Below are 143,448 nucleotides of genomic sequence, written 5' to 3'. Positions count from 1 at the left end.
TCCCAGCATCGTTTGCTATTCATAATGTGTTCCATCGGTCGTTATTGCGGAGGTATGAGGTGCCCGTTGTTCCTTCGGTTGAGCCTCCTGCTCCGGTGCTGGTGGAGGGAGAATTGGAGTATGTTGTTGAGAAGATCTTGGATTCTCGTGTTTCCAGACGTAAACTCCAGTATTTGGTTAAGTGGAAGGGTTATGGTCAGGAGGATAATTCCTGGGTGGTCGCCTCTGATGTTCATGCGACTGATTTGGTCCGCGCCTTCCATACAGCTCATCCTGATCGCCCTGGGGGTTCTCGTGAGGGTTCGGTGACCCCTCCTCAAGGGGGGGGGTACTGTTGTGGATTCTGTTTTTGGGCTCCCTCTGGTGGTTACAAGTGGTACTGGGTGACTTTGGTGGGTTGCGGTCTCTGGTTTCCACCTTTCCATCATAGGCTGGGTGTTTCCTATTTAACCTGGCTTTCCTGTCATTCCCTTGCCAGCTATCAATGTAATCAGAGTGTCTCTGTTTGCCTCTGCTTCCTGCTCCTATAATCTGCTGGACAAGCTAAGTTCTGATTTTCCTGTTTTTTGTGTTCTGCCTTATCATGTTTTTAGTCCAGCTTGCATACATATGAATCTTTGCTGCTGGTTGCTCTAGTGGGCTGAAATTACTCCCCATGTACCATGAGTTGGCACATGGGTCCCAGTAATTTCAGGATGGTTTTTTGAAGAAAGGGTTTTTCGCTGACCGCCTAGATCTCTTTTGTATCCTTCTGCTATCTAGCTGTAGTGGGCCTCATTTTGCTAAAACTGTTTTCATACCTGCGTATGTGCCTTCCTCTTAATTCACCGTCATTATATGTGGGGGGCTGCTATCCCTTTGGGGTATTTCTCTAGGAGGCAAGAGAGGTCTGCTTTTTCATCTTCTAGGGGAAGTTAGTTCTCCGGCTGGCGCGAGACGTCTAGAGTCCCCGTAGGTACGTTCCCCGGCTGCTGATAGTGTTTGTGTTAAGTTCAGGATCGCGGTCAGCTCAGGTTCCATCACCCTAGAGCTTGTCCTATTTTTGTGCTTGCCCTTTTGGTGATTCCCTGCCATTGAAATCATGACACAACCCACCCTGATGACCTCATGGATCCGCGCATGGACTTGTTCATTGCCCAACCCACTAACCAATGGAATACATCCGATCACTCCCATTTTAGAGCTAACCGAACCCCCTTACAGAAAACATATAAACTTGTGTCTGACTAATAAAGTCCCCTTGGAGCTGAGCCACAGATTGATCAAGGAGTTTACATCTGACTGTGTCCAGTGTATTTCTTTAGTGCGCACATGATCAATATCCATTAGGCCAGGAGTAGGCAACTAGAGAATTGAACATTTTATTAATTGTTCAACCTAACATATTTGGCCGCCCAACCTGGGGCCAGCAGAGGAAGAGCCCTGAGACCCTGAGGACCGGCGAGTGGAACGGCAGGGCGCACTTAATACCCCGAACCTGGAGACTGATCACCTCCTTATCAGAACACGGTAAGTCTGCTGATTATTTATAATCTGTAGTCTTTACCTGTGTCCTTCGGGGTATCCTGTGCAGATTGCCTGACCGTGTCCGGTTTTCTTGGTATCTGTAAGACGGCAGAAGGGTCTCTCCGCTGCTGGTCATTTAATTGCAAGAACCGTCACATATTTTAGTTGCCTACTGCCTGTTACATGTTGTGAAGAGGGGAGATGACTGGTAGTTAAGAGAAGCAAGTGTTAAAAAAACAGGAAAAGCAAGTTTTTTTTTTAGAGAAGAAGCATGTTAAAACAGGAAAAGCAAGTTTTTTAGAGAAGGAGAAGCAAGTTTTTAGAAAAGAAGAGCAAGCGTTCAAGTGTTAAAACAGGAAAAGCAAGTTTTTTTTACAGGAGAAGCATGTGTTAAAAAAGGAGAAGCAAGTTTTTTTAGAAGAGAAAAACAAGCAAGTAAAAAAAAATAAAAAAATTTTTTTGTCTGTGGTATACGGTTGTCGCCTGTAATAAGATTTTCAGTTCTGTATAAGAGAGACTAGGACCTTGAGTGAATTGACTCGGCCTAGGGGGGGCCCGGTAAAGCTTGGAGTGAAATGACTCAGTTCGGGCCTAATAAATTGTGTAGCGGCTCATTAAAACTTGGAGTGAAATGACTCAGTTTGAGCCAAATAAATTTATAGTTTTGCCTTGTGACATTGAGTGAATTGACTCTGCACGGGGACTGGTAAGTTAGGGAGCAATTTGACAAAGTAGGGAATAATTGGTTTGTAAAGTACGGAACACGGAAGTCAGACAGGGACCACGTGACAAGAAGGAATAGCAACTGAGTACTGCAGACTCAGTTCCTTTAGAATCTCAGGTTTGAGTCATCTCCCCCGTCTTATTGTTTGCTTGGTGTTTGTTATCTTGATAGATAGATATATATACTGTATATCTATAGAAAGATGGAGAAATTAATGCAGTTCTGCTGTATTGGCACTAAGCCAAATTCAGATGGCAAGTTAGACTCGTGCACATTAGTAGCGACTCGTGAAGTGAAGAGTCATGTTAAACAATGTAAAAAGCTTATGAAGTTGTGTGGAATGCCAGAAGGGTGAGGTTACAGCCCCTGGAGTAGATTGTCTTGAAAGAAAGAAAAGGTATCCTAGAAGATAATGGATTGTTGTCTATTGCTAGGGCAGGAGAAAGAGTCTCTGGAAGTCTGTAAAAAATAAAAATAAAAATAAAAAATTGGAAATTGGGTAGAAGAGGAAAGGAATAGAAAGAGTAGAGTTTTGAGTTATGTGTATTACAAAAATATATCCTGTGAGCGGCCACCACCGAATAATGGTGTCCCAGAGCCATGTGCTAAATGTAATAGCAGCCATTTTGTTGATGGCAAATGTGTTAATTGTACCAGCAGCCATTTTGTGGCTGGCAAATGTGTTAATGCTGGCAGCAGCCATTTTGTGGATGGCAAATGTGTTAATGCTGACAGCAGCCATTTTGTGGATGGCAAAAGTGTTAATTCTAATGGCAGCCATTTTGTGGATGGCAAATGTGTTAATGCTGACAGCAGCCATTTTGTGGATGGCAAATGTAATTCTGACAGCAGCCATTTTGTGGTTGGCAAATGTAATTCTGGCAGCAGCCATTTTGTGGATGGCAAATGTGTTAATTCTAACAGCAGCCATTTTGTGGATGGCAAATGTAATTCTGGCAGCAGCCATTTTGTGAATGGCAAATGTGTTAATGCTGACAGCAGCCATTTTGTGGATGGCAAATGTGTTAATGCTGGCAGCAGCCATTTTGTGGATGGCAAATGTGTTAATGCTGACAGCAGCCATTTTGTGGATGGCAAAAGTGTTAATTCTAATGGCAGCCATTTTGTGGATGGCAAATGTGTTAATGCTGACAGCAGCCATTTTGTGGATGGCAAATGTAATTCTGACAGCAGCCATTTTGTGGTTGGCAAATGTAATTCTGGCAGCAGCCATTTTGTGGATGGCAAATGTGTTAATTCTAACAGCAGCCATTTTGTGGATGGCAAATGTAATTCTGGCAGCAGCCATTTTGTGAATGGCAAATGTGTTAATGCTGACAGCAGCCATTTTGTGGATGGCAAATGTGTTAATGCTGGCAGCAGCCATTTTGTGGATGGCAAATGTAATTCTGGCAGCAGCCATTTTGTGAATGGCAAATGTGTTAATTTTGGCAGCAGCCATTTTGTAGATGGCAAATGTGTTGATGCTAACGGCAGCCATTTTGTGGATGGTAAATGTGTTAATGCTGGCAGCAGCCATTTTGTGGATGGCAAATGTAATGGCAGCCATTTTGTGGATGGCAAATGTGCTGCTCCTGGTGGTGAACATCTCAGACTAAGGCTGCACACCACATCACTAAATCCTTGTTACCCAGTAATGACCACTAACGGCCAATACTATATTCCTTCGGGAAATGAACAGGCTTTACCCATGTTTCCCGTCCCAGTGGTTTCCAATGGGGCACCGCCCCTTTCCCCTATCACTCCTGTCGTGAATCCAGCAATACTCCCACCTGGATTGTCCCCGGCACCGACCCTTTCTACTGTCACTTCCACTGCCAATTTAGCTGCACACCCACATGAGATGCTCCAAGCAACGGCCTCTCCTCCCAATGCTTCCACTACAACAGCACTCTCACACAGTCTACCTAACCCTGTACCCAGTACCTCACAGGCTGTCTCGCAGCCAAGCACACACCTGTATGGGACGGTGGCAACTGTAACAAGGGGGGCTCAATCCGGGAGGGGGATACCAATAGCACAGGAAGCACAAAGGGGAGGGAATGTTGGCAACCTATTTTTGAAAAAGAACTTCCTGAGGGACCCTTGTTAGTGGTGGGAAAGGGTGACATAACAACAGTGGAGAAAGACGCTATTGTTAATGCTGCCGATTCTCGGTTAGAGCACAATGGAGGTGTAGCTAGAGCTATAGTGGAAGCAGGAGGGGCGACTATTCACGCTGACAGTCAAATCATTGTTGAGTCACGTGGTCAGATAGCTGTTGGGGACATAGCGGTGACTAAATCTGGCAATCTTCCGTGTAGAATCATCATACACGCTGTGTGACCCCTACTTTATTAATTAGTAATGAGGACAGGACTGTTAAAGCTTTTAAGATTGCCTGCATCACCTGGACCCCACACCATGATACTGGAGCTGCCCAAATAGAGCCCCTCATTCCAGGACTGTTACCTCCTCCTCCTCATACAAAAGTGATTACATCTGTACTCCCGGTGCCATCTCTACTCCCGCCTCAGGTGCCACCACCAACAGTGCCAGTGCTCATGTCTGAGGAGCCCACCCTCTACGTCAAGTATACACCCCAGCAAGCTGCTACTCTGTTGAACCAACTTCCATATCCAGAAAAACAGCCGATGCCTTTCTACAGAAGCATGCTTCAAATCCAAAGTACTTAGCCAGCCAAGTGGCAAGATCTCATTTCCCTGGCAAATCTTAAAGCAGGATTTGCATATTGGCCTGTTATGGATATCGTGTTCAATGATGATTCGCTTGCCAGTGACACTACATGGGACTCTGGTGTGAGTTCTGCCAAGAACCTAAGACATGGGCCTCGGATGAGCTGGCTGACCTATCACGTATTGTCGCCAATGGATTCCAGATGCCTCCAAGCTGATGCAGCCATTGTACGATGACCTCAAGACGTCAGCATTTCCACTATGTACCAAATCCGTGGAAGCTTTCTACGCTCTTAAACAGGCCATATAGTCTACACCAGCTCTTGGAATCCCAAATTCTGATATCATCTGAGGACATCCAGTTCTCTTAATGGCTCCACACGACATAATTGCTATTCTTGCAACCTAAACATCTGTTGGTGCAGCGTCATATGAGACTCCAATGTTCGCTCTTGGTTCCGGATAATGTCACTCTTGTCCGCTGCAGCATCCTCAACCCGTCCACGCTGCTTCCTCTTTCCAGGGGGGATGTGGATGATGATACTGATGCTCTCGGAGAAGATGCCTCTACACACTCAGAGGATCATGACTGTCTCGAACAAATGCAGGAAGAAGCAGCCTCCAAGAAAAACGTGTCTGAAGACCCACTCCCACATGCTGACGTGACGTTCTTCACTGATGGTTCCAGATTTGCAGATGAAACAGGAAGGTTCCATACGGGATATGCCATCGTTACATATGACCAGGTCATCTCAGCCGGATCCCTACCACCACACATGTCTGCACAAGAAGCGGAACTTAAAGCTTTGACGTTGGCTTGTCAGGAAGCGACGGAGAAGGTGGTCAACATCTACACGGATTCAAGATATGCTTTCGGAGTGGCTCATGAATAAGGCAGTATCTGGGCAGCCAGAGGATACCTAAAGTCCACTGGAGCTCCTGTAAAACATGCTGCTACCATGCAAGAACTTGTGGTCACTCTGGATCTACCTTCAAAGGTTGCAGTGATCAAGATCAAAGCTCACGGGAGATTGGATTCTCCAGAAGAAAAGGGGAACTTCTTTGCTGACAAAACAGCAAAGACCTATGCTGTGGATCCAATTGGGAAAGAGAAAGCAGCGGTGTACGTGTCACAAGACACTGAAGAAGGGACTAAAGGCTCTCTTATGAGGATCATCCATCTACATCAAGACAAGACATCAGATGATGAAAATAAGTCATGGCAAGAAGGAGGAGCTAAAAAGGATGAAGATGGAGTCTGGAGAATGAACAAAAAGGTCTGTCTACCCCGTAATCTGTACCCCTCAGTGACAGAATGGGCACACGGTATCACCCACAGAGGCAAGAATCAGATGAATGACTTAATTTGGAAGACTTCTATGGCACCTGGAATCTCTACTGTCACCCAAAAATATTGCAAATCCTGCCTTGTGTGTGCAACATGCAATCCAGCACCACCTCAGAAAGTTACTCAGAAACATTTGGCTAAACCATTTTATCCCTTTCAGAGGATTCAGATTGATCACATTCAAATGCCAAAAGTAGGGAAGTACGAGTATGTACTGGTAGTGACTGACATGTTCTCAGGATGGCCCGAAGCCTATCCAGTAACCAACATGACTGCCAGAGTGACTGTAAAGAGACTGATGACTGAAGTAGTATGCAGATATGGGGTCCCAGAGGTAATTGAGAGTGACCAAGGACCTGCGTTCACTGCAGCACTGACTAAGGAACTATGGACATTGGTGGGAGCGGATTTGGGTTTACATACTCCATATCACCCCCTGAGCAGTGGGAAAGTAGAAAGATTGAATGGCACCTTCAAAAAAATAAAATATTTAAAGCCAGTCAGGAGGTCAGACTTGGACAGACATTTTGCCCGTTGCCTTATACTCAGTCAGAAACACTCCAAGGCGTCCCACTAAACTCACACCACACAAGATTCTTTTTGGGGGGCCTCCAAGGTTGGGTCAATATTTTCCACAACAGCTAGCCTTAGGGAGTGATACTCTTGTAAATTATGTAATTGCCCTTACTAAAGAACTGTCAGTAACACATGTACAAGTTTTATCATCCATTCCAGGTCCAGATTCCACTGAAGGTACCCATACTTTCCAACCTGGTGACTACGTGCTGGTAAAGAAGTTCATCAGAAAGACATCCCTGGAGTTGAGATTTGAGGGTCCCTACTAAGTGCTCCTGACTACTCCTACTTCATTCAGGGTTGCTGAGCGCCTCCTGGATCCATCTCTCACATTATAAACTTGTTAGACAGTTAGGGACAGAGTAGGATCTGACCTGCTTGTCAAAGTCCAGCTACAAAGGGAGGTTTTCCACAAGGGAAAACTTGTCTCAAACTGGTGAAAACTCCAATTCCCCCCTCCCGGGCGAGACGGTCAGATCTAGGATGTGTACATCAGGGTGAGTGACATGTGTATTTTATGTAACCATGGTGATGGGAGATTGGAGAGTAATAGATCCAGCAGGTAGGACATGGGTAACGCACTCCGATATACCTCCTCAGTATACCCATAATTAGTCACACATTCTCTGGTGTCTATAGCATCCGTATTGTCATGAAGTTTCTGATGTCATAGTAACACTTAACACCGGTGGGCTGGGGAACCACGGTGGGATCAAGATAAAAAAAAAGGTGGTTAATAAAGTATTTAGGGGGGACTGTTGAGGAGAGCCATAAGTTCAAATACTTAATTAACCTCAACACATAAGACATAAGGTAATTGAGAGAAGCAACCCATAACGTGTATTGTTTAACCTGACCCTAAAGATGGCTGACATTTCCTGTATCAGCATGCCATGTGCTCTGGTATCCAAGATGACGCCCACCCTGATGACCTCATGGATCCACCCACAGTGACGCCCACCCTGATGACCTCATGGACCAACCCTGTTGTGGATTCTGTTTTTGGGCTCTCTCTGGTGGTTACAAGTGGTACTGGGTGACTTTGGTGGGTTGCGGTCTCTGGTTTCCACCTGTCCATCATAGGCTGGGTGTTTCCTATTTAACCTGGCTTTCCTGTCATTCCCTTGCCGGCTATCAATGTAATCAGAGTGTCTCTGTTTGCCTCTGCTTCCTGCTCCTATAATCTGCTGGACAAGCTAAGTTCTGATTTTCCTGTTTTTTGTGTTCTGCCTTATCATGTTTTTAGTCCAGCTTGCATACATATGAATCTTTGCTGCTGGTTGCTCTAGTGGGCTGAAATTACTCCCCATGTACCATGAGTTGGCACATGGGTCCCAGTAATTTCAGGATGGTTTTTTGAAGAAAGGGTTTTTCGCTGACCGCCTAGATCTCTTTTGTATCCTTCTGCTATCTAGCTGTAGCGGGCCTCATTTTGCTAAAACTGTTTTCATACCTGCGTATGTGCCTTCCTCTTAATTCACCGTCATTATATGTGGGGGGCTGCTATCCCTTTGGGGTATTTCTCTAGGAGGCAAGAGAGGTCTGCTTTTTCATCTTCTAGGGGAAGTTAGTTCTCCGGCTGGCGCGAGACGTCTAGAGTCCCCGTAGGTACGTTCCCCGGCTGCTGATAGTGTTTGTGTTAAGTTCAGGATCGCGGTCAGCTCAGGTTCCATCACCCTAGAGCTTGTCCTATTTTTGTGCTTGCCCTTTTGGTGATTCCCTGCCATTGGAATCATGACAGTATAGCCGGCCCGGAAGTTTGGGTTGAAGCAGGAGAAAAAGAAGTGTTGAGGGGGATTTTTTTTTTTTTTCCTTCCTCAGAGTTTTGCTGCCTAGCCCTTAATTGCTGTCTAGCTGCTTCTTACCTCCTCTTAACCCTTGAATGGCTCTGACCTTAGCTGTTTAACATGGATGTCCAGAGTTTGGCTTCCAGCCTGAATAATCTTGCTGCTAAGGTTCAAAACATACAGGATTTTGTTGTTCACACTCCTATGTCTGAACCTAGAATTCCTATTCCAGAGTTTTTTTCTGGAGATAGATCTACCTTCTTGAATTTCAGGAACAATTGCAAATTGTTTCTTTCTTTGAAATCTCGCTCCTCTGGAGACCCTGCTCAGCAGGTCAAGATTGTTATATCTTTCCTGCGGGGTGACCCTCAGAATTGGGCATTTGCATTGGCACCAGGGGATCCTGCATTGCTCAGTGTGGATGCGTTTTTTCTGGCACTGGGATTGCTCTATGAGGAACCTAACCTGGAGATTCAGGCTGAAAAGGCTTTATTGGCCCTCTCTCAGGGGCATGATGAAGCGGAAGTATATTGTCAAAAATTTCGGAAATGGTCGGTGCTTACTCAGTGGAATGAGTGCGCCCTGGCTGCAAACTTCAGAGATGGTCTTTCTGAGGCCATTAAGGATATTATGGTGGGGTTCCCTGCGCCTACAGGTCTGAATGAGTCTATGACTATGGCCATTCAGATTGATCGGCGTTTACGGGAGCGCAAACCTGTGCACCAGTTGGCGGTGTCTTCTGAACAGGCACCTGAGACTATGCAATGTGATAGAATTCAGTCCAGAAGTGAACGGCAAAATTATAGGCGGAAAAATGGATTGTGTTTTTATTGTGGTGATTCAGCTCATGTTATATCAGCATGCTCTAAACGCACAAAAAAGGTTGATAAATCTTTTGCCATTAGTACTCTGCAGTCTAAGTTCATTTTGTCTGTAACTCTGATTTGTTCACTGTCATCCATTTCCGTCGATGCCTATGTGGATTCGGGCGCTGCCCTGAGTCTTATGGATTGGTCATTTGCCAAACGCTGCGGTTTTAGTCTGGAGCCTCTGGAAGTTCCTATTCCTTTGAAGGGAATTGACTCTACACCATTGGCTATGAATAAACCGCAGTACTGGACACAAGTGACCATGCGCATGACTCCCGTTCATCAGGAGGTGATTCGCTTCCTTGTACTGTATAATTTACATGATGTACTAGTGCTTGGTCTGCCATGGTTACAAACTCATAATCCAGTCCTGGATTGGAAAACAATGTCTGTGTTAAGCTGGGGATGTCAGGGGGTTCATGATGATGCACCTCTGATTTCAATCGCTTCATCTACTCCTTCTGAGGTCCCTGCGTTTTTGTCTGACTATCGGGATGTTTTTGAGGAGCCTAAGCTCAATTCGCTCCCTCCTCATAGGGATTGTGACTGTGCTATAGATTTAATTCCTGGCAGTAAGTTCCCTAAGGGTCGTTTATTTAATCTGTCAGTGCCAGAGCATACTGCTATGCGGAGTTATATTAAGGAGTCCTTGGAAAAGGGACATATTCGTCCATCTTCGTCCCCTCTGGGAGCAGGTTTTTTTTTCGTGGCTAAAAAAGAAGGTTCCCTGAGGCCTTGTATAGATAATCGCCTTCTGAATAAGATTACAGTCAAATATCAGTATCCATTGCCATTATTGACTGATTTGTTTGCTCGCATTAAGGGGGCTAGGTGGTTCACTAAGATAGATCTTCGCGGTGCGTATAATCTTGTGCGGATAAAGCAGGGTGATGAGTGGAAAACCGCATTTAATACGCCTGAGGGCCATTTTGAGTATTTGGTAATGCCTTTTGGACTTTCTAATGCTCCTTCAGTCTTTCAGTCCTTTATGCACAATATTTTCCGTGAATATCTGGATAAGTTTATGATTGTGTATTTGGATGATATTTTGGTTTTTTCTGATGACTGGGAGTCTCATGTTCTACAGGCCAGGAAGGTGTTTCAAGTCCTGCGGGCCAATTCTTTGTTTGTGAAGGGCTCAAAATGTCTCTTCGGAGTTCAGAAGATTTCTTTTTTGGGGTACATTTTTTCTCCTTCTACTATTGAGATGGATCCCGTCAAGGTTCAGGCGATCTGTGACTGGACACAACCTACATCTGTTAAGAGTCTTCAGAGGTTCTTGGGTTTTGCTAATTTTTATCGTCGTTTCATTGCTAATTTTTCCAGTGTTGTTAAACCTTTGACTGATTTGACTAAGAAAGGTGCTGATGTTGCTGATTGGTCTCCTGCGGCTGTGGAGGCATTTCAGGAACTTAAGAGCCGGTTTTCTTCTGCTCCTGTGTTATGTCAACCAGATGTTTCACTTCCTTTTCAGGTTGAGGTTGATGCTTCCGAGATTGGAGCGGGGGCGGTTTTGTCACAGAGAAGTTCCGATGGCTCGGTGATGAAGCCATGTGCGTTCTTTTCTAGAAAATTCTCGCCCGCCGAGCGGAATTATGATGTGGGTAATCGGGAGCTTTTGGCCATGAAGTGGGCATTTGAGGAGTGGCGTCATTGGCTTGAGGGTGCTAGACATCGTGTGGTGGTCTTGACTGATCACAAAAATCTGATTTACCTTGAGTCTGCCAGGCGTCTGAATCCTAGACAGGCTCGTTGGTCGTTGTTTTTTTCTCGTTTCAATTTTGTGGTTTCATACCTGCCAGGTTCAAAGAATGTGAAGGCAGATGCTCTTTCCAGGAGTTTTGTGCCTGACTCTCCTGGAGACTCTGGGCCTACTGGTATCCTTAGGGATGGGGTAATATTGTCCGCCGTCTCCCCAGACTTGCGACGTGCATTGCAGGAGTTTCAGGCGGATAAACCTGATCGTTGTCCACCAGAAAGACTGTTTGTTCCGGATGATTGGACCAGTAGAGTCATCTCCGAGGTCCATTCTTCTGCATTGGTTGGTCATCCTGGAATATTTGGTACTAGAGACTTGGTGGCCAGGTCTTTTTGGTGGCCTTCCTTGTCAAGGGATGTGCGTACCTTTGTGCAGTCTTGTGAAGTGTGTGCTCGGGCTAAGCCTTGCTGTTCTCGGGCCAGTGGGTTGTTGTTATCCTTGCCTATCCCGAAGAGGCCTTGGACGCACATTTCCATGGATTTTATTTCAGATCTCCCTGTCTCACAGAAAATGTCCGTCATCTGGGTTGTGTGTGACCGCTTTTCTAAGATGGTTCATTTGGTACCCTTGCCTAAGTTGCCTTCCTCCTCTGAGTTGGTCCCTTTGTTTTTTCAGAACGTGGTTCGTTTGCATGGGATTCCGGAGAATATCGTTTCTGACAGGGGATCCCAGTTTGTGTCTAGATTTTGGCGGACGTTTTGTGCTAAGATGGGCATTAATTTGTCTTTCTCTTCTGCATTCCATCCTCAGACGAATGGCCAGACGGAGCGAACTAATCAGACCTTGGAAACTTATTTAAGGTGTTTTGTTTCTGCTGATCAAGATGACTGGGTTGCCTTTTTGCCGCTGGCCGAATTTGCCCTTAATAATCGGGCTAGTTCTGCCACTTTGGTTTCTCCTTTCTTTTGTAATTCGGGGTTTCATCCTCGTTTTTCCTCTGGTCAGGTGGAGCCTTCGGATTGTCCTGGAGTGGACGTGGTGGTGGACAGGCTACATCAGATTTGGAATCAGGTGGTGGACAATTTAAAGTTGTCTCAGGAGAAGGCTCAGCAGTTTGCTAATCGCCGTCGCCGCGTGGGTCCCCGACTTCGTGTTGGGGACTTGGTGTGGTTGTCTTCTCGTTTTGTCCCTATGAAGGTCTCTTCTCCTAAGTTCAAGCCTCGGTTCATCGGTCCTTATAAGATCTTGGAGATTCTTAACCCTGTGTCTTCGTTTGGATATCCCAGCATCGTTTGCTATTCATAATGTGTTCCATCGGTCGTTATTGCGGAGGTATGAGGTGCCCGTTGTTCCTTCGGTTGAGCCTCCTGCTCCGGTGCTGGTGGAGGGAGAATTGGAGTATGTTGTTGAGAAGATCTTGGATTCTCGTGTTTCCAGACGTAAACTCCAGTATTTGGTTAAGTGGAAGGGTTATGGTCAGGAGGATAATTCCTGGGTGGTCGCCTCTGATGTTCATGCGACTGATTTGGTCCGCGCCTTCCATACAGCTCATCCTGATCGCCCTGGGGGTTCTCGTGAGGGTTCGGTGACCCCTCCTCAAGGGGGGGGGTACTGTTGTGGATTCTGTTTTTGGGCTCCCTCTGGTGGTTACAAGTGGTACTGGGTGACTTTGGTGGGTTGCGGTCTCTGGTTTCCACCTTTCCATCATAGGCTGGGTGTTTCCTATTTAACCTGGCTTTCCTGTCATTCCCTTGCCAGCTATCAATGTAATCAGAGTGTCTCTGTTTGCCTCTGCTTCCTGCTCCTATAATCTGCTGGACAAGCTAAGTTCTGATTTTCCTGTTTTTTGTGTTCTGCCTTATCATGTTTTTAGTCCAGCTTGCATACATATGAATCTTTGCTGCTGGTTGCTCTAGTGGGCTGAAATTACTCCCCATGTACCATGAGTTGGCACATGGGTCCCAGTAATTTCAGGATGGTTTTTTGAAGAAAGGGTTTTTCGCTGACCGCCTAGATCTCTTTTGTATCCTTCTGCTATCTAGCTGTAGTGGGCCTCATTTTGCTAAAACTGTTTTCATACCTGCGTATGTGCCTTCCTCTTAATTCACCGTCATTATATGTGGGGGGCTGCTATCCCTTTGGGGTATTTCTCTAGGAGGCAAGAGAGGTCTGCTTTTTCATCTTCTAGGGGAAGTTAGTTCTCCGGCTGGCGCGAGACGTCTAGAGTCCCCGTAGGTACGTTCCCCGGCTGCTGATAGTGTTTGTGTTAAGTTCAGGATCGCGGTCAGCTCAGGTTCCATCACCCTAGAGCTTGTCCTATTTTTGTGCTTGCCCTTTTGGTGATTCCCTGCCATTGAAATCATGACACAACCCACCCTGATGACCTCATGGATCCGCGCATGGACTTGTTCATTGCCCAACCCACTAACCAATGGAATACATCCGATCACTCCCATTTTAGAGCTAACCGAACCCCCTTACAGAAAACATATAAACTTGTGTCTGACTAATAAAGTCCCCTTGGAGCTGAGCCACAGATTGATCAAGGAGTTTACATCTGACTGTGTCCAGTGTATTTCTTTAGTGCGCACATGATCAATATCCATTAGGCCAGGAGTAGGCAACTAGAGAATTGAACATTTTATTAATTGTTCAACCTAACATATTTGGCCGCCCAACCTGGGGCCAGCAGAGGAAGAGCCCTGAGACCCTGAGGACCGGCGAGTGGAACGGCAGGGCGCACTTAATACCCCGAACCTGGAGACTGATCACCTCCTTATCAGAACACGGTAAGTCTGCTGATTATTTATAATCTGTAGTCTTTACCTGTGTCCTTCGGGGTATCCTGTGCAGATTGCCTGACCGTGTCCGGTTTTCTTGGTATCTGTAAGACGGCAGAAGGGTCTCTCCGCTGCTGGTCATTTAATTGCAAGAACCGTCACATATTTTAGTTGCCTACTGCCTGTTACATGTTGTGAAGAGGGGAGATGACTGGTAGTTAAGAGAAGCAAGTGTTAAAAAAACAGGAAAAGCAAGTTTTTTTTTTAGAGAAGAAGCATGTTAAAACAGGAAAAGCAAGTTTTTTAGAGAAGGAGAAGCAAGTTTTTAGAAAAGAAGAGCAAGCGTTCAAGTGTTAAAACAGGAAAAGCAAGTTTTTTTACAGGAGAAGCATGTGTTAAAAAAGGAGAAGCAAGTTTTTTTAGAAGAGAAAAACAAGCAAGTAAAAAAAAATAAAAAATTTTTTTTGTCTGTGGTATACGGTTGTCGCCTGTAATAAGATTTTCAGTTCTGTATAAGAGAGACTAGGACCTTGAGTGAATTGACTCGGCCTAGGGGGGGCCCGGTAAAGCTTGGAGTGAAATGACTCAGTTCGGGCCTAATAAATTGTGTAGCGGCTCATTAAAACTTGGAGTGAAATGACTCAGTTTGAGCCAAATAAATTTATAGTTTTGCCTTGTGACATTGAGTGAATTGACTCTGCACGGGGACTGGTAAGTTAGGGAGCAATTTGACAAAGTAGGGAATAATTGGTTTGTAAAGTACGGAACACGGAAGTCAGACAGGGACCACGTGACAAGAAGGAATAGCAACTGAGTACTGCAGACTTAGTTCCTTTAGAATCTCAGGTTTGAGTCATCTCCCCCGTCTTATTGTTTGCTTGGTGTTTGTTATCTTGATAGATAGATATATATACTGTATATCTATAGAAAGATGGAGAAATTAATGCAGTTCTGCTGTATTGGCACTAAGCCAAATTCAGATGGCAAGTTAGACTCGTGCACATTAGTAGCGACTCGTGAAGTGAAGAGTCATGTTAAACAATGTAAAAAGCTTATGAAGTTGTGTGGAATGCCAGAAGGGTGAGGTTACAGCCCCTGGAGTAGATTGTCTTGAAAGAAAGAAAAGGTATCCTAGAAGATAATGGATTGTTGTCTATTGCTAGGGCAGGAGAAAGAGTCTCTGGAAGTCTGTAAAAAATAAAAATAAAAATAAAAAATTGGAAATTGGGTAGAAGAGGAAAGGAATAGAAAGAGTAGAGTTTTGAGTTATGTGTATTACAAAAATATATCCTGTGAGCGGCCACCACCGAATAATGGTGTCCCAGAGCCATGTGCTAAATGTAATAGCAGCCATTTTGTTGATGGCAAATGTGTTAATTGTACCAGCAGCCATTTTGTGGCTGGCAAATGTGTTAATGCTGGCAGCAGCCATTTTGTGGATGGCAAATGTGTTAATGCTGACAGCAGCCATTTTGTGGATGGCAAAAGTGTTAATTCTAATGGCAGCCATTTTGTGGATGGCAAATGTGTTAATGCTGACAGCAGCCATTTTGTGGATGGCAAATGTAATTCTGACAGCAGCCATTTTGTGGTTGGCAAATGTAATTCTGGCAGCAGCCATTTTGTGGATGGCAAATGTGTTAATTCTAACAGCAGCCATTTTGTGGATGGCAAATGTAATTCTGGCAGCAGCCATTTTGTGAATGGCAAATGTGTTAATGCTGACAGCAGCCATTTTGTGGATGGCAAATGTGTTAATGCTGGCAGCAGCCATTTTGTGGATGGCAAATGTGTTAATGCTGACAGCAGCCATTTTGTGGATGGCAAAAGTGTTAATTCTAATGGCAGCCATTTTGTGGATGGCAAATGTGTTAATGCTGACAGCAGCCATTTTGTGGATGGCAAATGTAATTCTGACAGCAGCCATTTTGTGGTTGGCAAATGTAATTCTGGCAGCAGCCATTTTGTGGATGGCAAATGTGTTAATTCTAACAGCAGCCATTTTGTGGATGGCAAATGTAATTCTGGCAGCAGCCATTTTGTGAATGGCAAATGTGTTAATGCTGACAGCAGCCATTTTGTGGATGGCAAATGTGTTAATGCTGGCAGCAGCCATTTTGTGGATGGCAAATGTAATTCTGGCAGCAGCCATTTTGTGAATGGCAAATGTGTTAATTTTGGCAGCAGCCATTTTGTAGATGGCAAATGTGTTGATGCTAACGGCAGCCATTTTGTGGATGGTAAATGTGTTAATGCTGGCAGCAGCCATTTTGTGGATGGCAAATGTAATGGCAGCCATTTTGTGGATGGCAAATGTGCTGCTCCTGGTGGTGAACATCTCAGACTAAGGCTGCACACCACATCACTAAATCCTTGTTACCCAGTAATGACCACTAACGGCCAATACTATATTCCTTCGGGAAATGAACAGGCTTTACCCATGTTTCCCGTCCCAGTGGTTTCCAATGGGGCACCGCCCCTTTCCCCTATCACTCCTGTCGTGAATCCAGCAATACTCCCACCTGGATTGTCCCCGGCACCGACCCTTTCTACTGTCACTTCCACTGCCAATTTAGCTGCACACCCACATGAGATGCTCCAAGCAACGGCCTCTCCTCCCAATGCTTCCACTACAACAGCACTCTCACACAGTCTACCTAACCCTGTACCCAGTACCTCACAGGCTGTCTCGCAGCCAAGCACACACCTGTATGGGACGGTGGCAACTGTAACAAGGGGGGCTCAATCCGGGAGGGGGATACCAATAGCACAGGAAGCACAAAGGGGAGGGAATGTTGGCAACCTATTTTTGAAAAAGAACTTCCTGAGGGACCCTTGTTAGTGGTGGGAAAGGGTGACATAACAACAGTGGAGAAAGACGCTATTGTTAATGCTGCCGATTCTCGGTTAGAGCACAATGGAGGTGTAGCTAGAGCTATAGTGGAAGCAGGAGGGGCGACTATTCACGCTGACAGTCAAATCATTGTTGAGTCACGTGGTCAGATAGCTGTTGGGGACATAGCGGTGACTAAATCTGGCAATCTTCCGTGTAGAATCATCATACACGCTGTGTGACCCCTACTTTATTAATTAGTAATGAGGACAGGACTGTTAAAGCTTTTAAGATTGCCTGCATCACCTGGACCCCACACCATGATACTGGAGCTGCCCAAATAGAGCCCCTCATTCCAGGACTGTTACCTCCTCCTCCTCATACAAAAGTGATTACATCTGTACTCCCGGTGCCATCTCTACTCCCGCCTCAGGTGCCACCACCAACAGTGCCAGTGCTCATGTCTGAGGAGCCCACCCTCTACGTCAAGTATACACCCCAGCAAGCTGCTACTCTGTTGAACCAACTTCCATATCCAGAAAAACAGCCGATGCCTTTCTACAGAAGCATGCTTCAAATCCAAAGTACTTAGCCAGCCAAGTGGCAAGATCTCATTTCCCTGGCAAATCTTAAAGCAGGATTTGCATATTGGCCTGTTATGGATATCGTGTTCAATGATGATTCGCTTGCCAGTGACACTACATGGGACTCTGGTGTGAGTTCTGCCAAGAACCTAAGACATGGGCCTCGGATGAGCTGGCTGACCTATCACGTATTGTCGCCAATGGATTCCAGATGCCTCCAAGCTGATGCAGCCATTGTACGATGACCTCAAGACGTCAGCATTTCCACTATGTACCAAATCCGTGGAAGCTTTCTACGCTCTTAAACAGGCCATATAGTCTACACCAGCTCTTGGAATCCCAAATTCTGATATCATCTGAGGACATCCAGTTCTCTTAATGGCTCCACACGACATAATTGCTATTCTTGCAACCTAAACATCTGTTGGTGCAGCGTCATATGAGACTCCAATGTTCGCTCTTGGTTCCGGATAATGTCACTCTTGTCCGCTGCAGCATCCTCAACCCGTCCACGCTGCTTCCTCTTTCCAGGGGGGATGTGGATGATGATACTGATGCTCTCGGAGAAGATGCCTCTACACACTCAGAGGATCATGACTGTCTCGAACAAATGCAGGAAGAAGCAGCCTCCAAGAAAAACGTGTCTGAAGACCCACTCCCACATGCTGACGTGACGTTCTTCACTGATGGTTCCAGATTTGCAGATGAAACAGGAAGGTTCCATATGGGATATGCCATAGTTACATATGACCAGGTCATCTCAGCCGGATCCCTACCACCGCACATGTCTGCACAAGAAGCGGAACTTCAAGATATGCTTTCGGAGTGGCTCATGACTAAGGCAGTATCTGGGCAGCCAGAGGATACCTAAAGTCCACTGGAGCTCCTGTAAAACATGCTGCTACCATGCAAGAACTTGTGGTCACTCTGGATCTACCTTCAAAGGTTGCAGTGATCAAGATCAAAGCTCACGGGAGATTGGATTCTCCAGAAGCAAAGGGGAACTTCTTTGCTGACAAAACAGCAAAGACCTATGCTGTGGATCCATTTGGGAAAGAGAAAGCAGTGGTGTACGTGTCACAAGACATTGAAGAAGGGACTAAAGGCTCTCTTATGAGGATCATCCATCTACATCAAGACAAGACATAAGATGATGAAAAGAAGTCATGGCAAGAAGGAGGAGCTAAAAAGGATGAAGATGGAGTCTGGAGAATGAACAAAAAGGTCTGTCTACCCCGTAATCTGTACCCCTCAGTGACAGAATGGGCACACGGTATCACCCACAGAGGCAAGAATCAGATGAATGACCTAATTTGGAAGACTTCTATGGCACCTGGAATCTCTACTGTCACCCAAAAATATTGCAAATCCTGCCTTGTGTGTGCAACATGCAATCCAGCACCGCCTCAGAAAGTTACTCAGAAACATTTGGCTAAACCATTTTATCCCTTTCAGAGGATTCAGATTGATCACATTCAAATGCCAAAAGTAGGGAAGTACGAGTATGTACTGGTAGTGACTGACATGTTCTCAGGATGGCCCGAAGCCTATCCAGTAACCAACATGACTGCCAGAGTGACTGTTAAGAGACTGATGACTGAAGTAGTATGCAGATATGGGGTCCCAGAGGTAATTGAGAGTGACCAAGGACCTGCGTTCACTGCAGCACTGACTAAGGAACTATGGACATTGGTGGGAGCGGATTTGGGTTTACATACTCCATATCACCCCCTGAGCAGTGGGAAAGTAGAAAGATTGAATGGCACCTTCAAAAAAATAAAATATTTAAAGCCAGTCAGGAGGTCAGACTTGGACAGACATTTTGCCCGTTGCCTTATACTCAGTCAGAAACACTCCAAGGGGTCCCACTAAACTCACACCATACAAGATTCTTTTTGGGGGGCCTCCAAGGTTGGGTCAATATTTTCCACAACAGCTAGCCTTAGGGAGTGATACTCTTGTAAATTATGTAATTGCCCTTACTAAAGAACTGTCAGTAACACATGTACAAGTTTTATCATCCATTCCAGGTCAAGATTCCAGTGAAGGTACCCATACTTTCCAACCTGGTGACTACGTGCTGGTAAAGAAGTTCATCAGAAAGAAATCCCTGGAGTTGAGATTTGAGGGTCCCTACTAAGTGCTCCTGACTACTCCTACTTCATTCAGGGTTGCTGAGCGCCTCCTGGATCCATCTCTCACATTATAAACTTGTTAGACAGTTAGGGACAGAGTAGGATCTGACCTGCTTGTCAAAGTCCAGATACAAAGGGAGGTTTTCCACAAGGGAAAACTTGTCTCAAACTGGTGAAAACTCCAATTCCCCGTCCCGGGCGAGACGGTCAGATCTAGGATGTGTACATCAGGGTGAGTGACATGTGTATTTTATGTAACCATGGTGATGGGAGATTGGAGAGTAATAGATCCAGCAGGTAGGATATGGGTAACACGCTCCGATATACCTCCTCAGTATACCCATAATTAGTCACACATTCTCTGGTGTCTATAGCATCCGTATTGTCATGAAGTCTCTGATGTCATAGTAACACTTAACACCGGTGGGCTGGGGAACCACGGTGGGATCAAGATAAAAAAAAATAAAAGGTGGTTAATAAAGTATTTAGGGGGGACTGTTGAGGAGAGCCATAAGTTCAAATACTTAATTAACCTCAACACATAAGACATAAGGTAATTGAGAGAAGCAACCCATAACGTGTATTGTTTAACCTTACATAAGTTTCCTCAGATCAAAGTGAGACCCTAAAGATGGCTGCCATTTCCTGTATCAGCATGCCATGTGCTCTGGTATCCAAGATGACGCCCACCCTGATGACCTCATGGATCCACCCACAGTGACGCCCACCCTGATGACCTCATGGACCAACCCACCCTGATGACCTCATGGATCCGCCCATGGACTTGTTCATTGCCCAACCCACTAACCAATGGAATACATCCGATCACTCCTATTTTAGAGCTAACCGAGCCCCCTTACAGAAACCATATAAACTTGTGTCTGACTAATAAAGTCCCCTTGGAGCTGAGCCACAGATTGATCAAGGAGTTTACATCTGACTGTGTCCGGTGTATTTCTTTAGTGCGCACATGATCAATATCCATTAGGCCAGGAGTAGGCAACTAGAGAATTGAACATTTTATTAATTGTTCAACCTAACACAGGCATCTACAGGATTCGCCCCCTTTGAACTGGTTTATGAGAGGAGGGTCAGAGGGCCACTTGATTTGATTAAGGACTGTTGGGAGGACGACCCCAGAACTACTGGAGTCTCAGTGGTCGAATATGTACTGCGGCTCAGAGAAAGAATGCAAAAACTGAGCAACCTGGCCCATGAGAACGTGACCCAGGCCCAAATCAACCAGAAGGTCTGGTACGACCGTAATGCCAGACTGAGGGCCTACGAGGAAGGGCAGAAGGTTTGGGTGTTGGTCCCTATGTTACAGAATAAATTGCAGGCCGCATGGGAGGGACCATACATTGTACACAAGCGGCTAAATGATGTTATGTGGTGACACTAGATGAGCATGCAAAGCGTCAGAAAGTGTTTTATGTGAATATGCTGAAGGCTCATCATGCCAGGGAGGCCTGTGTCTTACCTGTCTGTAGCCTGCCTGAAGAGGGGGAGGCTGATCTGTTACTGGATGTGGGGGCCAGGACTCTACATGGAGTTCTTGAAGTCAGCAGAGTTTAACCCTGAGCTATCCCACAGTCAGAGGTCTGAGCTGATGGGGGCGCTCAGCGAGTTCACCGAAGTCTTCACAGGGGAGCATGGGAGGACGCACTTAGCAGTTCACCATGTGGACTGTTATGATCTGGTGGCCTAAGAGCAGCATGAGACGTACTCTGGAGAAGGTGGTACCTGTACTGACCGCAGACCCTGAACCTAACACCGCAACTAGAAGTAGCCGTGGAATGTACCTAGCGCTCCCTAGACATCTCGACACAGCCGGAGGACTAATTACCCCTAGAGACAGAAAAGGGAAAAGTATCTTGCCTCAGAGAAAATCCCCAAAGGATAGGCAGCCCCCCACAAATATTGACTGTGAGAGGAGAGGGAAAAAACATACACAGACTGAAATGAGAATTTAGCAAAGGAGGCCACTTCTAGCTAAATAGAAAGGATAGGACAGAGTACTATGCGGTCAGTATTAAAACACTAGAAAATATCCACCACAGAAAATACAAAAACTCCACAGCTAACTAAAGATATGGAGGGTATATCTGCATCTCCAGAGATACCAGCTTGGCTAAAAAAATCCTTATACAGACCAAGCTGGACAAGACAAAACATAGAAAAGAACTGAACAATAAGACCGCAGCATGTGGACAGCAAAATCAAGGCCAGAACTTATCTTTGTTGAAAAGAACTGCAAAGCAGAAGAGACCAGGCAGGGATGTGAATCCTCCAGGAACAATGGACAACTGGCACTGACTAAAGGGTGAAGCAAGACTAAATAGCCCAGTCCAAATTGCAAAAAGTGAACACACCTGATAAATGCTGTGATTCAGAGACAGCAGCGCTACCACTTACAACCACCGGAGGGAGCCCAAGAGCAGAATTCACAACAGTACCCCCCCTTGAGGAGGGGTCACCGAACCTTCCCTCACCAGAGCCCCCAGGCCAATCTGGACAAGCCAAATGAAAGGCACGAACCAAATCATCAGCATGAACATCAGAGGCAACAACCCAAGAATTATCCTCCTGGCCATAACCCTTCCATTTGACAAGATACTGAAGCCTCCGCCTCGAAAAACGAGAATCCAAAATCTTCTCAACCACATACTCCAACTCCCCATCAATCAACACCGGGGCAGGAGGATCAACAGAGGGAACAACGGGCACCACATATTTCCGCAACAAAGATCTATGAAAAACATTATGGATGGAAAAAGAGGCTGGAAGGGCCAAACGAAAAGACACTGGATTGATAATCTCAGAAATCCTATAAGGGCCAATAAACCGAGGCTTAAACTTAGGGGAAGAAACCTTCATAGGGACATGACGAGAAGACAACCAGACCAAATCCCCAACCCGAAGCCGGGAACCAACACAGCGACGACGGTTAGCAAAACGCTGAGCCCCCTCCTGAGACAACACCAAATTGTCAACAACATGAGCCCAAATTTGCTGCAACCTGTCAACCACAGAGTCCACCCCAGGACAATCAGAAGGCTCAACCTGCCCTGAAGAAAAACGAGGATGAAAACCAGAGTTACAAAAGAAGGGTGAAACCAAGGTAGCAGAACTAGCCCGATTATTAAGGGCAAACTCGGCCAATGGCAAGAAAGCCACCCAATCATCCTGATCAGCAGACACAAAGCATCTCAAATAAGTTTCCAAAGTCTGATTAGTTCGCTCGGTTTGGCCATTTGTCTGAGGATGAAATGCGGAAGACAAAGACAAATCAATGCCCAGCCTAGCACAAAAGGCCCGCCAAAACCTAGAAACAAACTGGGAACCTCTATCGGACACAATGTTCTCCGGAATGCCATGCAAACGAACCACATGCTGAAAAAACAACGGAATCAAATTAGAAGAGGAAGGCAACTTAGGCAAAGGTACCAAATGAACCATCTTAGAAAACCGGTCACAAACCACCCAGATAACTGACATCCTCTGGGAAACCGGAAGATCCGAAATAAAATCCATAGAAATATGCGTCCAAGGCCTCTCAGGGACCGGCAAAGGCAAAAGCAACCCACTAACGCGGGAACAGCAAGGCTTGGCCCGCGCACAAGTCCCACAGGACTGCACAAAACAACGCACATCCCGAGACAAAGAAGGCCACCAAAAGGACCTACCAACCAAATCTCTGGTACCAAAAATCCCAGGATGACCGGCCAACACAGAACAATGAACCTCCGAAATCACTTTACTAGTCCATCTGTCAGGAACAAACAATTTCCCCACTGGACAGCGGTCAGGTTTATCAGCCTGAAATTTCTGAAGAACCCCTCAATCTCCCCTAAATCAGGGGAGATGGCAGAAAGAATCACCCCTTCCTTCAGAATACCTGTTGTGAACTATATTTCTTGGCTCCCTCTTGTGGTCACTAGCGGTATTACACTTGGATCATCTTTCTCCAGGTTGGTACCCACCTGGTTCGTTAGGCCTTGGGTGTTCCTATTTAGACTTCCTGGAAACTCAGTCTAGTGCCTGGAATCGATGTAGTCAGTCTATGTCTGTTTGCTCCTAACTCCTGGTCTCCTGTTCTTTGCAAGATAAGCTAAGTCCTGCTTTCTTATTTTTGTTTATTCGCTTTGCTTCTATTTTGTTCCAGCTTGTTCATAATGTGATTCCTGATTTTTGCTGGAAGCTCTAGGGGGCTGATATTCTCCCCCCACACCATTAGTCGGTGCGGGGGTTCTTGGATTTTCAGCGTGGATATTTTTGTAGGGTTTTTGCTGACCGTATAAGTCTCCTTCCTATTTTCTGCTATTAATTAGTGGGCCTCTCTTTGCTAAATCTAGTTCATTCTTACGTTTGTCTTTTCTTCTTACCTCACCGTTATTATTTGTTGGGGGCTTGTATTATAACTTTGGGGTCCTTTCTCTTGAGGCAAGTGAGGTCTTATTTTCTCTGAAAGGGTTAGTTAGTTCTCCGGCTGGTGCGAGACGTCTAGAATCAACGTAGGTACGTTCCCCGGCTACTTCTAGTTGTTGTGCTAGGATTAGATATACGGTCAGCCAAGTTACCACCTTCCTATGAGCTGGTTTTTGTGTTTGCGGACTTAGCTGGAACTTCTGAGATCTTCTACCACTAGGATCATAACAGTATTCCAGGCCCAAAGTGAATATTTATTGCATTGCAGAAGCGGGATTAAAAGAAAAGAAGTTCTGAGTTTTTTTTTTTTTTCTTCTTCCCCTTTTTCCTCTGAGTGGCTTGAAGCTCTGCTGCAGACATGAATGTTCAGACTCTGATTACTAGTGTGGATCAGCTTGCTGCACGAGTGCAGGGCATTCAGGATTTTGTTATTAGTAGTCCTATGTCAGAGCCTAAGATACCTATTCCTGAGCTTTTCTCTGGTGACCGATTTAAATTTGGGAATTTTAGGAATAATTGTAAATTGTTTCTATCTTTGAGACCGCGTTCGTCTGGAGACTCAGCTCAGCAAGTTAAAATTGTTATCTCTTTCTTGCGTGGCGACCCTCAGGATTGGGCTTTTTCATTGGCGCCAGGAGATCCGGCATTGGCAAATATTGATGCGTTTTTTCTGGCGCTCGGATTGCTTTATGAGGAGCCCAATCTTGAAATTCAGGCAGAAAAAGCGTTGCTGGCTATCCCTCAGGGCCAAGATGAGGCTGAAGTGTATTGCCAAAAATTTCGGAAATGGTCCGTGCTTACTCAATGGAATGAGTGTGCTCTGGCCGCAAATTTCAGAAATGGCCTTTCTGAAGCCATTAAGAATGTGATGGTGGGTTTTCCCATTCCTACAAATCTGAGTGATTCTATGGCTCTGGCCATTCAGATAGATCGGCGTTTGCGGGAGCGTAAATCTGCTAATCCTCTGGCAGTGTTGTCTGAACGGACACCTGACTCAATGCTATGTGATAGAATTCAGACTAGAACTGAACGACAAAATCATAGACGTCAGAATGGGTTGTGTTTTTACTGTGGTGATTCTACACATGTTATCTCAGCATGCTCTAAATGCCTAACAAAGATGGTTAGTCCTGTCGCCATTGGTAATTTGCATCCTAAGTTTATTTTGTCTGTAACTCTAATTTGCTCATTGTCTTCCTACCCTGTAATGGCATTTGTGGATTCAGGTGCTGCCCTGAGTCTTATGGACTTGTCGTTCGCCAAGCGCTGTGGTTTTGTCCTGGAGCCTTTGAAAAATCCTATTCCTCTTAGAGGAATTGATGCTACGCCATTGGCGGAGAATAAACCGCAGTATTGGACACAAGTGACCATGTGTATGACTCCTGAACATCGGGAGGTGATTCGTTTTCTTGTTCTGCATAAAATGCATGATTAGGTCGTTTTAGGTCTGCCATGGTTACAGACCCATAATCCAGTTTTGGATTGGAAGGCAATGTCTGTGTCAAGTTGGGGTTGTCAGGGAATTCATTGCGATTCCCCGTCGGTGTCTATTGCTTCTTCTACTCCTTCTGAAGTTCCGGAGTATTTGTTGGACTATCAGGATGTATTCAGTGAGTCCAGGTCCAGTGCCCTTCCTCCTCATAGGGACTGTGATTGCGCTATAGATTTGATTCCTGGTAGTAAATTTCCTAAGGGACGATTATTTAATTTATCTGTACCTGAGCATGCCGCAATGCGTTCTTATATAAAGGAGTCTTTGGAGAAGGGACATATTCGTCCATCCTCTTCCCCTCTTGGTGCGGGATTCTTTTTTGTAGCCAAGAAAGACGGGTCTTTGAGACCTTGTATAGACTATCGGCTTCTGAATAACATCACGGTCAAATTTCAGTATCCTTTGCCACTATTGTCGGACTTGTTTGCTCGGATTAAGGGTGCCAAGTGGTTCACCAAGATAGATCTTCGTGGTGCGTACAACCTTGTGCGCATTAAGCAGGGAGATGAATGGAAAACTGCGTTTAATACGCCCGAAGGTCATTTTGAGTACTTGGTGATGCCTTTTGGGCTTTCTAATGCTCCTTCAGTGTTTCAGTCTTTTATGCATGACATCTTCCGGAAGTATCTAGATACATTTATGATTGTTTATCTGGATGATATTCTGTTTTTTTCTGATGATTGGGATTCTCATGTAAAGCAGGTCAGGATGGTGTTTCAGGTTTTGCGTGATAATGCTTTGTTTGTGAAGGGCTCAAAGTGTCTCTTTGGAGTGCAGAAGGTTTCCTTTCTGGGTTTCATTTTCTCCCCTTCTACAGTAGAGATGGACCCAGTCAAGGTCCGAGCTATTCATGATTGGACTCAACCCACGTCTGTTAAGAGTCTTCAGAAGTTCTTGGGTTTTGCTAATTTCTACCGTCGTTTTATTGCTAATTTCTCTAGCGTTGTTAAACCTTTGACGGATATGACCAAGAAAAGTTCTGATGTGGCTAATTGGGCTCCGGCAGCCGTGGAGGCTTTCCGGGAGCTGAAGCGCCGGTTTACTTCGGCGCCTGTTTTGTGCCAGCCTGATATCTCACTTCCCTTTCAGGTTGAAGTGGACGCTTCTGAGATCTGTGCAGGGGCTGTTTTGTCGCAGAAAGGCTCTGGTTGCTCTGTGATGAGACCTTGTGCTTTTTTTTCTAGGAAATTTTCGCCTGCGGAGCGGAACTATGATGTTGGTAATCGGGAGTTGTTGGCCATGAAGTGGGCATTTGAGGAGTGGCGTCATTGGCTCGAGGGAGCTAAGCATCATGTGGTGGTCTTGACGGATCACAAAAATTTGATGTATCTCGAGTCTGCTAAGCGCCTGAATCCTAGACAGGCTCGTTGGTCGTTGTTTTTCTCCCGTTTTGACTTTGTGGTCTCGTACTTGCCTGGTTCGAAGAATGTGAAGGCCGATGCTCTTTCTAGGAGTTTTGTGCCTGACTCTCCGGGAGTCTCAGAGCCAGCTGGTATTCTTAAAGAGGGAGTAATCTTGTCGGCCATTTCTCCTGATTTGCGTCGTGTGTTGCAGAGATTTCAGGCTGGTAGACCTGACCCTTGCCCACCTGATAGACTGTTTGTTCCTGATAAATGGACCAGCAGAGTTATCTCCGAGGTTCATTCCTCAGTGTTGGCGGGGCATCCTGGGATTTTTGGTACCAGAGATTTGGTGGCTAGGTCCTTTTGGTGGCCTTCCTTGTCGCGGGATGTGCGTTCTTTTGTGCAGTCCTGTGGGATTTGTGCTCGGGCTAAGCCTTGCTGTTCTCGTGCCAGCGGGTTGCTTTTGCCCTTGCCCGTCCCGAAGAGGCCCTGGACACACATTTCCATGGATTTCATTTCAGATCTTCCGGTGTCTCAAGGTATGTCTGTCATCTGGGTGGTGTGTGATCGCTTTTCCAAGATGGTCCATTTGGTGCCCTTGCCTAAGTTGCCTTCCTCTTCTGATCTGGTTCCTTTGTTCTTTCAGAATGTGGTTCGCTTGCATGGCATTCCTGAGAATATCGTGTCTGACAGAGGATCCCAGTTTGTGTCCAGATTCTGGCGATCTTTTTGTGCTAAGATGGGCATTGATTTGTCGTTTTCATCTGCCTTTCATCCTCAGACTAATGGCCAAACGGAGCGAACCAATCAGACGCTGGAGGCTTATTTGAGATGTTTTTTTTCTGCGGATCAGGATGATTGGGTGACCTTCTTGCCATTGGCTGAGTTTGCCCTCAATAATCAGGCTAGTTCCGCTACTTTGGTTTCGCCATTTTTCTGCAACTCTGGTTTTCATCCTCGTTTTTCCTCGGGTCATGTTGAACCTTCTGACTGTCCTGGGGTGGATTCCGTGGTGGATAGGTTGCAGCGGATTTGGAATCATGTGGTGGACAACTTGAAGTTGTTACAGGAGAAGGCTCAGTGTTTTGCCAACCGCCGCCGCGGTGTGGGTCCCCGACTTCGTGTTGGGGATTTGGTTTGGTTATCTTCTCGGTATGTCCCTCTGAAGGTTTCCTCTCCTAAGTTTAAGCCTCGCTTTATTGGTCCTTATAAAATTTTGGAAGTCCTTAATCCGGTGTCTTTTCGTTTGGATCTTCCGGTATCATTTGCCATTCACAATGTGTTCCATAGGTCTCTGTTACGGCGGTACGTTGTGCCTGTGGTTCCTGCTGTTGACCCTCCGGCTCCGGTCTTGGTTGAGGGCGAGTTGGAGTACGTGGTGGAGAAGATCTTGGATTCTCGTCTCTCTAGACGGAGGCTTCAGTATCTGGTCAAATGGAAGGGCTATGGTCAGGAGGATAATTCCTGGGTGGTCGCCTCTGATGTTCATGCGGCCGATTTGGTGCGTGCCTTTCACGCTGCTCATCCTGATCGTCCTGGTGGTCTTGGTGAGGGTTCGGTGACCCCTCCTTAAAGGGGGGGTACTGTTGTGAACTATATTTCTTGGCTCCCTCTTGTGGTCACTAGCAGTATTACACTTGGATCATCTTTCTCCAGGTTGGTACCCACCTGGTTCGTTAGGCCTTGGGTGTTCCTATTTAGACTTCCTGGAAACTCAGTCTAGTGCCTGGAATCGATGTAGTCAGTCTATGTCTGTTTGCTCCTGACTCCTGGTCTCCTGTTCTTTGCAAGATAAGTTAAGTCCTGCTTTCTTATTTTTGTTTATTCGCTTTGCTTCTATTTTGTTCCAGCTTGTTCATAATGTGATTCCTGATTTTTGCTGGAAGCTCTAGGGGGCTGATATTCTCCCCCCACACCGTTAGTCGGTGCGGGGGTTCTTGGATTTTCAGCGTGGATATTTTTGTAGGGTTTTTGCTGACCGTATAAGTCTCCTTCCTATTTTCTGCTATTAATTAGTGGGCCTCTCTTTGCTAAATCTAGTTCATTCTTACGTTTGTCTTTTCTTCTTACCTCACCGTTATTATTTGTTGGGGGCTTGTATTATAACTTTGGGGTCCTTTCTCTTGAGGCAAGTGAGGTCTTATTTTCTCTGAAAGGGTTAGTTAGTTCTCCGGCTGGTGCGAGACGTCTAGAATCAACGTAGGTACGTTCCCCGGCTACTTCTAGTTGTTGTGCTAGGATTAGATATACGGTCAGCCAAGTTACCACCTCCCTATGAGCTGGTTTTTGTGTTTGCGGACTTAGCTGGAACTTCTGAGATCCTCTACCACTAGGATCATAACAAATACCGACCGGCTCAAGGACCCCAGGAGAATCAGGCAAAAAGCTCCTAGAGAGGGCATCAGCCTTAACATTCTTAGAACCCGGAAGATACGAGACCACAAAATCAAAACGGGAGAAAAACAGGGACCATCGGGCCTGTCTAGGATTCAGCCGTTTGGCAGACTCGAGATAAATCAGATTCTTATGATCGGTCAAGACCACAATACGGTGCTTGGCCCCCTCAAGCCAATGTCGCCACTCCTCAAATGCCCACTTCATAGCCAACAACTCACGATTGCCGACATCATATTTGCGTTCTGCAGGCGAAAACTTTCGAGAAAAGAAGGCACACGGTTTCATCAAGGAACCATCAGAATTCCTCTGAGACAAAACGGCCCCTGCCCCAATCTCAGAAGCGTCAACCTCAACCTGAAAAGGAAGAGAAACATCCGGCTGACGCAACACAGGGGCAGAAGTAAATCGGCGTTTAAGCTCCTGAAAGGCAGAAACAGCTGCAGAGGACCAATTCGTAACATCAGCGCCTTTCTTCGTCAAATCGGTCAGGGGTTTAACCACACTGGAGAAGTTGGCAATGAAACGGCGATAAAAATTAGCAAAGCCCAAAAATTTCTGAAGGCTCTTCACGGATGTGGGCTGGATCCAATCATGAATGGCCTGAACCTTAACCGGATCCATTTCTATAGATGAGGGAGAAAAAATGAAGCCCAAAAAAGAAATCTTCTGTACTCCAAAGAGGCACTTAGACCCCTTCACAAACAAGGCATTATCACGAAGGATCTGAAATACCATCCTGACTTGTTTCACATGAGACTCCCAATCATCTGAAAAAATCAAAATATCATCCAAATATACAATCATGAATTTATCAAGATAATTCCGAAATATATCATGCATGAAGGACTGAAACACAGATGGAGCATTAGAGAGTCCGAATGGCATCACAAGGTATTCAAAATGGCCTTCGGGCGTATTAAACGCAGTTTTCCATCCGTCACCCTGCTTAATACGAACCAGATTATATGCCCCTCGAAGGTCAATCTTAGTAAACCAACTAGCCCCCTTAATCCTAGCAAACAGATCAGAAAGCAAAGGCAAAGGGTATTGGAATTTGACCGTGATCTTATTCAAGAGGCGATAATCAATAAAGGGTCTCAAGGAGCCATCTTTTTTGGCAACAAAAAAAACCTGCTCCCAATGGTGAAGAAGATGGCCGAATATACCCCTTCTCCAAGGACTCCTTAACATAGCTCCGCATGGCGGTATGTTCTGGCACCGACAGGTTGAAAAGTCAGCCCCTAGGGAACTTACAACCTGGAATCAAGTCAATAGCACAATTACAGTCCCTATGCGGTGGAAGGGAACTGGACTTGGGCTCATCGAATACATCCTGGAAATCTGACAAAAACTCAGGAATTTCAGAAGAGGGGGAGGAGGCAATTGACATCACAGGAACGTCACCATGAACCCCCTGACAACCCCAACTAGTCACAGACATAGATTTCCAATCTAATACCGGATTATGCACCTGTAACCATGGGAAACCCAGCACAATAGCATCATGCAAATTATGCAACACCAGAAAACGACAATCTTCCTGATGGGCTGGCGCCATGCACATGGTCAGCTGTGTCCAAAACTGAGGTTTATTTTTAACCAACGGTGTAGCATCAATGCCCCTCAAAGGAATAGAACTCTGCAAAGGCTGCAAGGGGAAACCACAACGTCTGGCAAATTCTAAGTCTATTAAATTTAGAGCGGAGCCTGAATCCACAAATGCCATGACAGAAAATGACGATAATGAGCAGATCAGGGTCACAGATAACAGAAATTTAGGTTGTACAGTACTGATGGTAACAGAACTAGCGATTTTCTTGGTACGCTTAGGGCAATCAGAAATAACATGAGCAGAATCGCCGCAGTAAAAACACAACCTATTCTGACGTCTGAATCTTTGTCGTTCAGCTCTAGACACAATCCTATCACACTGCATAGGCTCAGGACTCCGCTCGGAAGACAATGCCATAGTGTGCACAACTCTGCGCTCGCGCAGATCAATCTGAATGGCCAGAGACATAGAATCACTCAGACCAGCAGGCGTGGGGAACCCCACCATAACATCGTTAACGGATTCAGAAAGACCCTTTCTGAAGATTCGGCCAAGGCATCCTCATTCCATTTAGTCAGTACAGACCATTTTCTAAACTTCTGGCAATATGATTCTGCCGCTTCTTGACCCTGAGACAGGGCCAACAAGGTCTTCTCAGCATGATCCACTGAATTAGGTTCGTCATACAATAACCCAAGCACCTGAAAAAAGGTGACTACATTAAGCAACGCCGGATTCCCAGGTTCCAGGGCAAATGCCCAATCCTGGGGGTCACCACGCAGCAGAGATATAATAATTTTAACCTGCTGGATGGGATCACCAGAGGAACGGGGTTTCAGAGCAAAAAACAGTTTACAGTTATTTTTAAAGCTCAGAAATTTGGACCTATCCCCAAAAAACAAATCAGGAGTTGGAATTCTAGGCTCTAAAACTGGAGTCTGAACGATATAATCGGAAATACCCTGTACTCTAGCAGCAAGTTGATCCACACGAGAAGCCAATCTCTGAACATCCATACCAGCGCCGAACTCCTGAGCCACCCAGAGGCAAAGAGGGAAGAGAAAAAAAAAAACACAACAGACTACAGAAAAAAAAATGGCTCAGCACTTTCCTTCCCTTCTTCTGAGATGCGGTTAACTCATTGTGGGCCAGTTGTACTGTTATGATCTGGTGGCCTAAGAGCAGCATGAGACGTACTCTGGAGAAGGTGGTACCTGTACTGACCGCAGACTCTGAACCTAACACCGCAACTAGAAGTAGCCGTGGAATGTACCTAGCGCTCCCTAGACATCTCGACACAGCCGGAGGACTAATTACCCCTAGAGATAGAAAAGGGAAAACTATCTTGCCTCAGAGAAAATCCCCAAAGGATAGGCAGCCCCCCACAAATATTGACTGTGAGAGAGGGAAAAAACATACACATACTGAAATGAGAATTTAGCAAAGGAGGCCACTTCTAGCTAAATAGAAAGGATAGGACAGAGTACTATGCGGTCAGTATTAAAACACTAGAAAATATCCACCACAGAAAATACAAAAACTCCACAGCTAACTAAAGATATGGAGGGTATATCTGCATCTCCAGAGATACCAGCTTGGCTAAAAAAATCCTTATACAGACCAAGCTGGACAAGACAAAACATAGAAAAGAACTGAACAATAAGACCGCAGCATGTGGACAGCAAAATCAAGGCCAGAACTTATCTTTGTTGAAAAGAACTGCAAAGCAGAAGAGACCAGGCAGGGATGTGAATCCTCCAGGAACAATGGACAACTGGCACTGACTAAAGGGTGAAGCAAGACTAAATAGCCCAGTCCAAATTGCAAAAAGTGAACACACCTGATAAATGCTGTGATTCAGAGACAGCAGCGCTACCACTTACAACCACCGGAGGGAGCCCAAGAGCAGAATTCACAACAGTGGACACTGGTACTAATTCCCCAGTACGGCAGTCTGCATACCGTGTATCAGCAGAGGTGAAGGCACACATGAGGGAACAGGTAGAGGAGATGCTGAAACTCAAGGTGATACAAAAATCCCAGAGTGCCTGGGCCTCGCCTGTGGTTCTTGTCCCAAAAAAGGACCGTACTACCCGGTTCTGTGTAGACAACAGGAAATTAAATGTACTGACTACATGTGAGGTCTACCCCCATACCGAGGATAGATGAGCTGTTAGAGCAGCTAGCTAAAGCATCGTACCTTACCATCATGGACCTGAGTAGGGGATACTGGCAGATACCCCTGACCAGAGAAGCTCAGGAGAGGTCTGCCTTTATAACGCCATTCGGGCTGTTTGAGTTTCTGGTGATGACCTTTGGTATGAAGAATGCCCCTGCGACCTTCCAGAGGTTGGTCAATCACTTATTGGAAGGATGTGATGGTTTTGCCGTCGCTTATCTTGATGATATAGCCATCTTTAGTGATTCTTGGGAGGAACACCTCGTACATCTTTCTCAGGTGTTGCAAAAGCTTAAGACTGCAGGTCTTACTGTTAAGCCAGGGAAACGTCAGGTAGCCATGCGGGAAGTACAATACCTGGGACACCGGGTGGGGGGTGGACTGCTAAAACCTGAGCCAGTGAAGGTAGAAGCCATTACAGCCTGGGCCACCCCACGAACCAAGAAGCAGGTACTGTCCTGCCTGGGTACGGCTGGCTACTATAGGAGGTTTGTACCAAACTACAGTGCTCTGGCCAAACCATTAACTGATCTGACCAGGAAGAGACTTCCTAAAATTGTCTCCTGGGGTCCTCAGTGTGAGGAATCATTTTCTGCCCTAAAGTCGGCACTGGTTAGTTCACCTGTCCTGCAGGCCCCAGATTTCACTCGCCGGTTTGTAGTGCAGACAAATGCCAGCACCTATGGGCTAGGTGCAGTTCTCAGCCAGGTGAACCAACGAGAGGAACACCCAATTCTGTACCTAAGCAGGAAACTCCTGCCTAGAGAAGTGGCTTATGCCACCATTGAAAAAGAATGTTTGGCAATTGTATGGGCTCTGCAGAAGCTGCAACCATACCTCTATGGGCGCAACTTCACCGTGATCACAGATCATAACCCATTGAGTTGGCTCAACAGAGTAGTTGGGGAAAACGGGAAATTGCTTAGATGGAGTCTGATATTACTGCAATATGATTTCACAATTCAGCACAAGAAGGGCGTTGATCATGGCAATGCTGATGGCCTTTCTCGCCAAGATGGGGCAGAACCAGATACGTGCTCGGGAGCTGACCTGTAAGTGAACCCCCATGCACGTTCATAAGGAGGGAGGTGTGGTGAAATATGTGTGTATATATATCTATATGTGTGTAGTGACCTATGTCTAGAGTTATATGTGTGACTAGTGATAATGTAACATCTGTCCTGAAGTCAAGTCGCACCTAGGTGTTAATAGGTTCTTCCTTGGGACTAGTAGGATTTGTGTCTCCATATCCCACCAGGAGGTCTAGCTAGAGCCAAGAAGAAGGTAACATTTGGAACCTCTTAGGTCTTGGAGGGGAGATGCTAATTGCGGCCGGAGGGCATCTATTCCTGAAAACCTTTTCACACGTATCTCAAGAGAAAATAATGTATTTATTGGGGGCGCAGCCGTGGCCCAATCAAACAGGCAGCAGTTATGATATTGACTTGAGGGGTCGGTCTAGAAACCTGACCTCAAGACCAAAGTTATAAATTTAGGCTGCAGACAGAGAATTGTGTTCACATATGAGGGCAGCCTGAGAAGCTGATGTGTTCCACCAACTCCATTCACCCCCCCTCAGGGAGCAGAAAGCAACTACCAGTTAGCTAATTTCTGTAAGTTTCTCCTGTTTATTTTGATACTGTTTTGCATAAGTTGTATGTCTTTTTATTATTTTTTTCCATTACGTCCCTCAGGACAGCACCATGGAGGACGTCCTTCCTTGACCTATGGCAGGACAGGATCATAGAGAGGTTAAAAGGACCCTCCCACCTCCACCCTCCAGTGTTTTTCCTGTCCCTGCAGGGACGGTTGTATTAGAGGTTGCTCCTAGAGCGAAGATAGCCTGTGGATTCTCTTCCCCGTCAAGTGGTCCGTGGCCGACACCTCACTGGCTAGAGGTCCCTCAGCTATCAGTGCTGTACCAGATGGACTCAGAGTTTGGGGGTCTCAACCTTCCCTTTTCCTGGTTAGTTGGACTGTGGCCAACTCCTCTTTGAGAGGTTCCTCAGCCAACAGTCAGCCTGTGCAATGGGCTTAGGGGGATCGTGTGGCAGGTCCAATCCTTCCTCCTGTCAAGTAGCCCAGGGTGGAAACTCCCCGGTGGGGAGTCCCTCAGCCACAGAGACTAGTCGAGCGGACGGGCTCCTGGGTAGAGCCGCTTCCTCCCGGTGGGGGGCTCTCGGCTCGGACGCCGACCGGCAAAACACCACTACGTCTGAAAGTCGTGTGGTGAAGGCCGTTGCGCTTCCGGTGACGTCAGAGAGGAGCGCCGGCACATAGGATTGGCGTGTGTTCCACGATAGAACACGGAAGGGGGCACAGGAGAAGAAATCATTGACAGTAATGCGGCATTCCTGACGGGACGCCGCTTCCTTCCACGGTAGGCTCTCGGCGTTACCAGCTCCCCGTTTTCTAGCAGGTATGGAGCCAGCACAGGTGAATGCATGGTTTAAATGTTGCATTGATGGCCTGGGCCTCTGGGCTGACTCTAGTCTCTTGCCTTTGTGCCAAAGCTGTACCTGGAACCCATTTGCAGCTAGGCCTTGGACCTCTAGGCTATGGTAGGGCCATATGTCCAGGCTACATCTCATGACTGGACTTCAGTTAGTTGCAGGTCGTCTGCACAGGGCCTTATGATTGGGCTTCAGAGTGGTTTTTTTTTTTTTGGAAGCATGCTTTCCATTTTCTGGTTCAATAAACAAGTGTTTAACTTTTGTTTGCAACTTAACTTCTCCATCCATAGGAGGACACAAGGTGTTAATTCAGCACATTGTCTCCATGAAGACTGCCCTCCAGCTGCGGCTCATTAATTAGCTCCTTCGGGTGGAGTCAGTCTGACAAATGAGATGTACTGTTCAGAGTGGAGATTTATCTGGAACTCTGATAGATTGCTCTTTTGCTTAAAAGTGTAAGTCTGGTCTCTTGTTTGGCACCTTCAAGCATGGCCTAGTCTCTCTGTGCATCCCTTTGCATCATACTGCTTCTATGCATCATTTCGAGTGCCTCCGTGCATAATACTGCATCATACTGCTTTTATGCATCATATGGAGTGTCTCTGTGCATGATACTGCATCATAGTACATCTATGCAACATATTGAGTGCCTCTGTGGCATAATACGGTTTCATAGGGACTTTGTGCATCATATTGCTTTATAGTTCCTATATGCATCATAGCGCTTCATAGTTACTTCGTGTATCATATTGCATCATAGTGCTTCATTGTTCCTATAAGCATCATAGTGCTTCATATTGCCTTTGTGCATCATATTGCTTCATGGTTCCTTTATGCATCAGAGTGCTTCATATTGCCTTTCTGCATCATATTGCATCACTGTTCCTATATGCATCATAGTGCTCATATTGCCTTTGTGTATCATATTGCTTCATGGTTCCTATATGCATCATAGCGCTTCATATTGCCTCTGTGCATATTACAGCATATTGCTTCATGGTTCCTATACGCATCATAGCGCTTCATATTGCCTCTGTGCATATTACAGCATATTGCTTCATGGTTCCTATACGCATCATAGCGCTTTATAGTGACTTTGTGCATTATATTACAGCATATTGCTTCACAGTTCCTATATGCATCATAGTGCTTCATTGTTCCTATATGCACCATAGCGCTTCATAGTTACTTCATGCATCATACTGCTTCATTATTCCTATATGCATCATATTGCTTCATTGTTCCTGTATGCATCATAGTGCTTCAGATTGCCTTTGTGCATCATATTTCTTCATAGTTGCTATATGCATCATAGCGCTTCATAGTGACTTTGCATCATATTGCAGGGTATTGAATCAGATTACTTAATAGTGCCTTTGGACATCATATTGCATTATACTGCTTCATAGTTCCTATATGCATCATATTGCATCATAGGGTTTTGGTGCCCTGTGCCTCAGGGGGTATCATTAGTGTGTCGGGCTTGGTGCTTTTTTCGCCTCTGGCGGAGAACCACTGGGTTAGACCTTCTGTCTGGTGCCTTGTGTGGCCGCACATTGTATCATCGGCCTACCACTTCACATTTTTGTCTTGGGCCTCAACTCTGGATAGAGTCCACCCAGATCCAGCTTCTGTTACTTCATTCTTTACAACAGGGCTTAGTCAAGCAAACAGATATGCTTGAATTGGCTTAGTAAAATTTGCATTTCTTCTGTTTGGAACAAATCTCTTAGGTAGGTTCTACCTTGAGTGCTAAAGGCAAGTCTATTACATAATTAGCTTTAAAAGATGACATACGTCATTTTGGTACATCCTATAAAAGGACATACTACTGTCCTGGGAGCGGAAAAATCTCACAAGTTGAAAGGAAGGATTCCTTCCTCCTTGGAATGATTTGCCCTAAAATATTAGGACCATCTACAATTTGCATAGTTTTAGGCTCTCCCTCAAAACACATTTGTTCAGAGCGGCCTATCACGTTCCCTAATCAGTCATTTTATGTTTGTGTGTGTGTAGCCCATTCACTATCCCCATCTATCCCCCACCCCCTGAAGATGGCTGTGCAATCATTGTAAATACAACATTGTTAATACACACTCGTACATTGTATCTTCCCCGCCTCATTGTAGATTGTGAGCTCTCACGAGCAGGGTCGTTTTATTTTGCTTTATTATATGGTTGTTACTTATGACTGTTGTGTTTGAAACTGTCAAACTGTAAAGCGCTGTGGAATATGTTGACGCTATATAAATAAAGTTTATTATTATTATTGTTGTTATTATTATTATTAATCCTTCCCAAACTCCACATTCGGCAATCAGATTCTTGTCCCATAAGTCTGTTGCGTTATGTTTATCAGGGACATCAGCACTGCCTTTTGTACCTTGTGGTGAAGCCGCAGCACTGTGTCATGTGGCAGAGGATCCCATACAGCTCATACGGCTCTTACAGCAGTCACGGCTCCTAAGATAAATGAAACTGTATCCAGGGCTCTTACTGTTAAGACCCCATAGTTTCACTGCCTCACAGTAGATGATCTCCCTCTGTGATGAGGAAGAAACCTACCTTTTCTCTAGCCATGGAATATGGTTACTCCCACAATGGCAGTTTGAGTGTATAAAGATCCCCGAGAAGATTGCCTCTTGGGATATGTATGAGCGTAATATGCATATATAGACAAATAAGTTGACATACTTTTAATGTCTGGACTAATGACTTGTATAAATGCAGTTCCGAATAATTTCAAGTGTCGGAAGATTTTTACTAGCACTACCACCACCACCTTCGATTCAGAGTCCAGACTCCCTGTGTCTAACATCAGTAAAACAGGAGTGATGATCCACGTTTCTCTTTCAGCGCTTCTAATGAGAAGCCCGACGTTGGTAATGGCAGGAGATATTACCTGCCGGATGGTGTATTCCTTAGTTTCAATAATATATAACCCTTACTTGGGGTTAGACATCTAAGGATTTGGAATAGACGTGATCTCCTGGATGAGTAATGTGCGTACATTCCAATGCTGTGCCATTATCCATGTACTGTTATTGGTTTGATATTCCCGCAGTCCAGGGCCTCTGTCCTGCAGGTCTCCTTGTAGTACGGTAAGCTGGTCTGTAACCAAGGCTTAACCTGAGCCAAGAAGGACCGATGAAGGAACAGTCCTGGGTTATAAGCACATGCAGCTTATTATTGGTCGATACAGTCCTCATTGTGTGGTGGCTGTGACTTTCACCATATTTTACTGGGCAATAAGGTTTTCTAACCCTATTCTGGGGCTGTGATGTCTATAAGTATCAATCACAACAAATAACTTGCTGTGCTTCATTATTGGTATTGGAGTACAATGGGTGTATTTCACTCTCTGCTTCTGATGCTTATTTCGTTTACCACATTCATACTGAAATTGGCCATTATAGATGTATATCAGACACTCACTATGGTGATTTTCTTTTCGGATCTCTTTAGATATCTATGGTTTTTCGGATCTTTCAGATCATTTATATATCTAGTCTGGTTTTTACCTGGGACTTTGATTCCTGGGCTTCTGTACCCACCCTGGAAGTTTCTTTGGTATTCTCCATGGTGCTGTCCTGAGGGACGTAATGGAAAAAGGGAATTAGACCTACCGGTAATTCGGTTTCCAGGTAGTCCCTCAGGACAGCACCCTTAGTTCTCTCCCTTATGTTTCTCTTTTTAGGCTTGTACGGGATTAATCTACCGGCAGATCGTTCATCCTTTGGGTCACCATGGCTCGAAATTAAGATGAAGCCGTTAAATGGTTTATTACAAACATGTTTGTAAGGGCATGTTTAGACTATTTATTTCCATCCTTCTGTGGTACTTTGAAAAAACACTGGAGGGTGGAGGTGGGAGGGTCCTTTTAACCTCTCTTATGATCCTGTCCTGCTATAGGTCAAGGAAGGACGTCCTCCATGGTGCTGTCCTGAGGGACTACCTGGAAACCGATTACCGGTAGGTTTAATTCCCTTTTTATACCTTTTTCTTATTGTAATCATTGAACCTTTTGTTATTAAAGTATAAAACTTTAACAAGTTGAACCTTGAATGTTCTAAAAGAATCCATAGCCTAAGGTGTGTGAGCCTTATGAGTGATAGACATATTTTTATAAGTATTATTATTTTCCGGGACTCATCGCCCGTGTATTCGATGAGTGGTGGCAGCGTGCATGAGCGGGTGTGTGGCCTGGGTCGTGTGTGATTTATGCTCCCATTACAGCATAGGACAGAGGTTGAATGCTGGACTGAGAGTGGGGAGATAAATTAACCCTTGCAGGCACAACCCCAAGTCACGTGTGAGAGCAGGCATGTGACGAATAGGTGACACCATGGAGAAGGGATCCGTGACAACCCCCCTTCCCCGACACTGAGGATGTGACCGCTGCTTGTCCCGTAGGACCCCCCTCCCCCCAGACACTGAGGATGTGACCACTGCTTGTCCTGTAGGACCCCCATCCCAGACACTAAGGATGTTCCCGCTGCTTGTCCCGTAGGACTCCCCTCCCCCCAGACACTGAGGATGTGACCGCTGCTTGTCCTGTAGGACTCCCCTCCCTCCCAGACACCGAGGATGTGACTGCTGCTTGTCCCGTAGAACCCCCCTCCCCTCAGACACTGAGGATGTGACTGATGCTTGTCCCGTGGGACCCCCCTCCCCCCAGACACTGAGGATGTGACCGATGCTTGTCCTGTAGGACCTCCAGCCCCTCCTGATACAAATTTCCACTTTTTGACAGGAAAGTTTGACTAATTAGATGAGAAGGAATGCACTTCACAGAAGGTGGACCATGCTGCACTACCAGGGCCAGGAAGAGGGGGAGGTACAAGTGATACAACTGCAGAGCTGCCGCTATGTGGTATTTTCCCTATCACATGGAGGACGCAATCCACCAGTGCTGTGTACGAAACGTACCCATCAGTCCACTATGACAACACTCCTTGAGAGACTGTACACCTCCAGCGCGCTTACTCACTGGACAACATAAGATTTTACATTTTAAAGGTTAAAAAAAATTTAATAGAAACATTTTGAACAGCTGATTAGTCGATTACTGCGGCCTCTGCCCCTACAGAACTTCCCTTCTTTTCCAAGACCGCCATTCCACAGGAACAGCAGAGACCCTCTGCAGACGAGGGGGCAGCCTCTGCAGACGAGGGGGCGGCCTCTGCAGACGAGGGGGCGGCCTCTGCAGACGAGGGGGCGGCCTCTGCATCCAGCTCCTTTTCATCTTAGGACTCATTCAGTGCAAAATAAACATTTTAGATGGCGGCGACACCAGATCCGCACTCACAGCAGAAATTCATTGGAAGGGTCGGGGACACGTGCATCACAGAGTACCAACAACTGCAGGGTGCATATCACAAGTGCAATTCTCACAGCAGCCACATGGTGTCATTGTCCAGAGTAAAGCGGCAGCACGCCTGCAGGGGGCAACAGACAGGACCCGCCAGGGGAGGGGACTGCTCCCAAGTTAGCACCACAAGACTAGAAATTAAATATACAAAAATCAAAATGGCCGGAGAAGAGGGGATTTGACGTCGTCAATCACACCCATTCCTGCAGGGAGCGCTTGCAGTATCGCAGGGACCGGGGGGGCCCTTTCCTGTGCATCTGAACAATGACATAGATCAATCCCAGGACGCATAGCAGCAGGAGTAGGGGCACAATAACCATGGCAACACTGACCGCCCGTGTGTATTCATCAATATGGATGACAACATCCACATCATGGCCACCGACATCCTCCTCCTCGGGCCCAACATCAGGGTTAAATGGCGGCCGCTCCACATCTGGCCAGCGGGGGGCAGCATCTGGCTCTCGGAACACTTCCTCCTGGCAGCCCATGAAGTCTCTCAACATGGACTTGGGGTATCCGGGCTCCGTCTTCAGTCGCTGGTTGTCAAACTTCCAGTACTTGACCCCTCTGTAGAAATACGTGTAAGCTGCAGAGAGACGAGAGACAATCAGCACCGCCCACGTATCATGATGAGGGTGGACGAGGAGCTGTGGATATATAGTATAAATAGAGCATGTGACTACAGAGAGGGTCTGTGGGTATGTATTATATACAGAGCGTGTGCCTACAGAGAGAGGCTGTGGGTATATAGTATATATAGAGCGTGTGACTACAGAGGAGCTGTGGATATGTAGTATATACAGAGCATGTGACTACAGAGAGGAGCTGTGGATATATAGTATATAGAGTGTGTCAGGAACATGAGGTATTTGATTGTGTATTATCGCACACACGGAGCTCTGCTACATCCAAGAGCAGAGAACAGACGCTGTGGGCCATTCCTATCCCCCCTTCTCACTCTGCCTGCTGCTATGTGTGTAATTCAAAACCCTCTCTAGAATCACTGAAGTTTATTGCTCTAAGCTGCAAGCAGATCTCCCTACACTCCTCATTCCCCCCTCCCATCTAATACTAGTTGGACTGGTGAAAAGCCTTGAGTTTCTTTGTTCGATTAAAGTTATATATAGTGGCACTGATTTGGGATAGAGAGATAAGAATTATATATACCGTGTGTCCATCGGTAGATCTATCACTCACTGAAAGTACTAGCAGCTAAACGCAATGAGTGCAAAGTGCGGATTTCTCAGTAAGCGGTTCACATAATTACTCCTTGTTCAAACTTAAAAAAAACGCCCCTGATGTAGGGAACATCATGAGCACGGTGTTGTACTTATGCGAGGTTCACACAGCAAGTTCTGCATAAAAATTGTCAACATAGCTCTAAATAAAGGGGAGGTGTCAGCCTCATAGTGATGTCACCACAGGGGGGAGTGCCTGGGTTTTGAGCTAGAATAACTTAGTGAGACCAGCATTCTGGAAGTGATTTTTGTTCGGGGTCTTGCTGCTGTACATAGGGGTGCTATGCATCTGGATATATGCTCACCCTTCCCCCCAGCACACGGCCAACCAAGATGATACCATGACATAACGACCTAATTGTTCTTTTGAAGTTTAATCCCATTTTATTTGTATTGTACACATGATTTTGTCTTCTTTATAATATCTTTAAATTTTTGTAAACATTGCCTACCTTTTTATGGAGTAAAATATACAATTTACTAGCTTGTCTCTCCCTGCTCTATAACAAACTATGCATCCTCAGAGGTGAATTACGCTACTGATTTGGGTTGGCTCCGGACCCGTTAATCCTTAGGAAATTGGACGTGGTGGCAGCACACTTTGTTCTGTGCGATTGGGAATCTCTGTAGCGACCGGCGGTGTTGATAAGTATTGTTCCCACCTGAGTGGGAGTAGTTATATCGCCCTCACTGCAGCGTGACCAATAGCCAGTACATAGCAGACAGTCTTGCTGGCGACTAATTACCCTAGGTGCGGTACCTGATCTGACCTGAGGGTAAGGGGGCGCCAGAGAGCTGCAAGTTCCAAACCGGAACTGGGAAGTGGGATATACAGGTCCTTCTCAAAAAATTAGCATATAGTGTTAAATTTCATTATTTACCATAATGTAATGATTACAATTAAACTTTCATATACTATAGATTCATTATCCACCAACTGAAATTTGTCAGGTCTTTTATTGTTTTCATACTGATGATTTTGGCATACAACTCCTGATAACCCAAAAAACCTGTCTCAATAAATTAGCATATCAAGAAAAGGTTCTCTAAATGACCTATTACCCTAATCTTCTGAATCAACTAATTAACTCTAAACACATGCAAAAGATACCTGAGGCTTTTAAAAACTCCCTGCCTGGTTCATTACTCAAAACCCCCATCATGGGTAAGACTAGCGACCTGACAGATGTCAAGAAGGCCATCATTGACACCCTCAAGCAAGAGGGTAAGACCCAGAAAGAAATTTCTCAACAAATAGGCTGTTCCCAGAGTGCTGTATCAAGGCACCTCAATGGTAAGTCTGTTGGAAGGAAACAATGTGGCAGAAAACGCTGTACAACGAGAAGAGGTGACCGGAACCTGAGGAAGCAGTGGACTGAGTCTGGTGTGGAAACATCCAGAGCCACCGTGCACAGGCGTGTGCAGGAAATGGGCTACAGGTGCCGCATTCCCCAGGTAAAGCCACTTTTGAACCATAAACAGCGGCAGAAGCGCCTGACCTGGGCTACAGAGAAGCAGCACTGGACTGTTGCTAAGTGGTCCCAAGTACTTTTTTCTGATGAAAGCAAATTTTGCATGTCATTCAGAAATCAAGGTGCCAGAGTCTGGAGGAAGACTGGGGAGAAGGAAATGCCAAAATGCCTGAAGTCCAGTGTCAAGTACCCCCAGTCAGTGATGGTGTGGGGTGCCATGTCAGCTGCTGGTGTTGGTCCACTGTGTTTCATCAAGGGCAGGGTCAATGCAGCTAGCTATCAGGAGATTTTGGAGCACTTCATGCTTCCATCGGCTGAAATGCTTTATGGAGATGAAGATTTAATTTTTCAGCACGACCTGGCACCTGCTCACAGTGCCAAAACCACTGGTAAATGGTTTACTGACCATGGTATTACTGTGCTCAATTGGCCAGCCAACTCTCCTGACCTGAACCCCATAGAGAATCTGTGGGATATTGTGAAGAGAAAGTTGAGAGACGCAAGACCCAACACTCTGGATGAGCTTAAGGCCGCTATTGAAGCATCCTGGGCCTCCATAACATCTCAGCAGTGTCACAGGCTGATTGCCTCCATGCCACGCCGCATTGAAGCAGTCATTTCTGCCAAAGGATTCCCGACCAAGTATTGAGTGCATAACTGAACATTATTATTTGATGGTTTTTTTGTTTGGTATTAAAAAACACTTTTATTTGATTGGTCGGGTGAAATATGCTAATTTATTGAGACAGGTTTTTTGGGTTATCAGGAGTTGTATGCCAAAATCATCAGTATTAAAACAATAAAAGACCTGACAAATTTCAGTTGGTGGATAATGAATCTATAGTATATGAAAGTTTAATTGTAATCATTACATTATGGTAAATAATGAAATTTAACACTATATGCTAATTTTTTGAGAAGGACCTGTAGATAAATCCCCATCAGAAGGAACCAGGGGCAACCAAACAACCCCGGTTCGTGACAAATTGGTGTGAGTGGTGGGGATGATAAAGGTATCTTCCCCATGAACCGTGACAGATTGGTGGGATCCCTGACATATCCGTTGGGATCCGTGACATATTGTTGGCAGCACAGTGGGATCCCTGACAGTGTGACTACAGAGGGGAGCTGTGGATATATGGTATATACAGAGAGTGTGACTACAGAGAGGAGCTGTGGGTATATAGTATATACAGAGCGTGTGACTACAGAGATGGGCTGTGGATATATAGTATACAGTGACTATGAACAGACGCCCTCAACTAGTGATGATTTCATAAGAGGCTGAGATGCTTTTTTAGAATATAACAAACACTTCATCACATCACGCTCTTCTCTGACGCTGCTGCGGTGGATGGATGACACACGTCACATTCTTCTCTGACGCTGCTGTGGGGGATGGATGACACGTCACGCCGTTCTCTGACACTGCTGCGGTGAATGGATGACACACGTCACACTCTTCTCTGACGCTGCTGCGGTGAATGGATGACACGTCACGCTCTTCTCTGACGCTGCTGCGGTGGATGGATGACACACGTCACGCTCTTCTCTGACGCTGCTGCGGTGGATGGATGACACATGTCACGCTCTTCTGTGAAGCTGCAGTGGATGGATGAAACATGTCATGCTCTTCTCTGACGCTGCAGCGGTGGATGGATGACACACGTCACACTCTTCTCTGGCGGTGCTGCGGTGGATTGATGACCTCCTCCTTCTCATGCACTTGTATATTTACTCTTCTTTTTATCCTGTTCCTCAACTGAACTTGATAGTCGTTTGTATTTTTAACGGCAAGTGAACTCCCTCCGTGTTATCACATGGCCGCATAGCCAAAGCACTATACTATTACACCCGGTTATCAGCCATTTCTAGAATCATCATGTTATACTCACAAGTGTCTGATTCCATGTAGGCGCCCTTAGGGGAGTCGGGGATCCCAGCCCAGACCTTTATGGATTTGGGATAACCTATATCTACAGAACGAGTCTTCTCACTGAAACGCCAGTAACTGAGGAAAACAAAATACACCATAAGATTATGGGCACGAGGCAGGAGTGCAGGGTCAGAACAAGGCAAGGGTGCAGGGTCGGCACGAGGCAGGGGTGCGGGGTCGGCACGAGGCAGGGGTGCGGGGTCAAGATGACGTGCAGATGGAGCACGAGGAAGAGGAGCGGGGTCAGCACGAGACGAGGGAGCACAGAATGAGGAGGGAAACGAGGTCTGGGTGACGAGGCGGTGCAGCACGAGGAGGGGAGTGGTGTCATGATAATGCAAAAATGCCATATTGAGAGTTTAGGTCTAGAAGGTACCATGGCACAGACATGCTGCAAATTCGACCCCTCTTTCTCCCCCACTGCATTCGCTGATACAAAAACAAAGCCCTATAGCAGACACACTGTGCAACTTGATACCAATGTGTAGCAGCCCCCACTGAGCAGTTTATGGCTTTTAGCTGCAGCAGACAAATCTCCCTACCCTACTCATTCCCCCCTCCCACCTGGTACTGGTTAAAACTATTCTATTAAAGTGATATATCGGGGCACCGATCCGGGCTAGAGATATAAGAATTATATATTCCGGATGTCCATCGATAGATCTATCACTCACTGAAACTGCTAGCAGCTAAACGCAACGAGTGCAAAGAGTGGATTTCTCTGTAGGCGGGTCATGTAATTACTCTGTGTTTACACTTAAAAAAATCCCCATGATGTGGGGCACATTCTGATCATTGTGTCTTTCGTATACGAGATTCATACAGCGAGCTAGACATAAAAATAGTTTTCGTAATTCTAAGTAAAGGGGAGGTTTCAGCCTCTAAGTCAGGTCACCACAGGGGGAGTGCCTGGGTTTTGGGCTGTGAGATAACTTAGTGAGACAGCAGACTTGCAGTGTCTTTTTGTCCAGAGTCTAGCTGCTGTACAGACGTGTGATGCATCTAAATGTAGCTCCTCCTCCTCCTCCAGCCATGATGATGCAATGACATGACCTGTAAGTGTTCTTTTCAATTTTAATCCTTTTTTTAAAATTTGTAATTGTATTGTACATATGACTTGTCTTCTTTATATCTTTTTATACTTTGTAAACACTGCCTACCTTTTCTGGAGTAAAATATAAACTACTAGCTTGTCTCTCCCTGTTCTATAACAAACTGTCACGACCTCTGAAGTGAATTACGCTGATTTGGGCTGGCTCCGGACCCGTTAATAATTAGGAAATCGGAGCTGGTGGCAGATTTGCCCTGTGCGTTGGGAGGCTTTCTAGTGACGGCAGGACTGATAATTATTGTCCCCGCCTGAGTGGGAGTAGTTATATCGCCCTCTCTGCAGTGTGCCCAATAGCCAGTATATAGCAGGCAGCCTTTCTGGCGACTAATTATCCTAGGTGCAGTACTCTGACTGACCTGAGGGTAACGGGGGCGCCAGAAACTGCACGTTCCAAACCAGAACTGGGAAGTGGGATATAGATAAATCCTCTTCAGAAAGAACCAGGGGCAACCAAACAACCCCGGTTCATAACAAATTGGTATGAGTGGTGAGGATGATAAAAGGTATCTTCCCCGTGAACCATGACATATTGGTGTGATCCCTTACATATCCGGTGGGATCCGTGACACAGGGTTATAGGGTGAGGGCGGGAGCAACAAGAGGAAGGGAGTGTGGTCAGGGTGACGAGCAGGTGAAGCATGAGGATGGGAGAGGAGTTAGGGTGAAGAGCTGGTGCAGCATGATGATGGAAGCAGGGTCCAGGTGGCGAGGTGGCGCAGCACGAGGAAGAGTGCGGGGTCAGGGTGAGGAAGGGGCGCAGCATGAGGAAGAGTGCAGGGTCAGGGTAATGAGCGGGTGCAGCATGAGGGGAGCAGGCTCAGGGTGACGACGGGGTGCAGCAAGAGGAAGGGAGCGGGGTTAGGGTGATGAGGAACTGCAGTAGGAGGATGAGAGCGGGGTTAGGGTGACGAGGGGGTGCAGCATGAGGAAGCCAGCAAGGTAAGGATGACAAATGGGGAGCAGCTGTATGGTGAACCTGTCAGTGGTGGTTGCACTCTGTCAGGAAGGGGTCAGTCTTGCCTCTTGCCGTGAGCCTCCAGATTCAGGCTTACCTGTCACCCCGAAAGAAGTAGGTGTATCCGGTGGGCTCCCAGAATATGGCCGTGTCAATCCTATCGTAGGGGATGCCATAGCCCAGGCTGCTCAGCGGCTGCGGATACCCAGGCTCTAGATTGGCCTCACGGAACAACCAGAACTTATCCCCTGCCGATCAGACGATTACATTCAGATGACCACGCTCCCGCCGCCTCCTCCACCTCCTCCCCCAGACTCACCTTTAAAAAAAACAAACTTCCCATCGTCTCTCTCGTATACGGCGCTGATATTGGCCGGGAGTCCTCTCCAGAAATGGCCGATCGGCATGGGATAGTGATCCAACACCCGCTTGTTACGCAATCTCCAGAACCAGGCGCCCTGCGCAGGAACAGGACCCAGTCAGATGACCGCCCCACGACAGAGGGTGAGGGGCCACCGCCAAGCTGGTCTGTCCCGTGAGGTCATAATGATGTCAGGAGTGCTTGAAGGCACGTGACAGGGGTGAGGCTTTATCATAGCGAGCTGGGGGCCACAGCATAATGAGCAGGTGGGCACATCATAGCGAGCAAGTGGGGGCCACATCATAGCGAGCGGGTGCCACAGCATAGTGAGCAAGTGGGCGCATCATAGAAAGTGGGGGACACATCATAGCGATCGGGGGGCCACGGCATAGTGAGCAGGTGGGCGCATCATAGCGAGCGGGTGCCACAGCATAGGGAACAGGTGGGTGCATCATAGCGAGCGGGGGCCATGGCATAGTGAGCAGGTGGGTGCATCATAGCGAGCAGGGGGTCACGGCATAGTGAGCAGGTGGGCGCATCATAGCGAGCGGGTGCCACGGCATAGTGAGCAGGTGTGTGCATCATAGCGAGCGAAGGGCCACGGCATAGTGAGCAGGTGGGTGCTTCATAGCGAGCGGGTGCCACGGCATAGTGAGCAGGTGGGCGCATCATAGCGAGCAGGGGGGGCCACGGCATAGTGATGTCAGGATCAGATCAGTTTACCTTGAAGACAAACATCTCCCCTCTCAGGACGGCCACTGCATCAAAGTTTCCCTCACAGATATCGGGTCCATACTGGTCCGGCCTTCTAGGAGGGGCATTTCCAGGCCGCTCTGGCTTTCCTCCCGATGGTATTTTTGGGGGTCTCCTGTTAGGGCGGCCAGGAGTGGGAATTGGCGGGGTGCTCGGGGTCTCACCACCTGGACCTCCTGCGCAGATAAGAGTAAGAGACACTGCCGGTGAGCGGCCCGAGGGGACTGATGGGTGAGCAGGAGCCTGCGGGATCATGGGAGAGGGCAATAGGGTGAGATGCAGGAACAATAATGGGGTGAGGAGGGTGTGCCGGGAGCAGGGATCCTCACCATACAGCTGCTGGATTCCACGCCTGTCGTCCTCAGGCAACTGGAAGTTCTCGGTGTCCATCCACTGGTAGAACGGAGCCATGATAGCAGTGGGGTTATTAGAGTGCTCCAGGCCCAGCGAGTGTCCGAGCTCATGGACGGCCACCAAGAAGAGGTGATTCCCTGTGAAGGACAGAGGTTACCCCACCGATCCCAGTTGACGCTGGCCCATCCCAGTTCACGTACTGGCCCCTCGCCCATCCCGGGGCTCCGGCACCGGCCCCTCGCCCATCCCGGGGCTCCCGCACCAGCCGCTCACCCATTCCGGGGCTCCCGCACCAGCCCCTTGCCCATCCCGGGGCTCCTGCACCGGCCGCTCGCCCATCCCGGGGCTCCCGCACCGGCCGCTCGCCCATCCCGGGGCTCCTGGACAGCCGCTCGCCCATCCCGGGGCCCCCACACCGGCTGCTTGCATACCACAGGCCCTGCTACTCCCTTGTGACCACCGCCTACAGCTACACGACCCCACACAGAGACACCAAGCACAACACCCCCAGCCATACAACTACCCGATGCCTCTCACAAATCAGGCCCTCACCTGACAAGTCGCTGTTGTCCACGGTCCAAGGTTCTTCTAAGTCAAAATGAGCGTCACCACCCATGCCCGGTCCAGGGAAGTAAGCGTGTGCCAGGAACCCACCAGGACCATCAAAGGGAGAGCTGTCACCATGGAATCCAGAGGCAAAGAGAATAAGGATATCGGCACCAGCCTGGCGCTGAAGTAAGCTCTCATATGGGACTTCTGAGAAGGTGAGCGGTGTCACTCCCGACCACACAGCGAAGGCTCTCCGTACGGCGTTCTGCGAGTTATACACACCAAGCCGGGCAGAGTGGTTCTGTATACTGCGGGAGAGAGGGAAGTCACCATGGTAACACACAGGCCCCACCCACCACAAAGGTCCCACCCCCAACCACACAAGCCCCACCCCCCGACAACATAGCGAAGGCTCTCTGTACAGCATCCTGCAAGCTATACACACCAAGCCGGGCGGTTCTGTATACTGCGGGGGAGGGGGAAGTCACCATGGAAACACAGGCCCCATCCTCGCCCCACATAGGTCCCACCCGCACATGATCCGTCCAGCACACGCACCGCCGTCAATATTCTGCTATTATGTCTCACCCTCCAGAGCTGCACTCACTACTCTGCTGTTACATTGTGCCTTATCCTCCAGTCACTTCCAGGGCCGCGGTCACCATTCTGCTGTTACATCATTGTGGTGAAATATGTGTGTGTGTGTGTGTGTGTGTGTGTGTGTGTGTGTGTGTGTGTGTGTATATATGTGTATATATATATATATATATATATATATATATATATATATATATATATATATATATATATATATATATATACACTCACCGGCCACTTTATTAGGTACACCATGCTAGTAACGGGTTGGACCCCTTTTGCCTTCAGAACTGCCTCAATTCTTCATGGCATAGATTCAACAAGGTGCTGGAAGCATTCCTCAGAGATTTTGGTCCATATTGACATGATGGCATCACACAGTTGCCGCAGATTTGTCGGCTGCACATCCCAAAGATGCTCCATACAAGGCAGGATGGATCCATGCTTTCATGTTGTTTACGCCAAATTCTGACCCTACCATCCGAATGTCGCAGCAGAAATCGAGACTCATCAGACCAAGCAACGTTTTTCCAATCTTCTACTGTCCAATTTCGATGAGCTTGTACAAATTGTAGCCTCAGTTTCCTGTTCTTAGCTGAAAGGAGTGGTACCCGGTGTGGTCTTCTGCTGCTGTAGCCCATCTGCCTCAAAGTTCGACGCACTGTGCGTTCAGAGATGCTCTTAGGCCTACCTTGGTTGTAACGGGTGGCGATTTGAGTCACTGTTGCCTTTCTATCAGCTCGAACCAGTCTGCCCATTCTCCTCTGACCTCTGGCATCAACAAGGCATTTCCGCCCACAGAACTGCCGCTCACTGGATTTTTTTTCTTTTTCGGACCATTCTCTGTAAACCCTAGAGATGGTTGTGCGTGAAAATCCCAGTAGATCAGCAGTTTCTGAAATACTCAGACCAGCCCTTCTGGCACCAACAACCATGCCACGTTCAAAGGCACTCAAATCACCTTTCTTCCCCATACTGATGCTCGGTTTGAACTGCAGGAGATTGTCTTGACCATGTCTACATGCCTAAATGCACTGAGTTGCCGCCATGTGATTGGCTGATTAGAAATTAAGTGTTAACAAGAAGTTGGACAGGTGTACCTAATAAAGTGGCCAGTGAGTGTATATATATATATATATATATGTATATATGTATGTGTGTGTGTGTGTGTAGTGAAATATGTTCAGGTCTATTGTGTGACTAGCAGTAATTTAACGGCTGTCCTGAAGGCTGCAGGTCTCACGGGAGGTCACAACACATGTGTCTTGGGAAGGCAGTCTACTGTCTCAGATCTCACCAGGGGGTCGTGCTGGGAACCAAGAAGAATGGGAACATTTGACACCTCCTAGCTCTTTGAAGAGAGATGTCAATTACAGCCTGACACTATCTGTGGGAAGCTTTACACAAAGAATCTCAGAGAAAATAATATATTAATTGGGGGCGCAGCCGTGGTCCAATCAAAAACAAGCAATTAGAGTATCAACTTAAAGGGCTGGTCTAGAAATCTGACCTCCAGGGTGACTCTATAAATTTGGCTTGTATACATTCAAAATTGGTCACATAATGGGGGCAGCCGAGCTGATGTGATCCATTTTATATTCATCCTACCGTCAGGGAGCAGAAGCAGACTACAAGTTAGCTATTTCTCTAAGTTTTCTCCTGTTTATTTTATACGGTTTTGCATACCTGTATGTCTTTTTATTACAATATATCTTTATATTCTTTTTTACTGTAAGCACTGTACCTTTTGTATTAAAGCATAAAACTTTAACAGTTGAAGCTTGTATGTTCTAAAGAATTCATAGCCTTAAAGTGTTTGACCATATGAGTGACAGACAGTAGTAGTAATATATCGGGGACTCATCGCCCGCGTGTTCGGTGAGTGGTGGCAGTGTGTATGAGCGGGTGTGTGGCCCGGGTCGGTGTGTGATTTATGCTCCCATTACAGCATAGGACAGAGATTGAATGCTGGACTGAGAGTGGGGAGGTAGATTAACCCTTGCAGGCACAACCCCAAGTCACGCGCTGAGAGCGGATACGTGACAAATTGGTAGCAGCATGGAGAAGGATTCGTGACAACTGGAGGCAGAGCGGTGGGATAGAATTATTTCTATTACAGCATGGTTTAAGCAATTATTCCCTGTACTAAAGAATTGGTATCCTTGTGAGGAGTGCACCAGTTCTACAAGGTTCAACTCAGTGCTTACTTAGACATACTTGCAAACATTTTCCCCTCCCCGTTTTTCTTTTCTATCTTTTATTTGGCAAAGGCTGTTCATCGATATTGCAGCCCAGTACAAGAAGCAGAGCAAAGGGGCTCTGACCGGCCTCTGTGAGCAGAGAGGAATAAAGATGGCCGACAGATCCAGGGAGCTGCTGATACGCGCCTTGGTCGAGCAGGACATGGAACAAAGTGCTGGAACATCTGGCCAAGGAGAGAGTCCACCTCAGAGAGACCCATCAATGCCAGCTCTTGCACCAGAGATACTTGATGGGAATGCCAGTGCTGAGAAGCCTATGGACTGTACTTTGCAAATGGACTTACAACAGCTGGGAACAAGTGATCCCAATCTGCGCATGCAGCTTATTCTACAGCACCGACAGGCTGAGAGAGAGGCTGCAGAACGCCGGGAGGAGAGAGGCTGCAGAACGCCGGGAGGAGAGAGGCTGCAGAACGCCGGGAGGAGAGAGGCTGCAGAACGCCGGGAGGAGAGAGGCTGCAGAACGCCGGGAGGACAGAGCTTTCCAGCTTCAGATGGCTCAAATAGAGCGGAGTATCAGTCCTCAGCTAACCCCCTCCCAAGATATAAATCAAAGGAGACCAAGTGTGGAAAACTGCCCTGTGATGGAGAAGGATACGGACTTGGATACTTTCCTTCGGGGGTTTCAAAGAACCTGCAGGCAATACCATCTACCCCGTGAGCAGTGGGCGCAGTACCTAACCCCAGGGTTGGGAGGAAAAGCCCTGCAAGTTTTTGCTGGCCTCCCACCAGAGCTAGATGGGAACTATGAGGCCATAAAAGAGGCCCTGATCAGGAAATACAACCTAACACCAGAAGTGTATCGGAGGAAGTTCCGGAACCTGCAACGTGGATCAACTGACAGCTATGCAGATGTTGTGAGCACCTTGAGGACCACGTTCCATCAATGGATCAGGGGACTTTCTGTTACAAGTTTTTTGAGGACTTAACAGATGTTATAGTCAAGGATCAATTTTTTCACATGTGCCCCACGGATGTACGACAATTTGTGCGATCGGGAGCCATGAACTACGAATCACCCAGGATTGCTGACTGCTATGTGGCTAACAGGATGCCTGAGGTGAGGAAGCCATCGGGATTCAGCTGGAGGGGAGGTAAGCCAAACGGGGACCCTTCTCCCTCTGCCGGCCGATCACCAGCGCTGTCCAAGCCCACCTTCTATGGGGCCCCGGGGAATAGACATTCTCTAGGCGATGCAAACCGGTGCTTCTTCTGCAACAAAGTGGGACATGTTAGCGCTGTCTGCCCTGATAGGGAGAAACGCACAACTACAAAGCCGTCTGTGTCCCCACCATCTGTCCTCTTTGTGGCCGGCTCTGATGCGAGGGCTAATGAGAACTGTCAATCTGTCACTGCTGGCAATAAAGTCACCATTGGTCTCAGGGACACTGGAGCAGAGGTGACCCTGGTGCGTCCAGCCATGATAACCCCTGCCGATATCATACCAGGAAAGACCATGTCTATTACCGGGATTGGAGGGGTCAGCCCTGCTGTGCCCATGGCCCGTGTGTACCTGGTCTGGGGATCAGGGAAAGGACTGAGAGAAGTGGGAGTATCAGAGGCTATTCCCACCAATGTGTTGTTAGGCACGGACCTGGGGAGGATGGTGTCCCACTATGTTTCTACCTTGCAAGTAAATGCTACAGAGAAAGTGGAAGCAAGTGACCCACCTGAGATCCCGTGCAAGGAGGGAAAATGTCCCAATGCACAGGACTGTAAATATGTGGCAGCTGTGACCCGGAGTCAGGCGCCGGCTCAGACTCAGGCCCAGAGATTAGAGGATGAGTCTCAGACAGAACTGCCAGAACAGGAGGCCCATACTGTGGCCCCGGAGCCTCCTCACATGGCAGACCCAACAAGGTCCCTGATAACTGACACTGAAGACTCAGCTTCAGACCAGGGCCTGGCAGTCACACTAGGCCAGGGCCTGCAGGCTGACCGTCAGAGCTTCCAGGAGGCCCTGCGGACAAATGTCAGTCTGGAGAAGCTCAGATGTCTTGCAGACCAACCCCCTGCTGCTTCTGGCAAAGAGAGAATATACTGAGACCAGTGCAGACTGTATACAGAGACTATCCCCAAGGATACTACAGAATCTTGGGACTATGAAAGGCGGCTGATCGTCCCTTATCCATTTAGGGAACAATTATTGAGAATTGCCCGTGAAATTCCTTTGGCCGGACACCTTGGAATACAAAAGACTAAAGATCGCTTGACACATAACTTCTATTGGCCCAAGATGGGGACAGATATTGCCAATTACTGTTGATCATGTATAGTTTGTCAGAGAGTTGGAAAGTCCAGGAATATACAGAAAGCTCCATTGATACCACTGCCTGTGATCGATGAGCCTTTCCAGCGAGTGGCTGTGGATATCATAGGGCCACTTGCAATCCCTAGCAGCTGTGGCAAAAAGTACATCCTCACAGTGGTGGGCTATGCTACACGATACCCGGAAGCTGTGGCACTGTCCTCCATCCGAGCAGACAAAGTGGCGGATGCTTTACTGACTGTGTTCTCTCGTGTGGGTTTCCCCAGGGAAATGTTAACCGATCAGGGAACCCAGTTCATGTCCGATCTGATGGAAAGCCTCTGCGAGAAAATACAAATGCAGCATGTTGTGGCCAGCGCCTATCATCCCCAAACCAACGGACTCTGCAAGCGTTTTAACGGAATATTAAAGCAAATGCTCAAAATGCTGGTGTAGACTGAAGGGAGAGACTGGGAGCGGTACCTCCCCCATCTGTTGTTTGCCTACAGAGAGGTACCCCAGGCGTCTACTGGATTCTCCCCCTTTAAACCGGTTTATGGGAGGAGGGTCAGGTGGCCACTTGATTTGATTAAGGACTGTTGGGAGGACGACCCCAGAACTACTGGAGTCTCAGTGGTCGAATATGTACTGCGGTTTAGAGAGAGAATGCAAAAACTGAGCAACCTGGCCCATGAGAACGTGACCCAGGCCCAAATCAACCAGAAGGTCTGGTACGACAGTAATGCCAGACTGAGGGCCTACGAGGAAGGGCAGAAGGTTTGGGTGTTGGTCCCTATGTTATAGAATAAATTGCAGGCCGCATGGGAGGGACCATATACTGTACATAAGCGGCTAAATTATGTTAATTATGTGGTGACACTAGATGAGCATGCAAAACGTCAGATAGTATTTCATGTGAAAGCGCTGAAGGCTCATCATGACAGGGAGACCTGTGTCTTACCTGTCTGTAGCCTGCCTGAAGAGGGGGAGGCTGATCTGTTACTAGATGTGGGGGCCAGGACTCAGTACATGGAGTCCCTGGAGGCAGCAGAGTTTAACCCTGAGCTATCCCACAGTCAGCGGTCTGAGCTGATCGGGGCGCTCAGCGAGTTCACCAAAGTCTTCACAGGGGAGCATGGGAGGACACACTTACCAGTTCACCATGTGGACACTGGTACTAATCCCCCAGTACGGCAGTCTGCTTACCGTGTGTCAACAGAGGTGAAGGCACACATGAGGGAACAGAAAAATGGGAAGCATATACCAAAAATAATAAAAAATATATTTTTATTTAGAGTACATATATAAAATACATAAAAATAGACAGGGACATAGTTGCAAAACCTAAAAATGAATGCTCAAAAAATATTGGCTAGTGCTGTATAGTCCACCACATTTCAAAGAAAATAACTGACATAGTGTCTGACCAATTAAGTCATTTACAAAGAGTATCACTAAGAAATATGAGCATAGATATGGATAGGCAGAAAGCCTTACTCACAATACCGAGTGCAAAACACTTACAGATATATTATACTCACACAAAGTGTCATATGTTACATTCAGGTAGGCAAGCTGCCTCACCATAGAAAGGATAGATTTATAGCAGCCAAAGTTTAATAAAGTGCAAAGTGCTGGTAATTGCTAACAAATGCAATATGTACCCTATCTATCCCAGTGACTTTGGGTAATGTGGCATCTCAATTATGCATCATTTTAAAATGCCTGGGTACTGGTTTCAAGAGACATCTTCAATGTCCTTTGCTTTTAAGATGTCACAATAGTGTTCTCTTACCCTGACCCTTAGGGGTCTAGAGGTGAGGCCCACATATATTTTAGGACAAGGGCACACAGCATAATATACGACACTGTGATGGTGTGATATGCTATTTAGGTATCATTTTGTGTATATTTCTATTTTACTTATTTTCATGGTGTTGAGTTATTTGCCATCTGATATTCTCCCCACAGTTCTGTATTGTTATCTCTCCACAGGGTCAGTGAATAATGTTGTTTGCTAATATGCTAATGACATGTTGACCTAGCTTGTTGAAACAATGAGCCCCTGCGATCCACCCCCCTAACCTGTGAATGGGGAGGTGAGACACAGATGAGTCTTGTTTGGGACTATCAAGTGAAGACAGCACGTCAGAGAGAAGGGGAAGCATATGGACCATTTTTTATCCTCTGTGTGCTGGATTGTTGGGCTCTTATCCTGTTACTGAACTGCATTCGTGTTCTGGACTGTTGTATCCTCAGTGTGGTAGATTATATGGACCTTTAGTGTTTTTGCCTAAATAAAGGTTCTGGAATTGTTCACTATTCTCTTGCTCTGTTGATTGTGTGATACCAGAGAAGGAACCTGTGACAACTGGTGGCAAGCAGCAGGATCAACAGAGCGTAACCTAATGGAGAACCACCCACAGAGTGAGTACAGAAATTGGACTGTATCCAGTTTACAGGAGAGAGCCGGAGACTTGGGCCTGAACTACCAGGGACTGACTAAAGAGGCCTTAATTGATCTAGTGGTGGGTGCTAGCCAGACCACCTACTCCCATATGTCTGAAGGACGAGCAATGGAGACGAGGACCCCCACCCCAAAAAGCCAGTGGGTGGTGTGGTACGAAGAAGAGATGGTGGTTCTGGGCCCAGGCGTCTCTCAGGAGTACAAGGAGGAGGCTGCCCGCTGGGCACAGCGGAGACAAGAAGCAATGGAGCTTGAAAGAGGGAGTAATGCAATGTGGAATGTACACCCAAACGATCCGGGAGCCTGTACGGATCACCCGGACAGAGTTTAAGCCATTTGATGAGGCTTCCGGAGATGTGGAGGGGTTCTTCAAGGACTTTGAGCAGCAGTGTGCTGTGATGGAGGTGCCCCACTCTGGCTGGATGCGTTTGTTAGTGGGACTCCTGAACGGTAGCCTGGCGGAAGCTTACCGAACCATTGACTCACAGCGGAATAGGGATTATGACATTGTAAAGCAGACTATCCTGGATTACCATGCTATCACCCTAGACTCATATAGGGCCAAGTTCCGAGACCTCCCATGCACTACGGGGGGATCGTTTAGGATGTATGCACATAAGATGTCCCAGGCATGTCGGAGATGGCTGGAAGCAGAAAATGCCTTTACTGTGGAAGATGTTATACAGGCGTTCCTTATAGAACAATTTCTTGCCAAGTGCCCCGCAGAGGTACGGGAATGGGTCCGGAAGCGCACACCGTTCACCGCGGATAGAGCTGCTGCCCTGGCCGATGAAGCCCTTACTATCCGACCGCAATGGAGGAGGCTTCTGGACAATGAACCACGGCCTTCTCCCGCGCCCAGTCCCCCTCCGATTATATCTGCCCCTCCACCCAGCCGCAGGCCGATGACAATCACAGCTCACAATCCTGGGCCCCAACAGTTCCGACCACGACCTGGGGGTATCGCAGAGAGGAGATGTTACAAGTGTGGGCAACCTGGACATTTGCAGTCTGGCTGTCCCTCAAGGATTCGGAGGGAGCCCCACCTCGTCCAGTGCATCTTGTGCACGCCATCCCGCCTGAGGAAGAGCTACCATCACCCCCACCAGAGTGGACCACCGACCACGGCACCATAGATACCCCTCCAGGAGTGTACGGACTCCGGCCTTTGTCCATCAGAAATACAGAGCAAAGGCATTGCCACCTGCAGGATGTCTTAATTGATGGATACAAAGTGTCGGGATTTAGAGACACGGGGGCATTCCTGACTATCGCTGACCCCTGTGTGGTTCGACCCGAGGCAATTCACCAGGGCCCGGGAATTCCCATTGTCCTGGCAGGGGGTGTGCGCAAATATATACAGCGAGCTTTGGTACGTTTGGATTATGGTTTTGGAGAAAATCTGTGTTGGATTGGCGTTATGGGAGGACTTCCTGCAGATATCCTCCTTGGAAATGACATTGGGGAGTTACAAAGTCATTTTGTGGGAGCAGAAGGTCCGTGGGCCTCTCACTCTTCTGAAAGAACAATTGGAGGGAGATATCGCAGATACCGGAACGCCCATCATTCTCTACGTTCTAGAGTTCAGAGACTGTCTCACCCAGCTAGCTACCTTGGCTAATGAACATCAGCGAACGGCCCAGTCCAGTCAAAAATCCTGGTATGACCATAAAGCCAGGACCCGGGAATTTATAGACAAGTGCTCATGATTATTGCAACCCCTGCCACTGTACAAATAACTATAAAAAGTGAGCAGGCCAGAGGTCTGTGTAGACCTAATGGCGTGCTCACTTATTATGAGGGGGGAGAGGCTGTGATGGTGTGATATGCTATGTAGGTATCATTTTGTGTATATTTCTATTTTACTTATTTTCATGGTGTTGAGTTGTTATTTGCCATCTGATATTCTCCCCACAGTTCTGTATTGTTATCTCTCCACAGGGTCAGTGAATAATGTTGTTTGCTAATATGCTAATGACATGTTGACCTAGCTTGTTGAAACAATGAGCCCCTGGGACCCACCCCCCTAACATGTGAATGGGGAGGTGAGACACAGATGAGTCTTGTTTGGAACTATCAAGTGAAGACAGCACTTCAGAGAGAAGGGGAAGCATATGGACCATTTTTTATCCTCTGTGTGCTGGATTGTTGGGCTCTTATCCTGTTACTGAACTGCATTCGTGTTCTGGACTGTTGTATCCTCAGTGTGGTGGATTATATGGACCTTTTGTGTTTTTGCCTAAATAAAGGTTCTGGAATTGTTCACTATTCTCTTGCTCTGTTGATTGTGTGATACCGGAGAAGGAACCTGTGACAGACACCATTTGTATTACAGGTTATGTGTCTTGTAATAGTAAAAGTAGTCTTACCACTGCTTGATGTAATTGCCTTCTTCACGCATCTTCCTCCCACCTAAGATCTCTAATTAATGGAATCCCGACTGGACAATTCCTAAGAGTTAAGGCCCCGTCTCACATAGCGATTTACCAACGATCACGACCAGCGATACGACCTGGCCGTGATCGTTGGTAAGTCGCTGTGTGGTCGCTGGGGAGCTGTCACACAGACCGCTCTCTCCAGCGACCAACGATCAGGGGAACGACTTCGGCATCGTTGAAACTGTCTTCAACGATGCCGAAGTCCCCCTGCAGCACCCGGGTAACCAGGGTAAACATCGGGTTACTAAGCGCAGGGCCGCGCTTAGTAACCCGATGTTTACCCTGGTTACCAAAAAAACAAACAGTACATACTCGCCTTTCGGTGTCCAGGTCCCTTGCCGTCTACTTCCTGCTCTGGCTGAGATCCGGCCGTACAGTGAGAGCAGAGCGCAGCGGTGACGTCACTGCTGTGCTCTCACTTCTCACTGTACGGCCGGCAGTCAGTGAGAGCAGGAAGCAGACGGCAAGGGACCTGGACACCGAAAGGCGAGTATGTACTGTTTGTTTTTTTTTACATTTACGCTGGTAACCAGGGTAAACATCGGGTTACTAAGCGCGGCCCTGCGCTTAGTAACCCGATGTTTACCCTGGTTACCAGTGAAGACATCGCTGGATCGGTGTCACACACACCGATTCAGCGATGTCAGCGGGGCCTCAACGACCAAAAAAAGGTCCAGGCCATTCCGACACGACCAGCGATCTCGCAGCAGGGGCCTGATCGCTGGTACGTGTCACACATAGCGAGATCGCTATGGAGGTCGCTGTTGCGTCACAAAACTTGTGACTCAGCAGCGATCTCGCTAGCGATCTCGCTATGTGAGACGGGGCCTTTAAACGAATTTGCTCAAATGAGCAAACTTTTTTTGAACAGGCAAGTGAACTTAGTGAGAGATTTGAAGATCGTGGATATTCAAGGAGAAGTATAAAACGTGGCCTAAGAAAGACAAAGTCAATTACACAAGAGGAATTATTAAAACCACGACCCCAATTTAAAGCTGATCATAAAATAAGATTTATTTCGACATATAATAATAAGTGGCTGGAGATGAAAGAGGCCCTAACTAAATTTCGGCCCATATTAAAAATGGACTCAACTTTAACTAGACATCTCTATGATAGACCATCGATTACGTGCAGGCGTTCAGCCAACCTAAAGGATCAGCTTATACACAGCTACAATCCTGGACCAAGTCCTGAAAAGGCCTTTAGTTCAAAAGGACCACAATGGGGTTTTTTTTCCTTGCAATTCCTGTATTGCTTGCCCAAATTTGTCCAAAGCCTCCACCTTTACATCAAGCAGTGGTAAGACTACTTTTACTATTACAAGACACATAACCTGTAATACAAATGGTGTTGTATATTATGCGGTGTGCCCTTGTCCTAAAATATATGTGGGCCTCACCTCTAGACCCCTAAGGGTCAGGGTAAGAGAACACTATTGTGACATCTTAAAAGCAAAGGACATTGAAGGTGTGTCTTGAAACCAGTACCCAGGCATTTTAAAATGATGCATAATTGTGATGCCACATTACCCAAAGTTACTGGGATAGATAGGGTACATATTGGCCAGTGGGGTGGAAACTGGAGAAAAAGTCTTGCACAATTAGAGGCTCACTGGATCTCAAAAAGGATCTCAACAATTGGGTCAGTTCAACCCAATGGCTTAAATGAAACCTTGAGTTTTGCCCCCCCTTTCTTTAGTTGAGTACAGTGTTGTTTATTGTTTTTTTCCGTTTTTAATCTCATTTTAAACTTCTTTATCATTTTTATAGTTCTCAGCACCTTATTTCACTCCTCGTGTGGCATGCCTGAGTTATTATACTCCTTCACCGCTTCAGAAGAACTTCCCTCTATAGACGCTTCAGCAACCAAAGCCTTTCTGGATATGGATGAAACTTTCAGGTGTACTTTTTTGAATGATATTTATGTATTTCAATAAGTGTATATCTATGCTCGTATACATCACATCATTTAGTTCTAATATAGCGCTGAGGGTTTTTCTTTTTTTTGGGGGGGGGGGTGAATTTTTAATATTTTTTACTACTGATGATAATCTTTGGTAGCACAGAACAATTTTTGTGTCATATTACTACATATTTATACAGTACAGACCAAAAGTTTGGACGCAACTTCTCATTTAAAGATTTTTCTGTATTTTCATGACTATGAAAATTGTACTGAAGGCATCAAAACTATGAATTAACACATGTGGAATTATATACTTAACAAAAAAGTGTGAAACAACTGAAATTATGTCTTAAGCCCCCATCACACTAAGCGAGGTCGCTAGCGAGATCGCTGCTGAGTCACAAGTTTTGTGACGCAACAGCGACCTCAGTAGCGATCTCGCTATGTTTGACACGTAGCAGCGACCAGGCCCCTGCTGTGAGATCGCTGGTCGTGTCGGAATGGCCTGGACCTTTTTTTGATCGTTGAGGTCCCGCTGGGTAGCACACATCGCTGTGTTTGACACCTTACCAACGACCTCGTTGACTACAACGTCACACAGGACGTCCCTCATCGAGGTCTGAATCGTCATAATAGCTGCCATGTGACAGGGTCACAACGACCAACGACATCGTTGTACAGGTCGCTACAGGTCGCCGCATCGCTGCTGCGTCGTTGGGAAGATCTCACTGTTTGACATCTCACCAGCGACCACATAGCGACGCAGCAACGATCCCTGACAGGTCGTATCGTTGTCGGGATCGCTTTAGCGTCGCTAAGTGTGACGGGGCCTTTATATTCTAGGTTCTTCAAAGTAGCCACCTTTTGCTTTGATGACTGCTTTGCACACTCTTGGCATTCTCTTGATGAGCTTCAAGAGGTAGTCACCGGGAATGGTTTTCACTTCACAGGTGTGCTCTGTCAGGTTTAATAAGTGGGATTTCTTGCCTTATAAATGGGGATGGGACTATCAGTTGTGTTGTGCAGAAGTCTGGTGGATACACAGCTGATAGTCCTACTGAATAGACTGTTAGAATTCGTATTATGGCAAGAAAAAAGCAGCTAAGTAAAGAAAAACGAGTGGGTATCATTACTTTAAGAAATGAAGGTTAGCTAGTCCGAAAAATTGGGAAAACTTTGAAAGTGTCCCCAAGTGCAGTGGCAAAAATCATCAAGCGCTACAAAGAACCTGGCTCACATGAGGACCGCCCCAGGAAAGGAAGACCAAGATTTACGTCTGCTTCTGAGGATAAGTTTATCCGAGTCACCAGCCTCAGAAATCGCAGGTTAACAGCAGCTCAGATTAGAGACCAGTTCAATGCCACACAGAGTTCTAGTAGCAGACACATCTCTACAACAACTGTTAAGAGGAGACTTTGTGCAGCAGGCCTTCATGGTAAAATAGCTGCTAGGAAACCATTGCCAAGGACAGGCAACAAGCAGAAGAGACTTGTTTGGGCTAAAGAATGCAAGGAATGGACATTAGACCAGTGGAAATCTGTGCTTTGGTCTGATATGTCCAAATTTGAGATGTTTGGTTCCAACCACCGTGTCTTTGTGCAATGCAGAAAAGGTGAACGGATGGACTCTACGTGCCTGGTTCCCACCGTGAAGCATGGAGGAGAAGGTGTGATGGTGTGGGGGTGCTTTGCTGGTGACACTGTTGGGGATTTATTCAAAAGTGAAGGCATACTGAACCAGCATGGCTACCACAGCATCTTGCAGCGGCATGCTATTCCATCCGGTTTGCGTTTAGTTGGACCATCATTTATTTTTCAACAGGACAATGACCCCAAACACACCTCCAGGCTGTGTAAGGGCTATTTGACCTAGATGGAGAGTGATGAGGTGCTACGCCAGATGACCTGGCCTCCACAGTCACCAGACCTGAACCCAATCGAGATGTTTGGGGTGAGCTGGACAGCAGAGTGAGGGCAAAAGGGCCAACAAGTGCTAAGCATCTCTGGGAACTCCTTCAAGATTGTTGGAAGACCATTCCCGGTGACAACCTCCTGAAGCTCATCAAGAGAATGCCAAGAGTGTGCAAAGCAGTCATCAAAGCAAAAGGCGGCTACTTTGAAGAACCTAGAATATAAGACATAATTTCAGCTTTTTCACACTTTTTTGTTAAGTATATAATTCCACATGTGTTAATTCATAGTTTTGATGCCTTCAGTGTGAACGTACAATTTTCATAGTCATGAAAATACAGAAAAATCTTGAAATGAGAAGGTGTGTTTAAACTTTTGGTCTGTACTGTACATACATAATATTTTTTCGGTAATTTCCTTTTGGTATTTTTTATTATTTTTTTCATATTTATTTATTTTATTCAGTTTTATAACAATACACATAATTTGATTACTTTATTATCACAAACCACTTTTCTCTTTAAACAAGGCAATTTTATTTGTTCAATATTTTAATATTGTTAATTGCACAATTCCTCTATATTTATGGCTGTGTGTGTTCACTTTGTTATGTAAAATATCTGTATTCACATATTTATAGATATACATAACTCTTTATTTGTTATTTAATGATTTGTAATGCACTGGCGGTATTATTAATTGTACAGACTTATTCTAAACGATGCAGCACTTCTATATGCTACAGTCATGGCCAAAAGTATTGACACCCCTGCAATTCTGTCAGATAATACTCAGTTTCTTCCTGAAAATGATTGCAAACACAAATTCTTTGATATTATTACCTTCATATGTCTTAAATGAAAAAACACAAAAAGAATTGTCCTAAAGCCAAATTGGATATAATTCCACACCAAACATAAAAAAGGGGGTGGACAAAAGTATTGGCACTGTTCGAAAAATCATGTGATGCTTCTATAATTTGTGTAATTAACAGCACCTGTAACTTACCTGTGGCACCTAACAGGTGTTGGCAATAACTAAATCACACTTGCAGCCAGTTGACATGGATTAAAGTTGACTCAACCTCTGTCCTGTGTACTTGTGTGTACCACATTGAGCATGGAGAAAAGAAAGAAGACCAAAGAACTGTCCGAGGACTTGAGAAACCAAATTGTGAGGAAGCATGAGCAATCTCAAGGTGTGAAGGAACAAATTATGAAAGGTTCTCCATTTTGTGCTTTTCGACTCCATTTTCTTGTTGCTTAAAGATAAATTCTGTTATTTAATTAGGTAAAAGGTTACAGCTGCCATGAAGTAACTTTATCTTGTTGTTCACAAGCCTGTTATTCAACTAGGCTATGGTTCATAATTGGTATAAAGACCTTGAGTCTTCTGACTTGAGCCAGATAATAGATTCGGGGGTGTATTGCTATACAAGACTGAGGCACCAGTTAGAAAAACACATACTATGCCAAGAAGACATGACCATATATGTAGTTTCCGTTTTTTCTGTATTTTCATGGGTTAAGTTTTTCCTGCATTCTTATAGGTTAAGAACTGTGAGCGTGTTCTTATGCTGATTGGTTGAAGTATAATTTCTATGATTATGAAAAGCGATACACAATAAAACGGGGGCCAGAGATCTGCTCGATCCCCCATACAGAGGCACACGTCTCCGTCTGGTCATTTTCAGTTGCCGGCAACACCCTGTAGCTTAATTTGGAAATCACTGAGTTAACCGTGAAGGATCACTTTAGATCCTCCCTCAACAAAGGCTACAAGTCCATCTCCAAAGACCTGAATGTTCCTGTGTCTAGTCAAGTTTAAAGCCCATGGCAATGTGGCTAACCTCCCTAGATGTGGGCGGAAAAGAAAAATTGACAAGAGATTTCAACGCAAGATTATGCGGATGTTGGATAAAGAACCTCGACTAACATCCAAACAAGTTCAAGCTGCCCTGCAGTCCGAGGGTACAACAGTGTCAACCCGTACTATCTGTCGGCATCTGAATGAAAAGGCATTGTATGGTAGGAGACCCAGGAAGACCCCACTTCTTACCCCGAGACATAAAAAAGCCAGGCTGGAGTTTGCCAAAACTTACCTAAAAAAGCCTACAACGTTTTGGAAGAATGTTCTCTGTCAGATGAGACAAAAGTAGAGCTTTTTGGGCAAAGGCATCAACATAGAGTTTACAGGAGAAAAAAAAGAGGCATTCAAAGAAAAGAACACGGTCCCTACAGTCAAACATGGCGGAGGTTCCCTGATGTTTTGGGGTTGCTTTGCTGCCTCTGGCACTGGACTGCTTGACTGTGTGCATGGCATTATGAAGTCTGAAGACTACCAACGAATTTTTCAGCATTTCAGCATAATGAGACCCAGTGTGAGAAAGCTGGGTCTCCCTCAGAGGTCATGGGTCTTCCAGCAGGACAATGACCCAAAACACACTTCAAAAAACACTAGAAAATGGTTTGAGAGAAAGCACTGGAGACTTCTAAGGTGGCCAGCAATGAGTCCAGACCTGAATCCCATAGAACACCTGTGGAGAGATCTAAAAATGGCACTTTGGAGAAGGCACCCTTCAAATATCAGGGAAATATTCAGCACACTCCAAAGAAGTCTGATGCAAGGAGGGGTGTTTAATACATACAGTAATCACAGTCACAAACGTTTCGGTCAAACAAAAGACCTTCATCAGTGTGTTCTAATGTTTACAAGGCGTTAGATTGTACACCCGTGCTAATATAGAATTTTGCATCGACTTATGAAGTATGGTAAGAACAATAGCTTCCAAATGGAGGGCTGACACTAGCTGGTCGAGCAAGGGAGGTAGATCAGGCTCATTCATAGAGGGCTGCAGGTGCCGTGGACCTGCGGTGGATGCCGCGTCCCTCACCCCTGGATCCTGAACAGTGATGACCGGCTAGGTTAGCCCTCTATGAATGAGCCTGATCTATCTCCCTTGCTCGACCAGCTAGTGTCAGCCCTCCATTTTAATATGCAAATTGCCTCTGCTGAAAAAAAGAGGACTTAACTCTATAGCGCCACCTATTGGAAGTTTGGAAGGTGGCGCTATAGAGTTAAGTCCTCTTTTTTTCAGCAGAGGCAATTTGCATATTTAAATTCCCAGAGGAGCATTGCACGGCGAATAAGCCTCCTTACCTTGACAAGCCAGCTGGTATGTCACTCTCCATAAGGAGAAACGTTACCCCTTAGCCCTCCATTTGGAAGCTATTGTTCTTACCATACTTCATAAGTTGATGCAAAATTCTATATTAGTACGGGTGTACAATCTAACGCCTTGTAAACATTAGAACACACTGATGGTCTTTTGTTTGACCGAAACGTTTGTGACTGTGAATACTGTATGTATTAAACACCCCTCCTTGCATCAGACTTCTTTGGAGTGTGCTGAATATTTCTCTATACTATGCCTTAAGGTCTGGGCACCTATTTTCATGCACCTCCACCTTTGGGCTGTGCTGACCATTTAATTTACTATTTCAAATATCAGGGACCTGGAGCAGTTTGCCAAAGAACAATGGTCTAAAATTCCAGCAGAGCATTGTAAGAAACGCATTGATGGTTACCGGAAGCGGTTGGTCGCAGTTATTTTGGCTAAAGGTTGTGCAACCAAGTATTAGGCTGAGGGTGCCAATACTTTTGTCTGGCCCATTTTTGGAGTTTTGTGTGAAATGATCAATGTTTTGCTTTTTGCTTCATTCTCTTTTGTGTTTTTTCATTTAAGACAAATTAAATGAAGATAATAATACCGAAGAATTTGTGTTTGCAATCATTTTCAGGAAGAAACTGAGTATTATCTGACAGAATTGCAGGGGTGTCAATACTTTTGGCCATGACTGTATATATCTTTAACATCTTTGCTTTGGTCTGAGCTGGCAAATGCAGCAGTCATAATCCGTAGTGGTGAGCGCTTCTGTCCGCTCCCTGACGGGCGTTACCGTGGTGACACGTCTATCCGGGCCCCTCTTCGCTCTCCTATCCTGACGCGTCGGATGGGGGCATGGTTTGGGGTCATGTGACGCCGATGGGCGGTAGCGTCACGCAGGTCTTGCTGGCGGAAGCACCGCACTACAACCGCTGCCACCACTGATTAAACCATGAGGTATATAAGGACATTTGTTACTGGGTAAGACAGACTCCCCCGAGAGAAAGCCAACGCGAAACGCGCGTCGGGGTCCAACTGTGCCACCCATAGTCTGCTCATAGGGTTAGTTCCACCATTTTAGCACTTGCTATTCTGTGCACATTTAGATATACATCTTGGCCGCTCTATTTGTTAGCAATTACCAGCACCTTGCACTTCATTGATTTCTTTGGCTGCTGTTGCCTACAACAATTTATAGGGGTCCAACTGTGCCGCCTTCAGTCTGCTTATAAGGGCAGTTTTACCATCTCAGCACTTGCTTTTTTGTGCACTTTTAGATATATTTCTTGGCCGCTGCATTTGTTAGCAATTACCAGCACTTTGCACTTTATTAAACTTTGGCTACTATAAATCTATCCTTTCTATGGTGAGGCAGCTTGCCTACATGAATGTAACATAGGACACTTTGTGTCAGTATAATATATCTGTAAGTGTTTTGCACTCGGTATTGTGAGTAAGGCTTTCTGCCTATCCATATCTATGCTAATATTTCTTAGTGATACTCTTTGTAAATGACTTATTTGGTCAGACACTATGGCAGTTATTTTTTTTGAAATGTGGTGGACTGAACAGCACTAACCAATATTTTTTGAGCATTAATTTTTAGGTGGTTAGTTTTGCAACTATGTCCCTGTCTATTTTTATGTATTTTATCTATGTACTCTAAATAAAAATATATTTTTTTTTATTATTTTTGGTATATGCTTCCCATTTTTCTAGGTTATAATTTGGTTGGAAGTGCCAATACATCTAGGCCATTTCTTCTTCTTTTTGGTTTAACATGAGGGAACAGGTAGAGGAGATGCTGAACCTCAAGATGATACAAAAATCCCAGAGTGCCTGGGCCTCGCCTGTGGTTCTTGTCCCAAAAAATGACCGTACTACCCGGTTCTGTGTAGAATACAGGAAATTAAATGTACTGACAACATGTGAAGTCTACCCCATGCCGAGGATAGACGAGCTGTTAGAGCAGCTAGCTAAGGCATCGTACCTCACCATCATGGAATTAAGTAGGGGATACTGGCAGAGACCCCTGACCAGAGAAGCTCAGGAGAGGTCTGCATTTATAACGCCATTCGGGCTGTTTGAGTTTCTGGTGATGCCATTTGGTATGAAGAATGCCACCATTGAGAAGGAATGTTTGGCAATTCTGTGGACTCTGCAGAAGCTGCAACCATACCTCTATGGGCGCAACTTCACCGTGATCACAGATCATAACCCACTGAGTTGGCTCAACAGAGTAGTTGGGGACAACGAGAAATTGCTTAGATAGAGTCTAATATTACAGCAATACGATTTCACAAATCAGCATAAGGAGGGAGTCGATCATGGCAATGCTGATGGCCTATCTCGCCAAGGTGGGGAGGAACCAGATACGTGCTCGGGAGCTGACCTGTAAGTCAACCCCCATGCACGTTCATAAGAAGGGAGGTGTGGTGAAATATGTGTGTGTATATATATGTATATATGTACTTCTGTCTCCAAATCTCACTAGGAGGTCTAGCTAGGACCAAGAAGAAAGGGTAACACTTGACACCTTCTAGCTCTTGGAAGAGAGATGTCAATTACGGCCTGATAGTATCTCTGTGGGAACGTTTACACAAAGGATCTCAAGAGAAAATAATATATTCATTGGTAGCGCGGCCGTGGTCCAATCAAACACAAGCAATTATGATATTAACCTGAGGGGCAGGTCTAGAAACCTGACCTCCAGACCAAAGCTATAAATTAAGTATCAAACACCGGGCACACTCAGGGATTTTTTGTGCTAACATTTATTCCTATACAAAGCTATAAATTAGACTTGTATACCTAGAATCGTAAGGAAAAAAAAAAAACATGTCCCAGCTCCATGATAAAATTCAGGCGTTATATCTTTATTAAATCCTGTTTAAGCTGTTTGAGCTTGGATAAAGATCCGCTTGGATCGAAACGTGTCGCTCGTTGTCCTGTGTGCCCGTGGAGAGCTTTACAGCCATCATTTTTAAACAGGATTTAATAAAGATATAACGCCTGAATTTTATCATGGAGCTGGAACATGTTTTTTTTTTCCTTTGGATTTGACCTCGTTGATCAGCGTGGAGTTCCGTGCACCTGCGGTGGTCGCTTGGTGAGCTGGCTTTTTTCCTCTATTTCTATACCTAGAATCGTGTTCACATGTGAGGGCTGCCTAAGAAGCTGATGTGTTCCGCCAGCTCATTATTCACCCCCCCCCCCCCCAGGGAGCAGAAAGCAGACTACCAAGTTAGATGATTTCAGTAAGTTTTTATTATCATATTTTTATACCCTTTTCTTACTGTAAGCACTGTACCTTTTTGTATTAAAGTATAAAACTTTAACAAGTTGAACCTTGAATATTCTAACTAATCCATAGCCTAAGGTGTGTGAGCCTTATGAGTGGTAGACATTATTAGTATTAATATTTCCGGGACTCATCGCCCGTTTATTCGATGAGTGGTGGCAGTGTGTATGAGCGGGTGTGTGGCCTGGGTCGGTTTGTGATTTATGCTCCCATTACAGCATAGGACAGAAGTTGGATGCTGGACTGAGAGTGGGGAGATAGATTAACCCTTGCAGGCACAACCCCAAGTCAAGTGCTGAGAGGGGATACGTGACAAATTAGTTACACCACGGAGTGGGGATCCGTGACACTGCAGTTTCAGGACAGATGTTAAACTACTGCTGGTTACACATATAAACCTATACATATTTCACTACACACACTATTCTGCTGCTACATCATGTCTCATCCTCCAGAGCTGCAGTCAGTGTTCTGCTGTTACATCATGTCTAGTAATGAGTGAATATACTCGTTACTCGAGATTTCCCGAGCACGCTCGGGGGTCCCCCGAGTATTTTTTAGTGCTCGGAGATTTAGTTTTTCTTGCCGCAGCTGCATGATTTACATCTGTTAAGCAGCATAAGTACATGTGGGGGTTGCCTGGTTGCTAGGGAATCCCCACATGTACTTATGCTGGCTAACAGATGTAAATCATTCAGCTGCGGCAAGAAAAACTAAATCTCCGAGCACCAAAAAATACTCGGGGGACCCCCGAGCGTGCTCGGGAAATCTCGAGTAACGAGTATATTCGCTCATCACTAATCATGTCTCATCCTCCAGAACTGTGGTAACTATTCTGCTGGTGAATTGTGTGAAGGATGAGAGCTGCTGTGCTTGGCCCTGCAGTGATCCGCGGTGGTCACCTGTACGTCAGCTGCAGCTGGCTCCACTTGCGCCCGGTGTGGGCGTACCGCTTCCTCCGCATGCTGAACTTGGTTCTGCTTCCCAGCTGGTCAGGGACCCCGCAGCGCGGCTTCTGCATCCACCTGGCAACAAATGGCAGCCATGTCAGCAGGGGCAGGTGGTGACCCGGTGACAACACATTTAGGAGGATCTGCGAGCAGATTCCACAATACAATCTGAAGGCACTATTACACAGATGAGACTTGATGAGGCCGCTGTTACTTACTGTGAAAGCCATATCAAATGAGGTGGAATAATCAGCCCAATGTGAACAAGACCTGCCCCAGCAATGGCCTCCAGGTGATGGATATTCCAGGGCCAAGGCAACACCACCAGGACGCAGGAAAGAGGAGGCCGTCATCATCTACACCACCAGAACGCGGGGGAGAGGATGCCATCACCGTCTACACCACCAGGACGCAAGGGAGAGGACGCCATCACCGTCAACACCACCAGGACGCAAGGGAGAGGAGGCCTTCACCGTCTACCCCACAAGGATGCAGGGGAGAGGAGGCCATCAGCGTCTACACCACCAGGACGCAAGGGAGAGGAGGCCTTCACCGTCTACCCCACAAGGATGCAGGGGAGAGGAGTCTGTCACAGTCTACACCACCAGGACGCAGGGGAGAGGAGGCCGTCACCGTCTACACCACAAGGACGCAGGGGAGAGGAGGCCGTCAGCGTATACGCCACCAAGACGTGGGAGAGAGGAGGCCGTCACTGTCTACACCAGGACGCAGGGGAGAGGAGGCCATCACCGTCTACACCACCAGGATGTGGGAGAGAGGAGGCCGTCACAGTCTACACCACCAGGATGCAGGGGAGAGGAGGCCGTCACCATCTACACCACCAGGACGCAGGGGAGAGGAGGCCGTCACCGTTTACACCACCAGGACGCAGAAGAGAGGAGGTCATCACCGTCTACACCACCAGGACACGGGAGAGAAGGCCGTCAGCGTATACGCCACCAGGATGTGGGAGAGAGGAGGCCATCACCGTCTACACCAGGACGCAGGGGAGAGGAGGCCATCACCGTCTACACCACCAGGACGCAGGGGAGAGGAGGCTGTCAGCGTATACGCCACCAGGACGTGTGAGAGGAGGCCGTCACAGTCTACACATTCAGGACGCAGGGGAGAGGAGGCCGTCACAGTCTACACCACCAGGACGCAGGAGAGAGGAGTCCGTCACAGTCTACACCACCAGGATGCATGAGAGAGGAGGCCGTCAGCGTATACGCCACCAGGACGCAGGGGAGAGGAGGCCGTCAGCGTATACGCCACCAGGACGCAGGGGAGAGGAGGCCATCACCGTTTACACCACCAGGACGCAGGGGAGAGGAGGCCGTCACAGTCTACATAATCAGGACGCAGGGGAGAGGAGGCCGTCACAGTCTACACAATCAGGACGCAGGGGCAGGAGGCTGTCACAGTCTACACCACCAGGACGCAGGGGAAAGGAGGCCGCCACAGTCTACACAATCAGGACACAGGGGGAGGAGGCCGTCACCTTCTGCCACCAAAGCTCTAAAAGAAGGCTGGTGGTGTGCACCCTCCAGTGCATGCAGGTGATGTGTTCTCGGGGGAAGAAGGAGCAGCGAATCATGACAGCCAGGAGGGCTCTACTAGTAGTAGAAAGTGCTGTGGGGGGCTCTCTGGTAGCACGCAGTGCTGGTGGGGGGCTCTCTGGTAGCACGCAGTGCTGGTGGGGGGGGGGGGCTCTCTGGTAGCACACAGTGCTGTGGGGGCTCACTGGTAGTACACAGTGCTGTGGGGGGCTCTCTGGTAGCACGCGGTGCTGGCGGGGCTCTCTGGTAGCATGCAGTGCTGGTGGGGGGGCTCTCTGGTAGCACGCAGTGCAGTGGGGGCTCACTGGTAGTACGCAGTGCTGTGGGGGGCTCTCTGGTAGCATGCGGTGCTGGCGGGGGGGCTCTGGTGGTACGCGGTGCTGGCAGGGGGGCTCTCTGGTAGTACGCGGTGCTGGCAGGGGGGCTCTCTGGTAGTACGCAGTGCTGTGGGGGGCTCTCTGGTAGTACGCAGTGCTGTGGGGGGGGCTCTCCGGTAGTACGCAGTGCTGTGGGGGGCTCTCTGGTAGTACGCAGTGCTGTGGGGGGGCTCTCTGGTAGTACGCAGTGCGGTGAGGGGCTCTCTGGTAGTACGCAGGGCTGTGGGGGGCTCTCTGGTAGTACGCAGTGCTGTGGGGGGGCTCTCTGGTAGTACGCAGTGCGGTGAGGGGCTCTCTGGTAGCACGCAGTGCTGTGGGGGGCTCTCTGGTAGTACGCAGTGCGGTGAGGGGCTCTCTGGTAGTACGCAGGGCTGTGGGGGGCTCTCTGGTAGTACGCAGTGCTGTGGGGGGGCTCTCTGGTAGTACGCAGTGCGGTGAGGGGCTCTCTGGTAGCACGCAGTGCTGTGGGGGGGCTCTCTGGTAGTACGCAGTGCGGTGAGGGGCTCTCTGGTAGCACGCAGTGCTGTGGGGGGCTCTCTGGTAGTACGCAGTGCTGTGAGGGGCTCTCTGGTAGCACGCAGTGCTGTGGGGGGGCTCTCTGGTAGTACGCACGGTCCTTACTCTCTTGTGCTGGCATCCAGTTCTCCGGACACCGGGATCCCGTAGAAGCGCTGCATTTCGGCGATGGCGGCGGACAGGCTGTGTGCGGAGCGCAGGGTGGACATCTGGCGGCTGGCGGGGGGGAGGTAGCCATAGAGCTGCAGCCAGGCCTGGGGAGAAGAGAGCACAGGTCACACAGCAGCCGCAGCGGCCCCGCCACCGCCCCGCGCACTACGCACCTCCGCCCGGGGATCGTCCTCACCGCCGGCCGCGTATCGCTGACAGGAGAGAAGGAGGACGCTGCAGCCCAGCAGCAGCCCCGGGGCCCGGCGAGCTCCTCGCACGCTAGCTGTGGCCCCGCTGTCCGTCATGCCCCGGCTCAGCCCCGCGCGGCGCTCAGTGTAGGGCGGATGAGGAGACGCTCCCGCTCTCAGGGCCTCGTCCTCCCCGGACAAGCGGCTGCTCCATAGAAGAGCCGCGAGCTGCGCGTGCGCACACCGGACCATGCCCCATCCTCTCCCTGCTGCAGGCCAAGCTGCTGCCACCTGGCGGTGACCGCGGGAACAGCAGGGACCTGTCCGCAGGCTGATGTGCACGGAAACCGTGAGACGGGGCCGCAGCTGTGAGAAGGAGCAGGGGAGGAAGCTACCCTGTATAGGTTTACAGTGTGCTTAGATGTGGACAGCAAGCTGCGGCCTCACCTCCCAGGAATGTGAGTTAGGCTGCCCTCACACTAGCAGTATTTGTAAGCCAAAACCAGGAGTGGGTGATAAATACAGAAGTGGTGCATATGTTTCTGTTATACTTTTCCTCTAATTGCTCCACTCCTGGTTTTAGCTAAAAATACTGATGTAAAATACTGAACAAATACTGCTAGTGTGACGGCAGCCTTATAGTGAGCCCTGGAGGAGAGAGAGAGCGCGCGAGAGAGAGAGCGCGCGAGAGAGAGAGCGCGCGAGAGAGAGAGCGCGCGAGAGAGAGAGCGCGCGAGAGAGAGAGCGCGCGAGAGAGAGAGCGCGCGAGAGAGAGAGCGCGCGAGAGAGAGAGCGCGCGAGAGAGAGAGCGCGCGAGAGAGAGAGCGCGCGAGAGAGAGAGCGCGCGAGAGAGAGAGCGCGCGAGAGAGAGAGCGCGCGAGAGAGAGAGCGCGCGAGAGAGAGAGCGCGCGAGAGAGAGAGCGCGCGAGAGAGAGAGCGCGCGAGAGAGAGAGCGCGCGAGAGAGAGAGCGCGCGAGAGAGAGAGCGCGCGAGAGAGAGAGCGCGCGAGAGAGAGAGCGCGCGAGAGAGAGAGCGCGCGAGAGAGAGAGCGCGCGAGAGAGAGAGCGCGCGAGAGAGAGAGCGCGCGAGAGAGAGAGCGCGCGAGAGAGAGAGCGCGCGAGAGAGAGAGCGCGCGAGAGAGAGAGAGCGCGAGAGAGAGAGAGCGCGAGAGAGAGAGAGCGCGCGAGAGAGAGAGCGCGAGAGAGAGAGCGCGCGAGAGAGAGAGCGCGCGAGAGAGAGAGCGCGCGCGAGAGAGAGCGCGCGCGAGAGAGAGCGCGCGAGAGAGAGCGCGCGAGAGAGAGCGCGCGAGAGAGAGCGCGAGAGAGAGCGCGAGAGAGAGCGCGAGAGAGAGCGCGAGAGAGAGCGCGAGAGAGAGCGCGAGAGAGAGCGCGAGAGAGAGCGCGAGAGAGCGCGAGAGAGAGCGCGAGAGAGAGCGCGAGAGAGAGCGCGAGAGAGAGCGCGAGAGAGAGCGCGAGAGAGAGCGCGAGAGAGAGCGCGAGAGAGAGAGCGAGAGAGAGAGCGAGAGAGAGAGCGAGAGAGAGCGCGAGAGAGAGCGCGAGAGAGAGTGTGTGTGTGTAAGAGAGAGAGGGTGAGTGTGTGTGTGTGAGAGAGAGTGGGTGAGTGTGTGTGTGAGAGAGAGTGTGAGTGTGTGTGTGAGAGAGAGTGTGAGTGTGTGTGAGAGAGAGAGTGTGTGAGTGTGTGTGTGTGTGAGTGAGTGTGTGAGAGAGAGAGAGAGGGTGTGTGAGCGCGAGTGAGTGTGTGGCGCGCCGCAGAGGATGACACACACGCTGCAGGTCATGACTTTAATGTGGAACTACAGGTCCGTACAGACAAGTGAGAACTGAAAGCTACAAAACACAACACCGACCAATACATTACAAAACAGTCAAAATTCTACAAAACAGCCCGTATGGGTCCGGGGGCTCTGTACAAAGCGCGGCCCGGCGGCACCCCCCAAATACAAACCAGACCCCGAGTCACAGAAAATAGTGCCGCTTCTCTCTTTACAAGCGCCAGTGAGCCGACCCCGCCACACACAGGGGCCCGCCGTCCGGGAGGGGGACGCCTCTGACCCCAAAACTCCATTTTCTGTATTTACAGGAATCAAGAAAAATAAGAATCGTTTCCGTATTCACAATATCCTTTGTTTGGCCAAAAAAAAAAAAAAAAAAATTCAAATAACAAAAGTTCCCATGAGACACTGGGGCATCGGGCGATAACATTGCAGATTCTTCACATTTCATGACTTGTGAGGTCGTCTGCGCTCAGTCCATGGAGGAGAAGGATCTAGCTGGCACCGGTGCCCTCCATCACCTGCTGCGCCTGCTTCTGCCCCATGCAGCACTGCGCCACCGACTGGAACAACCTGCAAACGAGAGACGCCACCAACACTCAGGTATGGGCAGAGGGGCCCGGCGGCCAGGACAAAGAGGGGGGGCCCAGGACAGAGGGGGGTTCCCGGCACCCAGGACAAAGGGGGGGGGGGGGCGGCGGCTTCGGTCCAGCAGTCAAGACAGAGAGGGAGGCCCGGCGGCCAGGACAGAGGGAGGGGCCCGGCCGTCAAGACAGAGGGGGATGCAATATTTAAGCGTAAACATAGGCACCACTAGGGGGGGTGGTGTTCACGTAGGGGCCCAGGCCGTATTGAGTAGTGAAACTCGGCACACACCAATTAGTTGCAGTGAAAAAGCAGGGGGTTCATTAGTGGCTGGACAAGCGGTGGATACTGCGCCCAGGGTCTGCAGACACTGGTCTCCTCACACTTTGCGGACTGCTCCCTCTCAACTTGCAGGAGCTATTCCTCCACAATAGGGACTTCTTGTCCACTGCATGAATTGGGGCTTCCCATTTATAAACTGAGTGAGGTACACTGATGAAGGTCCATTGATTAGACGTCTACTGTATGTACTCAACCTCATTTAATAAACCCCCTTCTTTTTCACTGCAACTAATTGGTGTGTGCTGAGTTTATCACTAAAGGCCCCGTCTCACTAAGCGATTTACCAACGATCACGACCAGCGATACGACCTGGCCGTGATCGTTGGTAAGTCGCTGTGTGGTCGCTGGGGAGCTGTCACACAGACAGCTCTCTCCAGCGACCAACGATCAGGGGAACGACTTCGGCATCGTTGAAACTGTCTTCAACGATGCCGAAGTCCCCCTGCAGCACCTGGGTAACCAGGGTAAACATCGGGTTACTAAGCGCAGGGCCGCGCTTAGTAACCCGATGTTTACCCTGGTTACAAAAAAAAACAAACAGTACATACTCGCCTTTCGGTGTCCGTCAGGTCCCTTGCCATCTGCTTCCTGCTCTGACTGAGCCGCCGTACAGTGAGAGCAGAGCGCAGCGGTGACGTCACTGCTGTGCTCTCACTTCTCACTGTACGGCCGGCAGTCAGTGAGAGCAGGAAGCGGACGGCAAGGGACCTGACGGACACCGAAAGGCGAGTATGTACTGTTTGTTTTTTTTTACATTTACGCTGATAACCAGGGTAAACATCGGGTTACTAAGCGCGGCCCTGCGCTTAGTAACCCGATGTTTACCCTGGTTACCAGTGAAGACATCGCTGGATCGGTGTCACACACACCGATTCAGCGATGTCAGCGGGGCCTCAACGACCAAAAAAAGGTCCAGGCCATTCCGACACGACCAGCGATCTCGCAGCAGGGGCCTGATCGCTGGTACGTGTCACACATAGCGAGATCGCTATGGAGGTCGCTGTTGCGTCACAAAACTTGTGACTCAGCAGCGATCTTGCTAGCGATCTCGCTATGTGAGACGGGGCCTTAAAGGGAACCTATCACCCCGTTTTTTTCGGTATGAGATAAAAATACTGTTAAATAGGGCCTGAGCTGTGCATTACAATAGTGTAGTTTGTGGACCCCGATTCCCCACCTATGCTGCCGAAATACGTTACCAAAGTAGTCATTTTCGCCTGTCAATCAGGCTGGTCAGGTCGGATGGGCGTGGCTTCTTCCCCCAGATATTGCGTAGTTTTCCGTTGGTGGCGTAGTGGTGTGCGCATGTCCAAGGTCCCCAATCCTGCACGGGGGGGTGAAAATAGCAGCGATGTCCGTTATTCCATTGGTGGTCGGTGGGCGCGGCCATCTTCCTTTGGCCGCGCGTGCGCAGAAGCGGCGCTCTGCTGGCCGTGGCTTCAGGAAAATGGCCGCGGGATGCCGCGCGTGCGCAGATGGAGATCGCGGCGGCCATTTTCCTGAAGCCGCGGCCAGCAGAGCGCCGCTTCTGCGCACGCGCGGCCAAAGGAAGATGGCCGCGCCCACCGACCACCAATGGAATAACGGACATCGCTGCTATTTTCACCCCCCCGTGCAGGATTGGGGACCTTGGACATGCGCACACCACTACGCCACCAACGGAAAACTACGCAATATCTGGGGGAAGAAGCCACGCCCATCCGACCTGACCAGCCTGATTGACAGGCGAAAATGACTACTTTGGTAACGTATTTCGGCAGCATAGGTGGGGAATCGGGGTCCACAAACTACACTATTGTAATGCACAGCTCAGGCCATATTTAACAGTATTTTTATCTCATACCGAAAAAAACGGGGTGATAGGTTCCCTTTAAGACAGAGCGGGAGGCCCGGCGCCAGGACAGAGGGGGAGGCCGGGCAGTCAAGATAGAGAGGGAGGCCTGGCGGCCAGGACAGAGGGGGCACTTACTTCTCTATCTCTGGAGCACAGTGCACAAAGTCATGGTTCCAGAACTTGAAGGCAGGATTCTTAATCAGCTCGATGAAGGTGATGAGGAGCCCCCAGGGGTGAGGTCTGTTCACGATCAGTCGCTCTAGCAGGACCCTGCAAGAAACAGGAGATAAGTGGCCACTCCCACTCCTGGGCATGTGGAAGGCTCCTCCCACAGGCGGGTGCTCACCGGGTGATCTGCTCCTGTATGGCCTCTGTATTGGCCTCAGCAAACAGGTACAGCATGGTGCAGCTGAAGTAGTGCGTGTGGCTGTTGGGATAGCGCAGCTGGTTGGCAATAGCGTTCAGGAAGAGGTAGCGACCTGCGGAGGAGAAAGTGTCAGTGTGAGCAGCGGGACCAGGGCGAGCGCAGCTCCGGAGAACTAACGGTCACAGTGTGAGCACCGAGACCCGAGTGAGCGCAGCTCCAGAGAACCAACAGTCAGTGTGAGCAGTGAGACCCAAGTGAGCGCAGCTCCAGAGAACCAAGTCAGCGTGAGCAGCGAGAGTAGAGCGAGCGCAACTCCAGAGAACCAACGGTCAGCGTGAGAAGCGTGACCAGGGCGAGCGCAGCTCCGGAGAACCAACGGTCACGTGTGAGCAGCGAGATTACAGCGAGCGCAGCTCCAGGGAACTAACAGCCAGTGTGAGCAGCGAGACCCGAGTGAGCGCAGCTTCAGAGAACCAACAGTCAGCGTGAGCAGCTAGAGTAGAGCGAGCGCAGCTCCGGACAACCGACGGTCAGTGTGAGCAGTGAGACCCAAGTGAGAGCAGCTCTGCAGAACCAATGGTCAGTGTGAGCAGAGAGACCAGAGTGAGTGCAGCTCTGGACAAACAATGGACACAGTGGGAGCAGCGGGACCAGAGCAAGTGCAGCTTCAGAGAACCCACCTTCAGTGTCCAAGTCCACAGCCAGGTTCTGGAAGATGTCCATGTGGGCGGAGTGTGTGATGGTGCTCATGGAGGGCGTGCTGCCCTTGTTGTGGATGTGGGCGATGGCCTGAGTCCCCACATAAAGGACCAGCGCGTTGATCAGCTGGATGCTGTATCTGTTCCCAGGCTCGTTTGAGACCTGCAGTGGAAGAGAAGGGGTTAATGCTGGCCTCCCTTTCCTTTCCCATGGGGCCTGGGGACACGGACCTGCAGATTGCTGCGGAGCTCGGACAGGAAGGTGACGGGCGACCGAGTCTTCAGGTAAGAGTCCAGGTCCTTCTTGAATTGTGAGGGCATCACTCCAGTGAAGTTGGTGAGGATTCGGGGGGCGATGTTGATCTCGCTCAGCATGTCCACCTGCAGGAGGAAAGCTGGGGTCACCCAGTGCCGATCTTGTGTGTGGGAAGACACGACGGCGCTGCGTGCAGGGTGGATGGGGCGACAAGATGGAGCTGCTCGCAGGGTGGATGGGAGGACACGACGGCGCTGCGTGCAGGGTGGATGGGGCGACAAGATGGAGCTGCTCGCAGGGTGGATGGGAGGACACGATGACGCAACTTGCAGAGTGGATGGGGGACAAGATGGCGCTGCTCGCAGAGTGGAAGGGAGGACACAACAGCGCTGCACGCAGGGTGGAAACCACGACGCTGCTCGCAGGGTGGAAGGGGGTCACGAAGGTGCTGCTCGCAGGGTGGACATGACGACATCGCTCACAGGGGGGGTACAGCAGTGCCAGTACCTTCAGGTTGGGAGTGAAGGGGTCCGGAAGCCTCATGTTTCGCGGGAAGGCACTCAGGATGAGATTCCTCAGCTGGATGCAGTTGGGGGGGATGACGTCACAGAAGCCATAGTGATAGTCACAGAGGAACTCGGGGAAGTCATGCAGCAGAACCAGCAGCACTCGCAGAGTACCCTAAAGACAGCAAGAGTCCACATCAGCCCCAATCACCGGCTCCCACAGCCACCTGTGGACCACTACTCACCTTATAGAGGATTTGCATAGGTTTGGGGAGTTCCACATTTCGGAGGAATGGAGCCAGATACTTGAAGAGGTCGATCAGCAGCTGGGCATACATGGGCCACCCCTGCCGACAAAGGAAGATGGTGACAGCACAGGGCGACGACAGCACAGGGCGACCCAGGGCCCAGCTAGAGACGGTACTCACCTTTTGCTGCGGGGTGTGCGCCAGCATTCGTGCAATGAAGATCCGATGGGAAATCAGCTCCAGCCAGGCGTAGACGAAGCCCGCAGCCTTGGTCGGCCGGAGGATGTGGAAGGTATTGCTGGAGATGAACAAGAACAGGTCAGGTCAGGGGTGAAGACCCTGCGGCCGCTCCAGCAGCAGACACTTACCAAAAAGCTGTCAGGGTCTGGAAGTTGATTGTTTCCAGCACGTGCTCCGGGGCGTTCAGCTCCAGCAACAGCATAATGAAGATCCGATGATACGGCAACTGCTGGAACTCACTCTGCCTCACCTCGTGGTCCTGGAGCAGGACCCCCACAACAATGCCCAGGACCTGCAGAACACCAGAAGTTATTGGGGTGGTCCACAGCGCGGTCCAGCACATCGCGGCCACACACCCACCTTATTCAGAAGGTTAATCTTGGTCACAGTGTTGGTGGCCTCTCCAGAATGCTTGACCAGCAGCGCGATCAGCCTCACGAAGGCGTCCAGGTTGTGGTAGCACTTAGCGCGGATCATGGTAGGATTGGCGGCAGGGTTGTGCTGCTGCTCAGCCTGCGCCCTGTAACTGATCTCCACACACATCTCTGTGCACAGGCGGAAGAAGCGAGTGATCAGGTCGTCTGTCTTCAGGATCCCTTGCTGATGCATCTGACGGGAGACCCCGCGTCACCACAGACCCCAAGTCACCACAGACCCCGCTCATCCGTTCCAAGCACTGGCCACTCCCCACACTCACCTGACCCACAAAGGCAGAGAAGGCCTTGGTGCTGTCTCGCCCGGCGGCTGCCGAGTGGTACAGGTTCACCCACTCTCTCAGCAGGTACTCGGCCTTCTCCCTCAGCCCGGGAGGATCGTCGTACTCCGAAGCTTGCGAGATGCCAGAGTGCATCATGAAGTTGGGTCCTCCCTGCGCCCGCTCAATCATCGCCTCAAAGTTAGAGCGCAAAACATCCATGAGCTGCGGGAGCCTGAGAGAAGGTAGGCAGAGCCGTAAATACCACCGCAGAAGCCTGGGGTCACCCCTCCGGAGCGGCCCCACCGCAGTCCTCGCCTCTCCAGAGTGGTGGCAGTCCACACCGCAGTCCTCACCCCTCCAGAGCGGCCCCACCGCAGTACTCACCCCTCAGGAGCGTTGCCTCTGGAGTGGGCATTGATGCGCATCAGAGTCTCTATGGTGTGGAAAAACTCTGCCTCGGTCACGTGGCTCACGCTGCGCTCGTCCACCAGCAGGATCTTCACCAGCTGCATGGCAAAGGCCACGGCCATGTAGTTCAGCCCGTTCTCCATGGACTGCACAAAGAACAGAAGGTTCACCAGGAGAACATTACCACCCGAGAGCCGCACGGCGCTGCGCGTACCTGCGCGAGGTGGACATCGTACTGCTGCATGTTCACCAGGTGGTTGCGGATCAGCAGCTCCACGGCCTCCACGTTGTACTTGTACTCATCCCGGCACTCGATCAGACACCTGCAACAAAGAAATAGTGATTCGGACACTCGGGTACCGGACCCCCTTCCCCTCCGCCCAACATCCCCCGCTTACCTAGTGATTTGCTTATTACACCAGGGGGAGCCATAGGCCCGGCCATCCTGCAGAGCCTTCAGGACAAGGAGGTGGCACTCCCGATATCTGAGGAGGAGGTCGGCATCGGCTCCACTGGTGGCATCCAGGAGCCCCTCCACGGCCTGGGCAGAAAGTGATCAGATGAGGGGGTGACAGACTGTTGAGGTCGACAGGTGTGTGTGCAATGACCGATTGGGGTCTTACCTTCTGCAGCAGACCTAACGCAGCAATGGCATCTCTAGAATTTCGAGCAAGTGCCACAGCCTCCAGTAAGCTGCGCAGAGCCTGGGCCTGGGGGTTCATGGCCAGAGCGGGGGGCACAGCGTGCAGATGCTGCTCCAGTTCAGTTATGCACTTATCATAAATCTGAGCGACGTCATCGGTGGCCCAAGCTTGTTGCTGTAAAGACGGACATTTAATGATGACCCCAAAACTACATGAAGACCGGGGGGGCCGCATCACGGACGCCATTACCTTCATGGGCTGAGCCAAGAAGCCTGTGGGCTGGGTGAGATCATTAGTGGGCAGGAAGCCCGGAACGTTGCGTGCAAACTCCTCATACACAGCCAGCTGCTTGGGGTCCACACCTCCGACCTGTGTGTGTGTGGGGGGGGGGGGGGAAACGGGGGTCACACAACGGTAAAACACATTTATCATGACGGCCCATGTGACCGTGCCCATGGCAGTACCCCGGGGTTTACTACCGCCTCTCACCTGCACTGTGGACCTTACCTTCAATCGAATCTGTTCCGGCATGCGCTCCGCCTGGTACGTCAGCACAACGGGATCACAGTAGCGGCGGCCCTCCTGCCGGGCGTGCTTCCTCAGCTCAAACTCCTGTGCAGCGAGACACCAAGGCCATAAGTCACGAGGGGCAGGTCTCCCCACACACAGCAAGGCATCACATCTCCCCCCCACACACACAGCGAGGCGTCACATCTCCCCCAGACACAGCGAGGCGTCACATCTCCCCCAGACACAGCGAGGCGTCACAGCTCCCCCCACACACACACACACACAAACACATGCCCTCCCCCAGCAAAGTGACACGTCCCCTCCAAGAGAGGAGTTGCCTCCGCTGCAGATATTGCGAGATTACACTGCACCCACACCAGAAGAACCTGCTGCAAACTACGAAAAGGATACACGTGGTCCCGCCCCCGCAGAGCAGCCACATGGCCCCGACCCAAGAGGAGCAGCAGATAACAGGAATACACCCTCCTCCACAGATTCTCCTCCATTGCTGGACCTGGGCACCAGAAGTTCCTCCTCCTAAGTCCGCCTGCCACATTAGACCCCATTCATCCCATGCTGTTGGCGACCTACTGTGGCAAGTCTCTTGTCCATCTCGGGCCCCGCCTTCTCCACCGCCGTCTTCTGGATGAAGCAGCAGGCCAGCTCACAGTTGTCCTGGGCGAGCTGCGCAGCCGCCTGCTCCATCATCTCCCGCTGCTGGGGGGAGGCCGCCTGCAGAAGAAGGTGATGCTTATTAATGAGCCGCAGAGCACCGCGTGAGACCACAGCACCTACCGAGAGGTCATACCCGCATGGCGGTGGCAAAGCTGTTCTTGAGGTTGGTGGCAATGCTCATCAGCAGTGGCTCCCGGCAGGTGATCATGGCCATGCCAGCGGTCAGGTTACGCATCATGTGATGAGCGGCCACTCTCATCCGCGACTCCTCAGAATCCAGAGCAAAATCCTTCCGCACAATCTGCTCGCACGTGGTCATTGCGATCTTGATGGACCTGTCAACCACAGGGTGCACCAGCTCCTGCACAGCGCGCTCGATCGCCTGGCGCACACACTGCTTGAGCTGAGGATGCGCCTGGAAGAGTGGGATCTGAGGGGCAAAAAACACATCAGTGGGGGACCGTAAAGACAGCAGTGACGCCGGGCCTCCCGCAGCAGGCACCTACCGTGGGATTAAGAGTGATGTGTGGAGCAAGGCCCGCCAGAGAGTAGACATGGATGTCATGGTAGCTGTACTGCGGCTGCGGGGGAGCCGTGGCCGTGCAGGTGGCACTGGGCGGGGGTGCTGTGGCCGTTGCTAAATGACAAGATGATGTTGGAGCGGGTTCATACAGAAGACGAGGAAGAAAGCAGCTGCAAACCCTACCCGTGAAGACTGCGTCAGACTCCTGCTTCTCCACAGAGGCCCAGAGCTTGCCCGCTGTGCGGATAGCATACTCATTGGCGTTGGTGATGGGCGGCAGCTCCTCTGGCAGCTTTACGTCTTTCTTGGGCGCAGAGAGTTGCTCGTCCAGAGATTTCAGGCGGTCCTTGTCCTTCAGGAGGCTGCCGGGCTTCAGGTCGTTGATGTCTATGGCCAGGTTCTTACACAGAACTTCAATCTCGAACTTGAGGTTCAGCTGACAAGATGGCAGCGTTAGAGCAGGTCGAGCCGAGAGAAGTCTTTTCATGGTTGTCTTCTCTCGGTGGCCGCAGGCTACAACTCACCTTCAGGTCATGCTCCTGATGAAGCTCCGCAAGGACATTCATGATTGCCATAGTCCATGGATTCGGAGGCCGGAAAACCTGTAAGCAACCAAAACAGTGAGCAAGCCAAAGGAACGCATAAAAAGGGGGCAATCTATGCACGTTGTGGACGGGCGGCACGCACCACACTCCTGATGCTAGACTCCAACACTTTGGCAACAAAAGGCACCACGTAAAGAAGCTCCTGCTGCCCCTTCACATAGGCCTCCAGCAACAAGGACTTCACATCCAGGTCCTGCGGGAAGAAGAGACTGAGATGTGGCCGAGGCAAGCAGAGACCAAGAGCGAGCGGCCGACTACTCACGGTGTGCAGGATGGGCTTGTTCTTCGCCAGTGTGATCATTCCCAGCCAGTGGCCCAGGTTTTTCAGCAGCGAGCGGTCAGAGAAGTTAGCAGCAGCTTTGTCAGACGTCAGCAGCACCTGGCGGCGACACGCACAATCAGCCACCGGCGGCACACAGCCACCGCACCACACGGCAGGGCAAAATACTCACCTTGATGTTCCTGTAAGTCTCCACGAGAACCATCTTATTGAACTCCAGATTTTTCAGAGAGTCCAAGAAGTTGGAGTACAAGCTATGAAAGTTCAGCTCGATGCTGACCCTCTTCATCACCAAATACTGAGAAACCCACGGCATGAACTCATCCTTCACCGTCTCCTTCAGCTCTTCCACCTGTCACATAGCAGATTAGTGGGAACGCCTGATTAATGAGAACACCACAAATGGCCACCGGAGGCCGAGCAGAGTCGAATGATCAACCCTCATACAGTGCTCACTAGCCACAGGATACAACACAAACCTCCCATGATGGAACACCCCTTTAAGGCAGCGAGGAGCTGACCGATCAGGCTATATACAGCCATGAAAAGGCCTCCCGGCTTGTGTCCAGAGAAGCCCGAGCCATCGTGTCCCCACAGCCCCTCTGAGCGCTCACCTTCTGCGTCATGTTGGACTGTGACAGGTTATTGAAGATGAAGGCGATCTTCTCTTGTACGTTCTCCGGTGGCTCCACGATCCTCTCCGTCTGGTCGGTGGCCACCAGCAGCGTGTCTATGTTCGTGGTGTTGATGGACGGCTGGACGGAGTGCAGCAGTTTAGAGACAGACGCACACCCTTCACCACACATACGAGAAGCTAACTGGACCCTTACCGGCACATCCTTCTTAAAGCTGACCCCAGTGGGTCTGGTGATGGTGATGGTTTTGGCTGATGTGGTAGCGGTAGAGGTGGTGACGGCGTTCGTGCTCACCGGACCGGGAAGAGGAGCTTTGGCTGGCACCTGAGACTGAGCTTGTGCCTGGGCCTGGGAAAGTGCAATGCTTCCAGGAGTGGTGATCGAACCCTGCATCTTCACAGGAGGATCCCGGGACTGCTGGCCGTACTCTATGTACTGAGGAAGAGGAGGGCAACGTTAGGGGGCAGGGAAGGTGCTGGCCGGGGGCAGGGAAGGTGCTGGCCGGGGGCAGGGAAGGTGCTGGCCGGGGGCAGGGAAGGTGCTGGCCGGGGGCAGGGAAGGTGCTGGCCGGGGGCAGGGAAGGTGCTGGCCGGGGGCAGGGAAGGTGCTGGCCGGGGGCAGGGAAGGTGCTGGCCGGGGGCAGGGAAGGTGCTGGCCGGGGGCAGGGAAGGTGCTGGCCGGGGGCAGGGAAGGCGCGTCGCTCAGTGCACGCACCTCCTGCAGGTGATGAGGGAACTGGATAAAGTGACTGATTGAAGCCAAGTGCTGACAATACTGCGGGTAGTCTTTTAATCTGCAAAAAAGCAAGAGGACAACATGACGTACACGAGGACATGGATCCTACCGCATGGTGAGAAAAGCACGATGCCAGGCACACGGCGATACAGTAAGGATATGAGGGGAGATACAGGCCACCGGCAATACAGCAAGGCCACGGCGTCTGCTCCCGGCCACGGCGCCTGCTCTGTGCGTCAGACGTATTGAATGGCTTTTACATACTGGCCTCCGTTACTGTCTACCGGGATGTCATGGCCGCCTCCAGCCTGGACACATTGAATTGAGCAATCTATAAAGGCCATACAACCCATCCGTGACCGGCGGCCCCAACCGAGCAGTAACAGCAGCCTTGTGCCTATCCACAGCAATCCTCAGACTATCAGAAATCAGCAGCACTACAAGTGTCCGTCAGCACAACACTAGTCCATAAGGTAGAGGTATGCTACATTCTGAGACAAGAGGCGCTGCAGCAGTTCTTGATGCCCACAGGACACCACTATGGATGTCAGCGACTTGCCTGTTTTTGAACCTATCTAGTGCAGCGATGCCAAAGAAATACATTTTGGATCCATAAGGTTTGCGGAGCGCCTCCAGGACGTAACGCAGAGCCAGCCCCAGCGCCATGTACGTGACGAGTCCCTTCTCGATGATGCCACCAAACAAGCAGGCGGTGATGTGCAGCTCCTTATCTGGGTACTGGGGGAAGAAGCGATACTCCTCAAAAAGGTTTCGGAGCATGCAGTTGAAGACTTCCCGCTCCCGCTTGATGTTGGAATCCTTAAACCTCTGCAGCATTTCCAGGACCTGGAAGAACCGAACACGACAAAATGAGTACGGAGCACCTAGAAGTGGAAGCCGCCGGCCCGGCCGCCCCTGGAGACCTACCTCGTCCACAGACATGGTGGGGTGTGGCGGCTGGTTGTAGATCCGTTGGAAGTAGCTATTGGCCTCATCGTCGATCTCTTTTGTAAAGTGCTGGTTCGCCTCTGGCCACACCTGAGACAGATCCGCTGCAGAGGACAGATGGCGAGAGGTGAGCAGCCATTACCGCGTCATGGGCGGACCACCACGGACCGACCACAGGACACAACTTACTCTGCTGGAACGTCGGCTGACTGAGCCCAGAAGTGCTTAGCTTTCTCTGGCCAAACGGATCGTTGCTCACAGCAGGAAGCCCCAAACCCCCAGTGCCCATCCCAGAGAGGCTGGCGGTGCCGAGCCCACCTGAGGAGACAGCATCATTACCAGCCAAGACCCTACGACAGCCACTGCCTGAGGTATGGGGGATGGACAGCACCGTACCTGGTAGCTGAGAGGACAGACTTCCGAGGCCACTGAACGCCGTGGATGGATTCGGTGTAGTCAGGGGTGGAAATGCCTTTGCTGGTGACTGTGGGGTGCTAAAGGCAGAGCCCAAGTTTGGGGGGAAAGCGGGCAAACTCTGTGTGTGAGGAGCAGCAGGACCCCCAATGCTGAGGGACGCCATCGCAGCCAGAGGGTCAATCTAATGAAAAAGAACCGCAGTGAGCCAGAGCAAGCGTCACCACCCGCCGGGTCACACACATACACACGGGTCACCCCCCCCCACCGGGTCACACATACAAGGGTGACAGTGGCAGGTTACCTGGACCGGAGAAATGGCGTCCAGGCTGCTGGTGCTGGGGGGACGACCTTTGGGCATGACCCCGGGGGGCGGCTGACGAGCCTTGTTCACCACATTACTGCAGTTGGCCACCATAGTAAGAATGGTCTCGGACAGCTCCTGGGACACGCTCCTGTAAGAGGATAGGTTACAGCCGCTGCGCACAGTGACAGCCCCAGGCATACAGGCATGGACATACCCTGCACAGGCCTGGAGGCATGCCAGCATGGTGGCAAGCGTCTCTGGAGGAAGCTGGGAGCTTTTTGGCTGGTCCTTCTCTGGAGCGATACCACCAAGAATGGAAGGACAACGTCGTTTGAGGAAGGTCATGCAGGCCTGGACGAAGGGCTCCTGAAAATGAGGATAAGAGTAAAGCCTGACGTCACCGCGCAAGAAACACCCACCCAGAGCAAGTGTTCCCCAGAGCGAGCGTTACCCCGTGCTCCCGGATCTTGTCAGTCAGCCATTTGTCCAGTTTGAGGTATTCCCGTCGGGAGGCGAGTGCAGCAAGGTCAATAACAAAGGCAAATGGAGTCGCGTTCAGCAACATCGACAATGCCTGGACAAGAGCACAAGCCACCAGTTACTGGCCACAGCCGAAGGCTACCACACCCAAAAACCAGTAACAGGCTCCAAACTGGACCCGCACCACTCACCTTTAAGTCTTGGGCCACATCAAGTATACGAGACAGCCGAGCCTGGTCATACTGCTCCCCGCGCATGTACCACTCCGCCATGGCGTGCATGATCAACTGCCGGATGGAGGGAGACTGGCCCTGTGAGGAGCACAGAGGGTTAAACTGGACGCCTGCAAGCTTTGGTCTGTGATAGCCGACAGGAGAAGTGGCATCCCGGCCGGCAACATGCAGGATATCAAGCTTAGTCTACCCTGCACATCACACCTAGTAGGCCACTGCGCTTCTCCATTTACACTTTTGGCCTGGGACAGCTCATAGAATCTCAGTTTTCAGTATCATCTCTATGCTGATGACACACAGATCTACATCTCAGGACTAGATATCATCACCCTACTAACCAGAATCCCTCAATGTTTATCCGCTATTTCATCCTTCTTCTCTAGATTTCTAAAACTTAACATGGACAAAACAGAATTCATCATCTTATCCCCATCTCATGCGACCCCCCACCAACGAATCTATCCATTACAGTAAATGGCTGCCCACTCTCCCCAGTCCCACAAACTCGCTGCCTCGGGGTAATCCTCGACACGGATTTCTCCTTCAAACCACATATACAAGCCCTTTCCACTTCCTGCTGCCTTCAACTCAAAAATATTTCACGGATCCGTACATTCCTAAACCAAGAATCTGCAAAAACCCTAGTCCATGCCCTCATCTCCCACCTCGACTACTGTAACCTGCTCTGTGGCCTCTCCTTGAACACTCTCGCACCCCTCCATCTATTCTAAACTCAGCTGCCCGACTAATCCACCTGTCCCCCAGCGATTCCCCGGCCTCTCCCCTCTGTCAATCCCTTCACTGGCTCCCCATTGCCCAGAGACTCCAGTACAAAAGCCTAACCATGATGTACAAAGCCATCCACAACCTGTCTCCTCCATACTTCTGTGACCTCGTCTCCCGGTACTTACCTACACGCAACCTCCGATCCTCGCAAGATCTCCTTCTCTACTCCCCTCTTATCTCCTCTTCCCACAATAGTATACAAGATTTCTCTCGCGCTTCCCCCCTACTCTGGAACTCTCTACCACAACATATCAGACTCTCACCTACCATCGAAACCTTCAAAAAGAACCTGAAGACCTACCTTTTCCGACAAGCCTACAACCTGCAGTAACCACCGATCGACCAAACCACTGCACAACCAGCTCTATCCTCACCTACTGTATCCTCACCCATCCCTTGTAGATTGTGAGACTTCGCGGGCAGGGTCCTCACTCCTCCTGTACCAGTTATGGCATGCATCGTCCATGATTATTTGTATTGTACACTCCTAATCACATGTATAGTAATAAATAATATACGCTGAGAGTCTCCCAAACCTGTCTGAATGGAGCGGGGCCAGAGCATGAAAGCCTTTAATCATGTTCATGGTAGATCTGCCGAAAGGGTCCCCAGTCCCATAACCTGCACCCTCTGGGGCCCCAGCACGTTAGCGAGGGGCGAGCAGAGTAAAGCTAGGCACAGCTTCCTTCAGCCTGCTCTTACACCCCCTATCCCGGACACCGCATCCTATGTGGGGGTCTGAGGTTGCGCTCACCTGACCGTGCCATGCATAGTGCAGAATGATGGCCGAGTTGGGGTGGTTGCCCAGGAATATGGGCATGAGGGTGGAGATGAGCTCGTGACGCAGGGTGTTCCAGGACGGGTTGATCTGGAGCAGGGCCAGCACCAGCATGTCCGGACAGTGCTTGATGGGATAGCTGAAGAGCTGCTTCACTTGCTCGTACAGTCCCACCTCCGCCAGCCGAAGCAGCGACTCGATCAGCTCCAGACTTTTCCTAAGCAAGAAAGAGAGTCAGCCTTCTCCAGCACCACTACTACCCCCAACAGAGCCCCCGCTGCGCCATCTCACCAAGTGGCGATCTCACGATTGTCATCCTCAGGGGGGGCCTTCAGGATGTCCGTGGCCACCGCATGGCACGGGTAATCCGCAAAGCAGAAAATTTCTGGGTTCATCAGGGAGTACTGGATGAAGGAGAGCTGAGAGAGAGCAGGGTTACTAGTCCGGTAATGGAGAGAAGAATGGCAGGGGCCCCATCGCAGGCCCCCAGTACCTGGCCCTCCGCGTGCTTCCAGGCCCTGTAGATCAGATCGGCAGGGAACACGTCCAGGCCCAGACCCCGCTGGATGCCGTACACCACCGTCTGGAGGCTTTTGCTGTCGCGAATCAGGAACACGGGATTATCCAGCTCATAGATAACATCCTTGAAGTTCAAGCTTGGATTCTGCAGAAACAAGAAAAGTTGTGTGGAAGAATGGAATAGATCGCGGTCCGTCCTCCGCCGGCCCGGGCACCTACCAGCTCCTTCACCACATCGATGAAGACCTCCACGTTCCAGGTGTGGGCCTGCACACTGTCGCTTTTGTCTTTACCGTCGCTCCAGATCCCACTGCCAGGAGAGGTGATGGACTGCAAAATAAGGACACGTGAGCCGTGGCTCAGACACAGACGCCGCTTGTACCGTGAGCGTGCACCCACCTGGAGGGAGATCCCGTCTGTCAACCCCGAGTGTGTCCGGGCCATCATCCCCAGAACCCGGGCCACCTGCGCAGCAGTCACCTCCCGGACACCAAACTGAACGATGATATTGCGGCATTCCTCCACACTGAAAGAGAGCGCGGCGCCATCACCAGTGGACCCTGCCCCACACTGCCCACCCGGCATCAGCCACATCCACAGCTGGCGGCAGCCACCTCCACCACACTAACCTGGCACAGAAGCTGTAGCCCACCTCCTGCATGAAGTCTGCCAGGGAACTGTCCATCATGGTCTTCGTGATTCCCCCAGAGTCAGAAAGAATCCGGTCCATCAGGATGTCCCGTTTTTCAGGGTAGAGGAGTGGTGCAAGCACCACCGGACAGCGCTCCTGGGGGAAATCTGCCCGAAGGACAGGGAACCAATAAGGGAACAATGCACCACGCTGCGGGGGATGAGCGACGCAGAAAAGCGGCCATGAAGCGCCAGGGTGCAAGTGCGGCCCCCCTAAAGACAGCAGGTGTACCGAGGGGGACGCCTGCAGCCCATCGCCCACAGAGACTGTACTGAGGGGGACGCCCGCAGAGACTGTACCGAGAGGGACGCCCACAGAGACTGTACAGAGGAGAGTGCCCGCAGCCCATCCCCCACGGAGACGCCCGCAGCCCATCCCCCACGGAGACTGTGCCGAGGGAGACACCCGCAGCCCATCCCCCCCCCGCGGAGACTGTACCGAGGGAGACGCCCGCAGCCCATCCCCCCGCGGAAACTGTACAGAGGTGGAACGCCTGCAGCCCATCCCCCGTGGAGACTGTACCAAGGTGGAAGGCCTGCAGCCCATCCCCCACAGAGACTGTACCGAGGTGGAAGGCCTGCAGCCCATCCCCCGCAGAGACTGTTCCGAGGTGGAACGCCCGCAGCCCATCCCCCATGGAGACTGTACCGAGGTGGAACGCCTGCAGCCCATCCCACGGAGACTATACCGAGGGGGCGCCGGCAGCCCATCCCCAGAGGAGACGGGACTGAGGGGTGTGGAGGGGACAACCGCAGCCCATGCCCGCTCACAATGTACCTCTGCGGAGGGTCTTGAGGAAAGCTACAATCTGCTCCTGTCCGACCCCGAAGGCTCCCTTCTGGCCGAAAAGGAGATTGGAGAGGAGGAGGTGCAGGACCTCTATGGCGATGTCTTGGAATCCACCTTCTTGGCTTCCCCCTACGTCTACGTCCACGTAAGAGCGCAGGAGATCGGGGAGCTTCTGCTTCACAAACTGCACAGCTGGGGAAAAAGAAACCGCGACCTTGTGAGCAGCCGCTATACACAGGACTAAAGAAACCAGACTGCGGAGAGTCGACCGTCACAGAGGATCCACCAGACACTCCCATCAGCCGCGCTCCTCCCGTGAGACGCTGATCACAGGAAGCGACCGACCCTTCCAGCTACACGAACACCACTTACCAAAACCCCGCAGGTCCGAGCTGGAGGAGTTCAGAAGAGCCAAACCAAAGACGACCTGGAAGAGCAAGGCAGGAAGAAGCCTCAAGTACAGGCGGACCCCAGCACACACACACAGAGCCATGCACTCCACCACTTCACCAGTGACTACAAAACTTACTTCTTGGACTTTGCTGAGCTTCAAAACTTTACTCAGCTGGGTGAAGAGATGAGGAGACGGCTTCAGGCTCTACAACACAAGGAGGTCCCATGAGGCCCAGCATCACCCCTGCAACAAACAGAGGGGCCAGAGCCCCTCACCACGACCACCCCATACACTTACCTTCTGATAGTGCAAGGGATTGTCGATGGCGTACGCGAGGGTGGAGATGAAACTGGGTTTGGTGATCAGGGACGCGCACTCCTGAATCAAAAACTGTGTCTACAGGAAAGAGACATGTGAGAGACGGCCCCAGGAGATGCCCCTGCGCCCCGTCACACCAGTCACCCACCTGATGGAAGTCTTTTCCGCTGCTTTTACCATCGCCACTGAAATCCACATGAGAGAATAGACAGCGTAACAGGTGCCTGTCTGCCTCCGGGCCGTGCCGATTCACGATCTGCTGGAAGGAAAAGCCATGGCTGAGTGCAGCGCCGTGTCCTACAGTCCGAGCTGCAGGAAACCCCACCGGCAAGATCTCCGGCCACTCCCACAAGATCTCCGGCCACTTCCACGACAAGGCTGTAAATCCATTGCGCCCCACAGACCGCAGCCTGCCCCCCATACATGAGCCGCTGCCCACCACTCACGTGTTGTATTTCCAGCTGGCTGGCACGGTAATTCTTCTTCGTTAGGTTGTCCACCAGGTAGCTGATTTGAGACAAGGCCAGCGAGAGCGAGTCAAGATTCATTGCTGGTTGGGGCGGAAGCAGGCGGCCGAGCCCGGCGCAAAATCACCATTATTCCCTCTGGTCTCCGCAGACAGGTAAATTTCTTTAAATGGGCCGATTCCTGAGCTGTGTGAACAGGATCCTCAGCCCGTCCAACCGGTCAGAAACATAGCACCTGCAAAACAAGATGCCCATGAGAGACACCAGTAGGCAGCAGCCACCGTCAAGCTGTACAGAGGCCCGAGCTGAGGAGACGGCGAGGTGCAGCCACCGGGGACGCCCTCCTGGACTCCGCACACCTGCTCCGCACTGGTAGCAGCTGGAGGGCTCACATTACCGCACCCACGACAGAAGCGGCCCTCTGCTGCCGATCGGGCCCCACACACAACTGCGACATCCCCAGACACGTGGGCCACAAGCCAAAACTGCCGGACCTCCGAACACATCGAGCCCCGTCAGGCAACACCGCTCACCACCTGAGCTGGGTACGACCTAAACAAGCCGCGGGACCACCAGACACAGACAGCACGGGGACATCCACTGCGGAGCACAGCGCTGTCACATGCAGAGCGGAGCCAGACCACAGAAAAGGATGACGACATCACACACATCATAATCACACACAACCCCCCCACACACCATAATCACACACAACCCCCCCACGCCACACCATAATCACACATACACAACCCCCCCCACAGTCACGCACACGCCCCCCCACCATCACACACATCCCCCCCCCACACACCATAATCACATACACAACCCCCCCACCATCACACCCCCCCCCCCCCCCACTGTAGTAAAATATGTATAAATATACATGTGTGCAGTGGACTATGGTTTATTGTGTGACTAGTAATAATGTAACATCTGTCCTGAAGGCTGCTGGTCTCACCCAGGTGTTAATATGTATTTTCCTGAGACAGTAGACTTTGTCTCCAATTTCACCAGGGGGTCGTGCTGGGAACCAAGAAGAAAGGGAACATTTGACACCTCCTAGCTCTTTGAAGAGAGATGTCAATTACAGCCTGACACCATCTATCTGTGGGAAGCTTTACACAAAGAATCTCAGAAAATAATATTTTAATTGGGGGCGCGGCCGTGGTCTAATCAAAAACAAGCAATTAGAATATCAACTTGAGGGGCTGGTCTAGAAATCTGACCTCCAGGGTGACTCTATAAATTTGGCTTGTATACATTCAAAGTTGTTCCCATAATGGGGGCAGCCGAGCTGATGTGATCCAGTCCATATTCATCCTACCCTCAGGGACCAGAAGCAGACTAGAAGTTAAGTTACAGAAGTAGCTTTCTCCTGTTTATTTTGTACTGTGTTGCATACCTGTATGTCTTTTTATTATCATCTACTATATAATTGTCTAAGGGTCACTTTCGTCTTTCTGTCTGTCACAGATATTCATTGGTCGCGGCCTCTGTCTGTCATGGAAATCCAAGTCGCTGATTGGTCGTGGGCGTTTTGCCATGACCAATCAGCGACGGCCACAGTCTGGCAGCGAAATGGCCGCTGCTTTACTGCCCTGCAGTCAGTGCTGAGCGCTCACACAGGGTTAATGTCAGCGTTAACGGACCGCGGTGTAACGCACTCCGTTAATGCAGCCATTAACCCCGTGTGACCAACTTTTTACTATTGATGCTGGGTATGCAGAATCAATAGTAAAAAGATCTAATGTTGCAAATAATAATAATAATAATAATAATAATTTAAAAAAAAAAAAAAAAGGTTATTCTCACCTTCCGACGTCGCGCGCTGTCCTCGGCAGTGCAAGCGGCAGGTTTCGGTGCCAAGGATGCTATGCGACAAGGACCTGCCATGACGTCACGGTTATGTGACCGCGACGTCATCACAGGTCCTGCGCTCATACCAACCCTGGGACCGGAAGCTGCCGCGTGCACCGCACACAGGTGCCAGGACTTCAAGGGGCCTTCGGAAGGTGAGTATATGTTTATTTTAAGTCTTTTTTAACCACGCATATAGTGCCCACATTGCTATATACTATGTGGGCTGTTACATACTGCGTGGGCTCTGTTATATACTACATCTCTGTGCTATATATTATTTAGATGGGCAATATACAACGTGACTGTGCAATATACAACGTGGCTGTGCAATATACTATGTAGCTGTGCAATATACTATGTGGCTATGCAATATACTACGTCGCTGACCAATACACTACGTAGCTGTGCAATATACTACGTAGCTGTGCAATACACTACGTGACATATACTACGTGGCTGTGACATATACTACGTGGCTATGCAATATACTACGTGGCTATGCTATATACTACGTAGCTAACCAATTTACTACATAGCTGTGCAATACACTACGTGGCTGTGCAATACACTACGTCACTTATATACTACGTGGCTGTGCAATATACTACGCGCCTGTGCAATATACTACGTGGCTATGTTATATACTACGTGGCTCTGCTATATACTATGTGTCTGACCAATATACTACATACTGTAGCTGTGCAATACACTATGTAGCTGTGCAATATACTACGTGGCTATGTTATATACTACGTGGCTGACCAATATACTACATACCTGTGCAATACACTACGTGGCTGTCATATACTACGTAGCTCTGCTATATACTACGTACGCTGTGTTACATACTACGTAGCTCTGTTATATGCTACGTCACTGAACAATATAGTACGTAGCCTGTGCTATATACTACCTACATATTCTAGAATACCAGATAAGTTATAATCGGGCCACCATCTAGTATTTTTATAACTTTTCTTACTGTAAGCACTGAACCTTTTTGCATTAAAGCATAAAACTTTAACAGTTGAACCTTGCATGTTCTAAAGAATCCATAGCCTAAGGTGTGAGAGCCTTATGAGTGGTAGACAGTATTAGTAATATTTCCAGGACTCATCGCCCCGTGTGTTCGGTGAGTGGTGGCAGCGTGTATGAGGGGGTGTGTGGCCTGGGTCAGTGTGTGATTTATGCTCCTATTGCAGCATAGGACAGAGGTTGAATGCTGGACAGAGTGGGGAGATAGATTAACCCTTGCAGGCGCAACCCCAAGTCACGTGTGAGAGCGGACACGTGACGAATTAGTGACACCACGGAGTGGGATCCGTGACACACACACACACACACACACATCCCCCCCACACCATAATCACATACACAACCCCCCACCGCAACACACGCACATCCCCCACATCCTCCCACCGCCACACACATCCACCCCACCACAATCACATACACAACCCCTTCACAGCCACAAACACACATCCCCCATAATCACATACACAACCCCCCACCATCACACACACATCCCCCAACACACCATAATCACATACACAACCAGGGCTGTGGCGTCAGAGTTAGTTTTGGTTGGAGTCGGTAGAAATGTACCGACTCCAGCTTTACAAAAAAATGTATTAATATTTCATAATTGAACTTTCATATGAATTTTATAAATGTTACTCAAATATATATGTTCTATCAAACTATGAACAACAGTGATAAGCAGTTCTGCTGGAGATAGAGACATTTCTTACTTCGTGTGTGTCACTGTTCTCCACTGCCCTTATCTAATTTTATACTTGGTTAACCTCATGCTGCCCCAACTCCCCTACTTACAATGTATGAAACTGAAAGTGAAAATGTGTTGCAAATTCTTAGTAGTAAAGCTCCTCCTCTAGACTAGATGTTTACTAGGTGTGCGTCTTCCAAGCATCTCACAGCTGCTACTCAGAAGAGGAAGACTGTAAGAAGTATTATCCTTTCAACAAACTTTGCATCAGTTAACTGTGAGTACATGAGGAATAACAGTATTACTGACCACTATACCAGTTGTACGACCTGGCAATAATTTTGTACAATTGTTTTTAGGAAAAACAATTGTCATTTGGATTGTGAATGCAGAATTAAAAACCTGAGAATGTCAAAGAAGCATCGCATTAAATCAGCTGTATTTGAACATTTCACCATCACTCAAGATAGAAAACATTATGTCTGTCAGTGTATGACAAATGATCCAGACGAAAACAAACGCTGTGAAGCCAAGATCAGTGCATATTCAGGCAAAGATAAAAATGCTCCTACCAGAGCTTCTAATCTAAAGAGACATTTACAGCGCTTTCATCCAGAAGTACTGAAAGCAGTGGATGAGAAAGACTGCATCCAAACCAATGAACCAGTGCCCAGCTCTTCCAGCCAAACAAAGGAGCAGAGAACTTTGCAGCCATCAGTTGCAAGATATTTTGTCAGTGACAAAGTTACTGTGACATTGACAGTAGATACATTTAAAAAACAGATCATAGAGCTTGTTATAAAGGATAGTGTGCCTATTTCATTATTTTCACGACCATCTTTTGTGTGTCTGAATGGGGAAATAGCCCGCAAGCTTGGTGTTTCTCTGGAGAGAGAGAGTATTAGAAAATTAGTAATCGAAGAGGCTTTTAAACAAAAGGAAGAACTTAAAAAAACTCTCAAGGGACGCTTTCTGTTTTTTTTTAAATGGATGCCTCCACACGTCACAGAGTGAACTATTTTGCCATCAATGTCCGATTTGTTTGTGACAAAAATAAAATAGTTACCAAGACTTTGGCAGTAAAAGACACCAAAGCTCATCACACCAGTGAGTTTCTCCAGGTCTTGGTGGAAAAGGTTCTGCAAGACTATGAACTTAAAAAAGAGCAAGTTCTTTCTGTCGTAACTGACAATGCTTCAAATATGATAAGTACTATTAAGCTAATGAATGAGAGTAATGATGGTGACCAGCAGCTAGAAGAACATTCTGGGTCCACAGACCCAGAAATGTTTGAAATAGAGGAACACAGTATTGTAACGGAGGAGCAAACTGAAGTTGCTTCAGATGAACAGCAACATGATAGTTTAGACGATCTTGTTGAAACTGTGTCAATACGTTCTTTCATTCATCACATGCGCTGTGTTGTGCATACGCTACAGCTGGCTATAAGAGACAGTCTGCAAGAAGGACACGCTGCTGCACTGATTGGCAAGGTGAGAAAATTGGCTACTGTTGCCAGAACCCCTAAAGTTGACTCAATTTTGAAGAGACGTGCTGGAAAAGGGGCAATTATTGATCAAGCCACACGATGGGGCAGTACTTACTTAATGATTCAGCGCTTGGTTGAACTGAAAACCTTTCTTGTAGACATGGCTAACCCTCAACTGACGCTAAATGAAAGTCAGTGGAATCAGGTGACTGAGCTGGAAAAATTGCTAGAGCACCCATTTACAGTGACTAAAAAATTACAAGCAGAGGACTTAACTCCAGGTATTTTCTTAAAGGAGTGGAAGAACCTGATGTTTCGCTTGTCCCAAAGAGGAGGGTTAATTGCAAGTGGCATTGCTACATCAATGAAACGGAGAGAGGAGCTACTATTACAAAATAACATTCTTTTGGCAGCTGTTTATGTAGACCCAATGCATCGGATTCTTCTAGATGATCAACAGCTAACTAAAGGAAAAGAAGCTCTGTTTGAAATAGCAGTAAGGATGAAAGGGTTGCAGAACAGTCAGGAGGAACAAGAAGAATTTGGTCGTCCTGCCACATCTTCACCCTCATCAACTGATGAAGAATTTCATTTCGAAAAATATTTGGACCACAAGGACCGTGCAAAGCGTTCCCGCATAGAAGAAGAGTCATCCCCATCAAAGAACACAGCCAGTACATTTCAGCAGAATTTTTCATGTGCACTAAAAGAAATTGAGAAATTTGACCGTTCATCAAAAATAACAGTGCAACAAGCGATTCCTCTGTATCCTGACATTGTCAGAGATGTTGCCCGAGTGGTTACTGCTTTGCCACCAACCCAAGTTAGTGTAGAGAGGTTGTTCTCTGTTCTCAAAATAATTAGATCAGATTTGAGGGCATCCATGAAGGAGGATCTGACAGAGGCAATACTTTTTCTGAGGACAAATTTATAGATTTCTTATTAACTGCATAACAGTGCTTATTGCATATTTACTTACAAGAGTTTAGAAAAGTTTATAAAAGTTATTTGCTATATTCTAATTGTATTCTAATAAATATAGTTTTTGCTCTAAGTGGTCTGATTACTTATATGATGGTGAGAAACTGAATAAGCACGATGTTAATATTTTACAACAGTAAATTTATTGTTACGAATTGGCCATTTATGAAGGAGTCGGAACCTGATAAAATCCAGGAGTCGGAGTCGCAACTGTGGCTTACCGACTCCACAGCCCTGTACACAACCCCCCATCATACACCCCCCACACACACACACATATCCCCCCACACACACAATCCCCCCTACGCCACATACCTCATGTATTCCCAAGGCCAACACACACTCACGTTGTCTGTGCTCTCTCCTTCCCCCTAATCCCGGGGCCCGCCCCTCCCTCTCCTTCCCCCTATTCCCGGGGACCCCCCCCTCTCCCCCTATTCCCGGGGGCCCCCCCCTCTCCCCCTATTCCCCTCTATTTCCAGGGCCCCTCTCTCTCCTCCTCCCCCCTAACTGGGGCCCATCTCCTATATTCCCAGGGTCCCTGTCCCCCCGAACCCTTCTCTGCCCCTATCCCCCCCTCTCCCAGGGCCCCGGTGGTCTCAGAGCCCCTCTCTCCTCCTCTCCCGGGGCCCCGGTGGTCTCAGAGCCCCTCTCTCCTCCTCTCCCGGGGCCCCGGTGGTCTCAGAGCCCCTCTCTCCTCCTCTCCCGGGGCCCCGGTGGTCTCAGAGCCCCTCTCTCCTCCTCTCCCGGGGCCCCGGTGGTCTCAGAGCCCCTCTCTCCTCCTCTCCCGGGGCCCCGGTGGTCTCAGAGCCCCTCTCTCCTCCTCTCCCGGGGCCCCGGTGGTCTCAGAGCCCCTCTCTCCTCCTCTCCCGGGGCCCCGGTGGTCTCAGAGCCCCTCTCTTCTCATCTCCCGGGGCCCCGGTGGTCTCAGAGCCCCTCCCTCCTCCCAGGACCACTGTGGTCTCAGAGGCCCTCTCCTCTCCCCGCGCCCCTGTGGTCTCAGAGCCCCTCTCTCCCCGGGCCCCTGTGGTCTCAGAGCCCCTCTCTCCCCGGGCCCCTGTGGTCTCAGAGCCCCTCTCTCCCCGGGCCCCTGTGGTCTCAGAGCCCCTCTCTTCTCATCTCCCGGGGCCCCTGTGGTCTCGGGGCCCCTGTGGTCTCAGAGCCCCTCCCTCCTCCCGGGACCACTGTGGTCTCAGAGGCCCTCTCCTCTCCTCGGGCCCCTGTGGTCTCAGAGCCCCTCTCTCCCCGGGCCCCTGTGGTCTCAGAGCCCCTCTCTCCCCGGGCCCCTGTGGTCTCAGAGCCCCTCTCTCCCCGTCCACGGGCCAGGCTGAGGGGCAGGTTCCCGGTGGTCTCTCACGTTCCCCTCCGCACTGAGCCGCGCTCATATTACCGAGTGACTACTCACAGGCAGCGACCTCCGCACACATTCGGGCCTCGGCTTCTCCTTCCCGCTTTCCGGTTATATCCGTTTGTTTTCCACAAAATGGCGCCGCTCTGTGCTCGCAGCCGCCGCCGCCGCCTCCTCCTCGCTCCGATCTGACCAAAACTCCGCCCCCCGACCTGGAAACGGTGACTCTTCCGCCAATCAAAGGACGCCTAGAGACAGCCACGTCTTACGTCAGACGTCCGGCAACGGGCGCGCACCCGACCCAGGCTGATAGCAGGGACCAATGAGGAACGGTAAACACGGTTCCGCCCCCAGAGCACGAAGCCTGCGCTGTCCAATCAGAGGCGAGATGTCATCCAGCGCTCCCGAAACTTCCACCGGGACTGTACCACCCGGAGGGGTGTGCAGACGGATAGTCACAGCTGATGGCGCTGCATGCTGGAGCCTCCCAGTGTTAGGCTACTTTCACACTAGCGTTAACTGCAATACGTCGCAAATGCATCGTTTTGCCGAAAATACGCATCCAGCAAAAGTTCTTGCTGGATACGTTTTTTCGTCATAGACTAACATTAGCGACGCATTTGCGACGCATTGCCAAACGTCGCGTCCGTTTTGCGACGCTTGGGCGTGTGGTAGCGGACCGTCGGAAGAAAAAAACGTTACATGTAACGTTTTTTGCTCCCGACGGTCCGCTTTTTCCGACCGCGCATGCGCGGCCGGAACTCCGCCCCCACCTCCCCGCACTTCACAATGGGGCAGCGGATGTGTGGGAAAAGTGCATCCGCTGCCCCCGTTGTGCGGCGGAGAGACCATGCTAGCGTCGGGAACGTCGGCCCGACGCACAGCGATGGGTCTTTCCCGACGCTAGTGTGAAAGTAGCCTTAGGCTACTTTCACACTAGCGTTAACTGCAATACGTCGCAAATGCATCGCTTTGCCGAAAAAACGCATCCTGCAAAAGTGCTTGCAGGATGCGTTTTTTCAGCATTGACTAACATTAGCGACGCATTTGCGACGCATTGCCACACGGCGCAACCGTCGTGCGACGGTTGCACCGTGCTGTGGCGGACCGTTGGGACCAAAAAACGTTACATGTAACGTTTTTTGCTCCCGACGGGCCGTTTTTTCCGACCGCGCATGCGCGGCCAGAACTCCGCCCCCACCTCCCCGCACTTCCCCGCACCTCACAATGGGGCAGCGGATGCGCTGGAAAAATGCATCCGCTGCACCCGTTGTGCGGTGGAGACAACGCTAGCGTCGGTGACCTCGGCCCGACGCACTGCGACGGACCGAGCCCGACGCTAGTGTGAAAGAAGCCTTACCCGGAGACGGAGCCTCACACCTGCGCACTGTGACGCTTCACTGCTGCCTCCAGCCCCCGCACATGGGACCGTCTGTTGTGCCGAAAGAAAATGACACTTCCATTGGATTCAATGAAGACGTGATCTGGAGAATTGGCCAATAGTGCTGTATCCAAGCTGCCCCATATACAGCGTCATCCCCTATACACGGCGACCGATCCCCTGTATACAGCAACCATCCCCTATATACAGTGTCATCTCCTATACACGGCGACCGACCCCCTATATACAGCGTCATCTCCTATACACAGTGACCGACCCCCCTATATACAGCATCATCCCCAATACACGGCGACTGACCCCCTATATACAGTGAATGACCCCCTATATACAGCATCATCCCAATACACAGCGACTTACCCCCTATACAGTGACCAACCCTATATAGTCATCCCCTATCCACGGCGACCGACCCCCTATATACAGCGTCATCCCCTATACACAGTGATCAACCTCCTATATACAGTCATCCCCTATATACAGCGTCATCTCCTATACACAGTGACCAACCCCTATATACAGTCATCCCCTATATACAGCGTCACCTCCTATACAGTGACCAACCCCCTATATACAGCACAATCCCCTATACACAGCGACTGCCCCCCCCCTATATTCAGGGTCATCCCTATACACGGCGACCAACCCCCTATATACAGCGTCATCCTCTATACACAGCGACCAACCCCTATATACGTCATCCCCTATACACGGCAACCGACACCCTATATACACCATCATCACCTATACAGTGACCAACCCCTATATACAGTCATCCCCTATACACGTCGACCGACCCCCCTATACATAGTGTCATCCCCTATACACAGCGACCAACCCCTATATACACAGTCATCCCCTATACATGGTGACCGACCCCCTATATACACCATCATCACCAATACACAGTGACCAACCCTTATATACAGTTATCCCCTATATACAGCGTCATCCCCTATACACAGCGACCGACCCCTAAATACAGTCATCCCCTATATACAGCGTAATCTATACAGTGACCGACCCCCTATATACAGCATCATCCCCAATACACGGCGACTGACCCCCTATATACAGCTTCATCATCCCCTATACATGGCGACCTCCCCCTATACATAGCGTCATCCCCTATACACTGTGACCGACCTCTATATACACCGTCATCACCTATACAATGACCGACCCCCTATATACAGCACCATCCCCTATACACAGCGACTGGCCCCCTATATACAGCATCATCCCCAATACACAGCGACTTACCCCTTTATACAGGGTCATCCCCTATACACAGCGACTGACCCTCCTATATACAGCATCATCCCTATATAGTGTCATCCCCTATACACAGCAACTGACCCCCTATATACATCATCATCCCCTATACACAGCAATCGAGCCCTATATACAGCGTCATCCCCTATACTCAGCGACCGACCCCCTATATACAGTGTCATCCCCAATACATAGCAACTGACCCCCCATCTACAGTGTCATCCCCAATACACAGCGACTGACCTATAAACAACGACCGACTCTTTTAGGCTATGTTCACACGATCCTTTTTTTGATCCTTTTTTTTTCAGGTCCTTTTTCCATGCAGGGTATAGTCCAATGTTACTCTATGGAAAACAAAAACCGCTGTGCCCACTATCCTTTTTTTCTCAGGCAAATCCGCGAGGATTTGCCTGCAGAAAAAAAGAAGTACCATGTCACTTCTTTCTGCGGATTCAGCTCCTGTTTTCAACAGGCACCAATAGGAAAGTGCTGTTGAAAACCCGCAGAGGAATCTGCAGAAGAAACTGCAGGAAAATCAGCAGTGCAGTTTTGCACTGCGGGTTTTCCAAATCAGGACCTGAAAAAAAAAGGATCAAAAAAAGGATCATGTGAACATGGCCATATAGTCATCCCCTGCACAGTTATCCTTTATACACAGCAACTGACCCCCTATGTAGTTAAATATGTATAGGTATGAATGTATGACTAGCAGTAATTTAACATCTGTCCTGAGACTGCAGGTCTCACAGCATATGTTATCCTGAGAAAGCTGTCTACTGTCTCCAATCTCACCAGGGGGTATTGCTAAGAACCAGGAAGAAGGGGAAACTTTTCACACCTTCTAGCTCTTTTGAAGAGAGATGTCAATTACAGCCTGACACTATCTTATCTGTGAGAATCTTTACACAGTTTCAGAGGAAATAATGTATTCATTGGTGGAGTGTTCACGGCCCAGTCACAAACCAGCAATTATATTAACCTGAGAGGCTGGTCTAGAAATCTGACCTCCAGGTTGACTATAAATTAGGGTTAGAAAAGGAGTCACAGATTGAGGGGCAGCCAAGCTGATGTGTTCCATTCCATATTCGCCCCCCCTCCTCAGGGATCAGAAAGCAGACTACAAAGTTAGGTATTTCTGTAAGTTTTCTACCATTTATTTTTATAACTTTTGCATATTTATGTCACTTTTTATTTCAATATTTGTATAACTTTTTATTATAAGCACTGTACCTTTTGTATTAAAGCTTAAAACTTTAATAAGTCTGAACCTTGCATGCTCTAAAGAATCCATAGCCTTAGAGTGTGTGATCCTTATGATTGGCAGACAGTAGTAGTAATATTTCCGGGACTCATCGCCCGTGTGTTCGATGAGTGGTGGCAGCGTGCATGAGCGGGTGTGTGGCCTGGGTCGGTGTGTGATTTATGCTCCCATTACAGCTTAGGACAGATGTTGAATGCTGGACTGAGAGGGGAGATAGATTAACCGTTGCAGAGGCAAACCCCAAGTCACGTGCTGAGAAGCGGATATGTGACACCCTATATACAGCGCCACCCCCTATACACAGCAACCGACCCTCTGTATAGTGTCATCCCATATACACAGCGACCGACCTAAATACAGTGTCATCCCCTATACACAGCAACCAACCACATATAGTCATCCCCTATACACAGCGACCAATCCCCTATATACAGCGTCATCCCCTATACACAGCAACCGACCCCCTATATACAGCATCATCCCATATACACAGCGACCGACCTAAATAGTGTCATCCCTATGCACAGCAACCAACCTCCTATATACAGCATCATCCCTATAGACAGTATTCCCATCAATGCAGCCTTCAGCTGACCCCCTATATCCAGTGTCATATACTATATACAATGCCCACATACATGTTGTACTCTCGGACGCCGGCGTCCGCACCTGCCAGGAATGGAGAGAGATCCTCAGTGTCAACATTACTGCAACCTTCAATTACAGACAGAAGCCACCCGGTCTCCCCAATGCTGCGGAGATTGGGGGCTCTGTGCTGTTACTTGGGTCCCTCTCATCCCATCTGACAACTGGACAGCTCTCTGCCCCGAAGCAGCCATCATCACTACAGTGTAATGCCGTGGTGAGCTGGAAGCTTCTCGTGGAGACCACAAGGGATGGACCCTGCCCCCGAGGGCTCAGTCTACAAGGGATGGACCCTGCCCCCGAGGGCTCAGTCTACAAGGGATGGATCCTGCCGAGGGCTCAGTCTACAAGGGATGGACCCTGCTCCCGAGGGCTCAGTCTACAAGGGATGGACCCTGCCCCCGAGGGCTCAGTCTACAAGGGATGGACCATGCCTCCGAGGGCTCAGTCTACAAGGGATAGACCCTGCCCCAAGGGCTCACAGTCAAAAGGGATGGGTGAGGATACAATAGGAGAGGGCAGAGCTGGTCGTGGTTAGGTGGATCGGGGGTTACTGCAGGTTGTAGGCTTGTAGGGAGATCTAGGTCTCCAGGTTCCTTCTGAAGGTTCCCACGGTAGGCGAGCGTCTGATCACTTGCACTTTTCATTCCTTAGTTTAGTTCTCGCCGTATTCTTTCCTTCTGATGGGAGACGTTGTTGATGCCGTTATCGCAATTTTCTCCTGACGCCAGCACTTTATAACATCATTTTATGCAGTTTTCCACACTCCGTACACACTTCCACCACGTGTATATTTTTATAATCCCGGCTCCTGACCTTAGATCGTGCACATTTGAACACTTTATTTCTCCATTTTACTGTTCATCTGGCTTCATTAATTTTTCCTGTTTTATACCTTATTGTGATATGCTCCTGCGCTCCCGCAGTCTTGTGCTCCTGTATACCCGAACTTATGCGCTCCCAGCTCTTATGTCTCCGGCTCCTGCACTCCCAGCTTCTGTAGTCCTACGTTCCCGCACTTCTGCGCTCCCGCTCTTGTGTCTCCAGCTCCTGCACTCCCAGCTTCAGTAGTCCTACGTTCCCCCACTTCTGAGCTCCCAGCTCTTGTGTCTCTGGCTCCTGTGCTCCTATAGTCCTGCGCTCCCAGCTCTTGCATTTCTGGGTTCCCAGCTCCTTTGATCCCGCACTTTTGAGCTCCCAGCTCGTGTCTCCGGCTCCTGTAGTCCTGCTCTCCCAGCTTTTGTGTCTCTGGCTCCTGCGTTCCCAGCTCCTTTGTTCCCTCACTTCTGAGCTCCTAGCTCTTGTGTCTCCGGCTCCTGCAGTCCTGCGTTCCCAGCTCCTTTGTTCCCGGCTCTTGTGTTCCTGGCTCCTGTAGTCCTGCGCTCCTTTATTCCTGCCCTCACAGGGCTTGTGTCCCCGTTTCCTGTGTTCCCGGCTCCTGCACTCCGAACTCATGATCCTGCATTTCTGTGACAGCAACATCAAGGAGCATCGCGCAGGTAGGGGCTCCTTACGCGATTCCTTCAGAACAACACGATGTGATCGCGCTGTCCTGATGGTCTCCATGGAGAACCCCAGTTGCAAGATGGCTGCGAGATCATTCAGGGAAGGTGGATTCCCAGTGTCTGCAAAGAAGAGGACCTGAGACGCCTCAATCCCCGCTTGTCAGTCATTGCTCTGCTGCCCTACAGCGCAGAAACATAGCAGGGCATCCTGGGACAATGTAAAAAAATATATATAATAAAGTGTAAAAAAAAATATATATATATATATATATATATATATATATATATATAAAAACAAATAAAGAAAAAAAAAAACATATTTTTCCAATGAATACATTTATGTAAATAATAATAAAAAAGGAAACATAATTTGGTATCGTCTGTAACGACCCGCTCTGTCCTGCTAGTTAACCCCTTCAGTGAACACCGTAAAAAAATAAAAACAATGCATTATCATCATACCATCGATCAAAAAGTGCAATAAAACGCGATCAAAAGACGTTAGACGGATGTAAATAAACATGGTACAGCTGAAAACGTCATCTTGTTCCGCAAAAAACAAGCTGCCACACAGCTCCATCACTGGAAAAATAAAAAAGTTATAGCTCTCAGAATAAGTGATTCAAAATTTTTTTCTATAAAATAGTTTTTATTGTGTAAAAGCGCCAAAACATAAAAATATTATATAAATGAGGAATCGGTGTAAACGCATCGATCAGAATAAGTCACCTAATCACTTATACCGAACGAGGAGTGAAGTAAAAAATAAATAAAACCAATTCTTCACATGCTGTTGATTTTTTTCATTAAAGGGAACCTGTCACCTGAATTTGGCGGGACCGGTTTTGGGTCATATGGGCGGGGTTTTCGGCTGTTTGACTCACCTTTTCCTTACCCGCTGGCTGCATGCTGGCCGCAATATCGGATTGAAGGTTCATTCTCTGTCCTCCAGAGTACACACCAGTGCAAGGCAATATTGCCTTGCACAGGCGTGTACTCCGGAGGACAGAGAATGAACTTCAATCCAATATTGCAGCCAGCGGGTAAGGAAAGGGTGAATCAAACACCCGAAAACCCCGCCCATATGACCCAAAACCGGTCCTGCCAAATTCAGGTGACAGGTTCCCTTTAAGCCTCCCAAAGATCGCAGTAAGGCTCGGTGCACAATTATTCTGCGCCCTGCACTGAGCGTTTACACTGGGGTTTCCGTGTAAATCTCTGAAACACGTGATTTAGACAGAATCCCTGGCAGAAAATTCCCTATAATGAAGCACAATCCTGGTGGTAAAAATGTATTCTTTCTTCACTGCCCAATGGTATAAAAGTCTGTGACACACCTGTGGTGTCAATATGATCACTGCACCCCTAGATGAATTCATTGAGGTTTAATTGGTAAAATGGGGTCACTTATGGGGGGGGGGGGGGGGGTTGCTGTTCTGGCACCACAGGGGCTCTACCAATGTAACATGGCATCCTCAAACCAGTGCAGCAAAATCTGCACTGTAAGGCCGGCCTCACACTGGGCGTAAGACAATACGCCACGTATTATACGTCTGTACTACGGCCGTAATACGGAGAAATGTTCCCAAAATATTGATCCGTAGTCAGGGTGTGTCAGCGTATTTTGCGCATGGCATCCTCCGTATGTAATCCGTATGGCATCCGTACTGCGAGATTTTCGCGCAGGCTTGCAAAACCGACATCTAATGGATTTATGTGCTCAAATGTTAGGGAAAACATATATACAGTATATATATATATATATATATATATATATGTCATTGAGACACATATATATATATTCTGTATTTAGATTTCATTCAGCGCGATATGTGTTAAAAGCCGGTAATTCAATTGCCGGCTTCTCATTTCTCCTCCACAAACCCGACAGGATATGAGACATGGTTTACATACAGTAAACTATCTCATATCCCCTTTTTTTTTGCATATTCCACACTACTAATGTTAGTAGTGTGTATGTGCAAAATTTCAGCGCTGTAGCTGCTGAAATAAAGGGTTAAATGGCGGAAAAAATTGGCGTGGGCTCCCGCGCAATTTTCTCCGCCAGAATGGTAAAGCCAGTGACTGAGGGCAGATATTAATAGCCAGGAGAGGGTCCATGGTTATTGGCCCCCCCGTGGCTAAAAACATCTGCCCCCAGCCACCCCAGAAAAGGCACATCTGGAAGATGCGCCTATTCTGGCACTTGGCCACTCTCTTCCCACTCCCTGTAGCGGTGGGATATGGGGTAATGAAGGGTTAATGCCACCTTGCTATTGGAAGGTGACATTAAGCCAGATTAATAATGGAGAGGCGTCAATTATGACACCTATCCATTATTAATCCAATTGTTGGAAAGGGTTAAAAAACACACACACACATGATTTAAAAGTATTTTAATGAAATAAACACAGCGGTTGTTGTAATAATTTATTGTTCTCTCAATCCATCAGGAACACCCTCGCTTGGAAAAATAATAAACGCACAAGATACATACTTTCTGGTGAACCGTCTCGTCCCACGAAGTAATCCATCTGAAGGGGTTAACTAATATTACAGGCAGGAGCCCTGCTAAATGCAGCTGTGCTCCTGCTTGTAATTCCCCGGCGAATGAATGAAATGTAGGTCATTGACCTACATTTCCTTCAGTCGCGGTGATGCGCCCCCTGGTGGATGTCCTCATATGACCTGGAGCGTGGGAAAAAGTTCCCAGGCTGCAGTTCATGAGAACATCCACCAGAGGGCGCCTCACCGCGACTCAATGTAAGTACAGATCCTGCTTTCCTTTCAGCACCCGGGGATTACAGGCACGAGCGAGTGGTTTATCGCAGCTCTGCCTGTAATATTAGTTAACCCCTTCAGATGGATTACTTCGTGGGACGAGACGGTTCACCAGAAGGTATGTATCTTGTGCGTTTATTATTTTTCCAAGCGAGGGTGTTCCTGATGGATTGAGAGAACAATAAATTATTACAACAACCGCTGTGTTTATTTCATTAAAATACTTTTAAATCATGTGTGTGTTTTTTAACCCTTTCCAACAATTGGATTAATAATGGCTAGGTGTCAAAATTGACGCCTCTCCATTATTAATCTGGCTTAATGTCACCTTACAATAGCAAGGTGGCATTAACCCTTCATTACCCCATATCCCACCGCTACAGGGAGTGGGAAGAGAGTGGCCAAGTGCCAGAATAGGCGCATCTTCCAGATGTGCCTTTTCTGGGGTGGCTGGGGGCAGATGTTTGTAGCCAGGGGGGGGGCCAATAACCATGGACCCTCTCCTGGCTATTAATATCTGCCCTCAGTCACTGGCTTTACCGCTCTGGCGGAGAAAATTGCGCGGGAGCCCACGCCAATTTTTTCCGCCATTTAACCCTTTATTTCAGCAGCTACAGCGCTGAAATTTTGCACATACACACTACTAACATTAGTAGTGTGGAATATGCAAAAAAAAAGGGGATATGAGATGGTTTACTGTATGTAAACCATGTCTCATATGCTGTCGGGTTTGTGCAGGAGAAATGAAAAGCCGGCAATTGAATTACCGACTTTTCACTAACACCGCTGCGTATTTCTCGCAAGTCACACTGCAGGTCCGTGTGGAATCCGTATTTTTCTCGCCCCCATAGACTTTCATTGGCGATTTTTTTGCGCAATACGGTGACAAACGCAGCATGCTGCGATTTTGTACGGCCGTAGAAAGCCGTATAATACTGAACCGTAATATACGGCTAATAGGAGCAGCCCCATTGAGAATTGTGCAGTTTATTTTGCGAGTTTTACGGACGTAGTTTATGCGCTCATACGTCCGTAAAACTCGCTAGTGTGAGGCCGGCCTAATATGGCGTTTCTTGCCTTCTGAGCTTTGCACTGTGCCTCAAAAGTAGTTTTTTACCACATATGGGGTATCGGTGAACTCAGGACAAATTGCACAACAAGCATTGGGGGCCATTTTCTCCTGTTGCCCTTGTGAAAATACAAAATTTGGAGACAAAAGACTTTCGAGGGAAAAATGTGATTTTTTATTTCCACAGCTCTACGTTATAAACTTCTGTGAAGAACCTGTGGGTTCTAAGTGCTCAATACACATCTAGGTAGGTTCCCTAAGGGGTCTAGTTTCCAAAATGGTGTCACTTGTGGAGGGTTTCCGCTGTTTAGGCACATCAGGGGCTCTCCAAACGTGACATGGCGTCCGCTAATTATTCCAGCATATTTTACATTCAAAAAGTAAAACAGTGCTCTCTCCCTTCCGAGCCCTGCCGTGCGCCCAAACAGTAGATTTCCCTCACAAATGGAGTATCAGTATAATCAGGAAAAATTTCCCAACAAAATGTATGGTCCATTTTCTCCTGCTACTCTACTGTATATACCTACACTCACCGGCCACTTTATTAGGTACACCTGTCCAACTTCTTGTTAACACTTAATTTCTAATCAGCTAATCACATGGCGGCAACTCAGTGCATTTAGGCATGTAGACATGGTCAAGACAATCTCCTGCAGTTTAAACCGAGCATCAGTATGGGGAAGAAAGGTGATTTGAGTGCCTTTGAACGTGGCATGGTTGTTGGTGCCAGAAGGGCTGGTCTGAGTATTTCAGAAACTGCTTATCTACTGGGATTTTCACGCACAACCATCTCTAGGGTTTACAGAGAATGGTCCGAAAAAGAAAAAAAATCCAGTGAGCGGCAGTTCTGTGGGCGGAAATGCCTTGTTGATGCCAGAGGTCAGAGGAGAATGGGCAGACTGGTTCGAGCTGATAGAAAGGCAACAGTGACTCAAATCGCCACCCGTTACAACCAAGGTAGGCCTAAGAGCATCTCTGAACGCACAGTGCGTCGAACTTTGAGGCAGATGGGCTACAGCAGCAGAAGACCACACCGGGTACCACTCCTTTCAGCTAAGAACAGGAAACTGAGGCTACAATTTGTACAAGCTCATCGAAATTGGTCAGTAGAAGATTGGAAAAACGTTGCTTGGTCTGATGAGTCTCGATTTCTGCTGCGACATTCGGATGGTAGGGTCAGAATTTGGCGTAAACAACATGAAAGCATGGATCCATCCTGCCTTGTATGGAGCATCTTTGGGATGTGCAGCCGACAAATCTGCGGCAACTGTGTGATGCCATCATGTCAATATGGACCAAAATCTCTGAGGAATGCTTCCAGCACCTTGTTGAATCTATGCCACGAAGAATTGAGGCAGTTCTGAAGGCAAAAGGGGGTCCAACCCGTTACTAGCATGGTGTACCTAATAAAGTGGCCGGTGAGTGTATATGTGTGTAGTGACATATGTCTAGGGTTATATGTGTAACTAGCAGTTGAACATCTGTCCTGAAACTGCAGGTCTCACAAAGATCACAGCATACGTATCTTGAGAAGGCAGACTACTGTCTCCACTTTCGCCAGGGGGTCATGCTGGGAACCAAGAAAAACAAACATTTGACACCTTCTAGCTCTTTGAAGAGAGATGTCAATTACAGCCTGACATCTATTTGTGAGAACTTTTACACAGGAATCTCAGAGCAAATATATTCATTGGGGGAGCAGCCGCGGTCCAATAAAAAACAAGCAATTATGATATTAACCTGAGGGGCTGGTCTAGAAATCTGACCTCCAGAGTAAAGCTATAAATTAGGCCTGTATACATAAAATCGTGTTCACATGTGAGGGCAGCTTGGGAAGCTGTGTTCCACCAACTCCATATTCACCCCCCCCTCTGGGAGCAGAAAGCAGACTTCAAAGTTAGACATTTCTGTAAGTTTTTCCTGTTTATTTCATACTGTTTTGCATAAGTTGTATGTCTATCATATTTTTATACCTTTTTCTTACTGTAAGCACTGAACCTTTTTGTATTAAAGCATAAAACTTTAACAAGTTGAACCTTGTATGCTCTAAAGAATCCATAGCCTTAAACGGTGTGATCCGTATGAGTAGTAGATAGTATTAGTAATATTTCCGGGACTCATCACCTGTGTATTCGGTGAGTGGTGGCAGCGTGTATGAGCGGGTGTGTGGCCTGGGTCGGTGTGTGATTTATGCTCCCATCACAGCGTAGGACAGAGGTTGAATGCTGGACTGAGAGGGGAGATAGATTAACCCTTGCAGGCGCAACTCCAAGTCACGTGCTGAGAGCAGGTACGTGATAAATTAGTGACACCACGGAGAGGGATCCGTGACACTACCTAAAAAAAAAAATATATATGTTTCAAAAATTGAGCTGATGTAAAGTAAACATGTGGGAAATGTTATTGATTAACTATTTTGTGTGATATGACTCAGATTTAAGGGCATAAAAATTAAATTTTGAAAATTGCGACATTTTCAAAATTCCTCAAATTTTCATTTTTTTCACAAATAATCACAAGTCATATCAAAGAAATGTTACCACTATCAAAGTACAATATGTCATGAAAAACAGATCTCAGAATCATCAGGATCCATCGAAGCTCCGGAGTTATAACCTCAGAAAGTGACAGTGGTCAGAAATGTAAAAATTAGTCCGGTCAGGAAGGTTAAAATAGGCAGGGGGTGAAGGGGTTAATCAAGACTCAATTCTTCGGTCAGTCGATCATGTGATTACGGCCATCAGCATTGGTAGACATGTAACATCCTGCTCACGTCTTGTCTCTAGGAGCCCAGGGCCCCATCTACTGTCCTTTATGTTTTTGATTGCTCCAATAGGGGGATATTTGGCTCTTACATCGAGCTTCTCCTTTACCACTGAGGGAGCTGCTCAACAACGGCGAAACGCGTGGAGCTTTGTATGAACATTACGCGTTATCCACACGACCTGCAGGTCCCTGCACCTGTGACTATCCCCACGGTCCCTGCACCTGTGACTATCCCCACGGTCCCTGCACCTGTGACTATCCCCACGGTCCCTGCACCTGTGACTATCCCCACGGTCCCTGCACCTGTGACTATCCCCACGGTCCCTGCACCTGTGACTATCCCCACGGTCCCTGCACCTGTGACTATCCCCACGGTCCCTGCACCGTGACTATCCCCACGGTCCCTGCACCGTGACTATCCCCACGGTCCCTGCACCGTGACTATCCCCACGGTCCCTGCACCGTGACTATCCCCACGGTCCCTGCACCGTGACTATCCCCACGGTCCCTGCACCGTGACTATCCCCACGGTCCCTGCACCGTGACTATCCCCACGGTCCCTGCACTGGACCCTCTCCAGTACTGGGGGGCAACGTCCCATCAGCCACCGTTCAGCTTTTTTGCCATTTTAAATGTATTTAATGAGAATTTTCCTTGTTCAGTTTTCTTTGGTTTTTGGGGAACCTTCTTTTTCCTCACAGCTGCAGAGTCCGGGGGGCGCAGATGTCTGGAATATTTTTAAGATTCTCTTATTTTTCTTTCCGGGCACTATAAGATCTGGAAGCAGTGAGACTCGTATAAGGCAATGACTTCAGAGCAGCAGCGGTCCTGGCCGACAGGCACTGCCACCGATCGCGACCACTGCGCTGCCAGGGACGGCACGGCTTGGCGAGAGCCCACCGCACTCCCATACAAGCCCACTCACCGCTGCAGACTCTGCCGTCTATGGAAAATGTTATCAATGTCGGCTCAGACAAGATGGCCGCCCCCACCGCCACCAGAATTAACCAGGCAAGAAACAACAGTCAGGAGAAAAATACAAAATAATTCTCAGTAGCTGCTCCTCAATATAAAACACTGGCAACATTCCCTGTAACATAATAGGTGTCAATCCCATGAAGCAATACAATATGGAGGCCAAGATGGTTGTGTGAAGAGTTCTGGGCTCCTGCCAGTCCTCCCCCCCCCCCCCCAATGTCCGGCTCCTCACTGCCAGTCCCTCTCCCCCCCCCCCCCAATGTCCGGCTCCTCACTGCCAGTCCCTCCCCCCCCCCCCCCAATGTCCGGCTCCTCACTGCCAGTCCCTCACCCCCCCCCCAATGTCCGGCTCCTCACTGCCAGTCCCGCCCCCCCAATGTCCGGCTCCTCACTGCCAGTCCCTCACCCCCCCCCAATGTCCGGCTCCTCACTGCCAGTCTCCCCCCCCCCCCCCCCAATGTCCGGCTCCTCACTGCCAGTCCCCCCCCCCCCATGTCCGGCTCCTCACCGCCAGTTTCTCCCCCCCCCCCCTTAATGTCCGGCTCCTCACTGCCAGTCCCTCACCCCCCCCCCCAATGTCCGGCTCCTCACTGCCAGTCTCCCCCCCCCCCCCCCCCCCCAATGTCCGGCTCCTCACTGCCGACACCCCCACCTTCCCCGCAGGGTCCGGCTCCTCACAGCAGAGGACGGCGGGACAGGCCAGAGGACGGCGGGGCGGGCCAGAGGACAGCTGGGCGGGCCAGAGGACGGCGGGGCACAGCCGGTCACCTCAGAAGCTTCTGCCCTCCACACAGAAGCCGCTCTACGGTTTTCCACCTGCAACAGTCGGGGAGAATCAGCTCCAGGGCCCACAGCATTGTCAATGTCCAGAATGTGAGTAGGAGCAGCAGTAATGGTGGGAGCTGCGATGCTCTGCCGGACATGGCAGAGGAGACACCAGAAATAGATAACGGATAAAAGAGATTCAAGTAACGTCAGTGTTAAAAATCGCAGATCATCCCATCAGGTCCACGAAGATCGCCTTAGCGGTGGTCTGTACCAAGATAAACGCTCCAAGGGTCACCATGGTCACGCCGTACAGCAGTAGAGCCCACCAGCTAGAGACAAGAACAAGCCATAAGAGACGAACACACAGGCTCCGCTCAGCCGCCCCCCCCCCCCCACAGGCTCCGCTCAGAACACAGGCTCCGCTCAGCCGCCAGACCCCCCCCCCCCCCCCACAGGCTCCGCTCAGCCGCCGCCCCCCCCCCCCACTCCCGCACACAGGCTCAGCTCACCCGCCCCCCATTCCCGCACACAGGCTCCGCTCAGCCGCCCCCCATTCCCGCACACAGGCTCAGCTCAGCCGCCCTCCACGCCCGCACACAGGCTCCGCTGAGCCACCCCCACACAGGCTCCGCTCAGCCGTCCCCCACACAGGCTCCGCTCAGCCGTCCCCCACACAGGCTCCGCTCAGCCATCCCCCACACAGGCTCCGCTCAGCCATCCCCCACACCCACACTTCGCTCAGCCGTCCCCCACACAGGCTCCGCTCAGCCGTCCCCCACACCCGCACATAGGCTCCGCTCAGACGCCCCCACACAGGCTCCGCTCAGCCGCCCCCCACAGGCCCCACTCAGCAGCCCCCACACCCGCACACAGGCTCCGCTCAGCCGCCCCCACACAGGCTCCGCTCAGCTGCCCCCCACGCCCGCACACAGGCCCCGCTCAGCCACCACCCAGCATGCACACAGTCTCTGCTCAGTTTCCCCCCGGCACACACAAGCTCCGCAGTGGCCCGCTCCGCCCAGTTGGTAGTCTCACCTTCTGCTCGTCTGCTCCTGGATTTCCGACACTTTCAGGTTAATAAGACAAAGACCTGCAGGGAAGACAGATCAGTGGTGCACCGCTTGCCGTGTCCCTTTTCCCTCCCTCGGAGGCGGGGCCCTCCTCACCGTGTCACTCCAGCTCCTTACTCCTCCTCAGGGGCGGGGCCCTCCTCACTGTATCACTCCCCCTTCTGCTCAGGGGTGTGGCCCTCTAAGTGTCAACCCCCCTCCTCGTCATTATTAGGGGAGAGCTCTTACCTGGGAAGATGAAGATGAAACAGGCTGCAAGACCCCCGATCAGAGAGATCACCCTGCCAATGTCAGGGATGAAGAGCGCCAGGAGAAGTGTCAGCACAAACCAGCTCAGGGTCTGGAAGATTCTCCGCTGTCGCTCTCGTGCCGGTTCCTCGCCCGCTTCTTGGGCTGTAAGCCTCAGCCACAAACCCTCCAGCACGGCCCTGGGAGACAAAAGGCGGGGGTCACCACTGCCGCCTGCTGATACTGGGACCACAGAGTCACCAGGTGGTGGGCACCTCACTGATACAGGGGCCAGCGACATGGACCCGACTTCCTGTACAGGTGACCCCAGCACCACAGTCAGCCTGAGCATCAGATGAGGTACAGGGGTGTCATGGCTGCCCCCGCACCATGGAGCCTCACCGTCCGCAGTAGTGCAGGATGGGGTACGACGTCAGCACACACAGGATGATAAACGCCCGAGCCACGGCCACAGGAACGTCATCAGACGGGAAGGACAGGAGGACGTCCTGATCCACCGCCGAGCCGAACAACAAGTAGCCGCACACCCCTGAGGAGAGAAGAGGGTGAGGCACGGTGCCAGCCTGCCCACCAGTGACCCCACTAAGGAAACCCACCTGTGCCAGTATAGACACACAGAGCGATCAGCATGGCCACGCTCACGATGAGCGCCCAGCGCCGGAGGTCCTGCCGCCGCATGCTGCCGTACACCGGGACACTGCTGACGTGGCACTGCCAGAGACAAAGCCATGGTGAGGAGGCGAAACTAGAGCGGCACAGCGACAGCGCAGCACCTACCTGGTATCCAAAGCAGATTGTGGGGATGGCGTTAAATACAGCGATCCAGGAGGAGGCGCTGCAGAGAGAAGAGGAGGGCGTCACAACACGGCCCCCCGACACTCGCTGCTCACGAGGAGCCGCTAGTGATCATCCGGCCTCCATCCCTGGTCAGACACCGCTGACACTCCCTACTGGTGGGGGCGCTGGACACACCATTCAGGAGGTGCACTGACACCAGAGGTCGCGGGTTCGCAGTTCAGGGGCAGAGACATTCACCTGCGGGTGGCGCTGTCAGAGGGAGGCTCACTGGTGGGCTGCACACAACGGTAGATAACAATGAAGGTCACATAACAGGTTCCCAGGACGCTGAGAGAGCTGCAAAGAGAGGACAGGTGGTGAAACGACCCGGGACCCCATCATCAGAGCCCCCCCAGTCACTGAGTGACCCCGCCATCAGAGCCCCCCACAATCACTGAGTGACCCTGCCATCAGAGCCCCCCACAATCACTGAGGGACCCCACCATCAGAGCCCCCCACAATCACTGAGGGACCCCACCAGAGCCCCACAATCACTGAGTGACCCTGCCATCAGAGCCCCCTCGCAATCAGAGGGACCCCGCCAGAGCCCCCCCAATCACAGAGGGACCCCGCCATCAGAGCCCCCCAATCACTGAGGGACCCCGCCATCAGAGCCCCCCAATCACTGAGTGACCCCGCCATCAGAGCCCCCCCACAATCACTGAGGACCCCACCATCAGAGCCCCCGCCAGAGGCCCCCCCAATCACTGAGGGACCCCGCCAGAGCCCCCCCAATCACTGAGGGACCCCGCTATCAGAGCCACCCGCAATCACCGAGGGACCTCGCCATCAGAGCCCCCCGCAATCACTGAGGGACCCCACCATCACAGCCCCCCCAATCACTGAGTGACCCCGCCATCAGAGCCCCCCGCAATCACTGAGGGACCCCGCCATCAGAGCCCCCCGCAATCACTGAGGGACCCCGCCATCAGAGCCCCCCGCAATCACTGAGGGATCCCGCCATCAGAGCCCCCCGCAATCACTGAGGGACCCCGCCATCAGAGCCCCCCGCAATCACTGAGGGACCCCGCCATCAGAGCCCCCCACAATCACTGAGGGACCGCACCATCACAGCCCCCCAATTACTGAGGGACCCCGCTATCAGAGCCACCCGCAATCACTGAGGGACCTCGCCATCAAAGCCCCCCCCCCCGCAACCACCTCCAGGGCTGTACTCAGTATTCTACCATTACATTGCGTCTTACTCAAGTCACTCCCAGAGTTGCGGTCACTATTCTGCTGTTACATCGTGTCTTATCCTCCGGTCACATCCAGAGCTGCACTCACTATTCTACTGTTACATCGTGTCTTATCATCCGGTCACATCCGGAGCTGCACTCACTATTCTGCTGTTACATCATGTCTTATCCTCCGGTCACATCCGTAGCTGCAATCACTATTCTGCTGTTACATCATGTCTTATCCTCCGGTCACATCCGGAGCTGCAGTCACCACAGGGTCCGTCCACAGACACAGCACAGCTCCTGGCAGCGCCCCCCATCTCGGGTGATGGCACTCACCTGGCATATTTCTGGACGCTGATCTCACGTGGCAGTGACAATGGCAGAACCAGCAGGACTCCGGTGACAGTGATGGTGAATTTACGGTTGGCGTACCATGGGAGGTCACCGTCCGCCAGGCTGTGCATCATGGCGCCAAGAACTGCATGAAGAAGAGACACAGGGTGGAAGGTCAAGAAGACACCATGGGGCCACGATCCACAGCGTCCCCTCCGCCGCACTCACGCTTCTCCAGCTGGTCACCAATGATGATGAAGAAGGCGATGCACGTCCCAAAGGTGTAAACAGCAATGAGGATCTCACAGAGAACCCCACCAACAGGGCCACAAACCCCCCGAACCACCTCCTGGTATGTCCGCTCACTGCAGGCATCAGCACAGTGTGCCAGGATCACCAGACCACTGATGATGAAGAGCAGCAGGACCTGTGGAGACAGCAAGAGGTCCCCCGACCATCAGAGAGGACAAGCGGGAACGGTCCTCTAAACATCAGAGACAACAAGAGGAAATAGTCCCCCCAACCATTAGAGAAGACAAGTGGGAACGTTCCCCCCCCCCCCAACCATCAGAGAAGACAAGTAGAAACGTCCCCCCCCCCAACCATCAGAGAAGACAAGTGGAAACGTCCCCCCCAACCATCAGAGAAGACAAGTGGGATGTCCCCCCCAACCTTCAGAGAGGACAAGTGGGAACATTCCCCTAAACATCAAAGATGACAACAAGAGGAAATGGTCCCACAACCATCAGAGAGGAGAAAAGAGAACAGCCCCCCAACCATCAGAGAGAAGAAAAGGGAACAGCCCACCGACCATCAGAGAGGACAAGCAGGAAAGGTCCCCTGAACATCAGAAACAACAAGAGGAAATGGTCCCCCCCAACCATCAGAGAGGACAACTGGGAAAGTCCCTCCCAACCATCAGAGAGGAAAAGTGGGAACGTCCCCCCAACCATCACAGAGGACAACTGTGAACGTCCCCCCCAACCATCACAGAGGACAACTGGGAACGTCCCCTCCAACCAACAGAGAGGACAACTGGGAATGTCCCCCCAACAATCAGAGAGGACAAGTGGGAACGTCCCCCCCCAATCATCAGAGAGGACAAGGGGGAACGTCCCCCCAACCATCAGAGAAGACAAGGGGGAACGTCCCCCCAACCATCAGAGAAGACAAGAGGGAACGTCCCCATCAACCATCAGAGAGGACAAGCGGGAACGATCCCCCCAACCATAAGAGATAACAACAGGAACGGCCCCCTGAACATTACAGAGGACAAGTGGGAACATTCCCCCCAACCATCAGAGAGGACAACTGTGAACGTCCCCCCCAACAATCAGAGAGGACAAGTGGAAACGTCCCCCCAACCATCAGAGAAGACAAGAGGGAACGTCCCCATCAACCATCAGAGAGGACAAGCGGGAACGATCCCCCCAACCATAAGAGATAACAACAGGAACGGCCCCCTGAACATTACAGAGGACAAGTGGGAACATTCCCCCCAACCATCAGAGAGGACAACTGTGAACGTCCCCCCCAACAATCAGAGAGGACAAGTGGAAACGTCCCCCCAACCATCAGAGAAGACAAGTGGGAACATCCCCCCCAACCATCAGAGAAGACAAGTGGGATGTCCCCCCCAACCATCAGAGAAGACAAGTGGGATGTCCCCCCCAACCATCAGAGAAGACAAGTGGGATGTCCCCCCCAACCATCAGAGAAGACAAGTGGGATGTCCCCCCCAACCATCAGAGAAGACAAGTGGGATGTCCCCCCCAACCATCAGAGAAGACAAGTGGGATGTCCCCCCCAACCATCAGAGAAGACAAGTGGGAACGTCCCCCCACCATCAGAGAGGACAAGTGGGAACATCCCCCCAACCATCAGAGAAGACAAGTTGGATGTCCCCCCCCCATCAGAGAAGACAAGTGGGATGTCCCCCCCAACCATCAGAGAAGACAAGTGGGATGTCCCCCCCAACCATCAGAGAAGACAAGTGGGAACGTCCCCCCACCATCAGAGAGGACAAGTGGGAACGTCCCCCACAACCATCAGAGAGGACAAGTGGGAACATCCCCCACAACCATCAGAGAGGACAAGTGGGAACATCCCCCACAACCATCAGAGAGGACAAGTGGGAACATCCCCCACAACCATCAGAGAGGACAAGTGGGAACATCCCCCACAACCATCAGAGAGGACAAGTGGGAACATCCCCCACAACCATCAGAGAGGACAAGTGGGAACATCCCCCACAACCATCAGAGAGGACAAGTGGGAACATCCCCCACAACCATCAGAGAAGACAAGTGGGAACGTCCCCCCAACCATCAGAGAAGACAAGTGGGAACATCCCCCCAACCATCAATGAAGACAAGTGGGAACATCCCCCCAACCATCAATGAAGACAAGTGGGAACATCCCCCCAACCATCAATGAAGACAAGTGGGAACGTCCCCCCAACCATCAGAGAAGACAAGTGGGAACATCCCCCCAACCATCAATGAAGACAAGTGGGAACATCCCCCCAACCATCAATGAAGACAAGTGGGAACATCCCCCCAACCATCAATGAAGACAAGTGGGAACGTCCCCCCAACCATCAGAGAGGACAAGTGGGAACGTCCCCTCGACCATCTGAGAAGTGGGAACCTCCCCCTCAACCAACAGAGAAGAAAAGTGGGAAAGTCCCCTCCAACCATCAGAAAGGACAAGTGGGAACGTCCCCCCCCCCCCCAACCATCAGATGGGACAAGTGGGAACGTTCCTCCCAACTATCAGAAAGGACAAGTGGGAACGTCCCTTCGACCATCAGAGAAGACAAGTGGGAACGTCCCCCCCAACCATCAGAGAGGACAAGTGGCAATGTCCCCCCCAACCATCAGATGGGACAAGTGGGAACGTTCCTTCCAACAATCAGAGAGCACAAGTGGTAACGTCCCTTTGACCATCAGAGAACACAAGTTGGAACAACCCCCCCAACCATCAGATGGGACAAGTGGGAATGTTCCCACCCAACCATCAGAGAGGACAAGTGGGAACGTCCCCCCCAACCATCAGAGAGGACAAGTGGGAACGTCCCCCCCAACCATCAGAGAGGACAAGAGGGAGCGTCCCCCCCAACCATCAGATGGGACAAGTAGGAACTTTCCCCCCCAACCATCAGAAACGACAAGTGGGAACAACCCACCTCCCAACCAACAGAGACTTCAAGAGTCGACGGCCCCTTGACCAACACACACCAAACAGCTTATAGGCCCCACACCATCAAACACAATGAGAGCCGATGGCCCCCCGACCATCAGAGACCACCAGAGGAACCGGCCCCCATCACTCACCAGTTGCAGCACGATCCCCGCTGTGACTCCTCCGGCTGCGCTGAACGCTGCGGGGAAGTTGAGGAGTCCGGCCCCAAGAGCAGCGTTCACCACGATGAAGATGGCTCCAATGGCGGACGTACCCCTCGCCAGACTCGTGCTTTCAGGGACCACGGGACTCTGCAGGAGGCGGGCACGCTCCCCCGCGTCCCATGAATAGTCTGAATTGATGGCCACGTTCCCCAGCGACATCCTGCTCAGGATGCGGTCACCACCCGCCCTGTAACAGAGAGCAGCGTCACTGCACCGCAGAAAGAGGATCCCGCAGCCAAGGGGCCTGAGGCACCCCCCACCCAAACCGAGGAGTCTGCGGTAGTCCAGAGGCCGGTCACTGTCTGTCCCCTGTGATGGGGGAGGGGATATATCGGGGTCCGGTCACTGTCCGCCCTGTGACGGGATATATCGGGGTCCGGTCACTGTCCGCCCTGTGATGGGGAGAGGATATATCGGGGTCCGGTCACCGTCTGCCCCTGTGATGGGGGAGGGGATATATCGGGGTCCGGTCACTGTCTGCCCTGTGATGGGGGAGGGGATATATCGGGGTCCGGTCACTGTCTGCCCTGTTATGGGGGAGGGGATATATCAGGGTCCAGTCACTGTCTGCCCCTGTGATGGGGGGGGGAATATATCGGGGTCCGGTCACTGTCCGTCCTGTGATGGGGGAGGGGATATATCAGGGTCCGGTCACTGTCTGCCCCTGTGATGGGGGGGGGGGGAATATATCGGGGTCCGGTCACTGTCCGCCCTGTGATGGGGAGAGGATATATCAGGGTCCGGTCACCGTCTGCCCCTGTGATGGGGGAGGGGATATATCGGGGTCCGGTCACTGTCCGCCCTGTGACGGGATATATCGGGGACCGGTCACTGTCCGCCCTGTGATGGGGAGAGGATATATCGGGGTCCGGTCACCGTCTGCCCCTGTGATGGGGGAGGGGATATATCGGGGTCCGGTCACTGTCTGCCCTGTGATGGGGGAGGGGATATATCAGGGTCCAGTCACTGTCTGCCCCTGTGATGGGGGGGGGAATATATCGGGGTCCGGTCACTGTCCGTCCTGTGATGGGGGAGGGGATATATCAGGGTCCGGTCACTGTCTGCCCCTGTGATGGGGGGGGGGGGGAATATATCGGGGTCCGGTCACTGTCTGTCCTGTGATGGGGAGGGGATATATCAGGGTCCAGTTACTGTCTGCCCCTGTGATGGGGGGGGGGGGTGAATATATCGGGGTCCGGTCACTGTCTGCCCCTGTGATGGGGGGGGAATATATCGGGGTCCGGTCACTGTCTGCCCCTTGATGGGGGGGGAATATATCGGGGTCCGGTCACTGTCTGCCCCTGTGATGGGGGGGGGGGAATATATCGGGGTCCGGTCACTGTCCGTCCTGTGATGGGGAGGGGATATATCAGGGTCCAGTTACTGTCTGCCCCTGTGATGGGGAGGGGGGGGTGTATATATCGGGGTCCGGTCACTGTCTGCCCCTGTGATGGGGGGGAATATATCGGGGTCCGGTCACTGTCCGCCCTGTGATGGGGGAGGGGATATATCGCGGTCCGTCACTGTCCGCCCTGTGATGGGGGAGGGGATATATGGGGGTCCGGTCTCGGTTCTCGCCGCCGCTATTCCCGGGTCTCACCTCGCTGCCGGCGTCGCAGTCAGGTTGTGGATTGTGCAACACGTGACCGCTCAGTCACATGACCGCAACGCACAGCCTTCTGGGAGCTGTAATCTGTGGCGGCGGCGGCACTTCCGGTCACGCGATGAAAGACCGGGAAATGCCGTGTGTGAAATCATGCAGACCCCCAGACGTGGGTGCGAGGGCGCAGACCCCCAGACGTGGGTGCGAGGGCGCAGATCCCCAGACGTGGGTGCGAGGGCTAAGACCCCCAGACGTGGGTGCGAGGGCTAAGACCCCCAGACGTGGGTGCGAGGGCGCAGATCCCCAGACGTGGGTGCGAGGGCTAAGACCCCCAGACGTGGGTGCGAGGGCTAAGACCCCCAGACGTGGGTGCGAGGGCGCAGATCCCCAGGCGAGGGTGCAAATCCCTAGGCGAGGGCGCAGATCCCCAGACGTGGGGTGCGAGGGCGCAGATCCCCAGACGTGGGTGCGAGGGCTAAGACCCCCAGACGTGGGTGCGAGGGCTAAGACCCCCAGACGTGGGTGCGAGGGCGCAGATCCCCAGGCAAGGGTGCAAATCCCTAGGCGAGGGCGCAGATCCCCAGACGTGGGGTGCGAGGGCGCAGATCCCCAGACGTGGGAGCGAGGGCGCAGATCCCCAGACGTTGGGTGCGAGGGCGCAGATCCCCAGACATGGGTGTAACGGGGTCTACCAAGCTGGGGTACCTCTTTCAGTACCACCCCGTATTTCAGGAGGTCCACTCTGCTTTGGCTGGAGTCTGAATGAAGGACGCTGGCTGGAATTCCTTGGTTACATGGGCGCATATAAAAGCTGACTGCTTCTCCACGTATTTCCAGTCTCACAACACTTTATTCACAGGACACAAAATATATTACACAGATACAGAGGGCAGGCCAATTGAAAAGCGGCAGGCCAGACATACAATAGCCGCAGGGGGCCGGAGCCTGCCGATATTTACTGTGGGAATTACAAAGGTGGGGGGAGGACAGAAGGGGGATATCTTGTCCCCTCTGCCCAGGGGCGCAGCCTGTGGGCTGATGCATCTCACATGGAACCTATTATTCATACACATAACTGCACAACATATTCTGGGTGCTGAGTGGTTCAGTAACACGGCTCCCCTTTTCAGCGACGCGATCGGCATACACAGTCTGATCCTTAACGGATCGGTTTGGGGATGACCGAAGTTTATGGGGTTGGTACAAGTTCCGTTTGTCGACTTAGTCCATCGGCGTTACCGTTTTGTTTGCTGGGTCTGTAGTGGATGGTGAAGTCCACAGGTTGTAGGGCTAAACTCCACCGCAGTAATCTGGCATTGTCTCCGGAGACCCGATTAAGCCAGACTAGGGGATTATGGTCTGTTAGGAGGGAAAACTGTTGTCCATACAAATATGGTTGCAACTTTTTGAGTGCCCATACTACCGCCAGCCACTAATTCTCGATGGCCGCATAGCTTACTTCACGGGGCAGTAGTTTCCGACTCAGGTAAGCTACCGGGTGTTCTTGGCCGTCCGGCCCGACTTGGCTCAGTACTGCCCCCAATCCAAACATAGAAGCGCCTGTGTGAACAAGGAAACATTTAGTTGGATCGGGTGCGGCCAATACAGGGGTATTGGTGAGGGCGTCCTTTAGCTGGCGGAAGGCTTCCTCACACTCTGGGGTCCAGGTTACCTGGCGGGGTTGGTTCTTACGGGTCAGATCAGTGAGGGGCTTGGCTGCGCTGCTGTAATTGGGAATGAATTTCCTGTAATACCCCGCTGTCCCTAGAAACACCATGACCTGGGTTTTAGTGCGTGGGGTGGGCCATTTGGCTATGGCCTCAATCTTGGCTGATTCTGGTCTCTGTTTCCCACTTCCCACCCAATGCCCTAAATACTGAACCTCTGCTTTGCCCACGTGACACTTGTTTGGGTTCAGGATGATTCCGGCCTTGTGGATCCTGTCTAATACTGTCTCTAGGTGATTTACATGCTCTTCCCATGTCGCGCTGTAGATGGCGATGTCATACAGGTAGGCACAAGCATAGTCCTGGAGACCATCCAGAAGCCGGTCAGCCAGCCTCTGGAAGGTCGCCGGGGCAGTCTTCATCCCGAATGGCATAACTCGAAACTGGAATAAGCCGAACGGGGTGACAAATGCAGACTTGGGAATTGCGTCAGGACTAAGTGGAATCTGCCAGTAGCCTTTGCATAGATCGATGGTGGTCAAATACTTTGCCCCTGCCAGCCGGTCTAACAACTCATCCACACGCGGCATGGGATACGCATCCGTCACTGTTTTCTCATTGAGCTTACGATAGTCTACACAAAACCGTGTAGTCCCATCCTTCGGCACTAACACTACGGGGGATGCCCAGGGACAATCTGACTCTTCAATGACCTAAACGCAACATCTCTTGTATCTCATGTCGCATCCCCTCTCGTACAGACTCAGGGATGCGGAAGGGGGGTTGTCGCAGGGGGGGGGTCTGATCCTGGGTCTTAACCTTGTGTTGTGCCAGGCGAGTGTACCCTGGTCTCCCTGAAAATATCCTCTGTCGCTGCCTCAACAACTCCTCCGCCTGCTGTCTCTCCCGGGGACCTAGGTCTTCACCCAAGTGTACCTGGTCCCATGTTTCAGACTGAGCCCTTTCCCCTAAGACATCAGGCAAGGGAAGTCCGGCTAAATTCTCTGCTTCAGGTGCACAGATGGCCACTACCTCTTCAGGGCGCTCCCGGTAGGGCTTCAGCATATTCACATGGAACATGCGGATAACCCTGGAGTCGTCACAATTGGCGACATTATAGGTGGTGTCGGCTATTTTCCCCACTACCTGGTAGGGCCCCTGCCATGGAGCTTGGAACTTGTTCTGCCTAGTGGGCTCTAACACCAGGACCTTCTGCCCTATTTCCAAGGTGCGCTCTCTGGCCCTCCGATCGTACCATACGCGCTGGCGCCGCTGGGCCACCTGCATGTTCCCACGTACAGCCTGGGTCAGTGTTGTGATCCGCTTTTTGGGCTCCCCTAGTGGTGGCTGGTGGTACTGGAAACTTGTGTGTTCTTTTCTGCCTCAGCTCACCTGCTTCCATCAGTTTTGGGAGTTCCCTATTTAGCCTTGCTCTCCAGTCACTTCCTTGCCGGTCATCATTGTAACCTGAGTCTTTCAGTTGCATGTTCCTGCTACCAGTCTGCTGTTCAGCTAAGTGGACTCTTGTCCTTTTTGTTTTGTATTTTTTGTCCAGTTTACAGTTTGTCATTTCCTGTTACTGGAAGCTCTTGTGGACTGAAATTGCCACTCCTGTGTCATGAGTTGACACAGGAGTCTTAAAGTAATTTCAGGATGGGTTTTTGAAAGGGTTTTTCAGCTGACCGTGAAGTCCTCTTTTGTATCCTTCCTCTATCTAGTAAGTGGACCTCGCTTTGCTAAATCTACCTTCATACTGTGTATGTCTTTTCCTCTGAACTCACCGTTAATATACGTGGGGGCTACTATCATCTTTGGGGAATTTCACTAGAGGTAAGCCAGGTCTGTTCCTTCCTCTTCCAGGCGTAGTTAGTTCTCCGGCTGGCGCATGGCATCTAGGCAGCCGTAGGAATGCTTCCTGGCTACTGTTAGTTGTGTGGTAGATTTAGGTCACGGTCAGCTTGAGTTTCCATCACCCGAGGGCTAGTCTGTTATTTTGTGTTTCTGATGTTCCCATGCCATTGGGGAATCATGACAGTATGACCGGCCACTGTTAAAGTAATTGGCAGAAGAAAGGAGAGTAAAAGAAGTCTGTAGTTTTTTTTTTTTTTCCCCCCTCACATGTTTGCTACTTAGTTGGCTCAGTTGTATTTCTGCTCTATTTACAGCCTTGCCTTTCTCTCCTTCTAATCCTTGAATGGCTCTGATCTCTCCGGTTTAAGGATGGACTCTCAGAGTTTGGCTGCAGGTTTAAATAATCTTGCTACGAAGGTTCAGAATTTACAAGATTATGTTATACGTACTCCTATTTCTGAACCTAAGATTCCTACACCAGAGGTATTTTCCGGAGATAGATCTCGGTTTCTGAATTTCAAATGTAATTGTAAATTATTCCTTTCTCTCAGACCTCACTCCTCTGGAGATCCTGTTCAGCAGGTTAAGATTGTGATTTCTTTGCTGCGAGGTGACCCTCAAAATTGGGCATTTTCATTGACACCAGGGGATCCTGCGTTGCTCAATGTGGATGCGTTTTTTCTGGCTTTAGGGTTGCTGTATGAGGAACCTAATTTGGAGATTCAAGCTGAAAAAGCTTTAATAGCCCTGTCTCAAGGGCAAGATGAAGCTGAGATATACTGCCAAAAATTTCGTAAATGGTCTGTGCTTACTCAGTGGAATGAGTGTGCCCTAGCGGCAATTTTCAGAGAAGGCCTTTCTGATGCCGTTAAGGATGTCATGGTGGGGTTTCCTACGCCCACAGGTCTGAATGAGTCCATCACAATGGCGATTCAGATTGATCGGCGTTTGCGGGAGCGCAAACCCGTGCACCATTTGGCGGTATCTTCTGAAGGGACGCCAGAGAAAATGCAATGTGACAGAATTCTGTCAAGAAGCGAGCGGCAGAATTATAGGCGCAAAAATGGCTTGTGCTTCTACTGTGGTGATTCCGCGCATGTTATATCAGCATGCTCTAAACGTACTAGGAAGGTTGACAAGTCTGTTTCTATTGGCACTTTACAGTCTAAATTTCTTCTGTCTGTAACTCTGATTTGTTCATTATCAGTTATTACCGTGGATGCCTATGTGGACTCTGGCGCCGCTCTGAGTCTCATGGATTGGTCCTTCGCCAGGCGCTGTGGGTTTGATTTGGAGCCTCTGGAAGTTCCTATACCTCTGAAGGGTATTGATTCTACACCTCTGGCTTGTAATAGACCACAGTTCTGGACGCAAGTGACTATGCGTATGACTCCAGACCATCAGGAGATGATTCGCTTCCTCGTGTTGCATAATTTACATGATGTGTTAGTGCTTGGATTACCATGGTTGCAATCTCATAACCCAGTACTGGACTGGAAAACTATGTCTGTGTTAAGCTGGGGATGTCGGGGGGCTCATGGGGACATACCTTTGGTTTCTATCTCGTCATCTATTCCCTCTGAGGTTCCGGCATTTTTGTCGGATTTTGGGGATATTTTTGAAGAGCCTAAAATTGGTTCTCTCCCTCCCCACAGAGAGTGTGATTGCGCCATAGATCTGATTCCAGGCAGTAAATTTCCAAAGGGTCGTTTGTTTAACCTATCTGTACCTGAGCATGCTGCCATGCGAAAGTATGTTAAGGAGTCCCTGGAAAAGGGACATATTCGTCCTTCTTCATCACCTTTAGGAGCTGGGTTTTTCTTTGTCTCTAAAAAGGATGGCTCGCTGAGGCCTTGTATTATCGACTCCTGAATAAAATTACTGTCAAATATCAGTATCCGTTGCCGCTGCTTACTGATTTGTTTGCTCGCATAAGGGGGGCTAAGTGGTTCTCCAAGATTGATCTCCGTGGGGCGTATAATTTGGTGCGAATTAAGCAAGGGGATGAGTGGAAAACCGCATTTAATACGCCTGAGGGCCACTTTGAGTATTTAGTAATGCCTTTCGGCCTTTCTAATGCACCTTCAGTTTTTCAGTCCTTTATGCATGATATTTTCTGTGAATATCTGGATAAATTTATGATTGTGTATTTGGACGATATTTTGATTTTTTCTGAGGACTGGGAGTCTCATGTTCAGCAGGTCAGGAGGGTTTTTCAGGTCTTGCGGGAGAATTCTCTGTGTGTAAAGGGTTCTAAGTGTGTTTTTGGGGTTCAAAAGATTTCCTTTTTGGGGTACATTTTTTCCCCTTCTTCTGTTGAGATGGACCCTGTCAAGGTTCGGGCTATTTGTGACTGGACGCAGCCTACTTCTCTAAAGGGTCTTCAGAAGTTCTTGGGCTTTGCTAATTTTTATCGTCGATTTATAACTGGTTTTTCTGGTGTTGCTAAGCCTCTTACGGATTTGACTAAGAAGGGTGCTTGTTGTGAATTTGCTTTTTGCTCCCTCTAGTGGTTACTAGTTTTTTGACTCTGGTTTTTCTGTCATTCCTTTTATCCGCACCTGGGTCGTTAGTTAGGGGTGTTGCTATATAAGCTCCCCGGACCTTCAGTTCAATGCCTGGCAACGTAGTTATCAGAGCTAGTCTGCTGTGCTCTTGTCTACTGATCCTGGTTCCAGTTATATCAGCTAAGTCTGCCTTTTGCTTTTTGCTATTTGTTTTGGTTTTGTATTTTTGTCCAGCTTGTTCCAAATCTATATCCTGACCTTTGCTGGAAGCTCTAGGGGGGCTGGTGTTCTCCCCCCGGACCGTTAGACGGTTCGGGGGTTCTTGAATTTCCAGTGTGGATTTTGATAGGGTTTTTGTTGACCATATAAGTTACCTTTCTTTATTCTGCTATCAGTAAGCGGGCTTCTCTGTGCTAAACCTGGTTCATTTCTGTGTTTGTCATTTCCTCTTACCTCACCGTCATTATTTGTGGGGGGCTTCTATCCGGCTTTGGGGTCCCCTTCTCTGGAGGCAAGAAAGGTCTTTGTTTTCCTCTACTAGGGGTAGCTAGATTCTCCGGCTGGCGCGTGTCATCTAGAATCAACGTAGGAATGATCCCCGGCTACTTCTAGTGTTGGCGTTAGGAGTAGATATATGGTCAACCCAGTTACCACTGCCCTATGAGCTGGATTTTTGTATTCTGCAGACTTCCACGTTTCTCTGAGACCCTCGCCATTGGGGTCATAACAGTTTGCCAGGCCCGTATTAAATGTTTAATGCATTGCAGAAGAGGGATTATAAGAAAGAAGATTCTGAGTTTTTTTTTTTTTTTTTCCTTTTTCCCCTTTACCTCAGAGTGGCTATGCTTGCTGCAGACATGAATGTCCAGACCTTGATTACAAGTGTGGACCAGCTGGCTACTCGTGTGCAGGGCATACAAGACTATGTTATCAGAAATCCTAGGTCAGAACCTAAAATACCGATTCCTGAACTGTTTTCCGGAGACAGGTTTAAGTTTAGGAATTTCGTGAATAATTGTAAATTGTTTTTGTCCCTGAGACCCTGTTCATCTGGAGATTCTGCTCAGCAAGTAAAAATTGTTATTTCGTTCTTACGGGGCGACCCTCAGGATTGGGCTTTTTCGTTGGCGCCAGGAGATCCGGCATTGGCTGATCTTGATACGTTTTTTCTGGCGCTCGGTTTACTTTATGAGGAACCCAATCTTGAGATTCAGGCAGAAAAGGCCTTGCTGGCTATGTCTCAGGGGCAGGACGAGGCTGAAGTGTATTGCCAAAAATTTCGGAAATGGTCCGTGCTGACACATTGGAACGAGTGTGCACTGGCCGCTAATTTTAGAAATGGCCTTTCTGAAGCCATTAAGAATGTTATGGTGGGTTTTCCCATTCCCACAGGTCTGAATGATACTATGGCACTGGCTATTCAAATTGACCGGCGGTTGCGGGAGCGCAAAACCGCAAATTCCCTCATGGTGTTGTCTGAACAGACACCTAATTCGGTGCAGTGTGATAGAAAAACCGCAAATTCCCTCATGGTGTTGTCTGAACAGACACCTGATTTAATGCAATGTGATAGAATCCTGACTAGAAATGAGCGGAAAATTCATAGACGCCGGAATGGCTTGTGCTACTACTGTGGCGATTCTACACATGTTATCTCAGCATGCTCTAAACGTATAGCTAAGGTTGTTAGTCCTGTCACCGTTGGTAATTTGCAACCTAAATTTATTCTGTCTGTAACTTTGATTTGCTCACTGTCATCTTATCCTGTCATGGCGTTTGTAGATTCAGGTGCTGCCCTGAGTCTCATGGATCTCTCATTTGCTAAGCGCTGTGGTTTTACTCTTGAACCATTAGAAAATCCTATTCCTCTTAGGGGTATTGATGCTACACCATTGGCAGCAAATAAACCGCAGTATTGGACACAGGTTACCATGTGCATGAATCCTGAACACCGCGAGGTGATACGTTTCCTGGTTTTACATAAAATGCATGATTTGGTTGTTTTAGGGCTGCCATGGTTACAGACCCATAATCCAGTCCTGGACTGGAAGGCTATGTCAGTCTCAAGTTGGGGCTGTCGTGGTATTCATGGGGATTCCCTGCCTGTGTCTATTGCTTCTTCTACGCCTTCGGAAGTTCCGGAGTATTTGTCTGATTATCAGGATGTCTTCAGTGAGTCTGAGTCCAGTGCACTGCCTCCTCATAGGGACTGTGACTGTGCTATAGATTTGATCCCAGGCAGTAAATTTCCTAAGGGAAGACTGTTTAATCTGTCGGTACCTGAACATACCGCTATGCGTTCATATATCAAGGAGTCTCTGGAGAAAGGACATATTCGTCCGTCTTCTTCCCCTCTTGGTGCGGGATTCTTTTTTGTGGCAAAAAAGGACGGATCTTTGAGACCTTGTATTGATTATCGGCTTTTAAATAAGATCACTGTCAAATTTCAGTATCCTTTACCGCTGTTGTCTGACTTGTTTGCCCGGATTAAGGGTGCCAAGTGGTTCACCAAGATAGACCTTCGTGGTGCGTACAACCTTGTGCGCATTAAGCAAGGTGATGAATGGAAAACCGCATTCAATACGCCCGAAGGTCATTTTGAGTACTTGGTGATGCCTTTTGGGCTCTCCAATGCGCCTTCAGTTTTTCAGTCCTTTATGCATGACATTTTCCGGAAGTATCTGGATAAATTTTTGATTGTTTATCTGGATGATATTTTGGTTTTTTCTGATAATTGGGATTCGCATGTGGAGCAGGTCAGGTTGGTCTTTAAAATTTTGCGTGAAAATTCTTTGTTTGTCAAGGGCTCAAAGTGTCTCTTTGGTGTACAGAAGGTTCCCTTTTTGGGGTTCATTTTTTCCCCTTCTGCTGTGGAGATGGACCCAGTCAAGGTCCGAGCTATTCTTGATTGGACTCAGCCCTCGTCAGTTAAGAGTCTTCAGAAGTTCTTGGGCTTCGCTAACTTCTACCGTCGTTTTATCGCTAATTTTTCTAGCATTGTGAAACCTTTGACGGATATGACCAAGAAGGGCTCCGATGTAGCTAACTGGGCTCCTGCTGCCGTGGAGGCTTTCCAGGAGTTGAAACGCCGGTTTACTTCGGTGCCTGTTTTGTGCCAGCCTGACGTCTCACTTCCCTTTCAGGTTGAGGTGGATGCTTCGGAGATTGGGGCAGGGGCCGTTTTGTCGCAGAGAGGCCCTGGTTGCTCTGTTATGAAACCTTGTGCCTTTTTCTCTAGGAAGTTTTCGCCTGCCGAGCGAAATTATGATGTGGGCAATCGGGAGTTGTTGGCCATGAAATGGGCATTTGAGGAGTGGCGTCATTGGCTCGAGGGTGCTAAGCATCGTGTGGTGGTCTTGACTGATCACAAAAATCTGATGTATCTCGAGTCTGCTAAACGCCTTAATCCGAGACAGGCCCGCTGGTCATTGTTTTTCTCCCGCTTTGATTTTGTTGTCTCGTATTTACCAGGTTCAAAGAATGTGAAGGCCGATGCTCTTTCTAGGAGCTTTGTGCCTGATGCTCCTGGAGTCACGGATCCTGTTGGTATTCTTAAAGATGGAGTTATCTTGTCAGCTATTTCTCCGGATCTGCGACGTGTGTTGCAGAGATTTCAGGCTGATAGGCCTGAGTCTTGTCCACCTGACAGACTGTTTGTCCCGGATAAGTGGACCAGCAGAGTCATTTCCGAGGTTCATTCCTCGGTGTTGGCAGGTCACCCGGGAATTTTTGGCACCAGAGATCTGGTGGCCAGGTCCTTTTGGTGGCCTTCCTTGTCAAGGGATGTGCGGTCATTTGTGCAGTCCTGTGGGACTTGTGCTCGAGCTAAGCCTTGCTGTTCTCGTGCCAGCGGTTTGCTCTTGCCCTTGCCTGTCCCGAAGAGACCTTGGACACATATCTCCATGGATTTCATTTCTGATCTTCCGCTATCTCAGGGCATGTCCGTTATCTGGGTGATATGTGATCGCTTCTCCAAGATGGTCCATTTGGTTCCTTTGCCTAAGCTGCCTTCCTCTTCCGATCTGGTTCCTGTGTTTTTCCAGAACGTGGTTCGTTTGCACGGCATCCCTGAGAATATTGTGTCAGACAGAGGATCCCAGTTCGTTTCCAGGTTCTGGCGATCCTTTTGTAGTAGGATGGGCATTGATTTGTCGTTGTCGTCTGCTTTCCATCCTCAGACTAATGGACAGACGGAGCGAACCAATCAGACTTTGGAGGCTTATTTGAGGTGTTTTGTCTCTGCTGATCAGGACGATTGGGTGACATTCTTGCCGTTGGCTGAGTTTGCCCTTAATAATCGGGCTAGTTCCGCCACCTTGGTTTCGCCTTTTTTCTGCAACTCTGGTTTCCATCCTCGCTTTTCTTCGGGTCATGTGGAGCCTTCTGACTGTCCTGGGGTGGATTCTTTGGTGGATAGGTTGCAGCAGATCTGGAATCATGTGGTGGACAACTTGAAGTTGTCACAGGAGAAGGCTCAGCGCTTTGCCAACCGCCGCCGCGGTGTGGGTCCCCGACTACGCGTTGGGGATTTGGTATGGCTTTCTTCCCGCTTTGTTCCTATGAAGGTCTCCTCTCCCAAATTTAAACCTCGTTTTATTGGGCCTTACAAGATATTGGAAATCCTTAATCCTGTATCTTTTCGTCTGGATCTTCCTGTGTCGTTTGCTATTCACAATGTATTTCATAGGTCCTTGTTGCGGCGGTACATTGTGCCTGTAGTTCCTTCTGCTGAGCCTCCTGCTCCGGTGTTGGTTGAGGGCGAGTTGGAGTACGTGGTGGAGAAGATCTTGGATTCTCGCCTCTCCAGGCGGAGGCTTCAGTACCTGGTCAAGTGGAAGGGCTATGGTCAGGAGGATAATTCCTGGGTGGTCGCCTCTGATGTTCATGCGGCCGATTTAGTTCGTGCCTTTCATGCCGCTCATCCTGATCGCCCTGGTGGTCGTGGTGAGGGTTCGGTGACCCCTCACTAAGGGGGGGGTACTGTTGTGAATTTGCTTTTTGCTCCCTCTAGTGGTTACTAGTTTTTTGACTCTGGTTTTTCTGTCATTCCTTTTATCCGCACCTGGGTCGTTAGTTAGGGGTGTTGCTATATAAGCTCCCCGGACCTTCAGTTCAATGCCTGGCAACGTAGTTATCAGAGCTAGTCTGCTGTGCTCTTGTCTACTGATCCTGGTTCCAGTTATATCAGCTAAGTCTGCCTTTTGCTTTTTGCTATTTGTTTTGGTTTTGTATTTTTGTCCAGCTTGTTCCAAATCTATATCCTGACCTTTGCTGGAAGCTCTAGGGGGGCTGGTGTTCTCCCCCCGGACCGTTAGACGGTTCGGGGGTTCTTGAATTTCCAGTGTGGATTTTGATAGGGTTTTTGTTGACCATATAAGTTACCTTTCTTTATTCTGCTATCAGTAAGCGGGCCTCTCTGTGCTAAACCTGGTTCATTTCTGTGTTTGTCATTTCCTCTTACCTCACCGTCATTATTTGTGGGGGGCTTCTATCCGGCTTTGGGGTCCCCTTCTCTGGAGGCAAGAAAGGTCTTTGTTTTCCTCTACTAGGGGTAGCTAGATTCTCCGGCTGGCGCGTGTCATCTAGAATCAACGTAGGAATGATCCCCGGCTACTTCTAGTGTTGGCGTTAGGAGTAGATATATGGTCAACCCAGTTACCACTGCCCTATGAGCTGGATTTTTGTATTCTGCAGACTTCCACGTTCCTCTGAGACCCTCGCCATTGGGGTCATAACAGGTGCTGATGTTGCCAATTGGTCCTCTGCCGCTGTGGAGGCCTTTCGGGAACTTAAGCGCCGCTTTTCGTCTGCCCCTGTGTTGCGCCAGCCTGATGTCTCTCTCCCCTTTCAGGTTGAGGTCGATGCTTCCGAGATCGGAGCGGGGGCGGTTTTGTCGCAGAAAAGTTCCGATTGCTCAGTGATGAGACCTTGTGCGTTCTTTTCTCGAAAATTTTCTGCCTCCGAAAGAAATTATGATGTTGGTAATCGGGAGCTTTTGGCCATGAAGTGGGCATTTGAGGAGTGGCGTCATTGGCTTGAGGGTGCTAGACATCAGGTGGTGGTTTTGACTGATCACAAGAATCTGATTTATCTTGAGTCTGCCAGGCGCCTGAATCCTAGACAGGCGCGCTGGTCGTTGTTTTTCTCTCGGTTTAATTTTGTGGTCTCATATCTACCAGGTTCTAAGAATGTGAAGGCAGATGCCCTTTCTAGGAGTTTTGAGCCTGATTCCCCTGGTGATTCGGAACCTACAGGTATCCTTAAGGATGGGGTGATATTATCCGCTATTTCCCCAGATCTGCGACGTGCTTTGCAAGAGTTTCAGGCGGATAGACCTGATCGCTGTCCACCTGGTAGACTGTTTGTTCCTGATGATTGGACCAGTAGAGTCATCTCGGAGGTTCATTCTTCTACGCTGGCGGGTCATCCTGGAATTTTTGGTACCAGGGATTTGGTGGCTAGATCCTTCTGGTGGCCATCTCTGTCTCGAGATGTGCGTGTTTTTGTGCAGTCTTGTGATGTGTGTGCTCGGGCCAAGCCTTGTTGTTCTAGGGCTAGCGGGTTGTTGTTGCCCTTGCCTATTCCGAAGAGGCCTTGGACGCACATCTCGATGGACTTTATTTCTGATCTTCCTGTCTCTCAGAGGATGTCTGTTATCTGGGTGGTGTGTGACCGTTTTTCTAAGATGGTTCATTTGGTGCCATTGCCGAAGTTGCCTTCCTCGTCTGAGTTGGTTCCTTTGTTTTTTCAAAATGTGGTTCGCTTGCATGGTATTCCTGAAAATATCGTTTCTGATAGGGGTACCCAGTTCGTTTCTAGATTTTGGCGGGCATTCTGTGCCAGGTTGGGCATTGATTTGTCTTTTTCGTCTGCCTTCCATCCTCAGACTAATGGCCAGACGGAGCGAACTAATCAGACTTTGGAGACGTATTTGAGGTGTTTTGTGTCTGCGGATCAGGATGATTGGGTTGCCTTTTTGCCGTTGGCGGAGTTTGCTCTTAATAATCGGGCTAGTTCGGCCACTTTGGTTTCCCCTTTCTTTTGCAATTCGGGGTTTCATCCCCGTTTTCCTTCTGGTCAGGCGGAGTCTTCGGATTGTCCTGGAGTAGATGCTGTGGTGGATCGGTTGTATCGGATTTGGGAACAAGTGGTGGACAATTTGAATTTGTCCCAGGAGAGGACTCAGCGGTTTGCTAACCGCCAGCGTCGGGTTGGTCCTCGCCTTCGTGTTGGGGACTTGGTGTGGTTGTCTTCCCGTTTTGTCCCAATGAGGGTTTCTTCTCCTAAATTTAAGCCTCGGTTCATCGGTCCCTATAGGATTTTGGAGATTATTAACCCTGTTTCCTTTCGTTTGGACCTCCCGGCATCTTTCGCTATCCATAATGTGTTCCATCGGTCGTTGTTGCGGAGATACGAGGTGCCGGTGGTTCCTTCTGCTGAGCCTCCTGCTCCTGTGCTGGTTGAGGGTGAATTGGAGTACGTTATAGAGAAGATCTTGGACTCCCGTATTTCCAGGCGGAGACTCCAGTATCTGGTTAAATGGAAGGGCTATGGTCAGGAAGATAATTCTTGGGTAACTGCCTCTGATGTTCATGCCTCGGATTTGGTTCGTGCCTTTCATAGGGCTCATCCAGGTCGCCCTGGCGGTTCTTGTGAGGGTTCGGTGCCCCCTCCTTAAGGGGGGGGTACTGTTGTGATCCGCTTTTTGGGCTCCCCTAGTGGTGGCTGGTGGTACTGGAGACTTGTGTGTTCTTTTCTGCCTCAGCTCACCTGCTTCCATCAGTTTTGGGAGTTCCCTATTTAGCCTTGCTCTCCAGTCACTTCCTTGCCGGTCATCATTGTAACCTGAGTCTTTCAGTTGCATGTTCCTGCTACCAGTCTGCTGTTCAGCTAAGTGGACTCTTGTCCTTTTTGTTTTGTATTTTTTGTCCAGTTTACAGTTTGTCATTTCCTGTTACTGGAAGCTCTTGTGGACTGAAATTGCCACTCCTGTGTCATGAGTTGACACAGGAGTCTTAAAGTAATTTCAGGATGGGTTTTTGAAAGGGTTTTTCAGCTGACCGTGAAGTCCTCTTTTGTATCCTTCCTCTATCTAGTAAGTGGACCTCGCTTTGCTAAATCTACCTTCATACTGTGTATGTCTTTTCCTCTGAACTCACCGTTAATATATGTGGGGGCTACTATCATCTTTGGGGAATTTCACTAGAGGTAAGCCAGGTCTGTTCCTTCCTCTTCCAGGCGTAGTTAGTTCTCCGGCTGGCGCATGGCATCTAGGCAGCCGTAGGAATGCTTCCTGGCTACTGTTAGTTGTGTGGTAGATTTAGGTCACGGTCAGCTTGAGTTTCCATCACCCGAGGGCTAGTCTGTTATTTTGTGTTTCTGATGTTCCCATGCCATTGGGGAATCATGACAGGTCAGCTCCTGTAGGCGGTCCCGGAATTCCAGCACATAGGGTACAATAGGTACCCCTTCTATGATGCCCTCCCCTTCCCAGTGTTCTAGCACTAAGTCTAGGGGTCCCCTTACCCGTCTCCCGTATACCAGTTCGAATGGGGAGAACCCCGTGGATTCTTGGGGCCCCTCCCGATAGGCAAACAGGAGGTGAGGCAAGAATTTCTCCCAGTCCCTGTAGGTCCTAGTAAAAGTCCCAATGAGTTGTTTTAACGTCCCGTTAAAGCGTTCACACAACCCATTGGTTTGCGGGTGGTACGGGGCACTTCTAATGGACTTTACGCTGCACAGCTTCCACAGTTGGTTGGTCATCTCTGCTGTAAACTGGGTACCCTGGTCCGAGATAATCTCCTGGGGAAATCCAACCCGTGAGAAAACCTGGAGCAGGGCAGCCGCCACCGTCTCTGCCAGTATGTTAGGTAACGCAACCGCCTCTGGATACCGTGTGGCATAATCTACCACTGTCAATATATACCTTTTCCCTGACGGACTGGGTTTGGCTAACGGCCCTATCCGATCGACCGCTACTCGGCTAAATGGTTCCTCCACAATGGGGAAGGGGCGTAATTTGGCCTTGCATCGATCTCCCCTCTTGCCAATGCGCTGGCAACTGTCACAGGTCTGGCAGTACTGACGAACATCATAGGTTACCCCCGGCTAAAAGAAGTTTTGTGTCAGACGATGCCTGGTGCGACTGACGCCGAAGTGCCCAGCCAAGGGTATGTCATGAGAGATTCGCAGTAACTCCTGCCTATACTTCTTGGGAACTACCAGCTGTCGTTTTATAGTGGGGCTCGTCCCTGTGTGGTGCTGCTCTGTGATCCGGTAGAGGAGTCTGTTGTGAATTTGGATTCTGGGCTCCCCCGGTGGCTACTGGTGGAATTGAACTGGTGTTTTCATCTTCTCTGTTCACCTGTTCCCATCAAGATGTGGGAGTCGCTATATAACCTTGCTGCTCTGTTAGTTGCTTGCCGGTCAACAATGTTATCAGAAGCCTCTCTGTGCTTGTTCCTGCTCCTAGACAACTACTAGATAAGTTGGACTCTTGTCCATGTTTGTTTTTGCATTTTTGTTCCAGTTCACAGCTGTAGTTTCGTTACTGTGTCTGGAAAGCTCTTGTGAACAGGAATTGCCACTCTGGTGTTATGAGTTAATGCCAGAGTTTTAAAGTAATTTCTGGATGGTGTTTTGATAGGGTTTTCAGCTGACCATGAAAGTGTCCTTTCTGTCTTCTGCTATGTAGTAAGTGGACCTCAAATTTGCTAAACCTATTTTCATACTACGTTTGTTATTTCATCTTAATTCACCGCCAATACATGTGGGGGGCCTCTGTCTCCTTTCGGGGTATTTCTCTAGAGGTGAGCTAGGACTAATATTTTCCTCTGCTAGCATTATTTAGTCCTCCGGCTGGTGCTGGGCATCTAGAATCAACGTAGGCATGCTACCCGGCCACTGCTAGTTGTGCGTTAGGTTTAGTTCATGGTCAGCTCAGTTCCCATCTTCCAAGAGCTAGTTCCTATATATGCTGATGCTATGTTCTCTTGCCATTGAGAACATGACAGGAGTCCCTGCTTCCATACAAACTGTTCCCCTTCCAGTACCCCTCTCCCTTCCTGTGCCTTCCCACGATATCCCTCCAATGAAGGATCCTCAAGTAACTCCCTCTTAAATTCATCTGGGGTGGCTCAAGAAATGTGTCTGGCTATGGGAATACGTGTAGGGCTGGGATGTCTTACCTGGGCCTCCTCTGAGTGTGATTCCGCCTCCGCAGCTCGAGCTTGTCTCCGGGTGGTCACAGGATATGTCTCAGCCAGAGGGGCAACCGAGAAGGCAGACAACATGGGCCCCAAGTCATTTCCCAGTAAGACGTCTGCAGGCAAATCCTTCATCAAGCCGACCTCAACAAGGCCATCCCCAACTCCCCAGTTCAGGCGAATCCTGGCAGTGGGCAGTCGATGTATGGCTCCCCCTGCTGCACGGACTGCCACTGTCCGGTCCATCTTCTCTTGGTCCCGGACAAGATGAGGCTTCACAAGGGTCAAAGTTGCTCCGGAATCTCTTAGTCCCTGCATGCGTTTCCCGTTAACCCACACGACCTGTCGATGCTGTTGTCGGTTATCTGCCCGGGCTGCCTGCACGGGGTCTACTTCATGCAGCACTTCCTCCGTTTCTTCCACCCCTTGGTTAGTTGTAGCCCCCAATGCCGGGTCAGCTTCGCCTTGGTAGCAGTGTACAGCGGCCCGGCTGAAGGTAGCTGTTCCCGCCCTTGGCCACTGGGTATGCCGAGTCCGGTTGGGACATTGTCTTTGCAGGTGGCCCAGCTGACGGCAGGTGTCGCATCGCGCCCCAGGGGAACTGTGGTAGGCCGGGTTTCTAGCTGGTCCCCCTACAATCTTCGGTGGTTTGGGGCCCTCCAGGTCCATGGGCGGACCCTTAGTGACCATCTTTGATCCGGACAACTGAGGCCTCCTGGCGTTATGATGTTCATCGGCCAGACGAGCGGCTTCCTCAAGAGTCATTGGCTGCCTGTCCCGAAGCCATTCCTGTGTCTCGGGTGTTAGTCCATTAAAGAATCGTTCTAACAAGAAGAGCTGGAGGACGTCCTTCTTAGTGGTTGCTTGGCTCCCTTGTACCCACTGTAGCAGTGACCGCCGTAATTTACAGGCCCATTCAGCGTGGGTATCGGTTACTCGTTTTATAAGTCTGCTGAACTTTTGGCGGTATGCCTCTGGTGTCGGCGCATACCGGGCCAAGATCACTTCTTTGATCCGCTCATAGTCCATACAGTCCTTATCAGGTACCGTGCGATAGGCGTCCACTGCCCGGCCTGTCAGCTTGCTGGCCAGAATCTGAACCCGTTCCTCCGGCTTCACTTGATGAAGGGCACACTGCCGCTCAAAGTCCTGCAGAAAGCCATCAATGTCTTCCTCTGCCTCCCCCAACTGTCGGAAGGCATTATACTGGATCTTCTTGTGGCTTACTGTTGAAGGTACCTGGTCGGAGGCCAGAGCTCCCCCTGCTCGCTGACTCTCCTCTCCGCTCGGCCAGCTCCACTTTGGTCCTGTCATGTCGGATGCTGTTCAGACTAGGTCGTCCGACAGACAGCGGTAATTCCGCTGTTGACCACTATTTGCTCTTTGGCGTCTGCTAGATTTTGTCTAACTGTTCCGGGGTTAATTTACCTGATCCTCGGATTGGAAGCTGGGCCATTCCCATGGCCTTTAAATAGTTCTCCTGTTCATTGGGCGTCAACGATTATAGCTTTTCTCTTGTGCGTTGTTATCTCGGTCTGGAGTGGAGAGCTGGTTTGGAGATTCGTTGCTGGTGGTGTATTTTCCTCTGTCTTATTTACTCCTTCCTATATTTGTATTTATTTTGCCCTGCACATTTATAGTGTATTCCTGAGTGACTGCGGCGTGGTGTATATTTTCCTTTATCCTTGTCTGTTCTATCTGTGGGTATTGGAATATTACCTCTTCACTGGGTGGAGGGCGAAGGTATCAGCCTAGGGTTATTACAGGAGTTAGGGTGAGGTTCGAGGCCTGGACATGCACACCATCAGTGTAAACTCCAGGTAGAGGGTCAGTCAGGATTTCCCTAGTCTGAGGGAAACTGCAGGGGCCCAGGTATTTAGCTCTCGCTCACCTAGTTTCCCCGTGACAGGTCCGCTCTGCCATCTCCATCTTGGTTAGCTCTATCCTGGTCCGCTCGGCCATCTATTCCTTCAGATCAGTATGCACACCAGCCATCACCTCTCGTATGATCTCTACTGCAGGGTTTGGGCCATAGAACGCCAGTCTGTTCTTTACCTCCCTCTAGAATTCAGTCTCCTTCACGTTCACATTGGGGGGCGCTGCACTGTTGTGTTCCATGATGGCTGCTACCAAATCTGCTTTTGTTTTGTTGCTGGCGATTAACCCTCGGGCTTCCACCAGATCTTTTAATGTAGTCCTCTTTAACTTCTGGTAGTTGTTTTCCATTCATTCCTTTCCTCCTGTAGAAGGGGTATCACATCCCGCTGTCTGCCACCAGTGTAACGGGGTCTACCAAGCTGGGGTACCTCTTTCAGTACCACCCCGTGTTTCAGGAGGTCCACTTTGCTTTGGCTGGAGTCTAAATGAAGGACTCTGGCTGGAATTCCTTGATTACATGAGAGCATATGAAAGCTGACTGCTTCTCCACGTATTTCCAGTCTCACAACACTTTATTCACAGGCCACAAAATATGTTACACAGATACAGAGGGCAGGCCAATAGAAAAGCAGCAGGCCAGACATACATTACAATAGCCGCAGGGGGCCGGAGCCTGCCGATATTTACTGTGGGAATTACAAAGGTGGGGGGAGGACAGAAAGGGGATATCTTGTCCCCTCTGCCCAGGGGCGCAGCCTGTGGGCTGATGCATCTCACATGGAACCTATTATTCATACATATAACTGCACAAGATATTCTGGGTGCTGAGTGGTTCCGTAACACGTAGCAGTGGGTGCGAGGGCGCAGACCCTGACGTTGGTGCGAGGGCGCAGACCCCCTGACGTGGGGTGCGAGGGCGCAGATCCCCAGACGTGGGTGCGAGGGCTAAGACCCCCAGACGTGGGTGCAGATCCCAAGACGTGGGTGCGAGGGCTAAGACCCCCAGACGTGGTTGCGAGGGCGCAGATCCCCAGACGTGGGTGCGAGGGCGCAGATCCCCAGACGTGGGTGCGAGGGCGCAGATCCCCAGATGTGGGTGCGAGGGCGCAGATCCCCAGACGTGGGTGCGAGGGCGCAGATCCCCAGACGTGGGTGCGAGGGCTAAGACCCCCAGACGTGGGTGCGAGGGCTAAGACCCCCAGACGTGGGTGCGAGGGCTAAGACCCCCAGACGTGGGTGCGAGGGCGCAGATCCCCAGACGTGGGTGCGAGGGCGCAGACCCCAAGATGTGGGTTCGAGGGCGCAGACGTCGGTGCGAGTCTCCATGTTCCAGGCGCTGGTGATGGATTCTTTTTGCGGACGCTGTTACTGACACTTTTTGCTGCTGATCTGAGGTTTTCTCGCCTCTTGGTGGATAAAACCTGTTATTCTGGAGCGTTGATGTTGTTCCCGCTCCGCCGCGCTCCTCCAGGGTTCATTTCCTTCATATTCGGCAGGTCGTAATTTGCTGACATCGGCAGCAGGTAATTGTTGTGTCGCCGTCATCGTTGGATTTCTAGTCTTCACATTTTATATATTA

At 49.7% G+C, this 143,448-nt stretch overlaps 3 protein-coding genes across 4 annotated transcripts; all 3 read right to left on the bottom strand.

Moving 5' to 3' along the window:
- Nucleotides 1–40,385: 40,385 nt before the first annotated feature.
- MMP15 (matrix metallopeptidase 15) lies at nucleotides 40,386–73,773 on the bottom strand. The gene is made up of 10 exons (XM_077288965.1): nucleotides 73,506–73,773; nucleotides 73,288–73,436; nucleotides 70,683–70,805; nucleotides 49,488–49,792; nucleotides 48,911–49,072; nucleotides 48,552–48,757; nucleotides 47,787–47,925; nucleotides 47,565–47,715; nucleotides 45,361–45,476; nucleotides 40,386–41,341 (listed from the first exon to the last, which is right to left on the bottom strand). The coding sequence occupies exons 1-10, from the start codon at nucleotides 73,770–73,772 to the stop codon at nucleotides 40,944–40,946; spliced, it is 2,016 nt and encodes a 671-aa protein (XP_077145080.1). The 5' UTR covers nucleotide 73,773; the 3' UTR covers nucleotides 40,386–40,943.
- A 1,535-nt stretch (nucleotides 73,774–75,308) lies between these two features.
- CNOT1 (CCR4-NOT transcription complex subunit 1) lies at nucleotides 75,309–100,836 on the bottom strand. Of its 2 annotated transcripts, XM_077288964.1 has the most exons (49): nucleotides 100,686–100,836; nucleotides 93,204–93,459; nucleotides 92,906–93,013; nucleotides 92,737–92,835; nucleotides 92,575–92,643; nucleotides 92,418–92,472; nucleotides 92,034–92,237; nucleotides 91,195–91,363; nucleotides 90,965–91,091; nucleotides 90,785–90,895; nucleotides 90,540–90,710; nucleotides 90,338–90,465; nucleotides 90,023–90,263; nucleotides 88,441–88,560; nucleotides 88,221–88,343; nucleotides 87,984–88,135; nucleotides 87,767–87,917; nucleotides 87,445–87,646; nucleotides 87,238–87,366; nucleotides 87,028–87,152; nucleotides 86,660–86,946; nucleotides 86,080–86,158; nucleotides 85,561–85,800; nucleotides 85,345–85,485; nucleotides 84,903–85,082; nucleotides 84,713–84,829; nucleotides 84,533–84,643; nucleotides 84,370–84,447; nucleotides 84,029–84,281; nucleotides 83,829–83,959; nucleotides 83,456–83,752; nucleotides 83,239–83,379; nucleotides 82,645–82,749; nucleotides 82,387–82,506; nucleotides 82,117–82,311; nucleotides 81,892–82,034; nucleotides 81,708–81,816; nucleotides 81,470–81,639; nucleotides 81,086–81,317; nucleotides 80,749–80,997; nucleotides 80,517–80,680; nucleotides 80,329–80,446; nucleotides 80,146–80,247; nucleotides 79,902–80,075; nucleotides 79,370–79,519; nucleotides 79,121–79,301; nucleotides 78,420–78,552; nucleotides 78,209–78,343; nucleotides 75,309–75,885 (listed from the first exon to the last, which is right to left on the bottom strand). In XM_077288964.1, the coding sequence occupies exons 2-49, from the start codon at nucleotides 93,303–93,305 to the stop codon at nucleotides 75,807–75,809; spliced, it is 7,200 nt and encodes a 2,399-aa protein (XP_077145079.1). In that variant the 5' UTR covers nucleotides 93,306–93,459; nucleotides 100,686–100,836; the 3' UTR covers nucleotides 75,309–75,806. The 2 variants fall into 2 exon arrangements, with proteins under 2 accessions (XP_077145079.1, XP_077145078.1); XM_077288963.1 differs by lacking the exon at nucleotides 100,686–100,836 and having other exon boundaries at nucleotides 92,906–93,016; nucleotides 93,204–93,453.
- Nucleotides 100,837–112,470: 11,634 nt separating this feature from the next.
- Nucleotides 112,471–123,874, bottom strand: SLC38A7 (solute carrier family 38 member 7). The gene is made up of 12 exons (XM_077288962.1): nucleotides 123,759–123,874; nucleotides 122,087–122,345; nucleotides 118,980–119,178; nucleotides 118,755–118,896; nucleotides 117,433–117,531; nucleotides 117,175–117,232; nucleotides 116,994–117,108; nucleotides 116,779–116,926; nucleotides 116,377–116,576; nucleotides 116,114–116,168; nucleotides 115,079–115,407; nucleotides 112,471–112,903 (listed from the first exon to the last, which is right to left on the bottom strand). Exons 2-11 carry the CDS (start codon nucleotides 122,315–122,317, stop codon nucleotides 115,305–115,307), a joined length of 1,350 nt encoding a protein of 449 aa, XP_077145077.1. The 5' UTR covers nucleotides 122,318–122,345; nucleotides 123,759–123,874; the 3' UTR covers nucleotides 112,471–112,903; nucleotides 115,079–115,304.
- Nucleotides 123,875–143,448: the final 19,574 nt, after the last annotated feature.

The sequence above is a fragment of the Ranitomeya variabilis genome, chromosome 2 (assembly GCF_051348905.1).
Source record: "Ranitomeya variabilis isolate aRanVar5 chromosome 2, aRanVar5.hap1, whole genome shotgun sequence".
In the NCBI taxonomy this organism is placed as follows: domain Eukaryota; kingdom Metazoa; phylum Chordata; class Amphibia; order Anura; family Dendrobatidae; genus Ranitomeya; species Ranitomeya variabilis.
This window is presented reverse-complemented; position numbering and strand designations above follow the sequence as displayed.

Coding starts and splice junctions, on each gene's coding strand:
- MMP15 (XM_077288965.1), bottom strand. CDS start 73,772: ATGGTCCGGTGTGCGCACGCGCAGCTCGCGGCTCTTCTATGGAGCAGC. Junction 73,437..73,505: donor AGGACGATCCCCGGGCGGAG/GTGCGTAGTGCG, acceptor TCTTCTCCCCAG/GCCTGGCTGCAGCTCTATGG. Junction 41,342..45,360: donor CTACATGGAATCAGACACTT/GTGAGTATAACA, acceptor GTCTCTCTGCAG/CTTACACGTATTTCTACAGA.
- CNOT1 (XM_077288963.1), bottom strand. CDS start 93,305: ATGAATCTTGACTCGCTCTCGCTGGCCTTGTCTCAAATCAGCTACCTG. Junction 92,836..92,905: donor GCGGAAAAGACTTCCATCAG/GTGGGTGACTGG, acceptor TCTTTCCTGTAG/ACACAGTTTTTGATTCAGGA. Junction 92,644..92,736: donor ATCCCTTGCACTATCAGAAG/GTAAGTGTATGG, acceptor CTTGTGTTGTAG/AGCCTGAAGCCGTCTCCTCA.
- SLC38A7 (XM_077288962.1), bottom strand. CDS start 122,317: ATGTCGCTGGGGAACGTGGCCATCAATTCAGACTATTCATGGGACGCG. Junction 118,897..118,979: donor TGGTGACCAGCTGGAGAAGC/GTGAGTGCGGCG, acceptor TTCTTCATGCAG/TTCTTGGCGCCATGATGCAC. Junction 117,233..117,432: donor TCTGACAGCGCCACCCGCAG/GTGAATGTCTCT, acceptor TTCTCTCTGCAG/CGCCTCCTCCTGGATCGCTG.